Source organism: Miscanthus floridulus, chromosome 17 (genome assembly GCF_019320115.1).
Source record: "Miscanthus floridulus cultivar M001 chromosome 17, ASM1932011v1, whole genome shotgun sequence".
Classification (NCBI taxonomy): domain Eukaryota; kingdom Viridiplantae; phylum Streptophyta; class Magnoliopsida; order Poales; family Poaceae; genus Miscanthus; species Miscanthus floridulus.
In genome coordinates, this window is record NC_089596.1 from 23,736,694 (window position 1) to 23,879,010 (window position 142,317).

The 142,317-nt window shown below is 48.2% G+C and overlaps 7 protein-coding genes across 9 annotated transcripts in view; 3 read left to right on the forward strand and 4 right to left on the reverse strand.

Annotated features, from left to right (window-relative positions):
- The window catches only part of LOC136516388 (E3 ubiquitin-protein ligase UPL6-like), a 14,336-nt gene extending 7,259 nt beyond the window's left edge, over positions 1-7,077 (forward strand). Inside the window, exons 12-27 of the mRNA XM_066509774.1 lie at positions 1-34; positions 352-489; positions 984-1,070; positions 1,153-1,239; positions 1,954-2,091; positions 2,196-2,321; positions 2,576-2,674; positions 4,484-4,551; positions 4,651-4,717; positions 5,315-5,485; positions 5,560-5,649; positions 5,861-5,941; positions 6,185-6,258; positions 6,383-6,454; positions 6,542-6,631; positions 6,746-7,077. The exon at positions 1-34 is cut by the window's left edge and continues 63 nt beyond it. Coding sequence (XP_066365871.1) covers positions 1-34; positions 352-489; positions 984-1,070; positions 1,153-1,239; positions 1,954-2,091; positions 2,196-2,321; positions 2,576-2,674; positions 4,484-4,551; positions 4,651-4,717; positions 5,315-5,485; positions 5,560-5,649; positions 5,861-5,941; positions 6,185-6,258; positions 6,383-6,454; positions 6,542-6,631; positions 6,746-6,812 — 1,489 coding nt within the window. The 3' untranslated portion in view covers positions 6,813-7,077. The remainder of the gene's footprint in view (positions 35-351; positions 490-983; positions 1,071-1,152; positions 1,240-1,953; positions 2,092-2,195; positions 2,322-2,575; positions 2,675-4,483; positions 4,552-4,650; positions 4,718-5,314; positions 5,486-5,559; positions 5,650-5,860; positions 5,942-6,184; positions 6,259-6,382; positions 6,455-6,541; positions 6,632-6,745) is intronic.
- Positions 7,078-55,683: 48,606 nt separating this feature from the next.
- On the forward strand, positions 55,684-59,361 carry LOC136516318 (Golgi apparatus membrane protein-like protein ECHIDNA). Its single transcript, XM_066509678.1, has 6 exons — positions 55,684-55,919; positions 56,570-56,626; positions 56,731-56,934; positions 57,022-57,081; positions 57,924-58,050; positions 58,984-59,361. The coding sequence occupies exons 1-6, from the start codon at positions 55,905-55,907 to the stop codon at positions 59,070-59,072; spliced, it is 552 nt and encodes a 183-aa protein (XP_066365775.1). The 5' UTR covers positions 55,684-55,904; the 3' UTR covers positions 59,073-59,361.
- Positions 59,362-59,681: 320 nt separating this feature from the next.
- Positions 59,682-64,322, reverse strand: LOC136516317 (GDSL esterase/lipase At1g09390-like). The gene is made up of 5 exons (XM_066509677.1): positions 63,766-64,322; positions 61,026-61,211; positions 60,792-60,946; positions 60,418-60,682; positions 59,682-60,283 (listed from the first exon to the last, which is right to left on the reverse strand). The coding sequence occupies exons 1-5, from the start codon at positions 64,199-64,201 to the stop codon at positions 60,036-60,038; spliced, it is 1,290 nt and encodes a 429-aa protein (XP_066365774.1). The 5' UTR covers positions 64,202-64,322; the 3' UTR covers positions 59,682-60,035.
- A 1,777-nt stretch (positions 64,323-66,099) lies between these two features.
- Positions 66,100-71,028, forward strand: LOC136518142 (pentatricopeptide repeat-containing protein At5g16860-like). 2 transcript variants are annotated; one of them, XR_010774431.1, is made up of 3 exons: positions 66,100-66,320; positions 66,825-70,376; positions 70,456-71,028. XR_010774431.1 is itself a non-coding variant. In XM_066511810.1 (2 exons), exon 2 carries the CDS (start codon positions 66,883-66,885, stop codon positions 69,541-69,543), a length of 2,661 nt encoding a protein of 886 aa, XP_066367907.1. In that variant the 5' UTR covers positions 66,100-66,320; positions 66,825-66,882; the 3' UTR covers positions 69,544-71,028. The 2 variants fall into 2 exon arrangements, 1 of the variants encoding a protein (XP_066367907.1); XM_066511810.1 differs by having other exon boundaries at positions 66,825-71,028.
- Positions 71,029-72,743: 1,715 nt separating this feature from the next.
- On the reverse strand, positions 72,744-91,023 carry LOC136517666 (GDSL esterase/lipase At1g09390-like). Its single transcript, XM_066511299.1, has 6 exons — positions 90,221-91,023; positions 87,495-87,680; positions 87,170-87,324; positions 86,752-87,022; positions 86,315-86,573; positions 72,744-73,128 (listed from the first exon to the last, which is right to left on the reverse strand). Exons 1-5 carry the CDS (start codon positions 90,675-90,677, stop codon positions 86,326-86,328), a joined length of 1,317 nt encoding a protein of 438 aa, XP_066367396.1. The 5' UTR covers positions 90,678-91,023; the 3' UTR covers positions 72,744-73,128; positions 86,315-86,325.
- Positions 74,740-86,323, reverse strand: LOC136517664 (uncharacterized). Its single transcript, XM_066511298.1, has 3 exons — positions 79,318-86,323; positions 78,821-79,229; positions 74,740-78,733 (listed from the first exon to the last, which is right to left on the reverse strand). Exons 1-3 carry the CDS (start codon positions 81,661-81,663, stop codon positions 78,309-78,311), a joined length of 3,180 nt encoding a protein of 1,059 aa, XP_066367395.1. The 5' UTR covers positions 81,664-86,323; the 3' UTR covers positions 74,740-78,308.
- A 4,943-nt stretch (positions 91,024-95,966) lies between the features above and the next one.
- LOC136517791 (uncharacterized) lies at positions 95,967-100,990 on the reverse strand. Of its 2 annotated transcripts, XM_066511439.1 has the most exons (8): positions 100,852-100,990; positions 99,882-100,018; positions 99,705-99,778; positions 99,054-99,605; positions 98,053-98,219; positions 97,701-97,902; positions 97,394-97,606; positions 95,967-97,033 (listed from the first exon to the last, which is right to left on the reverse strand). In XM_066511439.1, the coding sequence occupies exons 2-8, from the start codon at positions 99,973-99,975 to the stop codon at positions 96,275-96,277; spliced, it is 2,061 nt and encodes a 686-aa protein (XP_066367536.1). In that variant the 5' UTR covers positions 99,976-100,018; positions 100,852-100,990; the 3' UTR covers positions 95,967-96,274. The 2 variants fall into 2 exon arrangements, with proteins under 2 accessions (XP_066367536.1, XP_066367535.1); XM_066511438.1 differs by having other exon boundaries at positions 97,701-98,219.
- Positions 100,991-142,317: the final 41,327 nt, after the last annotated feature.

Here is a 142,317-nt window from a genome sequence, read left to right on the forward strand (position 1 = left end):
AGATTTGAAGTCCTTGGTTCTCATTTTAAAGCAGGTATAATACGCAGTGCTATTATTATTGTGTTATCATAAGCCATTCTCGTGCTGTGTTGAACATACAGTTTTTTTAATCATAGCTGTGTTTTCAAGCATGCTAATCCCTGTAGTAATTCTGACTGGGATACAAATTTCCATTCCTGGCTTGTACTTGTTAACTAATATGCTTATAAAAATTTGAAGAAAAATAGTGTCATGTTCCGAAACTGTCAAAAAGAATGCATACATCATAACTATTGTTTCAACTGCGATTTGCTGTCCTATAATATTGAGTGTTTGTTGTTGGTTTCAATTGAGTACTATATCAATCTGCAGGCATTATGGCAACTTCTGTGGGTTATTCCATCCTCTTCTATTCAGAAAGTGTCACCCGACACTTCAGGCCTTAAAAAGTTGTCAGTGGAGAATGTCAAGACCAGAGCTAGGGCTGGGTTGTCTGAACTACTCACACAGGTTAATAATCTTGTATTGATACCATGTTATTATTTCTTCTATTGATTTCTTTGAATTCTGGTTTTGGGCAGGTTGTGTTTCTTTTTTGTTGTAAGGACTTTGTATCATTCTTATTTATTGAGTGTTGAGAAAATTCCAATGATACTGTATGCATACTGGATTACTGGTGTTTCTTTGGGTAGTGCACACGTGGTTGGTTGTCGCCTTACCGGAAAAACATCATGAACCCGATGCTGTGCCCTGAATTTCTGTTTGTAGCTTTATCCAGGGCCAAATGATGGTTCTTCAGTTACAAGACTAATATTTGAGCATTAGTCTTATTTGTTTTGCAGTCATTTCTTGTTTATTCATATGAATTCTGTCTTTTCTGTGAGTGGTTTCCGTTGACTATTGCTGTTTTGTGTCTCTTCTGATTACAACATGCAGCTACTCCATATATTACTTAATTATCAGATATAGTTTATTAGGTTAATTTAAGTGCTATCTCATTGCAGTTACAAGATTGGAACAGCCGACTCCCATTCACTTCTGCAAGTGATTTCTATTCTCAAGAAGCAACAAGCGAAAATTTTGTGTCTCAGGTATGATTGCCTATGCTGTTTTGGATTAATTGAAATGTCTTTCATGTGTTCATTCTTCTATGATTATGCATGTGTTTTTCAGGCGATACTTGGTAATACTCGAGCATCAGAGATCATAAAGCTTGCTCCTTTTTTGGCTCCGTTTACCAGTCGAGTCAAAATATTCACTGTAAGCTATTGCTAATTTATCGTTTAAATAGTGCTGAATAATACAGGTGCGTACTGGTTCAAATAGTATAATTGTTACAAATTGCTTGAAAACCATAGCTAGCAACTTAAATAAAGTGGAGAAAAGAATGCACAGATAATAAAATTCAGGAGTAAACTTCATACTGTTTGTGAGGAAAAAACAGCTGGAATAGCACTTTTAAAAAAACACTGTTTACACCTATTGCTTCTGGAAATTTTCTTTTTTGTTCAATGATGGGATTGATTTGCTCCATGGGCGTGTGGCATAAACTCACTTATAGGCTAATGCATCGTTTTTCAATTTTTTTGAGAAGCATGTAGCTATGGTGTTGACCAATTTGCAATCATTAAACTATTTTGAGCTGAGATGTTCCCAAATAAGATTGATACTACCTCCGTCCGTGAAAGAATGTAACTATGGGTTGCGTGCCACGAAAAATGATTCATGTTTGACTAAGTTTCTAGTGAATGGTATTCACATTTATGGCTCTAAATGAATTTATTATAAAAATACATTTCGTAATTAATCTAATGGTATTAATTTGGTACTATAAATATTTATAATTTTTTATCTATAATTGGTCAAACTTGATATACTAAAACGCGACACTGTTCTAGAATTGCATTCTTTTGGGGACGGAGGTAGTACATCTTTTAGACAATGTCTTAATTTTTTTTCACTTTCTGTGAGCAGTCCCAATTAACGAGTTCTAGACAATCAACATCGCATTCTGCATTGACAAGACAACGGTTCAAAATAAGAAGAAATCGACTTCTGGAAGATGCTTTTGATCAGCTAAGTTTGCTTTCTGAAGAAGATCTCAAAGGACCGGTATGATGATACTCTCTTATCTTTCCTCATGGGTTTAACACTTGACACATATTCTGCTAAAGTGCTAATATCATATGATACTTAAAACTTCTTGATGTATGTAGATTCGAGTTTCATTTATTAATGAGCATGGTGAGGAAGAGGCTGGAATCGATGGCGGTGGGATTTTCAAGGATTTCATGGAAAATATTACTCGAGCGGCTTTTGATGTGCAGTACGGTCTCTTTAAGGTATCTGCTTTTTTGGTTGATCTCATTCATCCAGTGCAATGGTATCATTGCAGCAGTAATGGCCATTATTTTTGTGTGTCCTACCTAACACACGTTACTAAGTTAGTAGAATGCTGGTTCACAAATATATTTATTTTGATGTCACAAACACAATTGCTCTGGTGGAATAGCTATTATATCCTTGTAAGTATTGCTTTACATTTTGGATGAGAACTCACGTGCTTCTTTTGGAATACTTGATTTTCCTTTTGTAGGAGACGGCTGATCATCTTTTGTACCCAAATCCAGGATCAGGATTGGTTCATGAACTACACCTGCAATATTTCCATTTTCTTGGAAGTCTACTTGGGAAGGTACTTTGACCATGTCCCTTTTTCCCGTTGCTAAGCAGATACTTGATCTAGCTCCTAGATTCTTGCATAATCTGGGGTTTGTGGCCTAAAATGAAGTGGTTTGAGCCTTTACTCTTAGTTTAAAATGGAATCAAAATCAAGATTTTTTAAGGATGCCCAGCACCAAGGAGTTGGATCTGGAGCTTGCCGATACAGGCCCTTAGTTTAAATTAACTTGTGGCGTTCCCTAAGACTTAGGTTGGCATCCAAAATATGGTTTGATTATTTCAAATTTTCATTGCTTGTGTTCCAGAATTTTCCGATGTCATATCCTAAATTGGAGTATATGTTGTGCAGTATAAGCTGTTTATGATTCTCTCCATGTTGACTTTGTTGGGTTTCATCTGCCTATCCCAAATTGCATGTATATATTCTCTCCATGTTAGTGTTCTATGGTTAGAGAGCTGCTGTTTAAAACATGGGTAAACATTTGCCAGTGACGTTGGATTTAGCTAGTGATCATGATGGTTCAAGGTCTGGGAGAAATATTTTGCCAGCGATGTTGGATTTAGCTACTTATGTTGGATTCGTGTATCTGGGAGATATATTTGATTAAAACAAAAAAAACAAGGTTCTAAACAAACTTTGTAATCATGAGGTTTTCCCATTGTAGGTTTCACATGTTTTGTAGAATATTTTAGGTTGAGCATCTGGTCAGAATCCTCATAACATCTCCCTGTATATTGGCATGCAGTAATAACAAACGGAACACAGCCTTTTAATCCCAAAGCAAGTTGGGATAGGCAAATGAAACCTAACAAAAGACACTCGGGTTTCTTATTCTCAATAGCACATTCTTAATTATCTGCTATTGGTGTTTCTTTGGAACTGTTTACTTCGCAGAATCAGTTTTCAAGTTCATTTTCCTAAATTAAAACTGCCCTTGCTTATTTGTACCTGCATGCTTTTAGGCACATAGTTATTTGGATATGCTGCGTATATTTGAGAAAGATTTCATAAATGTGCTATTGAGAATCTGGTACTCCCTTTCGTTTTGTAAGACATATTAGCCATTAGGGTTGGGTATGGTGATTAAAGGAACCCAGGAAACAATGAAAAGTACTTGAAGAATGAATGTAGTGACCTGGTGTTAAGTGTCTTGAGAATAAGAGAGATAATGGTTGTGTACATGTTTATTTATAAATTTTGAATGGAAAGGGATAGGTAATCTGGGCAAGTGAGATAATGTCCTAATAATACATGCCTTGCATTTTTGACTAAAAAGGCACAAAAAACCATGAAGTCTTGTATGTTTAAACAGTAGGAGTATCTATTTGAGCAGCTCTAGTGTGTTTGAAAATCAAACTGTAGGCTTCAAGGGTGGAAACATACTAGAGCAGTCACGTCAGAACTCAAAATCGACCCTCAACACGAGTCGAACCAAGCTGAATAGTATTCATTCCTGTCCGGCAAGCAGATACACAGGCCAGCAGCTTTCTTCGTGAAGCATCATGTGGTTATGGGCTTTGCCTGGAACGGACACGTAGAAAGAGACCTGATCTTTTAGTTGTCTGGCTCACGCTCAAACTAGATAATCGAACCATGTGAAAGCAAGCCAATGTTTACCGGCTCGTTTCAACACCACACTGGAGCTGCCCTTAGTTTCTTAGGGTTCAATGTAGTGCCATTCAAAAATTTTGTTGACCAAATGTCAATGCAAAAGTTGATATTACAATTTTCTGTATTGGGTGCTGCATGATGCTAGCTATAATATGGTTTCTTTAAGTAGTCATGATCTGGGTATGATGTTACTGGTTCATGTTTTTTCAGGCAATGTATGAAGGCATACTTGTTGACTTGCCATTTGCAACGTTCTTCTTGAGCAAGTTGAAACAAAAGTACTCATCTCCCTCCCTCACTCGTTCTTTGGGTGTCTTTGTGTTGTACATTTTTTGTTGTTGATGTTAGCTTGTACTGATCTTCTACTCATCTATCAGGTACAATTTTTTAAATGATCTTCCTTCATTGGATCCAGAATTGTATCGGCATCTTCTATTTTTAAAGGTTTGATCCTATTTCCATTAATGTGTAAAGTAGATAATTGTTCCTGGAGTTAGAAAGATTCATCTTTTCTAGATGTGTAATTAGGTGCTGCTATGTTGCACAAACCATTGAACTATCTAACTTATTAGTTACTTTGTGCCAAAATGTAAATCATTTTAGTTTGCGCTAAGTCAAACTTCTCTATAACATCAAATTAGTTTAATTAAACCACCATCAAATTTATCTTGATAGTGCATTTATTTGATATTGTAGATGTTAATATATTTTTCTATAAATTGGTCAAAGTTGAGAAGTTTGGCTTAGGAGTTAGGACAAAACCAAAATGGCTACATTTTGGAATAGAGGAAGTAGTATTTGCAATATTCTTATTAAAGCATACAATTTTCCAGTCACCAAATAATAATAAAAATTTGTGAAAATGAAAGAATCCAGCTTGATACATGATACTGTAATCCAGATATTGAGATGCGGAAGGTTGTTGGGGGTACTGTGTCTTCATAGCTGTGGATACTAGGATGTGAAATAAATTTGAGAAGTTCATTCCAATCCAATGTCCAGTTTGCCCCCATACTGATCTCACTTCTTTTCCATTCTCAGCACTACAATGGTGATATCTCAGAGTTGGAACTGTATTTTGTTATTGTAAATAATGAATATGGTGAACAATGTGAAGAAGAACTTATCCCTGGTGGGAGGGACATGCGTGTTACAAATGATAATGTTATTACTTTTATCCATCTTGTCGCCAATCATCGGTTAAACTACCAGGTAAAAAGATTGTTGTCATATCATTTGGATGCATTGGAAGCCTTTGCTAAATGTTTTCCTGGTTTCTATCATAGATCCGTGCACAAAGTACACACTTTTTGAGAGGTTTTCAACAGCTTATACCAAAAGACTGGATTGATATGTTCAATGAACATGAAATTCAGGTACTTCAACAGTTCAACACTTCAACTTACCTTACCACTACATGGCTTTCTATCTCTGGTGATATTGAATGGAGTGTGTAATTTTGGGGGGAAAATAGTGCTACTATAGTTGCTGAACTGCTTTGGCTTGATTTTTTTTCCAGAGAAAGCGGTATTTTAACATGGCATGTTCCTACCTTGTTTTCTTATTTGTCTGTGTTGTCTCCTGCAGGTTCTTATATCTGGCTCTTTAGAAAGCTTGGATATCGATGACTTGCGATCGAACACCAACTATTCTGCAGGATATCATCCGGTATGTGTTGCTTTCTTATGTAACAAGGCCCATCTTTTCATCACTCAATGTAGCTTAGCAATCCTATTGAAATGTGATTGAGAGTCTGCATGGTTTATGTAATGCTGTATCAATAGGCACACTTGTGTGGACTACTCTTATTCGCTTTAAAAGGACTGAAATATTGTGGATAGTGCGCACGCACACACTTTAGTTGTATTTTTGTTGATTCTTACCTAGATAAGTGGTGGCTTCTTTTTCCAGGATCATGAGCTTATTGAGATGTTTTGGGAAGTCTTGAAGAGCTTAAGTTTAGACAACCAGAAAAAATTTCTCAAGTTAGTCTCTTCTACTTGCTTGAATCCCCCTACCCTCACTCGCTAGTAAATGTTTTAGTTGTATTTTTTAAAACTAATATATATACGTCCTCCTTTTTTACATATATGATGTTTAAATGGACAGGTTTGTGACTGGATGTTCTCGTGGTCCCCTCCTTGGATTTCAGTATCTTGAACCAAAATTTTGCATTCAGAGGTTGGCTACATCTAACTGCTTGTTTATGTTCCATATGGAATGGTGAAATGTTCTCCTAACTTAATTTTTTTGCCCCCTTGAATGTAGAGCTGGTGTTCCAGGACTTGAGGAGCATGCAGACCGCTTACCTACATCAGCTACCTGCATGAACCTTCTGAAGCTTCCCCCCTATAAAAGGTTCGTAGCTTAGTTTAATCACATTAGTGTTTCTTGGTGACCCATGAGTTACTGTGCATTCCGTTTGATGAACTAATTAGAACGTGACTAACACCTGCTTTGGTTCTTGAACAGCAAGGAGCAGATGCAAACCAAACTGTTGTACGCGATAAATTCAGAAGCTGGTTTTGATCTAAGTTGATCATGATCGGGATTCAGTATTTGTGCAGTGTAGATAGTTGCTAGAGAACAGCTTAAAGGCATCCAGGGCCGAACCACCAACCATCGGCCCCATTTGAAGCCCCATGAAGGAAAAAATAAAAGGCAGTTGTTTCTCAGAGTAGTATGTCTGGAGGGAGGCTGCTAACTAGGGCTCCCCAAGAGAAATAGGCAGACGCTGTCTAATCAATCATGACATGTACATATGTATTTTTATGAGATGCTAAACAACACTTGGTTGTTTCTCTCCCTCTCGATTCCTCTTCCTCTCATTCTTCTCCAAATCTGGCGACTCTCCCCCTCTTCGTCTCCAAATCGGGCGGCCTTAGAAGGGTGGCCGGCCAGGCGGTGGGGATGGCGGAAGGGCGGTGTTCGGGTCCTGGTGGCGGCGGAGGTGGCTGGGTTAAGTTGGGGCGGGGGCACCCATGGCCACAGCTCGCCGCAGAATGAGGAGGGGGGAAGGGAAGGAGGCTTGGGTAGGGTGGTGGGCAGCAGTGGAGGCGAGGAGGAAGAATAAAATCGAGTGCTCATCATTTTTATACAGAAATTCCTATCTCTAATCGATGCTGCTGTGCATGACCACACCCTGGGGTTTCAATCTGACCACACCCTGGGGTTTCAATCTGGCAGAGAAACTGATGGCCCCTTGGCTGCATAGAACACTGTCCATCGTTGCCATGATCTTTTCAGCGTGGCCAAAAATCGAGAATTGAGTTTATGCAAGTTACTAAGAAAACCAATTGCAATCGAGAGTTCACATAGGGGTTTCAGTTGCTAAACTTTGCAATGAAGTATAAGAATATTTTATTGAGAGAATTCCTTATTTGACACCGGTAAAAATGAGTCGTTCCTTTCTTGGTCCTGAAATTTTTTTCGTTCCCTATTTGACATCCACTTCAACTTTCATCCCTAATTTGACACTACCGTCAAATCCGTTAGCTAACGGTGTTAACTGGCTGTTAAAAAGACGTTTTTGCCCCTAGACGCATGCAGAGGCGCTGTTGCATGCATGCATCGCTGACTGGCTGGTCTTTTTTTTTCAGCTGGGCGCATGCATCAGAGGCGGGCGCATGTTTTTTTTCCTCTCAAATTTGCTTCGCCGGTTTTTTCCAGGGGTAAAAACGTCTTTTTAACAGCCAGTTAACATCATTAGCTAACGGATTTGACGGTAGTGTCAAATTAGGAATGAAAGTTGAAGTGAGTGTCAAATAGGGAACGAAGAAAATTTCAGAGCCAAGAAAGGAACGACTCATTTTCCCAGTGTCAAATAATGAATTCTCTCATATTTTAACTAGCATGATGAAGGGCATCGAGAGTTTATTTAGTGTTCACTATTTACCACCCTGAAGAAGTTTAGCAACTTCAAAGAAAATATTACCATCTAACTTATGAACTACTGTAGGAACTATAAAGGCACTCGAAGCATATGAACAAAGGAAGCACAAGTGTGATATATAAAGATAAATAGGACTACGAAATTCACCCTTTAGGTCTCAGTTTCTAGTGTCAACGAATCTTTGATAATATATGTAGGCATCTTTGGCACTTGATGTGTTGTGCATATGCAAAATGATGAGATCTAGCCTATAAAAAGCTATCTGGATTTTCATTAATCACTAATAAAAACAAAGAGATCTGAATTTGAGTTGAAGAACGCTAGAAAACCAATGGTAGGGATGCACAACCATACTCCCGCTCCAACCAATTAATTAGGTGTTGTTTGGTTATAGCATCGTAACGTAAAGGGAATGGAATTAGAGCTGTGGATGTTACCGTAAGGGAATGGAAATGAACATTTGTGTTACTGTTGCAGGAACCAAACAACACCTAAGTTGCACTACATGAATCTAAATTTTTTCTAGGACAGTAAGAGACGACAGCGCAAAGGAATGTCTCAAAACCACTAAGGAAATAGTTCTTGGCAACCAAGTATCAAGCAAAGTGTGTCAGAGCGTAGGTCGGTTGACCATCGTGTGATGTGCCCCGTTCGCTGGTCTGAAACTTGGCTGAAAAACACTGTAGCGGCTGAAACTGGCTGAATCTCCAGAGGAGAACCAGCCGGCTGGTTCGCTGGAACCAGACCAGCGAACAAGACCAAGGTTATCAACCAACAAGACTAACATGTCATCATTTTGAGCCACCAAGTTAATTTAATGTCGTCTCGATGGTGACAAAAGCCAAGAAATTGTCGTTGACGCAGAGGTGTAGAGAGGAGGTGCCAAGCACCTCTAAGGTTGTTGTTTCCAGACATATAATCTCTTCTATCTAATTATTCCCCTAATCATGTCACTTTAAGTAAATTTATCTATATCCTCTTGTTTTCTTGGGCATACAATAATCTTAATTGAACCAATGCCATGGCTATTGGTAAAGTGGAATCTATGTTTGTATGTGAAAAAAATCTTCATCAATTACCATGATGTACATGGGTAATAGGAAAGCTCACCCAATCAAGTTATGATGATAAAAAGTTGAAAGTTTTAGCAGAGCAAGTACATTAAGAGTGCTAGAGAATGTGCTTAGCGAAAAAACGGTTAGATCTCACCACTGATGTTCATGTTGTAAAAGTAATGTATGTTTAAAAGCCAAAATATTTTATAATTTAGAATAGAGGGAGTACATGTTAACAGGGTGGTTGAACTTATTTAGGAACTGCCTGTATTATATTTAAACAGATTAACTTTCAACACATCAGTGTTTAACCATGTGACAACATTATATCTCATTCATACCCCTTATTGTACACAATTATTATATTTTTATTTTATTTTCAAGTCATATCATTAGGTATCTAGTCTAGATACCTAATACAATAGATTTGTGAAAATCGAGAATCCTAATGGTTAGAACCTATTTGATCCATGCATGTAATAAAGTAACTCAATGTAAGGACCTTGATAGAGGGGGGTGAATGGGCCTATTAAAAACAAACTCGAGCAAAAGTTAAATTCCAAGTGCAGCACTACCGCGCCGAAACGCAGCACTACCGCGCTGCAGCACTGCCTCACTAAAATTGCAGCACTGCCGCGTCTGCACAGAGAGCGCTAAGCCTAGAACCCAAACTTGGAGATATGCATGGAGATATCCAGTGGCAACTCTACTAAGTACCTGCACTCACAAACACGCACAACCAAGTAGATCGAGTGGAACATAAATATTGCAAATCAAAACATAAGGAACAAGATATAAGATTTATCCCGTGGTTCAGCTCGCACCAAGACGTGCCTAAGTCCACGTTGTTGAGGAAGCCACAAAGGCTTTGGGCTTTGCAACCTTTGTCCTCGTTCTCAAGTCAAGAGAGCGAACTCTTGAGATGAGGGATTTCTAGTAGATCAATGGGTAATACAAACTTTCTCGTGGCTCACCACAAGCACGGGAGCTCGCTAGGCGACGCCTAGCCGTCTAGGAGGCTTCACCTCCAAGAGTAACAAATGCGCAACGAAGATCGACAAGCCCAACAAGTGCTCAAGGTTTTGCTTGCTCTAATCAGCTCTCTAACTCTTAATCACACACTAATCACTCACTCTCACAAAGAGCGGGGTTAGAGAGAGCTCATAAATGGCTTGGGAAGGGTTGGAAGTGATCTGAAGGTCAGCAACCTCACCAGGAGGCGTGGGATGGGTATTTATACCCACCCCACAAAAACTAGCCGTTGCAGTTCAAAAACTAGACGTTATGACTTGTACAGGTGCGGCACTATGGTAGAACCGCCTAATCTAATACCTCCCAGGAGTACTTATCTTCCATTAGACACTAAGTACCCAAGGGAGAACACTAAATTATGTAGTTCCGTCAGACACACCCCATGGGAGAACTCAAAAATCCACATTTTTTCCATCAGCATCACAAATGAGAATAAAGTTTACATCATTATTAGTCATTTCTTACATCACTTTCCATGTAACATCAGAGTATAATATTTATTATTTATAATAGCATAATATGAACATATTATCAGAGTTATGAACAATTTAAGTTAACAGCGGAATATAAACTTGTGATTAGAATTATATCAGAAATAAATATCTATTCATGACATGAAGAAGCATTGATATATAAACTATGACAACAGATTATAAAACTTCCATTTATAAAAAACATTTTGTAAGAGTTATAAATAAAAACTATGATCACAGCGTAAAGAAATCCTCTCTGGGCCTACTAGGAGGAATCCACACACAAGAGTCACCTCTAGTATCCACCTGTCACCTGCAATAGGGGGAAATAAAACCCTGAGTACTCAATTGTACTCAGCAAGACTTACCCGACAGGAGGAAAAAAAGACTCCAAGGATATGCAAGGCTATCTGGCTTGTGGGTTTATTGCATCTGTAGGAAGCATTACTAAGCATGCATCCTTATATTCAATTTTATTAGCAGTCATCATTAGTTCATTAACTAACCATTCTATGTAAGCATCTGTGCTACTTTTAAGCAGGTGGTAAGCAATCAAATTTCTTTTTACCATCTTTCATCTTTCAGTTCTTACTACGATACTAGAGTGTAGACAAGTCGTACCGACACGGCAATGATTCATGAATCAATGAGCCTAGCTGGGTACCCTAAAATACACGCCCCGCTTGTACCCCAGGCACAAGCAGGACCAACCCACTACCCTCCTGTCACGGGGGCCAGGTCCCTGTCCAAACTTAGACTCCAAGCCCCCAGTTCTGAGTCCTGGACTTAGAGCGGTGCAAGAACCTCCACCCAAAAACCACCATGAAAGCCGGTCCGGAAAGTGCCGAAACCCATGACAAGAGAGTAACAAGTCTTTTCTACGCCCATACCCAAGTATGTGCTTGGGATAATAAGTCTGTGACTTGCCTAGAGTCCAATGCAACGGTCGGTCCTTAATCGACACAGATAGGGAAAATAGTGTAACCAAGCTTGTCCCGTTGGCCGTAGGACACAACCTCTTACACCCACCAATACCCAAACCATATCCCTGTAACACCCCTGGTGTTACGAGCTCGTTTAGCACCGTGATTTAGGCCTAAGTAAAAATTTTTTAAACGAGTTTCTCAGAATTTTTTATTTAAAATTTACTTGATGCGATAAGCGAATTTCGTGTGACTTAGTTTTGTGGACTCAAATAAACGCCAAGTTAAATTACTCAGTGCGTAAATATATTTAGGAATGTCGAACAACGATGCTAGCGAACGGATTATTCTGTTAGATTAAGTATGAAAAGCAACTTTTATAAATAAAATAAAATCCATTAATAAATAGAACGATATATATATATATATATATATAAATATATATACTCACGGGTTTATTTTGATAAGCACGAACTGACGAGAGAGAGAGCGCAACAGCTTCATTTATTTTCCCTAGCGTACAACGTACTCGTTGCATGGCAATTATTCACCGTCTTGTTCTCGTCGTGGCTCAACATTTCTCTGCATTGCAAAGCCTCCCATCCAATCGCATCTGAACTGGTCCACTACGCTGGGCATCTTAAATTGGTGCACGTGATTCTGCCCCTGCCCGCACCGTGTCCTCTCTCTGTCGTGCACCGTCGAGTAACCACCGCTTTGGTTGTTGTCGGTGTTTCGTACAAGCACCGGCAAGTAAATTTATAGTAATGCGCGTTAGGCTCGGATGGTGCGCTAAAGGACACAAGATTTATACTGGTTCGGGCGGAACGTCCCTACGTCCAGTTTGCTGCTGCTTGTGTTATTAGCACCGTGAACGGTCTGTAGTAAGGGGTACAAACTATCGAGAGAGGGACTGGTCCCAAGTCTCTCTGATGGAAGGGTTGAAAGGTGGTCAAGAGCTTCGTAGCCGCTTGACTGTGCGTATGAGTGCGTTCTCTTGTTCGGTCCTATTTTTCGGGTCCTGTTTGATGGAGGAAGCGCATCCCCTTTTATAGATGAAGGGGCTGGCTTTACAAGGGTGAGGGCTCTAGGACGCGTACTCTACTTAGTCTTGTGGCTCACGTCTACCCCGTCAGGTCCTTCAGTGCGAAGGAAGATAAGTGCTTATAATGTTGTCGATGTCTCTGTAGGATGTCAGGTTAGTTTACAGAATGCTGCCCTACGCAGGGTATGGGCTGTAGTACAGTGGTTTTGACTTATGAGCCTCCCCTAGCCTTGCTCCACACGCCTTTTGGTTCCCATGAGTCCTCGTTGGAGGAACGCGGGGTCGGGGGTCGATGTAGCGCCGGGGCTAAGGCCTTCTGACTAGGTGGGCCTGAGGGGTCGGGAAGCGGGCGTCGCTCCCTCGGGTCCACAGCGTGGTGATGGAATATCCGTCGTTCGTGGAGATAGCAAATCCTTTCCTGGAGCGTAGCGGTTGTCGTATATCTTCGTCGGGTTCCGTGTCCCTAGAGCTGAAGGCGGCGCCTACAACTCTACAGGGCGGGATGCACGCACCTGCAATGCCTTTTGGGTTCTGCGGCGCCCGGAAGGGTCTAAAGCATCAGTCCCGTCGTTCCCTGGCAGTCCTTTTCCTGCCAGGGCGCAGGGTATGGCCCTTGGAGCCATGGTTGACCCGAACGTCTTGTCTCAGTCCTGTACCCATTATTATGAGGTACAGATATCGACTAGGGCGAGGCTCGTTTTTGGCCGTCGGGCGAGGCGGAATCCATCCCTCAGCCCTCGGGCGAGACCGAGCCCGTCCTATAGGCGTCGGGCGAGACGAAGATTAGCCTTGAGCCTTTGGGCGAGGCAGGGTTATCCCACAAAGGCGTCGGGTGAGGCTGACCCCGCCCCTCCAGGGTCAGGCGAGACGGAATCCATCCCTCAGCCCTCGGGCGAGACCGAGCCCGCCCTAAAGGCGTCGGGCGGGACGGAGTTTATCCCTCGACCCTCGGGTGAGACCGAGCCCGTCCCAAAGGTGTCGAGCGAGGCGGAACCGAACTCCCATCACTTGAACAAGGGATGACATGGCGCCCTTATGCTTCCAGAGGTTTTTCACGTTCGGTGGTTATCGGCTCCACCTTCTGGGGTACCCTGGTATTAGGTTCCCGACAGTAGCCCCCGAGCCTCTAGGTGATTTGAGTAGAACCGCCTGGAGGGTGTTTTTGATTTCGTCGAAGTTAATTTCACCGGAGGGTGCGCGCGAGCGCACCCGATGGGTGTAGCCCCCGAGCCCCCGGGTGATTCGAGTAGAGTCGCCCGGGGGGTTATATCGGCCCCTTCGCGGGTAAGGCTGTAGGACTTAGTTTTTTATCAACTGGATGTTTTTCCGAGTGGGTCGTGGCGTCCCGTTCGCTGGGAACTGATTCGGGGCTGTCCTAACTGGTGCTTCTGCCCTTGATTACGGATCGTTCGTGGATCCCTTCTTAGTTGGGCCGGCCGGCGAGTTTCTGGGCCCTAGGTGGGCCAAAGAGAAAAGAACAGGCCTTTGTGGCTTGCGTTTCCCCGGTGGGTAGAGAGTCCGGATTCGCTTGGGGAAGGCGAACCGTCCGCCGAGATTTTTGGGGTGAGAGGATAGGGACTGCGGGCGCGTGTCCCGCGACGTGACTGCGGTGGCGCGCGTGGCAGGCCCGGAGATCGAGGCGGACGGTTGCCCTTCTCGCGTCCGTCGCCCCTTATAAAACCGCGGGGTTCGCCCCCAGGGTTCCGTATTTCGCTCCCCTTCCTTTGCGTTCTGAAATATCCGCCGCCAATCTTCCCAGCCTCTAGCGCCCGCATCGCCACCATCGACCGGCCTGCGTTCGTGTTCCAGCCGCCGTCAAGCTCGCGCCTGCCCTTCCCCCCTACTGCTTTAATGGAGTTGTGGGGCAGATCAAGCATCACCTCCCGGCATCTAGGAGGGCCTCGTCCGCCGTGGCCTTCTCCGTCCACTGTCCGCCGTCCAGGAGTGGTTGCTTCCTGGCGACGAGGGTGAGCCGGTGCCGCCTGAAGGGTATGTCATCTCTTTTGCCATCTTCCATGAGCGGGGATTCAGGGGTACCCACGCATAGATTCCTTCGGGGGCTGTTAGATTACTATGAGGTAGAGCTGCAGCATCTAACTCCCAATGGGATTCAGCATATGGCAGCGTTTGTTGCCCTGTGCGAGGGCTTCCTGGGGATCGATCCCCATTTTGATCTGTGGCGGTATTTCTTTAACATTAGTCTGTCAAAGAGGAAGATTGGGGGAAAGGATGTGAATGCGCCGATGGGATGTGCCAGTATTCATCTGCGCCATACCCGGTCGAAGGGTTATCCATACATGCGTCTGGCGACATCCAACAAGGGATGGCACTCGCAGTGGTTTTATGTCAGGGATGATGCGAGTGCCACCCTACCGAAGTATACTGGGCGTCTTATTGTGGACGTTCCGGAGTCGTGGGGCTAGGGCGTCCAGTCCAAAGACAAGAAACACATCACCGACCTTCTTTCCGCCCTCCAAGCCCTGAAGGGCCGGGGTGTAAAGGGGACAGGGATCATCGGTGCCTACCATGCTAGGAGGGTGGCACCCCTGATGGCGCGTGTGCTTCCCCTGCATCGGATGATGCCCGGGATATCGTACGAGGGGACGGTGCTTGTTGATGAGGCGCTCCCTTACTCGGAAGTGGCGCAGCGCATCAAGGAGGCGACGGAGCCGACGAAGGATTCTGCGGGCAGAGTCCTTGACATTGTGTATCCGGTGCCTGGACACCCCCCAATGCGGCCGGAGCCTGGGTTCTTTGAATTCAGTAAGCCCTCCTCTCCCATGCTCTTTATCTTTTTTCTTTTTTTCTTTTTTCTTTTTTCTCTTAACACTTGCTTTGTGACGTTGGGACCAGCCGAGGGTGCTGGTCTTTAAGGACAGCCCGGTTCCACTGCCGAAGGACAAGGTCGTGGCGGCGGCGAATCGACTCGCGGCCGAGCGGGACAAGAAAGCAAGGGAAGAGATGAAAAAGGCGAAACGACTGAAGCAGGAGGCACGGGATCGGGGAGAGGACGTGAGCAGTGAGGATGACGATGATGACGATGATGATGATGACGACGACGAGGTAGCCGTCGGCGTGGATTGGGGCAGTCCTGGAGGACGAGGACACGCTGACGAGTGGCCACCCATCCGTGCAGGGGCCCTTCCCTTTCCACGCGGAGGGAAGTAGATCGATGAGGTCAGTGGAGGCCGGCGAGTCCGCCGCTTCGCACGGCGTGCCGGCCGAGGATCGGTGGATAGGGGAGGGCGGGCCTGCCGCCGCCGTCCCCGAGGCGACGATGGAGGGGAGCAGCTCTGGTGCTGCGCCCCATGAGACGATGGAGGGGGACGGCTCCGGTGCCATGCCCAACGAGACGATGGAGGGGAGCGACTCCGGCGCCGCGCCCGACGAGATGAACCCCCCTGCCTCGGAGCAGGGGGCAGGCATGAAACTGGTCCCACCCAGACGAGTCAGGGCAGGGATCTGGGGATCCGTCCCCAAAACGCTTCCGCCGGCCGAGGACGTCAACGTAAGCTGTTGATTCCTCTGTTTTCATCCTTTTTCCATTTTTATTTTGACTTAACGGTTATTGCCTTTGTGTAGGTTCTTGCGGACGGGTCACCCCCTAGGGCTGGCGCCCAAGAAGAGTCTCGCCCTTCAAGCGGGACAGACGGCGTCGCCTGGAGTCACCCCTGTTTCGGGCAGGAGTGGTGCCGATGTCGGGGCCGCGTTGGCCGAACCGACGGCGTCCATGGTGGCTCCCACACCCGCGGAGGTTACTGAGCGAGCGGTCTCTTCCGTGGCGGGCGTGGAACAGCCGGTCCGAGGACCGCATACCGCCGGTGAAGGTGATCATGACTGCGCCAAGCCAGGATCAGCCGGGCGCGGTCGTGGTGGCACCCGAGGGCGTGGTGCAATCCGCGCCGCCAGGCGCCCATGTGGATCCACCCGTGGCGCCCGAAGCGGTCCAGACGGAGGAGGGTCCAGCTGGAGGGTCCTCGAGTGCGGCGGTGGTGCCGCACAGGGTCAGGAGGGAGCCGCCACCGGCCCCTTTGTCGGGAGGAAGCCGCTCCCCTGCGCGGGGGGAGCCGCCGCTCCAGTGGATGGCCGCTCAGGACCCGACGTCGACTCTTTTCTCGCTCGATGATCATTCCGAGAGCATGGAGCGGGAGGGTCTTGACATCGGGATCTCGACCATGCTGAACGCCCTGGACCAGGCCAGAGGAGCCCTCCGTGAGATCGTTATCCCTACCACTCAGGTATTTTCTGGGCTTTCTTCTTTCTTCGTATGTTTTTGTGTTTTTCGCATTTCTGATATCAGTCTTCTTCCTCCTCAGGTTCTTGTTGCTCGTAGCCGGAATAAATCCCAATTCCTCCGTGAGCAGAAGGCGGAGTGGGATCGCCTCTCCGAGGAAGGCCCGGCTGCGGGCAGACATGGCCGCCCAGCTTGCTACCGTCCAGGAGCGGGAGGCCCAGGCGCGTCAGGATGCGGAAGAGGCGCACGGGATGTTCGAGGACCTATCGGCGAGGTCTAAGCTGGATGGAGAGGAGATTGCCAGACTCCAAAAAGAGCGAGACGAGCTGCTGCAGAGGAATGCCGCGGCCAATGAGAAGGCCGGCGAAGTCCTGAAGGAGCTGGAGATGGAGCGGGACCTCCGGCGGAAGGCCGAGAGTAGGGCCGCGGCCCTCCAGCAGAAGGTGGAAGAGGACGTCGAGGTGGTCCGCTCTCTCCGGGCGGAGCTTGGTGACGCGGTGAAAGGAAGGTTGAGTGCTGAGAACGTCTCTGCCAAGCTGGAGAAAGAGGCTGCCTATACGCGAAGGGCCCTTCAGGTTGAGAGCGATGAGCATGATCTTCTACAAGCTGCGGTCGGGGTGGTCCTTAACGCCCTGAATGTGACGGAGCCGGTGGAGACCAGCCCGCTCGCGGCTCGTGTCGGAGGTATCACGGCTCGGGTGGGCCAACTTGAGGAGAGTGCCTTTCACGCCGGGATTACCCAGGCCTTCACCGTCGCCCACGCCCATTACGAGAAGGAAATAAACCTGAAGGTGATGAGCGAAGGCTTTCCGTCCACCTACGAGGATGAAGAGCTGGAGGAAATGGAGAAGATGGTCGCTCCCCTTGCGAAGAACCTGGCAGACAGTCTGAAAGAGATGGTTCTCCCTCCGCGGGAGTAATTAATCGAACAATTTTGAGAACAACTTATATGTAATATGTGGACAAGTGTCGATACTTTTCGAGTCTGGACGCCTTTCGATGCTTTTGCGTCTTAATTTCGTTTTGTTTGATTTTTTGCGATTTGATTTTTTACGATCTTACCAATATGTTCCCCTGAATTATGCCGCTGATTATAATGCGAGGAGATTGTTCCGAAGGAAGGAAAGGAGGTAGCCGTACCTTAACAGCCCCCGAGTAAGGTCCGACCCCCTGCACTTGCTGGGGTCGGGTGTTACTGGAGATCGGAATCGTGGTTTTGGTGACAATGGATGTCATCGCAATATTCCCCGCCCTGTTTTCCAATAGAAATCCCAACTGGGGACTCTATGGGCTCGGCAAGGTGGGGCCTTTGAACCTGTGTCCCTGTATTGTTTGGCCCGAGCCCCCGAGCCTTGTTAGGGTCTGAATAGGGGTCGGCCGTTATTTGCGTGTTACCCCGTCCTCGGTTTTCGCAATCGGAGGGGCTGAGTGAACGACACTTGCCTCGACGGCTTGAGTACCGCGCTCAACGAGCTCGCTAACGGGTACGTTCGTGCGGAATCCGGGTCCATCATTTGCTGATGGGGTCGGCAGAGCCCTCTGGTGGCACTCCACAACTTCTTAACCCGCCTCCCAGCAGATGCCTGAGTCGTTCGATAAGCTCAGGGGGCCCGATGGCCTCTCCTCGATGGAGATTCTGTGGGTTTGGCTCGAGGTTAGAATCGAACGAGAGAAGGTCGAGACGTCCCGGTTCGCTTCTGAGCGGGGTCAGGCAGGGCCGCTGGGGCTCGTCTCGGTTATCTCTCCCTGGCTCTGTTCGGCGTGAGGCAGGCCTCGAGCCCTTCGTGGGCCGACCTTCGAACCTCAGCCTGTGGTTGCCTATATCGAATGAGGCGACAGCCGTTTCAGTGGTGCAACACGAAACGTTGGGATGCAATGTTTTGCATATGTAATGTTTTGAATGCCAGATTTATTTGAAAATAAAGGCGGGGTCGGTAACGTTACCTTGGTGATGTGAGTGGCGAAAAAGCTCCTACCAGATGGGTTCGGGCCCTGACGTTTGTGACGAGGTTGAAGTAGCCTGCATAAGAATAGCTATTCTTTGTTTTCGTGTCTCGGTGACGATCCGAGCCGTTCGATTAACTTGGGCACCCTGACAGCTTCTCCTTTGGGGGAGATTCTGTAGGCGGACCCCTCTGATCCCTTCTTTGAGAAGGCAGACGTCGAATCTAGAGACGCGGGGGGCGTTGAGTATGATTTTTCTGGTGAACAGAAACACCGTAGCTATCGGGGCATAGGGTTTGCTAGTTCGTCCAGTTTTACTCAAAGCTTCGTGCCTGTATGTCGCGCCTTTAGTTTCAAACGTACGGAGGGGTCGGGTGAGGGGGATGTCTAGACTGGTTGTCATCCTCGGCATCCCCGGAAGCTCGTGAATTATTTAATGCATAAAGTAAGAAAGCTGAGATGCTTATCTTCTTTTGGACGTTCGTTCGTCGTGTCTTCTGGGCCGAACGGCCGGCCCAGGAGATGCGAAAGGTCCCGTCATCGGGTCGTCCGTGGTCCTGCATGGGGAGGCGAAAAAGTTGTCTGCCTATGTGGGTGCCTTAATCGCCGCGTCCGGAGCGGGTCAGTGGCGGGCCATACCCAGGCAGTGTTCAGTTTGACCAAAGAGGGACGCCTCGTCGACCGGGGTTCGTCCCGTCAGTTCCGGCGCGTCCCCTCAGATATCAATCAGCATTGATTGCGTATTAAAAAGGGGAAGGGAGAGGGTTTTTTCGTCCAACCTTTCGCCTTTCCTTAGTTACAGTGCTTCCTCTTTAAATAGGGAGGGGGAGAGGAGTTCTCATCCCACCTCCTCTTCTGCCTCCGAGCCGCTATCTCTCCTTCTTCTTCCTTTCCGCCGAACGCGTCCGTGCGTCGCGGCAGTTCCTGAGTGAGGAAGAGTAATGCCAGAGAGAGGATAGAGAACTTACAAACTTGCTCGTGAGTCTGGTGCGTGATGTTGAAGCCGGAGGTTATCCAACGTAGATGAGATGGTGCGCGCGGCCCTTGCTGAGGAGTCGCTGCTGCTGAAGGAAAAAAGGCGTCGGTGGGCGTCGTACGTCGTTGACTGCGCCGTCGTTCGCTGTGCTCCTCCCTTGGCAGGAGGCGTTTCCTGCCCATACGCCAGTTGTCAGGGTTATGGCTGGGGGTGATGGCGTAGTCCCCAGACGCCATGGCGGTGGCGTCGCTGCCGGGGTTGCGGCTGACGACGATGGCGTAGTCCCCGGACGCTTCGGCGGAGGCGTCGTAGATGGTGGCGCCTTCGAGGATCCAGCGAAGATGTCGCCGATGGAGAGCATGGCACGGCGACCGCAGTAGACGAGCTGGCCCGTGTACATGCCCCGAGCGTCACCGATGGAGAGCGTGGCGCGGCGACCGCAGTAGCACTTGTGGTAGAGCTGAGCAGAGACTGTAATGAAATAACCTTGTGGGGAAGCCCCCGGGTAAACAGTCCTCTGAATTTATAAGTATATTGTTCCTTTTTGTAATGAAATCGCTTTGTAAGTGATGAATTTGTGGAAAAAATGAACAAAATTACATCCCTTGCTTATGGCAAGCAATTTTTTATCTTTCTCCCTCTGGTAGGAATAATTTTAGTGCTTTCCGACCCTTCTCATGGTCTAAGTCATAGGAAGCTAGGAACGTGGGCGAGCTAATTCTGATTGAACTGGTGAGCAAAGAGGTTGCAGCCGCTGGGGCGTGGGTGTCTCGCAGTCCTACCAGTTGTATTCAGAATTGGTTCCCAAGATCTTAGCCCTCGAGACTCGTTTATGAGGCGAACTGGAAAACTTAGAGAATGTTTGTAAGTATAACACAGGAATTTTTTGCGAGCGTAATACTTGTATTACACATGACATATGTTACGATCACATGCCAGCCCCCGAGTGAGGTCTGACCCCTCGCGATTTGCAGGGGTCGGAAGTCACTAAGGATCGGGGTTCTGTTAAGACAAAAACTGATAAGGAAAAGTGTAAGCTTATTTTAAGGATAGAAACGACGTAGCTGCTCAATGTTCCAGGCGTTGGTGAAGACCTCGCCTTTGATGGTTTTCAACCGGTAGGCGCCTGGGCGAAGTATTTCCGCGACGATGTAGGGCCCTTCCCAGGGCGGGGAGAGTTTGTGGCGATCCTTGTTGCTCTGCACAAGACGGAGGACGAGGTCTCCGACGTTGAAGGCTCGACCCCGCACCCGTCGGCTGTGGTACCGCCGTAACGCTTGCTGGTACTTAGCTGAACGGAGGAGGGCGATGTCGCGGGCCTCATCCAGCTAGGTCCATGGCGTCTTGGTGAGATGCCTCGGCTCCCTGTTCGTCATATGCTCTGATTCTTGGTGCTCCATAGTCGAGGTCCGTCGGGAGAACGGCCTCGGAACCGTAGATCATGAAGAAGGGTGTGTAGCCGGTGGCCCGGCTAGGAGTCGTCCTTAAGCTCCAGAGCACAGCCGGGAGCTCAGTGAGCCAACGTGCGCCGAACTTGTTCAACCGGTTGAAAATTCTGGGTTTGAGGCCTTGAAGAAGCATGCCGTTTGCGCGCTCGACCTGCCCGTTCGTCCGGGGGTGCGCGACGGCTGCCCAATCGATTCGGATGTGTCGTTCATCACAGAAGCGAACGAATTTCCTACCGGTGAACTGCGTGCCGTTGTCGGTGATGATGGAGTTCGGTACTCCAAAGCGATGGATGATGTCGAGAAAGAACAGCACAGCTTGCTCGGATTTGATTGTGGATATTGGCCGAGCTTCAATCCATTTTGTAAACTTGTCTACGGTGACAAGCAGGTGGGTAAAGCCCCCGGGCGCCTTTTTAAGTGGCCCAACCAGGTCAAGCCCCCAGACCGCGAAGGGCCACGTGATGGGGATCATCTGGAGAGCCTGGGCCGGGAGGTGTGTTTGCCGAGCGTAGTATTGGCACCCTTCGCAGGTGCGTACAATTTGCTCGGCATCGGCTACTGCTGTGGGCCAATAGAAACCCTGTCGGAATGCATTCCCAACCAAGGTTCTTGGTGCGGCATGGTGACCGCATGCTCCACCGTGGATGTCGCTCAGTAGAAGTTTTCCCTGTTCGCCAGGGATACAAAGTTGCAGAATTCCGATGTGACTTCGTTTGTAGAGTTCGCCCTCTACAAGAACGAAGGATTTGGCGCGTCGTGCGAGCCGTCGGGCTTCTGTCTTGTCGGTCGGTAGTACGTCGTGGAGGAGATAGTCGAGGTAAAGCGTTCTCCAGTCATTGGGAGGATCGGACTCCATTGCTGGGTCCTCTTCAAGCTCCATGACCTCGGGGTCGGGAGGAACAGTTGGCGGATCGGCCTCGGGGGTCGGACTAGAAGGGCCATTGTCGGCTTGTTCCGATCCCCGCATAACGTACCAAGGGTTTGTGCTGATCGCTGGCAAAGACGCCTGTTGGGACTAGGCTCTCGGCTGGATGCTGCTTTTGCGAGTGTGTCGGCCGCTTCGTTGAGGCGCCTGGGGATATGATTGAGTTCGAGGCCGTCGAATTTGTCCTCCAGACGTCGGACCTCTTGACAGTACGCCTCCATCTTGGTATCGTGGATAGCATGACTCTTCATGACCTGGTTGACGACCAGCTGAGAGTCGCCCCTGACGTCGAGGCGTCGGATGCCCAGCTCGATGGCGATTCGTAAGCCGTTGATGAGCGCTTCGTATTCTGCAGTATTGTTTGATGAGGGGAAATGAAATCGAACCATGTACCTCATGTGGACCCCGAGGGGGGATACAAAGACTAGTCCTGCTCCGGCGCCTTCTTCATCAGCGATCCGTCGAAGTACATTATCCAGTATTCTTGATCAACGGCTGCTGGTGGCATCTGGACCTCGGTCCATTCCGCGATGAAGTCAGCTAGTGCCTGAGATTTGATCGCCGTTCGGGGGACATAAGAAATGCCCTGATCCATCAGTTCGAGTGCCCACTTTGCGGTTCTTCCCGTAGCGTCATGGCTACGAACGACCTCGCCGAGGGGGAATGATGTCACCACTGTCACGGGGTGTGACTCGAAGTAGTGACGTAGCTTCCTTTTAGTGATGAGGACGGTGTAGAGGAGTTTCTGGATCTGGGAGTAGCGGGTTTTGGAGTCGGATAGCACCTCGCTGATGAAATATACAGGGCGCTGCACCTTGAAGGCGTGCCCCTCTTCCTCTCGCTCTACTATTAAGGCGGAGCTAACCACTTGGGTGGTGGCCGATATATATAGTAGGAGAGATTCTCCGTCGCATGGAGGAACTAGGACAGGCGGCTTAGTTAAAAATCGTTTAACCATGTCAAGCGCCTCCTGAGCCTCGGCTGTCCACTCGAAGCGGTCAGTTTTCTTCAGGAGTCGATAAAGGGGGAGTCCTCGTTCGCCGAGGCGTGAAATGAATCGGCTGAGGGCGGCAAGGCACCCTGTGATCCGCTGAACCCCCTTTATGTTTTGGATCGGGCCCATCCTCGTGATGGCTGATATCTTCTCTGGGTTGGCTTCGATGCCACGCTCGGAGACGATGAAGCCGAGCAGCATGCCCCTCGGGACCCCGAAAACACATTTTTCGGGATTGAGTTTGATGCCGTTCGCCCGGAGTTTCGCAAAGGTGCGTTCAAGGTCGGCGACAAGGTGGTCAGCCCGCTTGGATTTGACTACGATGTCGTCGACATAGGCCTCAACGGTTCGCCCGATGAGGTCTCCGAAGCAACTAAGCATACAGCGCTGGTACGTTGCCCCAGCGTTCTTCAGACCGAACGGCATTGAAATGTAGCAAAATGATCCGAAGGGCGTGATAAAAGATGTCGCGAGCTGGTCGGACTCTTTCATCGCGATTTGATGGTAGCCTGAAGTATGCGTCAAGGAAGCAGAGGGTTTCGCACCCCGAGGTGGAATCGACTATTTGGTCTATTCGTGGCAAAGGAAACGGATCCTTTGGACACGCTTTGTTGAGGCCAGTATAATCAACACACATTCCTCCATTTCCCGCTCTTTTTTCAGACAAGAACAGGATTTGCTAACCACTCTGGGTGGTATACTTCCTTAATGAATCCTGCGGCCAGTAGTTTGGCTATCTCCTCGCCGATGGCCCTGTGTTTCTCCTCGTCGAAGCGGCGTAGGCGTTGTTTCACTGGCTTGGAGCCCGGGAGGATCTGGAGGGTATGCTCGGCGACCTCCCTCGGGATGCCCGGCATATCCGAGGGTTTCCACGCAAAGATGTCCTTGTTGGCGCGGAGGAAGTCGATGAGCGCGCTTTCCTATGCGGAGGAGAGCGCAGGTCCCAATACGGACTTTTTTGCCCTCGGAGCTACTGGGATCCAAGAGGACGTCCCTAGAGCCTTCTGCTGATTCGAACGATCCAGACGGCTTCTTTGCAGTCGGGTGTCCCTTCAATGACCTCCTCCCTGAGGGTGGCGAGTTCTTCGGACGCGATGACTGCGGATGCGTGTCCGCAGCATTCGACCTCGCACTCGTAAGCGCGCTGGAAGGAGGTGCCGATGGTGATGACCCCATGGGGGCCCAGCATCTTCAGCTTCAGGTACATGTAATTGGGTATGGCCATGAACTTCGCGTAACATGGTCGCCCCAGAATAGCGTGGAAAGTCCCCGGGAACCCCACTACATCGAAGGTGAGGGTCTCAGTCCGGTAATTGGATCGATCCCCAAAAGTGACTGGGCAGGTCAATCTGCCCCAGTGGCACTGGCTTGCCTTCCAGGCACGACAGCCATGGAAAGGTGCTCGGAATGGGACGGAGGTGCGTTCGGTCGACGCCCATTTCGTCGAGCGTCTTGGCATACATGATGTTGAGGCCGCTGCCCCCATCCATCAATACCTTGGTGAGCCGCTTTGGACCTATGATCGGGTCGACGACAAGCGGATACCTTCCTGGGTGTGGGATGGCATCCGGATGGTCGGTCCGGTCGAAGGTTATGGCGGATTCCGACCACCGGAGGAAAAGCTGGCGTGGCCGGTCCAGCGGTATAGACCTCTCGACGTGCGACCTTTTGGCGACGCCTGGAGTCATAGGCCGCTGATCCTCCTGAAGATCATGAGGGCACCGGTCGGCGTTGGGAAGGCGTCGTCCTTCTCCTCCGTGTCGTCAGTGGTAGGAACAGGCTCCTTCCCCTGCTCCCCCTTGTTCAGGCCCCCGGCCAAGTATTTGCGCATAAGGCCGCATTCCTTGTATAGGTGCTTGGCCGGGAAGGCGTGGTTTGGGCATGGCCCCTCGAGCATTTTCTCGAAGTGGTTCGGAGTGCCCTCCACGGGCTTCCGGCCACCTTTGCGGTCGGCAGCGGCCACGAGTGAGTTGTCGCGCCGTTGCTTCTTATTTTTCTCTTTGGTGGGACGGTTGGAGATGCCTTCGCTGGCAGTCCTCGTCCCGCCTTGTCTTTCCGTCGGAGCGATCAAAGATGGCTCCGACCGCCTCCTCTCCAGAGGCGTGACTGGTGGCGATGTCCTAGAAGTTCCTTGGTAGTTCGCGGGCCCCTGCGTCCTAGCTTGTGGACCAGGGATTCGCAGGTCGTCCCAGACAGAAAGGCTCCTATCACGTCGGCGTCGGCGACGTTCGGGAGCTCGTTGCACTGTCGGGAGAAGCGCCGGATGTACCCGCGGAGGGTTTCATCGGCCTTCTGACGGCAGTTCTTGAGGTCCCACGGGTTTCCAGGGCGTTTGTACGTGCCCTAGAAATTACCCACGAAGATCTCAGTCAGATCCGCCCAACTCTGAATAGCATTGGACGGTAGGTGCTCCTAGCCATGCTCAGTGCCGAGTCGGCCAAGAACAACAGGGAGATTGCGAATAATGAAGTTATCATCACTCGCACCACCGGCCTGACATGCAAGCCGATAGTCTTCGAGCCAAAGCCCGGGATTTGTTTCGCCAGAATATTTAGGAATGTTCATAGGCGGTCGATACCTTAGGGGGAACGCAGCATTGAGGATGTGCCGGCCAAAGGCCTGAGGGCCCGGTAGGACGGGGCTCGGGCTTCGGTCCTCGTTGCTGTCGTAGCCCCCGCCACGTCGGGGATGATAGCCTGCGACACGCTGCTTCTCCATCATCGCCGTGGGCACGTCTCCGGGCGTCGATGATGCTGCGTACGTCGCGGCCACGGCCGAGGCGTTGATGTACTGGGACGGCGGAGGGATGCCCGCCGGCTGGCGGTGTTTGGTGTATGGAGGCGTCCTTGGTGGGACGCACTGAGGGCGCGCGCTGGCTGGTGTCGGGTTCGCATCGTCGAGACAACGAACTTTCCGCCTGCTGCGCCGCTGCACGCTCGAGCAACGTGCGAATCTCCCGATAAGCGCGTCGATCCTCGGACGTCGCGGCCTCCGGAAGGCCATGCAGCAAGGCAGGTTGCTGCGGTGATGTTCTGGCTGGCTCGGGCAAAGTGAGGAAAGGCCCCATCGTCGGTGAGGATCCTTTGATGTACGGTGCGAGCTGTGGCGCGCGTGTGTCCCCCGTCTTTGCGGCGTTCAATCTCGCGATTGATGTCCGCATATTCCCGGACGAGTCCTTGCCCAGGCCTCATCGATCTCTTGCTGCCGGGCCCTCAACTGCTCTATCCTTAGGCGGGATGGGGCTGTCATCTCTTCTCCTGGATCCGCTGTCAGGGTTGTTGTAGGGGTGACCCCTTCCCTGGAGGCGCTTTCGACGTGACCTTCGGGGGTCTATGTCATTGAAGCACTCCCGAGAAGGGTGGTGGCTCCCCCTACTGGAATCCGAGCTGGAGAGCGATACTGGCTCCTCGTTGAGGAGTTCGTAGAGGGTCTTCCGTATCCTGCTCAATCGCCCCCACGAACTCGATGTCCGTGGGTGATTGAACCAAACGTAGTGCTAGAAGGCGGCCAGCGCCGTAGCGTTGCGGTCGCCGCAGTGTTGCGGAGACCGAACGGAAACACTGTCGGAGCGCTCCGTACGGACCCTTTCGGACATAGGGTGTCGTTGTGAGAGGCTTCCTTGGGTGACGGGACTCCCCGGGAGTTGCCCAGCGGGGCCTCAAGCCTGAGATGGCTGAGGTTCATGGAAGGGGGAGATGGGGCGGCTGAGTGAGTCAGCGCCAGCTCTCCTCCTAGCGTGACGATGAAATCTAGGTTGCCGAAATGCACATGTGCGCCCGGGACCCAGGTGATTACGTGGGTGGCCATCCGAGGCCTGATTTGGAACGCGCAAAGCCCCTACCTGGCACGCCAACTGTCGGTGTTTCGTACAAGCACTGGCAAGTAAATTTATAGTAATGCGCGTTAGGCTCGGATGGTGCGCTAAAGGACACAAGATTTATACTGGTTCGGGCGGAACGTCCCTACGTCCAGTTTGCTGCTGCTTGTGTTATTAGCACCGTGAACGGTCTGTAGTAAGGGGTACAAACTATCAAGAGAGGGACTGGTCCCAAGTCTCTCTGATGGAAGGGTTGAAAGGTGGTCAAGAGCTTCATAGCCGCTTGACTGTGCGTATGAGTGCGTTCTCTTGTTTGGTCCTATTTTTCGGGGTCTTGTTTGATGGAGGAAGCGCATCCCCTTTTATAGATGAAGGGACTGGCTTTACAAGGGTGAGGGCTCTAGGACACGTACTCTACTTAGTCTTGTGGCTCACGTCTACCCCATCAGGTCCTTCAGTGCAAAGGAAGATAAGTGCTTATAATGTTGTCGATGTCTCTGTAGGATGTCAGGTTAGTTTACAGAATGCTGCCCTACGTAGGGTATGGGCTGTAGTACAGTGGTTTTGACTTATGAGCCTCCCCTAGCCTTGCTCCACATGCCTTTTGGTTCCCATGAGTCCTCGTTGGAGGAACGCGGGGTCGGGGGTCGATGTAGCGCCGGGGCTAAGGCCTTCTGACTAGGTGGGCCTGAGGGGTTGGGAAGCGGGCGTCGCTCCCTCGAGTCCACAGCGTGGTGACGGAATATCCGTCGTTCGTGGAGATAGCAAATCCTTTCCTGGAGCGTAGCGGTTGTCGTATATCTTCGTCGGGTTCCGTGTCCCAGAGCTGAAGGCGGCGCCTACAACTCTACAGGGCGGGATGCACGCACCTGTAATGCCTTTTGGGTTCTGCGGCGCCCGGAAGGGTCTAAAGCATCAGTCCCGTCGTTCCCTGGCAGTCCTTTTCCTGCCAGGGCGCAGGGTATGGCCCTTGGAGCCATGGTTGACCCGAACGTCTTGTCTCGTCCTGTACCCATTATTATGAGGTACAGATATTGACTAGGGCGAGGCTCGTTTTTGGCCGTCGGGCGAGGCGGAATCCATCCCTCAGCCCTCGGGCGAGACCGAGCCCGTCCTATAGGCATCGGGCGAGACGAAGATTAGCCTTGAGCCTTTGGGCGAGGCAGGGTTATCCCACAAAGGTGTCGGGTGAGGCTGACCCCGCCCCTCCGGGGTCGGGCAAGACGGAATCCATCCCTCAGCCCTCGGGCGAGACCGAGCCCGCCCTAAAGGCGTCGGGTGGGACGGAGTTTATCCCTCGACCCTCGGGCGAGACCGAGCCCGTCCCAAAGGTGTCGGGCGAGGCGGAACCGAACTCCCATCACTTGAACAAGGGATGACATGGCGCCCTTATGCTTCCAGAGGTTTTTCACGTTCGGTGGTTATCGGCTCCACCTTCTGGGGTACCTTGGTATTAGGTTCCCGACAGTTGTCCTGCCAAACTGATAACCTTGGCGTGCTCTCTACTCTCTGTCGTGCTTGTCTCTACTGCCACGGTCTCATCCTTGGCTGCCTCTACTGTCCTTTCGCACTGACACCATGCTGTCGTTCCTATAGCACTACCTCTCCTTTTTTCTTACCGCAGCACCACGCCGCAGCCCCGCCACCGCACGTGCTGGTGCGCCTAAGCCACGTGTGGCTCGTCGCCCATCTTATCACGCTCCCTGCTGCCTCGCGCTGTTCCCCGCTCCCCCACAGCTACGCTGCTCCTCCCGAGGCATCGCGCCCGTGGCCCGCTGCTCCGGGCGGCCTCTGGCAGCACCTGCGACCGCTCCTATCACCATGGCCATCGCCGGGCCATGGAAGCCACCATTGCACCCTACTGCTCCCACCACCTGCGTGCGCGAGCTCCATGAACCGCGCTCTCGTCGCCGACCACCGCTTACGCAAGCGCGCGAACCTCCATGGCTTCGCCTCGCCTCGAGCCTCCTTTGCGCTAGGACGCTGTTGTCGCGCCTCTCACCGCCGTCGCATGTGTGCGTAAGCGCGCGTGCCCACGGCTGTGTTGGACCTCTGACTCCATGGTGTTGCCCCTTCCATGCACCGACTCCGCTGTCCACGCGCCGCGGCCGTGCCAGTGCTCCGTCATCTGTGGCCGCGTCGCCCCATCCCTGTTGCCTGCCGCCGCGAGGCTTGTGCAGGGCCTTGCTGGTGGTGCACCATGTCTGCCCTGTGCCATGGGGCCCGCCCTCACCTGGCGCGCCTGCTGCCTAGCGCCGGCGAGGCAGCCGCCGCCGTCGTCCCACGACCGTCTATGTACGCACGTGGTAGGTGCGCCATGGGTCCCGCCTGGCCACGCTGTTGCCATCCTCGGGTGCGGCCAGAGACGCTGATGCCCCCATGCGCTGCCCTACGATGGCACCGTTGCCGGTGAGCCCTCCTGTGGCCGGCGGATTGCTGCCCCGGTCGTGCTCTGCTTCTGAGGAGGGGAGAAGGTGAGAAAGCGAATTAGGGAATGCTTCAGGGTTCTCGATGCGAAGTCAGTGACTCATAGGAATAGTATCATACCAAATATGTAGAAGCATAGGGGCATTTTTGCAAAAATAGTCAGGCCGATTTGGGCAGGCCATCGCGTCAGGGCCGCTTGTGCCGCATGCTGGGCCAGCCTGCTACCGCGCGTGGGCTGGCCGCTCATCCACCTGGGCCGCTGGCCGCGCATCCGCCTAGTGTCACGCTGTGCGCTGGGCCACATGCCCTGGTGGGCCGCGCCGCGCTGTTGGGCCACCACCACGCCGTGTTGGGCCATACACACATTTGCGGGCCGCCGGGCCGTTCTGATGGCTGCTGGCCCTTTAGTTTCTTAAGCCATTGCTAAATTAGTTTGGAAATAAACTTGTAATGTAGTTGTCTAAAAATTATGAAACTAGTTTTGTTGAGTTTCTAAAATCATGATCTATCTAGTAGTGCAATTGGTTCATCTAGTTTTAAAATATTTCCAAGGTTGCTCTAATTATTTTAACATGCTTGATATTATTAAAATGTAAACTTGTAGGAATTTCAGTGATAAATCGGTGATAGTGTTGACTCTAAAAACTTTACAGTAAATTACTAATATTATTAGCTGCTCAAGGTAATTTCTGTAGGACCAGAATAATTAGTTTACTAGATAGATAATGGTGTTCTATGTCGAATAATGATTAAATCGATATAATGGAATAAAGAAACACCTTGAAACTTTGTATAACTAAACCACTTGTTGGGAAATAACACATTTCTTGACGATGTTGATGCGTAGATTAGTACGTTAGTCATTAGAGCTAGCTTGTTAGTTCGTAGCACGTACTCTGTTTTAAGAGTTGTTGTGCCTAGTTAATTAACTGTTGCATCACCTCTGCATCGCATTGCATATCATAATAGGGATGTCGATGGATCGTAGAGTCATCGGGAGTTGCTGGAGAAATGGTGCTTTTGGAGATTGAGTCGCCATGATGAAAAGCTAACTTCTGATTATATTTTTACCCAAACAAGCCCCGGTGCATAACCCCTACTTTTCTGCAGTTTAAATTACATTTATGCATTAAGTTCTAAGGAGTTGAATGAAACCCACTTGCATATATATATCTTTAGCCTATGAGTCTTACTAGTATGATAGGATCGTGTAGAATGCTATGCTACAGGACTCTGGTAGAGGTCGAGTGATTGCCTGTCACTCGCGAGAGATAAGAAATATATTACTGCATTATTATCACTTGGAAAATATAAATAGTGGAAAGGAAAAAAGGTGACCGGGTAGGGATATGGTTTGGGTATTGGTGGGTGTAAGAGGTTGTGTCTCCATGGACGCGTGGCATGGCTTGGTTACACTGCTTTTCCTGTCGGTGTCGGTTAAGGACCGGTCGTTGCATAAGGCATCACGGGCAAGTCACAGATTTATTATCCCGAGCACATACTTGTGTGTGGACGCTTGGAAGACTTGTTGCTCTCCTGTCATAGATCTGGCTCTTTCTAGATCGATTGTTAGGGTGGTTTTTGGGTTAGGAGGTCCTTGCACCATACTGAGTCCGGGACTCAGGGTCGGGGGTTAGAGTCCTAGTTTCGATGGAGACCTGGACACCTCAGATAGGAGGGTGATGGGTTGGTCCTGCTTGTGCTTGGGGTACAGGCAAGGCATGTGTTTTTGGGGTACCCAGCTGGGGGCATTGATTCATGAATCACCGGGCAATCCGGTATGGCTTGTTTCGTGTCTAGCGCCATAGTAAGAACTGAAACCTGAAAGATGGAAAGAAAAGGAAACCTAATTGCTTACCACCTACTTGAAAGTAGCACAGGTGCTTACATAGAATGATTAGTTAATTGTCGGGGACCTAATACCGGGGTACCTCAGAAGGTGGAACCAATAACCACCGAGCGTTAAAAACTTCTGGACGGATAAGGGCGCAATAGCGTCCCTTGCTCGAATGACAGGAGTTTGGTTCCGCCTCGCCCGACGCCTTTGGGGCAAGCTCGGTCTCGCCCGAGGGCTGAGGGATAGACTCCGCCTCGCCCGACGCCTTTGGGGCGAGCTCGATTTCGTCCGAGGGCTGAGGGATAGACTCCGCCTCGCCCGACGCCTTTAGGGCAAGCTCGGTTTCGCCCGAGGGCTGAGGGATAGACTCCGCCTTGCCCAACCCCGAAGGGGCGGGCTCGGTCTCGACCAAGAGATAAGGACTGGCCTCCGCTTCACCCGACGACCAGGAACAAGCCTTGCCCTACTCGGTATCTAAAGACTGATTTCATCTTACCTGACAACTTCTCCCCGTTCCCTCATGGCGATGGGTACAGGGAGAAGACAAGACGTTCAGGTCAACTATGGCTCCAAGAACCATACCCTGCGCCCTAGGTAAAATACGCATCCTAAAGCCCTCACCCTTGTAAAGCCAGCCCCTTCATCTATAAAAGGGGATGCGCTTCCTCCACCAAGGGGACTGATTTTTAATGGCATAGCACACAACACTCACACAGTCAAGCTGCGATCAAGCTCTTGGCCTCTTTTCAACCCTTCCATCAAAGACTTGGGACCAGTCCCTCTCTCAATCGTTTGTACCCCCTACTACGAACCATTTTCGGTGCTAATAACACGAGCAGCAACAAACTAGACGTAGGGACATTCGGCCCGAACCAGTATAAATCTTATGTCCTTTAGCGCACCATCCGAGCCTAACGCGCATTACTATAAATTTACTTGCCGGTGCCTGTACGAAACACCGACAGTTGGTGCGCCAGGTAGGGTACCTTGTGCATTCCAGATCAGGCCTCAGATGGCCACCCACGCAATCAGCTGGGTCCTAGGCGCACACGTGCGTTTTGGCGACCTAGATTTTATCGTCACAATAGGAGGAGAACTGGCGCGGACCCACGCGGCCGCACAGTCTCTCCCTTCCATCAACCTCAGCCGTCTAAGGCTTGAGGGCCTGCGGGGCGACTCCCTTGGGCCCCAGTTATCCAGGGAACCCCCACACAGCATCCCCCTTTTTCCAAAAGGTCCCGTACGAAGCGCCCCGACAGCATTTCCGTTCGGTCTCTGCAACGCCGCGGCGACCGCTGGCCACCTTCTGGCTCTACGCATGGTTCAGCCGCCTATGGACAGCAAGTTCATGGGGGTAATCGAACACTATCTGGAGACACTCTACGGGCTCCTCACGGAGAAACCAGAGTCGTCCTCCAGCTCTGACTCCAGCAAGGGGAGTCATCACCCTTCCCGGGAATGCTTCATGACACAAACCCCCGAGGGGCACGTCCAAAGCGTCTCCAGAGAGGAGACAACCCCAACTGGCAACCCCGACGCCAGGATCAAGGTGGAGACGGCGGCTCCATCTCACGTAAGGATGGAGCAACTAAGAGCACGAAAGCTGGAGATCGATGACGCCGGACAACAGCTTGTCCGGGAGTACCAAAACATCGAGGAGGAGATCAAGCGTCGCGGAGACGGTGGGCACGCACGCGCCTCGGCCCATGATGTGCATCAGAGGATCCTCACCGATGATGGGACTCTCCCTCACTTCGCTCGGGCAAGCCAGAACATCGCCGCTGCGATGACCTTGCTTCACGGCCTCCCAAAGGCCGCGACGTCCGAGGATCGCCGGGCCCATAGGGAGATTCGCACGTTGCTTGAGCGTGCGGTGGTGCAGCAGGCGGAAAGTTCGTTGTCTCGACGACGTGAACCCAACACCAGCCAGCGCACGCCCTCAGTGCGTCCCACCAGGGACGTGTCCATTCACCAAACACCACCAGGCGGTAGGCAGCCCTCCGCCGTCCCAGTACATCAATGCCTCAGCCATGGCCGCGACGTATGCAGCATCATCGATGCTCGGAAATGCGCCCATGGCGACGATGGAGAAGCAGCACGTCGCGGCTACCATCCTCGACGTGGCGGACGCTACGATAGCAACGAGGACTGAAGCCCAAGCCCCGGCCTGCCAGGTCCTCAGGCCTTTGGTCGGCACATCCTCAATGCTACGTTCCCCCTAAGGTATCGACCACCTACCAACATCCCTAAATATTCTAGCGAAACAAATCTCGGGCTTTGGCTCGAAGACTATCGGCTTGCATGTCAGGCCGGTGGAGCGAGTGATGATGATTTCATTATTCGCAATCTCCCGCTGTTCTTGGCTGATTCGGCGTGAGCATGGCTGGAGCACTTACCGTCCAACGCCATTCAAAGTTGGGCAGATCTGACGGAGATCTTCGTGGGCAACTTCCAGGGTACGTACAAACACCCTGGAAACCCATGGGACCTTAAGAACTGCCGCCAGAAGGCCGATGAAACCCTCCGCGGGTACATCCGGCGCTTCTCTCGGTAGTGCAACGAGCTCCCTAACGTCGTCGACGCCAACGTGATAGGAGCCTTCTTATCCGGGAGAACCTACGAATCCCTGGTCCACAACGTGATAGGAGCCTTCGGTCCTGGACATCGCCACCAGTCACGCCTCTAGAGAGGAAGCGGTCGGAGCCATCTTCGATCTCTCCGACGGAAGGATGAGGCGGGACGAGGACACCGGCAAAGGCGCCTCCAACCGTCCTGCCAAAAAGAAAAATAAGAAGCAACGACGCGACAACTCGCTCGTGGCCACTGCTGACCGCAAAGGTGGCCGGAAGCCCATGGAGGGCACTCTGAACCACTTTGAGAAAATGCTCGAGGGGCCATAACCAAACCACGCCTTCCCGGCCAAGCATCTATACAAGGATTACGGCCTCATGCGCAAATACTTGTCCGGAGGCCTTAACAAAGGGGAGCAGGGGAAGGAGCCTATTCCTGCCACAGACGACGCAGAGGAGAAGGACGACGCCTTCCCAACGCCGACTGACGCCCTCATGATCTTCGGAGGATCAACGGCCTACAACTCCAAGCGCCGCCAGAAGGTCGCGCGCCGTGAGGTCTATACAGCCGGACCGGCCACGCCAGCCTTCCTCCGGTGGTCGGAATCCACCATAACCTTCGACCGGACCGACCATCCGGATGCCGTCCCACATCCGGGAAGGTACCCGCTTGTCATCGATTTGATCGTCGGTCCAAAGCGGCTCACGAAAGTACTGATGGACGGAGGCAGCGGCCTCAACATCATGTACGCCAAGACGCTCGACGAGATGGGCGTCGACCGAACGAACCTCTGTCCCATCCGAGCGCCTTTCCATGGTGTCGTGCCTGGTAGGCAAGCCGTGCCACTAGGGCAGATCGATCTGCCCGTCACTTTCAGGGATCGGTCCAATTACCGGACTGAGACTCTCACCTTCGACGTAGTAGGGTTCCCGAGGACTTTCCACGCCATCCTGGGACAACTATGCTACGCGAAGTTCATGGCCGTCCCCAATTACACGTACCTTAAGCTAAAGATGCCAGGCCCCCGCGGGGTCATCACCATCGGCACCTCCTTCCAGCGCGCTTACGAGTGCGAAGTTGAATGCTGCGGACACGCATCCACAGTCATCGCCTCTAAAGAGCTTGTCACCCTCAGGGAGGAGGTCGTTGAAGGGGCACCCAATGCGAAGAGGTCGTCCGGGTCGTTCAAATCGGCAGAAGGACCCAAGGAGGTCCCCTTGGACCCCAGCAACTCTGAGGGCAAAAAAGTCCGTATCAGGACCACGCTCTCCTCTGAATAGGAAAGCGCGCTCGTCGACTTCCTCCACGATAACAAAGACATCTTTGCGTGGAAACCCTCGGATATGTCGGGCATCTCGAGGGTGGTCACCGAGCATACCTTTAAAATTCACCTGGGCTCCAAGCCGGTGAAGCAACGCCTACGCCGCTTCGACGAGGAGAAACGCAGGGCCGTTGGCAAGGAGATAGCCAAACTGCTGGCCACAAGATTCATTAAGGAGGTATACCACCCAGAGTGGTTAGCAAATCCCGTTCTTGTGTGAAAAAAGAGCGGGAAATGGAGAATGTGTGTCGATTACACCGGCCTCAACAAAGCATGTCCAAAAGATCCGTTTCCTTTGCCGCGAATAGACCAAATAGTCGATTCCACCTCAGGGTGCGAAACCCTCTGCTTCCTTGACGCATACTCCGGCTACCACCAAATCGCGATGAAAGAATCCGACCAGCTCGCGACATCTTTTATCACCCCCTTTGGATCATTTTGCTACATTTCAATGCCGTTCGGTCTGAAGAATGCTGGGGCGACTTACTAGCGCTGTATGCTCAATTGCTTTGGAGACCTCATCGGGCGAACCGTTGAGGCCTATGTCGATGACATCGTAGTCAAGTCCAAGCAAGCTGACCACCTTGTCACCGACCTTGAACAAACCTTTGTGAAACTCCGGACAAACGGCATCAAACTCAATCCTGAAAAATGCGTTTTCGGGGTCTCGAGGGGCATGCTGCTCGGCTTCATCGTCTCCGAGCGTGGCATCGAAGCCAACCTAGAGAAGATATCAGCCATCACAAGGATGGGCCCGATCCAAAGCATAAAGGGGGTTCAGCGGATCATAGGGTGCCTGGCCGCCCTCAGCCGATTCATTTCATGCCTCGGCGAACGAGGACTCCCCCTTTATCGACTCCTGAAGAAATCTGACATCTTCGAGTGGACAGCCGAGGCTCAGGAGGCGCTTGACATGGTTAAGCAATTTTTAACTAAACCTCCCGTCCTAGTTCCTCCATGCAACAGAGAATCCCTCCTACTGTATATATCGGCCACCACCCAAGTGGTCAGCTCCGCCTTGGTGGTAGAGCGAGAGGAAGAGGGGCACGCCTTCAAGGTACAGCGCCCTATGTATTTCATTAGCGAGGTGTTATCCGACTCCAAAGCCCACTACTCCCAAATCCAGAAACTCCTCTACACCGTCCTCATCACCAAGAGGAAGCTACGCCACTACTTTGAATCACACCTTGTAACAGTAGTGACATCGTCCCCCCTCGGCGAGGTCGTCCGTAGCCATGACGCTATGGGAAAAACCGCAAAGTGGGCACTCGAGCTGATGGATTAGGGCATTTCTTATGCCCCCCGAACGACGATCAAATCTCAGGTACTGGCTGACTTCATCGCGGAGTGGACCGAGGTCCAGATGCCACCAGCAGTCGTCAATCAAGAGTACTGGACAATGTACTTCGATGGATCGCTAATGAAGAAGGGCGCCGAAGCAGGACTAGTTTTTGTATCCCCCCTCGGGGTCCACGTGAGGTACATGGTTCGGCTCCATTTCTCCTCATCAAACAATATTGCAGAATACGAAGCACTCATCAACGGCCTATGAATCACCATCGAGCTGGGCATTCAACGCCTCGACATCAGGGGCGACTCTCAGCTGGTAGTCAACCAGGTCATGAAGGAGTCAAGCTGCCATGACGCCAAGATGGAGGCATAGTGTCAAGAAGTTCGATGACTGGAGGACAGATTCGACGGCCTCGAACTCAATCACATCCCAAGGCGCCTCAATGAAGCAGCCAACACGCTCGCGAAAGCAGCGTCCGGCCAAGAGCCAGTCCTAGCAGGCGTCTTTGCCAGCGATCAACACAAACCCTCAGTACGCTACACGGGGTCGAAACAAGCCGACAATGGCCCATCTAGTCCGACCCTAGGGGCCGATCCACCCACTGTTCCGCCCGACCCCGAGGTTATGGAGCTTGAAGAGGACCCAGCAGCGGAGTCCGACCCCCCCCCCGATGACTGGAGAACGCTTTACCTCGACTACCTCCTCCACGACATACTACCGGCAGACAAGATAGAAGCCCGACGGCTCGCGCGACGCGCCAAGTCCTTCGTTCTTGTAGAGGGAGAACTCTACAAACGGAGTCACGTCGGTATTCTGCAACTTTGTATCCCTGGCAAACAGGGGAAGCTCCTACTGGGCGACATCCACAGTGGAATCTGCGGTCATCATGCCGCGCCAAGAACCTTGGTTGGAAATGCGTTCCGACAAGGCTTTTACTGGCCCACCGTGGTAGCCGATGCCGAGCAAATTGTACGCACCTGCGAAGGGTGTCAGTACTATGCTCGGCAAAGACACCTCCCTCCCCAGGCACTCCAGATGATCCCCATCGCGTGGCCCTTCGCGGTCTGGGGGCTCGACCTGGTTGGGCCACTCAAAAAGGCGCCCTAGGGCTTCACCCACCTGCTTCTCGCCATAGACAAGTTTACAAAATGGATTGAAGCTCGCCCAATTTCCACGATCAAATCTGAGCAGGCTGTGCTATTCTTCCTCGACATCATCCATCGCTTTGGAGTATCGAACTCCATTATCATAGATAATGACACGTAGTTCACCGGTAGGAAATTCGTTCGATTCTATGATGAACAACACATCCGGATCGATTGGGCAGCCGTCGCACACCCCCGGATGAACGGGCAGGTCGAGCGCGCAAACGGTATGCTCCTCCAAGGCCTCAAACCCAGAATTTTCAACCGGTTGAACAAGTTCGACGCGCGCTGGCTCGCTGAGCTCCCGGCCATGCTCTGGAGCCTAAGGACAACTCCTAGCCGGGCCACCGGCTACACACCTTTCTTCATGGTCTACGGTTTCGAGGCCGTTCTCCCAACAGACCTCGACTATGGAGCACCAAGAATCAGAGCGTACGACGAACAGGGGGCCGAAGCATCTCACCAAGACGCCATGGACCAGCTAGATGAAGCCCACGACATCGCCCTCCTCCATTCAGCTAGGTACCAGTAGGCGTTGCGATGGTACCACAGCCGACGGGTACGGGGTCGAGCCTTCAATGTCAGGGACCTCGTCCTCCACCTTGTGCAGAGCAACAAGGATCGCCACAAACTCTCTCCGCCCTAGGAAGGGCCCTACGTCATCGCGGAAGTACTTCGCCCGGGCGCCTACAGGTTGAAAACCATCAACGGCGAGGTCTTCACCAACGCTTGGAACATTGAGCAGCTACGTCGCTTTTACCCTTAAAATAAGCATATACACTTCCGTATCAGTTTTGTCATTACAAAACCTCGATCCTTAGTGACTTCCGACCCCTACAAATCGCGAGGGGTCAGACATCACTCGGGGGCTGAAATGAGTAATACAAATATTATGCTTGCAAAAACCTCCTGTGTTATATATTTGCAAACATTCGCTAAGTTTTTCATTCTTCTCATAAACTAGTCATAAGGGCTAAGAGTTTGGGGAACAAATTCTGAATACAACTGGTAGGACTGCGGGAGACCCACGCCCCGGCGGCTGCAACCTCTTTGCTCACCAGCTCAATCAGAATTAGTTCGCCCACGTTCCTAGTTTCTTACGACTTAGACCATGAGAAGGGTCGGAGGGCACTAAAACTGTTTCGACAAAAAAGGGAAAGATAAAAAGATTGCTTGCCATAGGCAAAAGATGATTTTTTTTTCATTTTTTGCACAAATTCGCCACTTACAAAGTAATTTCATTACAAAAAGGATGAATATTCTTATAAATTCAGACGACTGTTTACTCGGGGGCTTCTCCACAAAATTATTCAATTACAGTCTTTGCTTAGCTTTACTAAAGTGTTGCTGCGGTCGCCGTACCACGCTCTCCATCGGCGATGCCCGGGGCGTGTACACAGGCCAGCTCGTCTACTGCGGCCGCCGCGCCAGCCTCTCTATCGGCGACGCCCGGGGCGTGTACACAGGCTAGCTCGTCTACTGCGGCGACCGCGCCACACTCTCCATCGGCGACATCCCACCGCTTTGCGGAATCCTCGAAGACGCCGTCATCTACAATGCCTCCGTTGGGGCGTCCGGGGACTACGCCATCGTCGTTAGCCACAACCCCGACAGCGACGCCTCTGCCAGGGCGTTCGGGGACTATGCCATCGTCGTCAGCCGCAACCCCGACAGCGATGCCTCCGCCAGGGCATCCGGGGACTACACCATCGTCGTCAGCCGCAACCCCGACAGCGACGCCTCTGCTAGGGCGTCCAGGGACTACGCCATCGTCGTCAGCCGCAACCCCGATAGCGACGCCTCCGCCAGGGCGTCCGGGGACTACGTCATCGTCATCAGCCGCAACCCCGACAGCGACGCCTCCGCCAGGGCATCCAGGGACTACGCCATCGCCTCTAGCCACAACCCTGGCAACAGCGTCAGAGCAAGAAACGCCTCCTGCCAAGGAAGGAACACAGCGAACGACGATGAAGTCGACAACATACGACGCCCGCTAGCGCTCCTTCTCCTTCGGCAGCAGCGACTCCTCAGCAAGGGTGGCATGCACCATCTCATCTACGTTGGTTGACCTCCGGCTTGACATCAGGCTCCAGATTCATAAGCGGATTTGTGAGCTTTCTCTCTGGCATTACTCTTCCTCACTCAGGGACCGCCGCGACGCAAGGGCGCATTCAGCGGAAAGGGAGAAGGAGAGGTAGCAGCTCAGAGGCAGAAGAAGAGGTGGGATGAGAACTCCCCTCCCCCTCCCTATTTAAAGAGGAGACACTGCAGCTAAGGAAAGGCGAAAGGTTGGACGAAAAACCCTCTCCCTTCCCCTCCTTAAATACGGAATCAATGCTGATAGACACCTGAGGGGACGCACCGAAACTGACGGGACATGCCCCGATCGACGAGGTGTCCCCCCCAGTCAAACTGGAGACTGCCTGGGTAGGGCCCGCCACTGACCCGCTCCGGACGTGGCAATTAAGGCGCCCACATGGGCAGACAACCCTTCGCCTCCCCATGCAGGACCACGGAACAATCCGACGACAGGACCTCTGTAAAGGGGAGCCCAACGGCTCTCCTGGGTCGACCATGTGGCCTAGGATAGACGATGAATGAACGTCCAAAGAAAGATAAGCATCTCTGCCTTCTTACTTTACACGTTAAAGATTTATTACCGAACTTCCGACCCCGTCAAATGGCGGGGACACGAACATCACTTGGGGGCTACCGAGGATGTCTACCAGTCTAGACATCCTCTTCACCTGACCCCTCTGTACGCTTGAAACCAGTGGTGCGGAATACGAGCATAGAACTTTGAGTAAAACTGGGTGAACTAGCAGACCCTACGCCTCGGTAGCTATGGTGTTTCTGTTCACCAGAAAAATCACACTCAACGCCCCTCGTGTCTCTAGCTTCGACATCTGCCTTCTCAAGAAGGGTTCGGAGGGGTCTGCCTACAGAATCTCCCCCAAAGGAGAAGCTATCAGGTTGCCCAAGTTAATTAAACGCCTCGGACCGCCACCGAGGTACGAAAAATAAAGGATAGCGATTCTTATGCAGGTCACTCCAACCTCATCACAAACATCAGGGCCCGAACCCCACACGGACACATCTAGTAGGAGCTTTTCTATCACTCATGCCACCAAGGTAACGTTACCAACCCTGCCTTTATTTCGATTAAATTAAACATTCAAGCATTACATATGCAAAACATTATATCCCAATGCTTCGTGTCGCATCATGAAACGGCCGTCACCTCATTCGATATAGGTGGCAGCAGGCCGAGGTTCGAAGGATAGCCTATGAAGGGCTCGAGGCCACCTCATGCCGAACAGAGCCAGGGAGAAATAACTGAGACAAGCCCTAGCGGCCCTGCCCGACCCCGCTCAGAAGCGGACAGGGACGTCTCAACCTTTTCTCGTTCGATTCTAACCCTGAGCCAAACCCACAGAATCTCCATCGAGGAGAGGCCATCGGGTCGCCTGAGCCTATCGAAACGGCTTGGGCATCTGTCGGGAGGCGGGTTAAGAAGTTGTGGAGTGCCACAAGAGGGCTCTACCGACCCCATCTGCAAATGATGGATCCGGATTCCACACGACCGTACCCGTTAGCGAGCTCATTGAGCGCGATACTCGAGCCATCGAGGCAAGTGTCGTTTACTCAGCCCCTCCAATTGCGAAAATCGAGGACGGGGGTAACACGCAAATTACGGCCGACCCCTATCAGACCCTGACAAGGCCTGGGGGCTTGAGCCGATTAATACAGGGACACAGGTTCGAAGGCCCTACCTTGCCAAGCCCATAGAGTCTTCGTTTGGGGAATTCTGTTGGAAGACAGGGCGGGGAATATTGCAATGCCATCCAAGGACTTCGCCGACCCTGTCACCAAAGCCACAGAATGGGATTCCGTCTGAACGTTCCGGTCTCCAGTAATCCCTGACCCCAGCAAATGCAGGGGGTCGGACCTTACTCGGGGGCTAGTTAAGGTACGGCTACCTCCCTTCCTTCTTTCGAAACAATCTCCTCGCATGAAGACCAGCGGCAAGATTCAGGGGAACAGATTGGTAAGATCGCAAAAAATCAAACAAAACGAAATTACGAAGCAAAATCATGAAACTGCGTCCAGACTCAAAAATACCGACACTTGTTCACATATTACAAATAAGTTGTTCTCAAAATTATTCGACTAACTACTCCCGCGAAGGGAGAACCATCTCTTTCAGATTATCCGCCAGGTTTTTCGCAAGGGGAGCAACCATCTTCTCCATTGCCTCTAGCTCATCATCCTCATAGGTGGACGGGAAACCTTCGCTCATCACCTTCAGGTTGATTTCCTTCTCGTAATGAGCATGGGCGATGGTGAAGGCCTGGGTGATCCCGGCATGAAAAGCACTCTCCTCAAGCTGGCCCACCCGAGCCGTGATACCTGCGGCACGAGCCACGAGCGGGCTGGTCTCCACCGGCTCCACCACCTTCAGGGCATCAAGGACCACCCCAACCGCAGCTTGCAGAAGATCGTGCTCGTCGCTCTTAGTCTAAAGGGTCCTTCGTATATGGGCAAGCTCCTTTTCCAGCTTGACAGAGACGTTTTCGGCGCTCAACCTTCGGCTCACCGTGTCACCGAGATCCGCCCGGAGAGAACAGACCACCTCGATGTCCTCGTCCACCTTCTGCTGAAGGGTTGTGGCCCTACTCTTGGCCTTCCGCCGGAGGTCCCGCTCCATCTCCAGCTCCTTTAGGACCTCACCGGCCTTCTCATTAGCCACGGCATTCCTCTGCAGCAGCTCGTCTCGCTCCTTTCGAAGCCTAGCGATCTCCTCCCAATCCAGCTTTGACCTTGCCGACAAATCCTCAAACATCCCATGGGCCTCCTCCATGTCCTGACGTGCATGTGCCTCCCACTCCTGGGTGGCAGCAAGCTATGCGGCCATGTCTGCTCGCAGCTAGGCCTCCTCAGAAAGGCGATCCCACTCCGCCTTCTGCTCACGGAGGAATCAGGATTTATTCCGGCTACGAGCAACAAGAATCTGAAGAGGAAGAAGACTGGTATCAGAAATGCGAAAACACAAAAACATGCAAAGAAAGAAGAAAACCAAGCGAATACCTGGGTAGTAGGAACAACGATTTCATGCAGGGCTCCTCTGGCCTGGTCTAGGGCATCCAGCATGGTCAAGATTCCGATGTCAAGACCCTCCCGCTCCATGCTCTCGGCATGATCATCGAGCGAGAAAAGAGCCGACGTCGGATCCTGGGCGGCCTTCCACTGGAGCGGCGGCTCCCCCTGCGCGGGGGAGCGGCTTCCTCCCGATAAAGGGGCCGGGGGTGGCTCCCTCCTGACCCTATGCGGCACCACCGCCGTGCTCGAGGACCCTCCGACTAGACCCTCCTCCATCTAGGCCGCTTCGAGCGCCACGGGCAGATCCACCTGGGCCCCCGGTGGCGCGGATTGCACTACGCCCTCAAGCGCCACCACGGCTGCGCCTGGCTGATCCTGGCTTGGCGCGGTCACGACCACCTCCACCGGCAGCATGTGGCCCTCGGCCAGCTATACCATGTCCACCATGGAGGAAGCCGCCTGCTCGGTAACCTCCGCGGGCGTGGGCGCCACCACAGACGCCGTCGAGTCGGCCAACGCGGCTCCAACGTCGGCACCACTCCTGCCCGAAACAGGGGTGACGCCAGGCGACGCCATCCGTCCCACTTGAATGGCGAGGCTCTTCTTGGGCGCCAGCCCTAGGGGGTGACCCATCCGCAAGAACCTACACAAAGGTAATAGCCATTAGGTCAAAATAGAAATGGAAAAAGGAAGGAAACAGGGGAATCAGCAGCTTACGCTGACGCCCTCAGCCGGCGGAAGCGTTTTGGGGATGGATCCCTAGATCCCTGCCCCGGCTCGTCTGGGTGGGACCATTTCGAGCCTGCCCCCTGCTCCGAGGCAGTGGGGCTCATCTCCCTCACCTCGTCATGGGGTACGGCACCAGAGCCGCTCCCCTCCATCGTTTCATGGGGCACGGCACCAGAGCCGCTCCCCTCCATCGTCTCATGGGGCACGGCACCAGAGCCACTCCCCTCCACCATCGCCTTGGGGTCGATGGCGGCAAGCCTGCCTTCCCCCATCCACCAATCCTCGGCCGGCACGCCGTGCGAAGCGGCGGACTCTCCGGCATCCACCGACTCACTTCCCTCCACATGGAACGGGAAGGGTCTCTACACGGACGGGTGGGCACTTGTCAGCGTGTCCTCGTCCTCCAGGACGCCCCAATCCACGTCGATGACTACCTCGTTGTCATCATCATCGTCGTCGTCGTCGTCGTCGTCACTGCTCACGTCCTCTCCCCGATCCCGTGCCTCCTGCTTCAGTCGTTTCACCTTCTTCATCTGCTCCCTTGCTTTCTTGTCCCGCTCGGCCGCGAGTCGATTCGCCGCCGCCATGGCCTTGTCCTTCGGCAGTGGAACCGGACTATCTTTGAAGACTAGCCCCCTCGGCTGGTCCCAACGTCGCAAAAGCAAGTATAAAAAATGGAGATTCAAGAAAAAGAAAGAGCACGGGAGAAGAGGGCTTACGAATTCGAAGAACCCAGGTTCCGGCTGCATTAGGGGATGACCGGGCACTGGATACACAATGTCGAGGACGCTGCCTTTTGAATCCTTCACCGGCTCCGTCGCCTCCTTAATGCGCTGCGCCACTTCCGAAAAAGGGAGCGCCTCGTCAACAAGCACCGTCCCCTAGAACGACATTCCAGGCATCATCCGATGTAGGGGAAGCACGTGCGCCATCAGCGGCGCCACCCTCCTCGCATGATAGGCGCCGATAATCCCTGTCCCCTTTACGCCCCGATCCTTCAGGGCTTGGTGGGCGGAAAGAAGGTCGGAGAGGTGTTTCTTGTCTTTGGACTGGACGCCCCAGCCCCACGACTCTGGAGCCTCTTCAATAAGGCATCCAGTGTACCTCAGTAGGGTGGCACTCACATCATCCCTAACATAAAACCACTGCGAGTGCCATCCCTTGTTGGATGTCACCAGACACATGTATGGGTAACCCCTCGACCGGGTATGGCGCAGATGAATGCTGGCACATCCCATTGGCGCGTTCACATCTTTCCCCCCAATCTTCCTCTTCGACAAACTAATGGTAAAGAAATACCACCACAGGTCAAAATGGGGATCGATCCCCAGGAAACCCTCGCACAGGGCAACAAACGCCGCCATATGTTGAACCCCGTTGGGAGTTAGATGCTGCAGCTCCACCTCATAATAATCCAGCAGCCCCCAAAGGAATCTATGCACGGGTACCGCAAATCCCCGCTCATGGAAGATGGTGAAAGAAACGACATACCCTTTGGGCGGCATCGGCTCACCCTCGTCGCCAGGGTAGCAGCCACTCCTGGATGGCGGACAACGGGCGAAGAAGGCCACAGTGGATGAGGCCCTCCAAACGCCGTGAGGTGATGCTAGATCTGCCCCACAACTCCATTAAAGCAATTGGGGAGAAAGGCAGGCGCAAGCTTAACAGTGGCTACAACACGGATGCAAGCCAGTCGATGGCGGCGGTGCGGGCGTAGAGGCTGGCATGATTGGCGGCGGATGTTTCAGACGCAAAGGCAAGGGGGCGAAATACGGAACCTTGGGGGCGAACCCCGTGGTTTTATAGGGGCGACAGACGCGAGAAGGGCAACCATCCGCCTCGATCTCTGGGCCTACCACGTGCACCGCCGCGTCACGTCATGGGACACGCGCCCGTAGTCCCTATCCTTTCCCACCGAAAATCACGGTGGACGGTTCGCCTTCCCCAAGCGAATCTGGACTCTCTTCCCACCTGGGGAAGGCAGGTCACAAAGATTTTTTCTATTTTGACCCACCTAGGGCCCAGAAGCTCGGTGGCCGGCCTAACTGAGGACGGGTCCGCGAACGATCCGAAATCAAGGGCGCAAGAATTACTGGGATCCCGGTCCACGGACAAGCCCAAATTATGTCAGCCCTGAATGAGATCCCCGCGAACGGGATACCATGACCCCCTCGAAAAAATATCTAGTTGACGAAAAACTAAGTCCTTCAGCCTTACCCACGAAGGGTCCGTTATAGCCCCTTGGGTGACCCTGCTCAAATCACCCGGGGGCTCAGGGGCTACACCCATCGGGTGCGCTCGCGCGCACCCTCTGGTAAAATAACTCCGACAAAATCAAAAACACCCTCTAGGCGGTTCTATCTGAATCACCTAGAGGCTCGAGGGCTACTGTCGGGGACCTAATACCGGGGTACCCTAGAAGGTGGAACCAATAACCATCGAGTGTTAAAAACTTCTGGACGGATAAGGGCGCAATAGCGTCCCTTGCTCGAATGACAGGAGTTTGGTTCCACCTCGCCCGACGCCTTTGGGGCAAGCTCGGTCTTGCCCGAGGGTTGAGGGATAGACTCTGCCTCGCCCGACGCCTTTGGGGCGAGCTCGGTTTCACCCGAGGGCTGAGGGATAGACTCCGCCTCACCCGACGCCTTTGGGGCGAGCTTGGTTTCGCCCGAGGGCTAAGGGATAGACTCCGCCTCGCCCGACCCCAGAGGGGCGGGCTCGGTCTCGACCAAGAGATAAGGACTGGCCTCCACTTCACCCGACGGCCAAGAAAAAGCCTCGCCCTACTCGGTATCTAAAGACTGATTTCATCTTACCTGACATCTTCTCCCCATTCCCTCATGGCGATGGGTACAGGGAGAAGACAAGACGTTCGGGTCAACCATGGCTCCAAGAACCATACCCTGCGCCCTGGCAGGAAGAGTACTGTCAGGGAACAATGGGACAGGTGCTTTAGACCCTTCCGGGCGCCGCAGAACCCGAAAGGTATTTTAGGTGCGTGGCCCTCGCCCTGTAGAGTTGTAGGCGCCGCCTTCAGCTCTGGGACATGAAACCCGATGAAGATACACGACAACCACTATGCTCCAGAAAAGGATTTGCTATCTCCACGAACGACGGATATTCCGTCACCACGTTATGGCCCCAAGGGAGCTGTGCCCGCTTCCCGACCCCTCGTCCCACCGACGAAGACTCATAGGAACCAGAAGGCATGCGGAGCAAGGCTGAGGGAGACTCATAAGTCAAAACCACTGTACTGCAACCCATACCCTGCGCAGGGCAACATTCTGTAACCAACCTGACATTCTACAGAGGCATCGATAGTATTGTAGGTGCTTATCTTCCTTCACACTCATCAGAATGAAGGCCGGGTAGACGTGAGCTATAAGACTAGGTAAAATACGCATCCTAAAGCCCTCACCCTTGTAAAGCCGGCCTCTTCATCTATAAAAGGGGATGTGCTTCCTCCACCAAGGGGGACCGATTTTTAACGGCATAGCACACAACACTCACACAGTCAAGCTGCGATCAAGCTCTTGGCCTCTTTTCAACCCTTCCATCAGAGACTTGGGACCAGTCCCTCTCTCAATCGTTTGTACCCCCTACTATGAACCATTTTCGGTGCTAATAACACGAGCAGCAACAAACTGGACGTAGGGACATTCGGCCCGAACCAGTATAAATCTTATGTCCTTTAGCGCACCATCTGAGCCTAACGCGCATTACTATAAATTTACTTGCCGGTGCCTGTACGAAACACCGACATTAAAGAACTAATGCGGCTTACTAATAAAAATCCAATATAAGGACGCACGCTTAGTAATGCTTCCTGCAGATGCAATAAACCCACAAGCCAGATAGCCTTGCATATCCTTAGAGTCTTTTCTTTTCTTCTGTTAGGTAAGTCTTGTTGAGTATAATTGAGTACTCAGGGTTTTATTCCCCCCTGTTGCAGGTGACAAGTGGATGCTAAAGCTGACTCTTGTATGTAGATTCCTCCTGGTGGGCTCAGAGAGGATTCCTTTACGCTGCGATCATAGTTTTTATTTATAACTCTCACTAAATATTTTTATAAACAAAAGTTTTATAATATGTTGTCATAGCTTATATATCAATGCTTCATCATGCCATGAATAAATATTTATTTTCCACTGTAACTCTGTTCATATGTTTATATTCCGCTGTTCAGTTAAATTGTTCATAACTCTAATAATATGAATACATTCCGCTGTTAAATAATAAATGTTATACTCTAATGTTACATGTAAAGAGATGTAAGAATTGGTTAAGAATGATATAAGTTTTATTCTCTCATTTGTGATCCTGATGTAAAAATATGGATTTTTGGGTTCTTCCCTGGGGTGTGCCCAACGAAACTGTGTAAGTTGGTGTTCTCCCCTGAGTGCTTAGCGTCTAATGGAAGACAAGCACTCCTGGGAGGTATTAGATTATGTGTTCTACCACAATACCTGCCTGGTCTCTATTTTTTCTTTCACCATTTATATATTCCAAGTGATAATAATACAGTAATATATTTTCTATCTCTCGCGAGTGACAGACTTCTACCGGAGTCCTATAGCATAGCAATCTACACGATCCTATCATACTAGTAAGACTTATAGGATAAAGATATATATATATATATATATATATATATATATATATATATATATATATATATATATATATATATGCAAGTGGGTTTCATTCAACTCCTTAAAACTTAATGCACAAATATAATTTAAAGTGCAGAAAAGTAGAGGTTATGCACCGGGGCTTGCCTGGGTAAAATATAACCAAAAGTTAGCATTCCATCTCCATGACATGATCCCTGGCACCATCTTTTCAGCTACTCCAGTTGATACCATCGATCCACCGTCGTTCCTATTATGATAGGTATTGATGCAAATGCGTAGATGTAAATAATCAACGACAGTCGAAATGCTTAGAAATCCGATCACGCATCATAATCTAACAAGATAGCTCTAACGAGCTAGTCTACATATCAACATTGTCGAGAAAGGTGTCATTTTCCAACAAGTGTTTTAGTTATACAATTCCAAGGTGTTTCTTTATCTCATTCTATTGATTTAATTTTTATTCAAAATAGGGCATCATTATCTATCTAGCAAACTAATTATTATGGAGCTACAAAAATTACAGTGAGCAACTAATAATATTAGTAATTTACTATAAAATTTTTAGAGTCAACACTGTCACCGAATTATCATGAAAATTTCTACAAGTTCGTATTTAAACAATATTAAGTATTTTAAAATAATTAGAGCAACCCTAGAAATGTTTTTAAACTAGATGAACCAATTACACTAATAGATAGATCATGATTTTAGGAGCCTAACAAAATTGGTTTCATAATTTTTGGACAACTATACAAATTTATATTGATTTTACAAGTTTATTTCCAAAACTAAATTAGCAATTGGTTAGAAAACTAAAGGGGCCAGCGGCCACCTATTCGGCCCAGTGGCCCAAGGCGGGAGTCCGCGCACACGCGCCCTAGGCACGACGTTAGTCCGGTAGCGTGGCTCGGCCCACAGGCGCACTGCGCGTGGCCCAGGCGCAGGCGGCACCAGGCCGGACTAGACGGATACGTGGCCTAGGCACGGGCGGCACCAGGCTGGCCTAGACGAACACACGGCCCAGGCGAGGCAGGCGACGTGGATGGCCCAGGTGGTAGGCAGGCCCCAGCCCAACAAGCCGGCCCACACACTAGGGCAAGGCGGTGGAGGCACATTTATGAATAGGCCCCTGTACTTTTACTTAATCCACCCACCGGACATCAACACTATTCAAGTGAGTCACAGAAATTACGTTGAGAACCCTGAACAAAATTTCTACTTTGATTCCTACCCTTCTCTTCATCCTCAAAAGCAGAGCACAGACAGGGGAGCACCGGCCGGTGGCGGGAACGGCGCATCTAGGCATGGTGGCTGCGCAACAGCGGTGCGCGCGCGGGGAGGAGTGCACAACCGGGCGGTGGCGGCTATGACCTGACGATGGCAAAGGTGGCCAGGCGACGTGTGCCAACGGTGGCTCCGGACGACGGTGGGGATGCTGCGGGGCACGACAGTTGGCGGTCGGAGTGGAGGGCGAAGGAGCAGGTGAGGCAGAGCCGCACACAGGCTTCGGTGAGAGGAAGGACAGCGGCGACGCTGTGGGACCTAGGCGCACTTGTGCGTACGACGGCCAGTGACGGGAGCGGCCGCAGGTGCCAGTAGGAGGTCGCCCGAAGCAGCGGATTAGCGTAGGGCCGAGGGGTGCACGCACGCTTGCGTGCGGTGGCCGGGCGACCACAGAAGGCTCAGCGATGGTGGCCCAGCGATGGCGCTCCTAGGGCTTATGCGAGGGCAGTGAGGTGGTGCGGAGCTCTACATGGCGAGCATGAGCCATGATGCACAGCATTTAGAGAGGGAGAGTAGAGAGAGGAAGAGTGGAGAGCACGCGAGAGGGGGTGAGCAGGACGAGAGCAGCAGCTCGGTGTCCTTAAGAAGTAGAGGGTAGGGGGCAGCAGCAGCAGTAGCTCGGAGGTGGCCCGGCCTGCTCGGCACGGTCATGTCGGCGTAATGACACTGAGCTGGGTAGGAGCAGGGCCACGTGCGGGCAATGTGAAAAGCGGTAGCGGCCCGACCAAAGCTAGACAGACCAAGGCGAGAGTGCTCTGCTAGTAAAGTCGAGGCCGAGTACATGTGAGAAAACAACGAGGCACCACCGTCCCTCAAACTTGTGCATAGACGGAACGACTCAAACCTGGCGGGACACGAAGACAGCCAGCTCGGCAAATCATCCATTAACGCACTCCCAAACAAGGACACGAGGGAGCATGCGCACATGGCGCCTACTGCGCTCGCCCAGTGCAGCAGCGGCACCAAGCCAAGCAGACGAGAGAGAGCGAGAGAGAGATGTATGCGATAAAACCAGCAGAGGGAGGGAGAGCAAGTAGCCGACAAGGCTAGCAAGCTCGGTCCTAGCTCATAACGCGCACGTCGTACCGGCGAGGTAGGTGAGATGAGTGGCCAGCGGCACCTTCGTTTTTTTATTTCGTTCATGTTTATTTTTAACTAACAAACATCACATTAACACTCGAACAAGCATACCAACATATTCACGATGTTCATATCCCGCTGATGATATGATTTTTCCTATTTATATTTTATATTATTTTAGCTTCCAAAATTTCATTTTCTAAACAACTTTATGCACTAACAAGCATAACTAAAACTCTAAGGTTTTAATATTTAGCAATTTTTACTTTCAACAAATTTTGTTTATAAAAATTGTTTTCATGCTCAATCCATCCGAACAAGCCATTCGCCATTTACTTGCTAGAATCATTATCGGACATTTTTAAATACTTTTATGCACTAAGTGAATTAACTCAGATATTTAGTTTAGTCCATCAAAGTGAACCACCTAAGACTCACTCGTCATCCCATGTGTGTTTTAAACTTTTAAACCCGAAAACTTGTTTTGCTAATTTCTCTTAGACATTAACCTAGGTGCTAAGCAAGCGTGTAACACTAGAGGTGTTACAGGCACTGCCGTGGCTACTCGTGGCACTGCCGCGGTGTAGCACTGCTGCGAAATTCGCGGCACTGCCACAGCTCCCAGAAACAACATAGGTCACCTCACGGAAAACACCATAACTTTTTACTCTGAACTCCGTTTTCAGTGATCTTGGACTTCTAGAAAGCTTATTTCGAGGGCTATGCAACCCAGTAGAGAACAAGCCCCAAGATCAACAAGTGAAAGTGTTGTGCTAATGTGTTTCTCTCATGTTAGCACTTGGGTTTGGTTAGTTTGAGCACTTGAGACTTGTCTATGATTCGTATTGCATCCCCCTTGATAGTATGGCATACCTATACTCAAGATCAAGAGAATATAACCGTTTCAACCACTTGAGTCTTCAGTGTCTTCATATGCAAATTTTTCTCAATATCACTTCATAAAGAGGTTGCAATCATCTTTGTCTCATCTCTCCGAGCAAACACACCTTGAGCATGTGATTTGAACCATTTCCACACATATGAGTTCACCTCAATGTCTTCAAGCCACTTTCACTAATGATTTGATCCTCAACATAATATGACTCCTCATAGCTTGATTAGTTTCTCGACTCAATGCAAGTACTCTCTTCTTCACCTTAGCCATGGTACCTCGGTACTTAAGCCATCGCTTGCTCTTCACCTTCGCTTAGTCCCTCGAAGCCCTTTCCTTGCTATCTTCACCTTATCAAGCCATACTCAAGTCACATCATATTAAGTATCCATTGAAAAACCATTTCTTCAACATTGTGATCCTTGCTTGAATATCTTCTATATATGAATGTTGAGATCAATCAAGCTTCAGTTTGATTCACATAAAGACATATGAATCAACATCAATGTGGTCAAGCCAATTCACAATTTCTTATATCTTCTTTATTTTGGCTTGACACTCCTAACACTCACTTTAATATCTATCTTCATACTTATAACTTGATCAAATCAATGCAAAGTGATTTTCCAAATCTTTATCCATACAAGCAAACCAACATAGAGACCGATTTATATCCAATATGAGTTGTGTCATTTGTCATTTAACCTTTGCTTGGTATTTTTTCACTTATGCATTCTTGATCCATTCTTCAACCCTTGATTAAAGCTAATCCACTATCAAACTCTTCTTATTCATGTAAAGCAAGCCATCATTGAGACCAATCCAAAATCATCAACTCATGTCTCATTTGCTATTTGCCAAGTATGCTTGATTTCACATGATGCTATGATATCCCACAATATAGAAGCCATTTCATCAATTCCATTTGCATTGCTGTCTTATGCTTGAACTAGATTGTTTCCATAATCTTCTAGCCCAACAATACACAATTTGGCCTTCATTTTAACATTATGTTGAATATCATCAAGTTTGGCTTCTTGTTGAACCTATATACATTTCTCATTCCACAATTCATAAATGTATGTAATAGACTCAAATTTCTGTTCAATACTTAGCAAACTTGTTAGACCTTTAATGATGTTGTAATTCAATTCACCAAAATCCACTGAAGAGCTAGATGCACTTACACTCAAGTACTCCCTCTGTCGTTGAATAAATAGATTCCTAGAGTTGTCTTAAGTTAAACTTTTTAAACTTAGAATTTCTATAAAAATCCGTCAAGATTTATGATATCAAATTAGTATCATTATATATCATAGAAAATATATTCATAATGTGCTAATTTTATATTATAAATATTGTTACTTTTTTCTACAAAGTTAGTCAAACTTAAGATAGTTTAACTTGCACGGATTCTAGAAATTGATTTAGTTGGGGACAGAGGGGGTGTTGGTTTCCATAATTTCTAAAGTGATTTAGCTTTGAAAAATGGAAGTAAAACTATAACAAAAAGGCACTTAAGCAACATCGCAATTTTATTCTTATTTTGTGATATATCATATTAGGTTAAGTTATGTTTGTAATCACATTATTATCATAAATGACATGTATGCGAAATTTAAATATATTACTCTCCATTCCAAATTGTAAACCGTTCTAACTTTACAAATATATATCTTCTATTTTTCATCTAGATATAATGTATAATTAGGTGCATAGCGATATCTATGTATCTATAAAAGCCTTTATAATTTGGAACCGATGGAGTATACTCCTTCAGTCCCACAAAGAGTGACATTATTCTCATTTCTCGAGACGTCAAATATTTTTAATTTTAACCAAATATATACAGGAGAATATTAATATTTACAGTGTATAATAAGTATCATTAAATTAATTATTAATTATTAAATATATGTTTATAGTAAGCTTATTTAGAAATAGATATTGCTAATTTACAAACCTAATCAAAATTTAAAAAGTTAACTTACACAAAACCCTATATGACTCATCTTGTGACTTATTTTACACGAGCTATTCCATAGTTTACTTTCTTCTTTTTTTAGTTTTATCTAAATTAAGAATCTATTTGAATCTATTAGCACTAAAAATTAGCAACTAAAATGTTAGTACTAGCGGGACCCATCCCAAACCCGCCCCAACCCGCCCCGTTCCCGCGGGTTCACCCACTCAGCCCTGATCTAGAGGCTTTTACCTGTATACCCTTAAAAAAGATGCCACACTTCTGCGTACCCCTCAAAAGTTGGTCGTCACCTACGTGCCATCGCTCGAACTTTTCTTTTCCCTCATGCCATTCCGTCGGCATTTGCTCCTAACGGTGGGTAACGGCTCTGGAGAATGACTCAGTTACCCTTGGGCTTGTATGGGTGTCTGAACTTTTTCGTTTCCCCTGTGCCATTGCCAGGCCAATTTTCATTTCCTCTGTGCCATTACTGTTCATCGGAGCCCGGCCAAACTATACTGATACTGTCCAACCGTGACCTACTCCTACGGTCCTGCACGATTTCTTTTAACTATCGGAGAAAAATGGTGCTGTATTTGCACTGCTATCATTTCAACTCTCTCATCAACGAGCCTTGCCTTGATCCACATGATCCAAGAAGATAGCTAGTTAGCCCTGCATCCCTGGAGCAAAAGAATAAGCCCTGTCAGCGAACCACTGTCCAAGGGCCAGTTTAGTTTCACCCCATTTTGCAAAATTTTTCAAGATTCCCCATCACATCGAATCTTTAGACGCATGCATGAAGTATTAAATATAAATAAAAATAAAACTAATTACACAGTTTAGACGAAATCCACGAGACGAATCTTTTAAGCGTAATTAGACTATGATTGGACACTATTTGTCAAATAACAACGAAAATGCTACAGTAGCACTTTGCCAAAAAATTTGGCATCCAAACAAGCCCCAAGCCAGCTGCCAGCCAGACAGCCCGCTCAAATTCTCACCCCACGCAAGACCCCAAACCACACTACTGTTGACACGTTTGGTGTGGCTGGCCTCCACCTCGATCGATCGATCGTATTCGTCCGCACGTACCTACGCACGCACGCGCACGGGGTCGGCGGGAGACGCCGCATCGGGATCTATAGTTTGATTAATTATTTTTCTAGATATATGTACGGCATGGAGTACATACGTACTAATAATGTAGATTATACGGCCGGAAGTAATATTCTTACGACGTATAGTTTGAGACAGAGGAAGTATGTATCCTGTTGAGTTGTCTGCCTCCATCAGCGATGCAAAGACCGTACTTGATCCGGACAGTTGTCTCGTGGCAGATTTTACACACACACACACATACACACATATATATATATATATATATATATATATATATATATATATATATATATATATATATATATATATATATATATATATATATATATATATATATATATATATAAAAGGTCGATGGTGGTAGCATGCGTGGCAAGCAAGGTCACGCCCGGGGCGCTAGCGTAGTAGCTAGCTAGTGTGAACAGCCGCACGTCGATCTAGTTTTGTGCTGCGTGCATATGTATTTGCATGCTAGCGTGATCTTAATTGTTGTTGCCTCGCATGCATGCGCGCGACTTCGTGCAATTTATCATGCATGCATGCTGCCATAGTGATAATTTTTTTTGAGAGAGAACACAGTGATACATTTATTTGTGTCAGTGCACGTAGAGCTACTAGGCACCAGAGCTACCACATACCTGACGCAACTGATCATCTGGCATCCGCGTTTCACATTTTGCTTTGCTGGACTCGGATCCGAGGGCACGTACGTGTGCATCCATACGCCAGTAAAACAGCTAGCATGCATGTCGTGCACTGTTGCACTTTGCACTGTCGAAATTAATTGAACATGTAAACAGACGAATCGACCTCGAAAAAAAAGCATACACCGTACCAGTGCACCAACAGTATACAGGTTAATAAACAACAGTAGTACGTTCAATCAAAGTACTGTGCTCAGTAGTACGTGTACGTGCATGCATGGCCCCTGCAGTTCATTTCTTGAAAATATGTGTACGTGCGTCGGGCCCTCCAGCGCACGTTCAAAAAAAGGACCGACAGGCTTGAAAATATGGCCCCTCCAGCGCTCATTGCAATGATCCAGGGGTAAGGATGGTATTTTTCTAATCTGGTCCCACATGTCAGAGCCGCCAAACGGTCAATACCTAACAGAATGCCGACGGAATGGCGTGAGGGAAAAGAAAAGTTCGAGCGAGGGCATATAGATGACGACCAACTTTTGAGGGATACGCAGAAGTGTGGCATCTTTTTTAAGGGTACACAGGTAAAAGCCTCCCTGATCTACGCGCTCTCCACGGCGGACTTCACCTACGTGAGCCTGGGCTGGGACTGGGAGCCGCCGCACAAGAAGCCGCGAACTGATCCACCGGCACTGCCGCCGGATCTATCACGAACGAACCGGAGGTGGAGCGAGCGGCGAAGGCGGCGGGGTTGGAGGCGGTGGTGGCGGAGCTACGCGGCGACGACGCAGCGGAGGCGGAGCAGGCGCAGGTGGTGGAAGGAAGCATCCATGGATCAGCGCCAGGTGCGTAGCTCCATTCCGTTCACCATCTTTTCTCTTATCTCCATCCTCTCGCGGAACTTTGGATCCGAGCTTTCTCCTGCGTTCCCGATCTTGCTCGGATTTGATCTCGCCTAGGAATTGCCCCGTATTCGTTGTTGGTTCTCGGATTATGGTCCGCGAGTTCTGATTCCGATTCGGGTGGATACATTTAGGCTTGGAGTGGCCCGTGGATCTCAGTTAGGCGGTGAAAGGGGCTTGGTGTGGCACGGGATCTGAATTAGTGAACCGATATTTGGTTTCTGGGATAGGGGATGCATTTCTGGGATAGGGGGATGCAGTTGTTTTGGTTTCTTGCGATGGATCGGGCTGTCGGTGCTCTTTTAGCCCGCGAGTTCTGATTCGGATTCGGGTGGATACATTTAGGCTTGGAGTGGCCCGTGGATCTCAGTTAGGCGGTGAAAGGGGCTTGGTGTGGCATGGGATCTGAATTAGTGAACCGATATTTGGTTTCTGGGATAGGGGATGCATTTCTGGGATAGGGGGATGCAGTTGTTTTGGTTTCTTGCGATGGATCGGGCTGTCGGTGCTCTTTTAGCTTATGATGAAGCTCCTGCTCAGTTAAGATCTGATTATTATCTGTCCAAACAAATAATGGCGTGAACATTTTTCAGGTGGTTAGCGAGAATTATGCCAACCCCATTACATGCTTCTTCCATGTGCTATTCAAGGTAAACCGCTTGCCATCTCATGCCATCTTACATTGTGTTTTGCTGGAATTATGATATACGAGCACGTTCTAACACTTGCTAATTCTTATTATGTTCGCTCAAAGGCGGGGGCGCTGGCCTTCTACATCCTTTTCTCGCTCTTTGTGAAGAGCTTCGTCATCATCTTCGTGATCACGGTGCTCCTCGCAGCGCTCGACTTCTGGGTGGTGAAGAACGTCAGTGGCAGGATATTAGTGGGGCTGCGGTGGTGGAATGAGATTGACGATGAAGGAAACAGCGTGTGGAAGTTTGAGTGCCTTGATGGGGAGGTCCGTGCCTGCTTTGCCTGTGCTGTTAATCCTACTGTTTTTTGTGTGAAAAATTGTTGCAAGTTGTAACTTGAGTGTTCCCTGCAGTCTCTCGCTCGGATGAACAAGAAGGATTCGTGGCTGTTCTGGTGGACTCTTTACTTGACTGTGAGTGATGTTATCTGTTATATAACGAATGCCATGGTGTAGACAATAGCTATTCGTTAGATGAGTGTCATGATGTCTGAGATTACTCAACTAGAAACTGCTGTTTGTGATCATCTTTTTATGAACCAATAAGTTACGAATTGCTCAATTAGGAGAGGGGAAGGCTATAATCCTTACGTGTTTCTGCTACATGTACAAATGTACCTGGCTGTTTCATATTTCCTTGTTCCTTAGCTGTGCATGTCCATTATCTACTTAGTTATGTTTAAGATGGTCCTATTTCCCAATGGTTTCCATTAACTTACATGATTTAATTGGACAAAGGTTAACAAAATATACCTAAATCCAACTATGGTTTAATAACTATTGGGTATAAGTCTGGTTAACAACTTAATATAGGTGCAACATTTTATCAACTTAAACACTTGAAATTTGGTTAGTATGAATAAAAATTACTTGTAGTGGATTCTAGCTTATCACTTAAAGCACAGTCTCTGCATCTCAAATCACAGCTTTTCCTGAGAGGGAAAAATGGCCTCTTTTGACTGTTCCTTCTCCCTCATGGTTCCGATATACCACAAGTCCACAATATGCACTTAGTTAGGGGTTCTGTGATAGTATCTTTACCTCAACAAAAGCTGGCTGATCTGTCTGTTCTCTTGAGAAGATGGAAGTCTTATCGAAAGTCTTAACATTGTAAATGATACCAGAGAAGGGTCTCACATCCATACTTGAGGGTGATCCATTAAAGGCCTTTTATTGTCTATTCTATGTTTACCAACCACGATAACTAATATGTATTAGAATATATATAAACAAAAACAAATCTCTCCATGTTTTAGGCTGCTGCATGGATCGTTCTTGGTATATTTTCACTCATCAGGCTTGAGGCTGATTACCTTCTTGTTGTTGGAGTTTGCTTGAGTCTAAGCATTGCAAACATTGTTGGATTCACCAAGTGCAACAAAGGTACGTCCTACGGCGTAATTGAGAAGTTTGTAGTGAAGATTTATTGCCCTAGTTATTTTGCTCTGAACTGATTGCCGTTTCATAAACTGGTGATTGAATTAGATAGACTATTCCCTATCAAACCTAAGCATAATAGTTCTAAAGCTAATAATTTTCAATTTTGCATAGTTTCATTATGTTCAATAATGTGCAAGCCATTCAGTTTCTTGGTTTGCTGTCCAGCATTAGAGTTTGGCATGTTACAGGAACAAAATTTCATCAGCTATGTGCTTGTTCTAGAATTTTTTTTTACCTTCACTATACCTGTATTGTTTTGTACACAGCATTCTGCTGTTAGTTCTGATAAAATAAAGTACCTATTCATGTCATATGGGTCTCTGTTGGAGTGGAGATAGAGCTTTTACCTTGAAAGTTTTCCACAACTCGGTACAGAAATAAAGTAGTAAATTACCCTGCAATAGCAATTGCTGGCCAAAGCAGGATTGGAAGTAACTCCAATTGTCCTTTATCCACGTCCAGAAGATCAGAACTTACAAGAACCAAATATGAATGAATGTACTACTAAGACTTGAGTAATCACTAATTGGTAGTTCAGTACATACGTGATACTATGATGATGGTATCATTTACTTCACTTTCTAGGCTTCTAGTTTTCAGTCAAGAACAGGAGTAAAGGAGTACTAAGGTTCTATTACAGGTTACAGCACAACAGGTCTCACATTCTCAAATACATCAGTCTCAGATTTAGGAAATTAACAAAAGGCATTAAGGCTTGCATCAAGTTTCTTCTTCCTCATTTGTTTTAGAGTTCTGCTTTTTCATGTCATATTGTCATATCAGTCTCTGTTGGAGTGGAGATAGAACTTTTACCTTGAAAGCTTTCCACAACTGGGTACACAACATGAGTTTTACCAAGTAAATATTGTGTTACAGATGCCAAGAAGAACATCCAGACTTTCGCTCAAAATGCACTCGCTTCCCGTGTCACATCGTCGCTGCAATCAGCATTCGGAATCATCTGAAGTCCCACATGGAGGCCCTGATATCAGTATATTACTCACAACGGTGTACAATTTGTCAAAAGGAAGAGTTTGCATTCTATGTTACTGCCTTTCCTCGGATTGCAAGGATGTACCTCTACCAGCATAGATAGCAATATTGTACTGTCCCATTATCATACCTTTTTTACCTCATACAACAAATAGGTCGATTTTGATGTGATTACCAGAATACTTTGGTTTATTTCTCTTGGGTGATTTGTCCATGAATCATACACTTGTCTCCTGCACTGAGTGAGGAGCATTCTCTGCATCATCTTTACCCTTTTTTTTTTTGCCATGGAAATGAAAATTATGACTGCAGTAAATATTGCACTTTATGAACCTGATAACCATGCAGAAATGATTTGTTGCTTAAGCTTGTTTGGTATAATAACTGTTGTCATGATTTTTCCCTCATTGTAATACCAATACAAAGGGGGAAAAGCGTACAAGCCACGAGTAGTGGTAGACCGTAGACGCCAACGAAGATAGTGATGAGAGGCCTAACTACTTGTCTGTACTGAAGATAGTGATGAGTGCCAAACATGATGCTTCATTGCTTCCTACTATTTGCTATTTCTTTTCAAAATAGAAAGAAATGACAAAACACATCATATTTCCTTTGGGAGCTTGTAATAACTATCATAAATAGTCTATACACGTACATAAAGGTACAAAATCTTTGTACTCTGTACCACAAAATCCAAAAAAAGACACCAAAATTAACTTAAGCTTGCAATTGCAACTGATCTTTCCCATTGCTACTTTGCCTTCTGGTAGTTCTGTGTAGTGTGTACAAGGAGTCAATCCACGTCAAGAAACAGCCTGATGCAACATCTCCTCCCTCTAACCACGACAGCCTTCATCGTCTTCAGTTCATCACCGTTAACCCATCTTCCATTGACGTGGATCCAAAGGTCACGACTCGATCAATGATGATCCGTATCAAGAGTCTGAGGCTTTCTTGGATCCGCCATGGATCAAGCTCGCCAGCTTCACCCTGGGCTTGGAGTACTCCCCGCTCATGGCAAGCTTGGCAGCAAGGCCGCTGCCGAAATCCGTGAAGTGCACGCCGTCCCAGCTGACCACCTTCGCCTCCGGTGGGCACAGGTCGCCGCAGCCAGGCTTTCCCTGCTCCATGTTGTACGGCGGCCCGCCGTTGCCACAGCACACCATGAACGGCCACTCGATCCCTGGAGAAGAACTAGAGCGTAAGCAAGCTCTGACATGCTATCGGCAAGTGAAATGTCTAATTTTTTCTTCTGAATGCCTGAATCTTCAGAACTTTCTGGTTCTGAAGGAAGAGGATCTGCCATCCATTTCGTACCGTATTTGGTGTGGTTGGCGACGAAGTCGTACTTGATGGCGAACATGTCTGTGTAGACGACGGTGGCGCCCTTGAGGTGGAACCGGAGGTCGTCACAGAGCTGGCTGAGCTTCTTGTTGTACGCCTTGGCAGCCCTGTTGACGCCGGCGAGGCAGCCGTGCTTGTCCTTCTCGCCCTTATTCCCCTGCACCACCAGCGCCGGCAGGCACCCCAGGGCGCCCGTGCCGTGGACCCAGAACTTCCTCGCTCCATTGTCATACAGAATCTGAATTTTGCCAAGAGAACAGAGATATGCTTCTTTGTCAGTCAGTGTATGTATCAGTATGCTGAACGGAATTTTTCAGAGGAGTGGTATGTTGGCGCGTGGAGCTTACCGAGATGGCTTGTCTGACCTCGCCGACGATCTCTGTGATCTTCTTGTCCCACTGATCAGACGGTGTGTGCGCCACACCAACCATGTCATTGTGGCCGATGTCCATCATGTACAGAGCGTTCTCAAACCCTTCCTTGCTCACCGGCCCTTTCAGTCCTGATGCAAAGCACATTTTTCAGGTCCAGAATTGAGTGTAAATTTGATGGCACAGATGTCCTGTGACAAGGCAACAAACCTCGTTCAAACATCTCAAGGGATCTGTGCCTGAAGTAGACGAACTGGTCGACCTGGACGTTCAGGGAGTAGTCAGAGAAGCCGTGGGTCACCGTGGAGCCCGCCATGGCGAAGTTGACGCCGTTGCTGTAGTCTGAACCAATTCCCTTGAGGTATGGGTTCAGCTCATGCGTGCCCAGACTCTCACCTGAAAAGATGACCCTACTAAGCCATGAGTGGAAAAAAAAACAAGAAACTGTTAACAAATTTAAGCTTTGGATACATGGTAAGTGCAGATTCGCTATGTGTTACTAATCCTCTGTCACAGTGACATTTCAGATTGGTGTGTCACGGCTACATTTCAGATCATGAACAGAACAGATAATGCACAGGTACCCCCACCACGTGCATCTCAGATCTCAACCATATATGCAGTGCAGATGCGATGTTTGTACTTGAGAAGATCAGTTGAGGATTAAAGCTTTCATGACCACAAACTGAAAGTACAGATGCAGCCTGTCCGGATGAAGCATCCGTGGACCATGACAAAACGCCTTTTTGTTCTCCCAATTTACACTTATTAGTAAACATACATTATACAAAAAAACTATAATAAAGAACTAGTACTTTGCCGTTAGGTAAACAAGTAGTATCATTGTGTGTGTGTGTGGGTGGTGTGCGGGGGGGGGGGGGGGGGGGGGGGGGGGTCCCTGTGGTGGAACCTGCCGACCTGGGTTCAGGTCCTCTACTTGGCACGGGTGATCGCATTTTCCTGATTTTATTTAGGATTTAACGGCGCTATGCTTTCAGTGGTATGCGACGTCTCCGGCGACAGTGAGGCGCCTGTGTCGACTTCGTGAATCTCGAGATCTATCAGCTCAGTCCTTCAGAGGTGCTCATAGCGGTACTGGTTTGCGTACGTATGGTTATATGGGTGAGTGTGCGTGCGTGCGTGTTATGGGTGTCTGCGTTGTACCAGTGTAATTCTAAAAAAAAAAGGTATCATTGAGAGGAGGGGGGGGGGGGGGGGTGTTGCTCAACATGTACACTCGGATAAGATAAACCTGATGCAATGTGACAAGCATGAACTTCCACATGGGTAATATACCATATATGTGGCAGGATCATGACATGCATATTGCGTATTCTGTAATTAAAGATGCAAGTTTTTAAAAAAATAGTCAACGACTTTGTGTACTGTCAGCGAGTGGAAGACTTCTTTAAATTATTTTTTAATAATCAAACTCCTCTAAATTTTAGAAGAAGATTAAAAAAGCACAGCAATTTGAAGAATTGACTTTTTCTTATGACAACAAGGTACCAATACAAACATGTAAATAAGCTGGCAAAAATTACCCATTCCAGTTCCAGTCTAGATAAGCACAGTTTGACGATGTAGCTGAATGATGCTGTGCACCCTGAACTCCTAATATTTTGTACAAGCACTAACTAACGTTGACAGACCAGACAAAGAAAACCATGTGACTGGTAGGTTTACAGCTCCATCTGCCATCGCCAATGCCACGGCACTAGTTGCACTAGTGTTCCCGGTGATGTTAGCTGTTGACTCAACAACTTGCTAATCGGACAAAATAGGAGTAAGAAACAACTGGCAAGCCAGTAACAAGAGTACCCCCCTTCTGTACTCACATTATCATTTTGTGTTGGTTAGATCTAGTCTAATCTCTTTACATCAAATCGAGCTATAACCTAAGGACATTTTTATTGATGATAACACAAAGGATGTTTGGTACTCCGATCCATGCCAATGCAAGAAGGGAAAAAAAAGGCATGTCGAATTTACCAAGACACTTTATGTGAAGAAGGAAGAAGCATCAAACACAAGATGGTCGTCCAACAACCTTTGTCTGGTCTGCACACAGAAAGAGGCAGGCAGGAAAGCACAAGAACCAGGCCTTGTTTAGATGCCATCCAAATTCCAAATTTTTTCACTCTCTCTCCATCACATTAATTTTTAGCCATTTGCATGGAGTATTAAATGTAGGTAAAAAAATAACTAATTACATAGTTTAGTTGGAAATCACGAGATGAATCTTTTGAGCCTAGTTAGTCCACGATTGGACAATATTTGTCAAATAAGACGAAAGTGGTACTATTCATCAGGTTCACTTTTTTTTTTCAAAGTGAACGAGGCCCAGTCTCGCAACGGAGAATGGGACCAAGTTTGCTGAGACAATCAAGCGCAGATTTTCACCCTCGACCCTGCAGATAACCTTATTCGACATTCCAGCCAGCCAAAGGTTTTCCATGATTCCATCTCTCTCAATTGACTGGACAAAGAACCAAAGACTGAAATGGCATGGTGATTGGGCCTCGTCTACTTCAACCACCGAATAGCACCAATTTTTAATCCCTCTTCCACATCGGCGGCAACATGGGCTTGTTTGACCTTTCCCAACTTGTTAGCCACCACGATCCACCGACCATCTTCTAGCTGTAAATCTCCTTAGCCTGATTGATTGACCCGGTAAAATCGAGAGCGTATAGAACAGAGGAATTTCACATGAATCTATGATTCATATTGGATTGAGAAACTCACTGCGCAATTAGGGATGCCTAGTTGCCGGCGTTTCCACCTAACAGTTTATCTGCTTTCGTATGCAATTAAGTCCTCGGATTATCGGCTAATTCCATTCCAGAGAGCTAACAGAGCGGCGAAATGATTTGATTTTACCAAACGGCAGAAGAAGCGGTGAATTAATGGTGAGTTTAATCAATGGAAGTATGGGTATGGAACTCACAGATGAAGTCAATGATGACGCGGCCGTCGGAGAGCCGGCCCGTGGGGTGGTGGAAGTAGGTGCGTCCCTCGGGTGGCACGATCCGTATCCCGCCGGCCGCCGCCACGCCGCCGGTGTCGGAGTTGGAGTCGCCGAAGTTGAACAGCACCACCGGCGGCCGCCGCCGCGCCTGCTCCTTCTCCTCCCGTGCCACCGGCGGCGGTGATGCCACGGCCAGGCCGGCAGCGGCGCCGCTGCTGCTATTGCTGCTGCCGGGGGTGGCGGCCGCCACGGAGGAGCCGAGGTTGTAGCGGACGGCCACCATGGCCGCCGGCGACATGAAGGACAGCGACAGCACCATCACGGCCACCACCGCCGCCGCCAGCACGCAGAAGTACTGCAGCGGCATGCTGATCACCTTCCCCCCGCCGCCGTTGCCGTTGGTGGCGCCTGCCATGGCGCGGTCGTCGTCGATCTCCACGCTCAGAGTCAGAGCCCTCGCCTTAAGCCTCCTTGATGGATGGATGGATATTTGTCTCTCTATAGCTGTGGCTAGTCTCAAGATTCAACAACTGTGGAAGAGCATACATACGTGTTCACATTTATATACTTTGCAAGATTCCAAATTTCGTCTTGCACTTTTTTTTATTACAACTAAGTATTTTTGAACTGGCTAGAGACGTGGTCGTATTTAAGGGTACAACAGTAGTTACTCATCGGACTTTATTAATGCTAGTTACTACTTAGTTAGATATGGCCATGGCAGGCAGAAATGGAGGTGCCTGCTACGACCTTTGCACTAAAAATTAGCAGCTAAAATTATTATTAGTGGATCCAAACAGACCTCCAATTATTAGCTACAGGGCTACTAACTATTAATTCCATTAACAGATTTAAAATTATTAATAAGTGCTAATAGTTTATATACACCTTCATATCACTATTAAAAAAATTAGCAGCTATTAGTTATCTAATTTTTAGTGCTGTATAATGGATCCAAAAAGACCCTGTCAAGTTTAAATTAATCTAGAGCTGGGCTATCATAATGCGGAATTTATAATAATTTCACGAGAAACAATTTCGCTCTCACAAGTTTCTGTAAAAGTTTCTCATGTAGCAAAGATTTTATAAAGTCCTGAACAAGGGAGAAGTCATACATATGATCCTACGGAGTACTCGAGAAAATCCTATGACAAATGCACCTGTTTTGTTTTTGTTTTTTTTAATTGATTGACTGTGGCCCATTGCTACAATGACACCAACGCAAGACTAATTTATTGTATACTGTGGAAATAAGATAATTGTGGTAGAGATCTTGTGTGAGCTGTAAACAAAATTATTGGACGAGGCCGAAGGGGGATGGTGTTGACCAAGCCGGAGTGACGGCGGCATGGGATTGGATGTAGACTTGTTCAAGGAAGTGTGACAGGGTGGCCATGTCATCCGCTATCAGTTTTCTTAATTAATTCATATATGGGCTTATTTAATCAATGTACTGGAATATATATAAGATTTGCATTCTAGTTTTCTCTATGGTCCAAATCTCTAGTGATATTTTTTTGGGCCATTTGTTTGTTGTTTCCAGGTAGAGCGTGATTGTCCCCTTCCCATCTGGAACAGAAAATGCAGAAATATATTTTTAATAAATGCAGAAGTTTGAAATGAGAGAGACGACAAGTTTCCACTGTCGTGGGTCTATTGTGTGAAGTTGCAGTATACCAACCAAATTGCAGAAGCCTACTGCATCACATCATCGTCTGTGATAGGCACACGCATGACAGCGACTTGTGTATTATGGTTTTCAGGTTTTTGTGAGACCAGCTGTTAAGGCTAAACAGGTTGAGGTTTATTACAATCTTCATGCCATCTTATCTGACTGACCATGCCCTCTTGATCTGTGAATATCATATTGTTCTATACTTTCCAGCCAAGTAGTAACAAGTCCAATTTACCCTTCACGCAGGAGTACCGCAATGTTTTGACACCGTCAGCCATGAGAAAAAAAAGATTGATTTTTTTTAGCAGAAAAAAAAAGATTGATGTTTTTCTGTGTTTTGGACTTTGGCAAGGTTGCAGTTTGTTTGTTCAGGACCTAGAGCCCACTTGGCTTTAATTCTGATCATGGAAACGTGGCCAGACATGTCCAGGCCTGGCCCCAGTTTCATAAAGAATCAGTATGTTCGTTTCGTCGTAAACGATCGCTGTTGATTGATTTGACGTGAGAAAAATACTGTTCCAGCTTACCACGAACACACCTCAGGCAACCAACCGTCATGGGCATCACTGGGCCGCTCGTTTTTTCCTTAATGGGCAAGATCTTCACACTTGGGCCCGAAGCGACCAGAGGAGGCACTGTGCACTTGTGTGGCTGGGCTGTCGGTCCGCCGAGGCGCCGACCGCCGTCTCTCTCCTCCTCCATCCTTTCTTCAGCGCCTCCTCCCGCGCCGCCGCACCCACTCCAAGCACGCCAGCCGCGCGACGCACTTCGTCGTCCGTGTCTTTACCTCCCGCCTCTTCTCCTCTCTGATAGTACTGTATTGGATTGACGCGCAGTGCCAGTGCACAGCATCCATCCGGTAACGAGGAAGCCTACCTTCTTGTTTTGCTGGATATTTTCAGTCCTTTTTATTTTCTTAATTGATGAAGTACGATCTCTGCGGGCTCTAGCACAAGTTACAACTGCCGTAGTGTCAGAACTCAGAAAAGTCCTTATTCTACGAACTTCAGCGCGTGCTTTGTCGGTCTAAGCTAAGCTAGCTAGGTTCCATCGCCTGACGCCTTCGATGAAATGCCCAGCCAGTGCCTTGTCTTGATTGGGCACTAATGTATCTTCCTTCCATGATCGTTACAACAATGGATTAGTGACACAGATGGAAAATATAGCACATGATTGTAGTAGCATACTTTCTTTCAAAATGATTGTAGTAGCATAAGACAATCTTATCACAATTCTGCAGCCTTGACGGTGTTCTTATGCATTCATATTTATTGGTACTTTCATTTTAACCCAGCTGCTCTAGTTGGGGCAATGTCTATGGCACTTCTTTTTCTAAGCGATTTCTTTTCGTTTGATGAAACAGTGATGCCCTGACTTCTCTTTCGAGGATTTAGAGTGCACAATGATATTCCGCTAGTGTTATGCTCTTCAACTCGCCAAAAGCAGCAAAGCGAATTGGAGTTCAGTTCCTGTCAGTTGCAAGTGCAGAATGCTTTGGTCGAGATGTCTCTCCGACGCACTTTGCATCCCTGTTAAAGGAATGCATGTCTGTGAATACAGTCCGTCAAATTCACCAGAAGATAATTGCTTATGGCCTTGTTTCTTATCCAGCATCGTTGCTGTCAGTGTCACTCCCACCACTTCCATCGCATTCGTATGTATCGCAAAAATCTTTGGGTACCGGTGTTGTAGCCTCCTATCTTGCTTGTGGTGCTACGAGCGATGCTCTCTCGGTGTTGGAGCGCGTCACGCCATCACCAGCCGTGTGGTGGAATCTACTCGTAAGAGAACACATCAAGGAAGGCCGCCTTGACAGAGCAATTGGTGTATCTTGCCGCATGCTGCGTGCTGGAACTAAGCTAGACCATTTTACTCTGCCATATGCGCTGAAAGCATGCGGGGAGCTACCTTCATACCGTTGTGGTAGCGCATTCCATGGACTCATATGTTGCAATGGGTTTGAGTCAAATGTCTTCGTATGCAATGCATTGGTGGCGATGTATTCCCGCTGTGGTTCTTTGGAGGATGCCAGTCTGGTGTTTGATGAGATAACGCGGAAGGGAATTGATGATGTTATCTCATGGAACTCAATTGTTGCTGCCCATGTTAAGGGTAGTAATCCGCGGACTGCATTAGACCTGTTTTCAGAGATGACAACGATTGTTCACGGAAAAGCTACAAATGAAAGGTCAGATATCATTAGCATCGTCAACATTCTTCCCTCATGTGCTTCTCTAAAGGCATTGCCTCAAACTAAAGAAATCCACGGCTATGCCATTCGGAATGGCACATTTCCAGATGCTTTTGTGTGCAATGCCCTGATTGATACCTATGCCAAGTGTGGGTCAATGAAGGATGCACTAAAGGTTTTCAATGCAATGGAATTCAAGGATGTCGTTTCTTGGAATGCAATGGTTACTGGATACACCCAAAGTGGGAACTTTGGGGCAGCCTTCGAGCTTTTCAAGAATATGCGCAAGGAAAATATCCCGCTAGACGTCATAACATGGAGTGCTGTAATTGCAGGGTATGCTCAGAGGGGATGTGGCCAAGAGGCCCTTGATGCATTCCAGCAAATGATTCTTTATGGCTCAGAGCCAAATTCTGTCACTATCATCTCTCTATTGTCTGCTTGCGCTTCCTTGGGAGCATTGTCTCAGGGTATGGAAACTCATGCATACTCTCTGAAGAAGTGCCTTCTATCCTTGGATAATGATTTTGGTGGTGACGGTGATGGTGAGGATCTAATGGTGCACAATGCATTAATAGATATGTACTCAAAGTGCAGAAGCTTCAAAGCTGCACGCTCCATATTTGATTCCATACCTCGAAGGGAACGTAATGTGGTGACTTGGACCGTCATGATTGGTGGGTATGCGCAATATGGAGACTCGAATGATGCCCTCAAGCTATTCTCAGAGATGATTTCAAAACCATATGCAGTTGCCCCAAATGCTTATACAATTTCCTGCATTTTGATGGCCTGTGCACATTTGTCAGTTCTTCGTCCTGGTAAGCAGATTCATGCTTATGTCACCCGCCACCATGAGTATGAAGCATCTGTGTACTTTGTGGCAAACTGCCTTATCGATATGTACTCAAAGTGTGGTGATGTCGATACTGCTAGAAATGTATTTGATAGCATGCCTAAAAGGAATGAAGTATCTTGGACTTCAATGATGTCAGGGTATGGAATGCATGGTCGTGGTAAGGAGGCTTTGGACATATTTGACAAGATGCAAAAGGCAGGCTTTGTTCCTGATGATATTTCCTTCCTGGTTCTTCTTTACGCTTGTAGCCATTCTGGCATGGTGGATCAAGGTCTGGATTACTTTGATATCATGCGTAGTGATTATGGTGTAGTTGCCAGTGCAGAGCATTATGCTTGTGTTATTGACTTGCTGGCTCGCTCTGGGCGATTAGATAAGGCATGGAAAACGATTCAGGAAATGCCAATGGAGCCTAGTGCAGTTATCTGGGTTGCATTACTTAGTGCCTGCAGAGTTCATTCGAATGTGGAACTTGCTGAATATGCTCTGAACAAACTGGTCCGTATGAAAGCAGAGAATGATGGATCCTACACGCTTATCTCCAACATATATGCTACTGCAAGGCGGTGGAAAGATGTAGCAAGAATCAGACAACTGATGAAGAAATCAGGGATTAAGAAGAGGCCAGGATGCAGCTGGGTCCAAGGTAAGAAGGGCACTGCATCTTTCTTTGTTGGAGATCGATCACACCCTCTCTCTCCAGAGATATATTCTCTTTTAGAGAGACTAATTGGTCGCATCAAGGTTATGGGTTATGTCCCCGAGACAAACTTTGCACTGCACGATGTTGATGACGAGGAGAAAAATAATCTTCTCACTGAACACAGTGAGAAGCTTGCTCTCGCATATGGGCTCCTCACAACTTCCCCTGGTTGCCCCATACGGATCACAAAGAACCTTCGTGTTTGCGGTGATTGTCACAGTGCATTCACCTACATCTCCAAGATTGTCGACCATGAGATCATTGTACGAGATTCCAGTCGCTTCCATCATTTCAAGAATGGCTCTTGTTCCTGCGGTGGCTATTGGTGATATCTTGTCCTGTGAAAGCAGCAGGTGCAGAAGAAATACTAATGTTTTCCGAGAGAAAGAATACTAATGTGATCATTATTTTTCTCAGTAGGACTAATATGTTCATGACTTTATTACAATGATTCACACAGAATTCTGGTTACCATTATTTTTCTCACTTTGGTTTTAGTTCTTCTGTCACATGCACCTGCACTGGTGTTTATGTTGTTTGCCTCTCTTTATTCATGTCTTATGTCTTATGTTGTTTGCACCTACACAGTACGCTGCTGTTTGTTCTCCTGAATAAGCCCTGCTGTTTGAGTTGCCATTAGGGGTTGATTCTTCTCTGATTAAGTAGTGATACTTAATAACCTTGTATCAGATATTCGCAGTGCCTGTGTTATGATTTTCTAATGGCTTACGTTTCTACAAAAATTGAGCTGATTTTCCCTTTGGAAATTTGAAGACTGTATCATCTTTGTTCTCTTTCTACATTTTTTTTGAATGCAATGTTCTCTTTCTACATTTAATATAGCTAACACCAGAACAGACCTTTGATCGATGGGCATGGTGGAAATTTGTATTTTTATTTCATCAAAATTGTTTGTTTCGACTATTCCTTCTCAAAGAAAAGGGTATTTTTAGCGGTTCAATGTAATCACCTCACTATTGTCCTGTGTGAGACTTGGAGTTGATTTAGTCCATTGGTAGGTTCACTCAAATCCTGAAATGCAATTTAATTAAGGTTTGCTTCTATCAGTCGAAGCTGTGAAAGTTGATAATTTTTACTAAAGCAGCAATTTGTATAATTGCTAAACTTCTCTGCAAGGGTTGAAGCAGCTGGCCTTCCTAAGGTGATGCCTTTTGTTCCTTATTCTTCTCTGCGTTAATTTGTTGTGTACTAGTATGTCTAAAGGTGTGTTTTTTTTTCAGATTTGCTTGACATCAGCTGATTGAGGATTTGTTGAACTGACAGTCAAATTTCTTAACCATTCAATTTATAATCAAAAGCTTGGAATGATGGGCCACCCTTGTGTCTTGTAACATCTTTGGGCCCGTCTACTGGGTTTATCTTTTGTATCAGGTGTTTTGTGTATGCTATCAGGCTTGTTATTTTGTGAACCCATTTTATTTAGGCTTGAGATTTCTCTCATCTCTCATACCTTTTCTTTTGTTATTCCACAGAAACAGAGGATAGGGACTCAGAGAGAGTAAGGGTGGGATGTGAAAACTGAGACAGGTAGTGCAGCTACTAGTGCACCATTGGGCGAGCATCTCTCCAGTGACTGCACCGTTTCCATGCAAATCACCGGTGAGTGATAAGAGAACTCCGCTTCTATTGGCTGCCTGTTGTTTCCCTCGATTTGTTTTCTCATCAAGCTCTCCCCGCCTGCCCTGCCAAAACAGCACCAGATTGCTGTGGGTTAGCTTGTTCTTTGTTTGAAATTTGTATGTTTAAGGAACTATTAAGCCTACCCCAACTTGCTTGGGAATGAAAGGCTATGTTGTTGTAAGGAACTAGTAAATCTTAGCCCGGGACAAAAAGGGAACTAGTAAATCATTTTTAGATTTTCCCAACAATATAAGCTTACCAATGGCTTTAAAATTGATATGAGAAGACATGGTGTAACTCCAATGAAATGTGTGTGCTCCAATTGGTGTCTCAGCATTAATTTACATAGGAACCCAATAATTTTATCTCACTTGTCACTTTGAAGTATTAATTACTGTTTATACATATATTTGAATTCGTCTGGATTTGAGTTGCCGAGCAACCAGCAGAAGCTGCTCGCTCAATTTAGTGAACACACAACTGCACAGCTACTAACTTCTGATATGATCCATGACTGCACGCCATCCAAAAGGCAAACTAAATGATAAACTAAAATTCCCTGTTGATCAGTTCTGCATGTCAGCAAAGTCACTTGTCTGCCAAGAAACCATGTCACCGGACTCACAGTTAGATGGCTCAGGTCGCATATAGTTCAGCCTTGAAGTTTCCTCAGTAAAATCAGCTCAGAACCAACAAGACACATGAGTCTGCAGAACAGTAAGTGAGCCATCGCCTGATCAACAGTAAAACAGCAGTCCAGCATGTTTCAGCTAGCACTGTCCATCCATCATATGCATCTGAGCACACAGGCTCGTTCGCAACTCAGATGCATCTGAAGTTGCAGCTCACAAACTAAAACCTGACACAGTGATGTTACAGATCACAATAGCCTTCAAAAGCGCAGAGGATTCTTCACAGAATGCTGAATCCAGCCAAAATTCTTCAAATGTGACACCACGTGCCTCACAATAGTCACTAACGGTGTGTTTGGTTTTGGGATATTAGCGACGGGGTGGATCCATCCCTATTTTCTGGATTGGGATCGTCGCACCTCCGTGTTTGGTTGAAGGGCCAGGTCTATCCTAATTTTTTGTTTGGTCGGAGGGATGGAAAGGAATAGGAATAGCTCCATTTTAACACCATCAGCCACATCTGTTAGCAGGTCCCACATGTCATGCTCTTAGCCTTCTTCCTCCCCTATTCTGAACAAAAACCGCCGCCTTCCCACATGGCCTGTAGGGCCTCGCTGTCGGCCACAGCGCCAGACCGCAACGCCCCACCCTCGATCTCCACACCTGTGTGGCCTAGCCTCGCCTTCCACATCCACGCAGCCCAGGCAGAACACAATTCTATGCCTCATAGTAACATTATATTACTGATTTCACTTCTCTGAAAGTGTTTGGCGAAGAACAACCCTAGATGCACTTATATTTCTGATTGGAGGAAGTATTTGTTTGTACCCTGGAAAGGTTGCAATTTGTTTGGTACCTTGCGTATCAAAGGGAGCATGTGGAGCAGGGTCCAGAGAGTTCTCTTTACTGAAACGTGGGCACATCCGCACATATGCCCAAACCTGGTCCAGACTCACAAGTACAAACATGATGCATCACAGCTAATAATTGGTCGTCTCCATCATTGTTCACTAACCTAACCCCCTTAAACTTTTCTGTGCTTTGGTTGGACGATTCCAGTACACTTTGTTTCTGTTTTTTTTTTCACCATTTGGATGAAGTGATGAGAATTCCAAGGAAAAAACATGAAAATATCTATATTTAGATCATTAGATGTTCAAACATGTTAGACATTATGTTAGTGTGGAACATTGATAAAAGCATGTATCAATATGTTAGATATCCATCTCTGTTTGTCCCACAAATCGATAAAGACATGTCAGATACTCATCTCTATTTATTGACCCAAAATCCAGAAGAAAATAATTATACATGGTACAGACACCTGCATCGCCATGTATTAACCCCTAGGATATACATATGCCTCGATTGTACAAAAAGAGAAGAAAACAAAAGGAAAGTCTTCTTCTACATTGGTCTCGTTCGCTTCGCTGAAAAAAACAAGCTGAAACACTGTTCCGGCTGATTTGTTGTGAGAGAAAAATACTGTTCCGACTGAAAAGACAAGCCGAAAAGTACGGATTATAAGACAAGCGATCAGGGCCAATGGCTGTAATGTATGAAACTCAATAATTAAACTTTGGTCGGGTCAGCTTTGTTAGTAGTTTGCTTTATAGGCCAAACTAAAGACCAATTAAGATGCTGCATGTCGGATACCGTGAGAAGGGGTACCCTAAGCAAGACCCAAAAAACGACTGCTTAGAGTTCGTAAAGATCGAAACCAGCTAAACGCAGCTGGCCTCGGCCGATCCTCCGACTCGCCCGAGGCCCCATCGCCGCGAGCCTCGGCCGATTCTCCGCCTCGCCCGAGGCCCCATCGCCGCGAGCCTCGGCCGATCCTCCGACTCGCCCGAGGCCCCATCGCCGCGAGCCTCGGCCGATTCTCCGCCTCGCCCGAGGCCCCTCACCACGGGCCTCGGCCGATTCCCCGCCAAAGGCCTCGGCCGGGCCACCGACCCTCTGTCTCGCGCAAGGCGGGCTCAGCAGCACTCCGCTACCTCTCCCTTCTCCCGTCCCTCTGGCAAAACGGCGTGTCACATCAACTCAGCCGGCTGCTGTCCCTGACAACAGCCGCACGCCCGGCACAGTACAGCAGAATGGCCGACGGGACAGGAGGCAGGACTGGGCAGGGGTTACCCCCCACTGTACTAACCACCAGTGACGCCCATACCTCACTATGCTACCAACTCCTGCACCGAGGACAATGCAGCGTGGGGAGCCACATCTGGGCTACTGTGGCCTCAGAATCAGTACCCAGGGCCAATAACTCCCCCCAAGGCTTCGACAGTTCGCTTCACGGGCTCGGCAGCCTGAGGGTCCATGACCACCGAGCCCCCCACGATGGCTCGGCCTCGGCATCGGCAGAGCCGCTGCTCCCTACGACGTCATTACACGACAACCAGCACGTCGCCCGCCATGTCCTGCATCAAGCCGTACTGGAGCCCCACGACGCACAAGACCGAGTATGACCAGCGTGTCACTTCCGCACGTCCCATCAGGGCGCTCAACCACTCCGACAAACCACACGACGGCACAGTACAGCGAAGTGGCAGACCAGACGTCTGTCACGTCAGCACCCTGCCATCCACGACGGGACTGTGCAGGGGTTACCGGCAACTGTGCTGCCTAAACTCCTGCACCGAGGACGAACACGACGTGGGGAGTCAGAACCGGGTTCCTGTGACCTCGGGACCAGCGAACCGACCGCTCCGCCCCGCTCGAGACCCCCGATGGGCCTCGGACGAACTGGCCATGATCCGCCTCGCCCGAGGCTGGGCTCGTCCCGCAACCTCGTCGCCTCCGTCTCAAAAGTCACTCTGGCAGGCTATCGCATCCAATTAATGCGCCCAGCTGCCCCCACTACGCAAGCCACGATCGGCAGTACGCCGCGACGGGAGCGACAGGACGACGGTCAAATCGCCTTTTTACCATCCCTTACTGACAATGCATGGTACCGTATCCTGTAGACGCACGTTCCGCACTGTTCCGCCTAAATCAACTATCGACGATGGCCGCCCAGGCCTCACATTGCCACCTGCTAAAGGCCTCGGCATAGCAGGCCTCAGCACAGTAGGTCTCGGCCTCAGCACGGCAGGTCTCGACACAGCCTACTACAGCAGCCACCAGACCTCGGCACTTCACCGAGTCAACAAAAGTACAAGAGCGCAGCATGTCGTCAGCCTTGAAGACCATACCGACTAGACATCGACGGGAACTCCCACGACGCCATACTGCTCCAGGAAGCGGAATACGTCAGCAAATAGTAGCCTTCTCATGTACCTCTCGCTTCCTCCTTGTAACTATAAAAGGAGGTAGTCAGGGCCATTTCTGGGGGGACGGGCAGCAAGACAAACACACCGATAGAACTACACACCTCTACGCTGCTTGGGAACAACGTCTCAAGCAGCCCGCACCACCCTCGCCGAGACCTGGGGCTATCCCCCTCTCTCACCTAGCTTGTAACCCCCTACTACAAGCACTCCGGTGCAAGGAATACAAGATCGATCTCTCAGACTGGACGTAGGGCCTCGATTGCCCGAACCAGTATAAACCTTGTGTCTCTTTGCATCACCATCCGGGATTAGGGGCACGCAGCACAAATTCACTCGTTGGTTGAGGGACCCCCGGTTCCGAAACACCAACAGTTGGCGCGCCAGGTAGGGGATCTGCGTGTCAGCTTCGTCATCCTAGCAAGTTCCGGATGGCAGACCACATTCGACCATTGCGTCTCGGCACCATAGTTTGGTTCGGCAGCCTAGAGTTCATGTCTCTAGGGCATGAGTACGACATGGTGCTCCTCACTCCTCGAACCCCACCGTCCGACGACGAAGACGCGCCCCGGCAGCCCAGGCGCAGGCGGCGCCCGGGCGGCCGCTCTCGCCACGCTCGCCAGGCACGGCGCGAGCAAGGCCACCCCGACGCTACGCGAGCCCGGGGCGGCACGCCACTCCCCGCCGATATCCTACGACCAGCTGTTGGTACGGGGTCCCTGGCTGGGGACCCGTCTGACCTGAGCCTGGACAAAGGAAAATCGCCGGGGGCTTACGGCGATGCCCAGTCATCTAACCCCGCTCCGCCACTCCCTGAAGAGCCGACCCCGGCGGGGCAGAATCTGGAAACGGCCCCGTTCCCATACCCCTTTGGGTTGAGAAATGCCGCCACCTCTTACGCTTACGCTTACGCTGCCGCTCACGAGCACCCCTCGGAACGCCGCCAGCGCTTCGCTCTCGACCTGAGCACCCACTCCGACCCCTCGGACGAGGACGAGGCATGGCCCGGGGTGGATTTCTCCGAACTCCACAACCCTGGGGCTTTGCGCCAATTCTTGGCCACAAGCGACTACTGCCTCAGCTATTCCGACTCCGACGACGAAGGGACTTACGATCCGTCCCGTGAGTGCTTCCACGTCGGGCTCGGGATGCCAACGGCGGGCGAAGAGGAAGAGAGGACAGGCAACCATTCACCGCCCCGGGCAGGGGCGCGTGATGCCACACCTCCGCGTCTCGTAGCCCCGGCAGCACGGAACGAGAATCCCGTTCGCGGGGGGCATCGTCACCCAGACCTGGAGCAGCTCCGCGAGCTTCAGGCCAAGGTCGAACAGGACCAACTCCTTCTGCAACAGCTCCGGGACACCCTCGAGCAGGAGCAGCAAGGGCGCGGTGAGGGCGGAGGAGCCCGAGGGAGGGCCCGCGACGTCCATAACCGCATCAACGACAACGAGGGGGGAGAGCCACCCCCAATCTTTAACCGCGCTAGCCAGAATGTCGCAGCTGCTGCGATGCTGGTCCGAGCGATGCCCGAGCCCTCCACCACCGAAGGGCGACGGGTCCGCGGAGAGCTCCGCGACCTCCTCGAGACCGCAGCAGTGCAGCAGGCCGAGAGTTCCGCCTCCCGCCGGCGCGGAGGCACTTCGGAGCAACACACAGCGCAACCTCGAGGGGGTCAGGATGCCTCGGTCCGTCCCGAGGCCGCTCGCGCACCAACGGTCGACAGGGCCCCCTCGGTGCGCGACCGACTTAGGGACCAACGCGAGGCACAGGGCAACCACGAAGTAGTTGGCAGGCGACGGCGCCACGACGACGGAGCCGCCAGAGGCTACCACCCACACCGAGGCGGCCGCTACGACAGTGGAGAGGACCGCAGTCCTTCCCCTGAGCCGCCAGGACCTCGGGTCTTCAGCAGGGCCATCCGCGTTGCTCCTTTCCCTGCCCGGTTCAGACAGCCGGCCAACCTCGCGAAGTACAGTGGCGAGACCAACCCGGAACTTTAGCTCGCCGATTATCGCCTGGCCTGCCAACTGGGTGGCGCGGACGATGATCTGCTCATCATCCGCAATCTCCCTTTGCTCTTGACGGACTCGGCGCGAGCCTGGCTTGAGCATCTCCCCCCCTCGCAAATCCACGACTGGCGCGACTTGGTTAGGATCTTCGTCGGGAACTTCCAGGGCACTTACGTGCGCCCTGGGAATTCCTGGGATCTTAAGAGCTGCCGCCAGAAGCCGGACGAGTCTCTCCGAGACTTCATCCGGCGCTTCTCCAAACAGTGCACCGAGCTACCCAGCGTCGGTGACTCGGAGATCGTTCAGGCTTTCCTCTCCGGCACCACTTGTCGGGACTTGGTCTGAGAGCTAGGACGCAACATCCCGCGCTCTGCGGCCGCGCTCCTCGACATCGCCACCAACTTCGCCTCGGGCGAAGAGGCGGTGGGGGCCATCTTCCCCAACAACGACGCCAAGGGGAAGCAGAAGGACGAGGCCCCCGAGGCCTCGCCCTCCCGCGTCCCTAAGAGAAAGAAGAAGGGTCGCCCGGGGAAGCAGGAGGTCCTCGAGGCCGTTCACGTCGCCACAACAGATCGCAGGAATCACGTCGCTACCAAGCCCGGCGCGTCCAAAGCCGGGACCTGAAGGTGGGCGACCTGGTGCTGAGACTGAGGCAGAGCAACAAGGGCCGCCACAAGCTGACCCCACCCTGGGAAGGGCCGTATATCGTCGCTCAAGTGCTGAAGCCCGGGACCTACAAGTTAGCCAACGAGAAGGGCGAAATCTTCACCAACGCTTGGAACATAGAACAGCTACGTCGTTTCTACCCTTAAATTTCCAAACGTTGTTTACATTGTTCCTCGAAATACAATAAAGAAGCGTTCTTTAGTTGTTATAATCTTTCGAGGAACCCCCTTATAGACAAATCGATTGTATAGAACCTAAGGACCGAAAGATCGTCTCAAAGGCGAAAAGGCCGGCCGAGCCGAGAGAACGGCCTATGCCTCTGGGCTACGGCAGCTCCCTCACCACCGTTTCGCCCAAAGGACAGCTTAGGCTCCGAGGAAGTTCTTTGCAGAGAGGTTGTCTATCGATAGGGGCTCGACGTCACTATAACGCAATAAGGGAGACTCGGCTCTGCCTCTGCAAAGTCGAGCCTCCCTCGGGGGCTAAAAAGGGGGAACCCCCCTAAGTCCCGGACACCCTTTCTTAACCGTTTTCCGAAAATTTCCACGCCAAACTCTCTCGCACTCCGACGGGATCTTCGCAAGAAACCCAGAAACCAAAAGCTTGTCTGGAGGCCAAAGGGCCGGCAGAGTCGTGAGAACGGCCTACGCCTCTGGGCTACGGCAGCTCCCTCACCACCCTTCGCCGAAGGACGGCTTAGGTTCCGAGGGATTTCTTCGCGATCGAGACAGAGGGCACGGACTTAGAAATAGAATGGAAAACGGTTAAGAAACACACATACGCAAATATTTTAAGGGCCTCGACGGCCACAAAAACGTCACGATTCGGCAACTAACCCAATCCGGTTACATGGCCCCTTTTTGGCCCAGGTCAAAGCTCAAGGATCGGCGGCTGGCGCGGGAGGGACCACCTCTTCTTCAAATAGCTTGGCCAACGCAGTGCCAGGCGCCTCGGCCGCCTCCAACAGCCTCACGACCTCTGCATCAGCCTCCTCGTCATCTTCTGGCAACACATAGCCGTCGCTGACAGCCTCGAGGTTGATGGCGTAGTGCGAGGAGATGACGGCCAGGGCACGCTTGACACCCGTGTGCAACGCCCCTCGGAGTCTCTCGCGGACGTGGCCGCTCAACGCGATCAGGCGGCTCCCAAGGGAGCTAGCTGATTGGACCTCCTCGGCGTCCAGAGCCTCGCAGGCGGACCGGACAGCGCTGCGCAGCGCCTCGTGCTCCCGGACCTCGACATCCAGCGCTGCTTGCGCCGCGACGGAGGCCTCAGCCGCCTGGGAGGCTTCTTTCTCCAGACCTACGTCGCAACAAGGGGACAGGAGTCAAGCGCGAACCAGGACAAGAAGAGCAAACAGAGCGAGGAACATGGTTCAGCGGAACTTACCCTCGGCCTTGCTCTTCCAGGCTGAGGCCTCGACCCGAGAGGCCTCGGCCGCCTGGGTAGCCTCTGCCAAGGCGACTTTCGTCGCCTGATGCTCGCTCTGCTCCGCACCCAGCTGCCCGGCTGTTTCCTTAGCAGAGGCCGTCGCCTCTTGGGCCCGAAGCCTGAAGGAGTCTCGCTCCTCCTCCAGTTCCTTGATCTTGGCCACCAGAGGGGCGGACTGCTCCTTAGCCGTGGCCAACTCCGCCTGAATATCAGCACAACGAAGGCGGAGGTCCTCCACTTCCGCACTCCGTGCCGACAATAGCCCCTGGGCATCGGCAAGCAGGCCCTTTTGGCGCCGGAGCTGGTCCCAGATATCCCTCTCATTTCGCAGGAACACCGACTTCCCAAGGGATCGGGCCTCGAGCTCCTAAGGAGGCAAAACAAAAAACACACGTCAAACACTGCGTGGGGGCTCGGAGAAAAAACAACGCGGCACGAGAGGGGAAAGTACTTACCCGCGTGACACCGGGCAAGTCCTGACCGATAATAGTCATCGCTGTCTGCAGCGATCGCACTGCCAGTTGGCGGTACTGCTCGAGGGTACCCCAATGCCCCCCCTCTGTGGTATCTTCAAGGGCGAACACGGGCTCCCCCTCGGGGTCAGCCCGGTTCCGCCAGAAAACACGCGGGAAGTTCCACCCGCGAGGCTCGGGCCGTAGCCGGACAAGAGCCGAACTCCCCTCGGCGGGATCTGGGACTGGTTGCTCCGCGGTACTGACCGCCTCGACGTCCGCCGCCTCCTTCCCTCGGGAGGAATCATCAGACGAGATTGTCTGAACCAGGGGCGGCGCCAAAACTTGCTCCGTCTCCATCACCTCGGCCTCGACGGACTCGGGGGCTCTGGCCTCCGCCATCTCTACCTCGATGGCCCCGGCATCCACCGCCCTGACGTTGGAGGCCTCGGGGGCTCCGGCCTCGCCCTCAATGGCCTCGGCAATAGCAGACGCCTCAGCCTCCTTCTCCTGGGCAGCCGCCTCCCCCGAAACGGCCTCGCCCGACGCCGCGCCGCGTCGCACGCCAGCCTGCGCCTCCGCTGCCTGATGGGCGGAGGAGCTAACGTTCACCTTGAGCGCCTTACGGGGCGCCAAGGGAGGGTCTCCCACCAGAAGCGTCTGGCTGGAAGAAAAGACACTCCCAAGGTCAGCATGCAACCAAGGGGCAAACAAGAAGCGGACTCCACCAGGGAAGACGCTTACCGCGAACGGGGATGCAACCGCTTCGACACCGCCTGCCTCCTCTGCAACAGCGGCGGTGGTGGCAGCAGCGCAGCCTCGGTATCCACCAGCGCCAGCTGGCCTCCGTCGGACCCCGGCACCTCCTCGACCCTTTGCGGAGATGATGGGGTCGCCCCCACGGTCACCCGCTCCACCTCCATCGTCGAACCCACCGGGCTGACGGCACGCTCCTCCAACACCCGCACCACGGGTGTGTCGGCCTCGGCCCCGGGACGGGCCGCCACTGGCCCCGGGACGCCTCCTCCTCCTCCTAGGGGCGTCAGGCTCCTTGCCGGCGCCCCGGGAACCATCTCCCTGATGTCGGGGAGGTGTTCCAGGCAGGCCGACCCCACCTCGCGCCCGCCGCCGTCGCTCGAAGAATCCGACACCGACGACGAGGGAGACGGCTCCAACGGGAGACCATCGAGACTCTGACGCCGGCGACGGGCGTCCAGCTTTTCGCGCGCAAGGAGCTTCTTCGTGCGCTTCGCCTCCTTGGCATCTTTTTTCTTCTTCTCCTCCTCGGCACGCGCCCTGTTCACAGATCGCCGCCGGGCGTCCTCGGGAACGGGCGGCGGGGAGCCTCGCACGTCTCTTATCCCCTGCGGGAACGACAAAGTAAGACAACGGACAAGAAGGCCGCGGAAGCCTCGGCAACATCCGACTTACCAGTGAAATGTACCCCCGCGACGGGCGCATCGGGAACGGCGTCAAGTCACCAAGCCTCGGCTTCCCGTCCACCGCTTCTCTCACCCGACGCAGGGTCTCGTCGTCGGTAAGGGCGAAGGCGGACATCTTGACACCGACGATCGAATCGCCCGGGGTCATCTCGAATAGCCGCCGCCGCCGGGCCATCAGCGGCAACACCCTCCGGCGGTGAAAAGCCGCCACAACCACGGCCGCCGAAAGGCCGTGGTCACGCAGCTTCCCCAAGGCCCTCAAGAGGGGCTCCAGCCTAGGCTGATCGGCCTTGACGACGCCGTATCCCCATTTTTCCGGTTGACTCTCTACGACCCGCCCGGTATAAGGGGGAAGTCCTCCGCCGTCGTTGCGGAGATAGAACCAGCCGTCATACCAACGACGGTTGGACGTTGACAGCTGGGCCGGGATGTAGAGGGACTGCCGGTCTTGGCGCACGTGAAGGGTGCAACCGCCGGCCCTCTGCGCCTTCCGAGCCCCCCTCGTCCCCCCCGGCTTGGAGGTGAACGTCGCTCGGAACAAATGGAGCCACAACTCCCAGTGGGGAGCGATCCCCAGGTACCCCTCACAGACGGCGACGAAGATGGCCGCCTGCGCGATGGAGTTGGGGCTGAAATTGTGCAGCTCCACGCCATAGTAGTGCGGGAGTGCCCGCATGAAGCTATCCGCCGGCGACCCGAAGCCTCGCTCATGGAAGACGACGAAGCTCACCACGTAACCGTCGCGTGGCCTCGGCTCCGACTCGTCCCCCGGAGCAATCCACTCCGGCTCGTCGGGGTCGGTGATCGGGCGAAGAAGACCGGCCTCCACGAGCGACTGCAGCTTCTCCTCGGTGACGTCGGACCGCTCCCAGGGATCCGCCGGGAGGATGACGGGACCACCGGCCATTGCGCGGCGGAGGACGCTGCTACGGCGGTAATCTCTTTCCCTCTCTCTTTCGATCTCTCGCCCTCGCCCTTCTCTTCCCCGGCGCTCTGTGCTCTCAGCAACGGCACGGAGGCAGCAAAAGCAAACGCGGAAAAGGTAAGGAGGGAGAGGGCGAGGCTGTTTGCGTATTTATGCAGGGACGAGTCGAAACCGCCGGGCGACGAAAACGGGGAAGTTTCCCCCAGAAAATCCGGCGCGGTTATCCAGATCCGGTCTTACCGCCCACTCCCTCCTCATTAATTGCGCGTGCAGTTACGTCCCGTCGACTGACGCCACGTCGCGCCCGACCGCAGCAGCAGCAGGCGCCGTTTCACCTCCCCGAAAAAGCTGCCTCAAAAGGCGCGCCTGCCGTTGCTAACCGCGGGGAGAGAGGTAACCTCCACCCGATTCCTTTCAGGCAAAGGAACTGGGCACCAAGCCCGTTACGGTCCAGGGGTTCGAAGGCTGGGCCCCCAGGGGTTTCGACAGCCGCCCCAGGGCAAAAGAGTCAGGGACGACTACGGGCGAGCCTATACGAGGCCGAGGCCCAAGCAAGCGAAACGCTTGGGACGCCCTGTGTCGTGTCCGAGACCGGCAGGGAGGTCTCTGAATGGGATCCCACCGTAGGGAGGCACCGAGCCACCGAGGCCCAGCGAACGGCCTCGGCACCCACTAGAGAAACCCTCCGGTACTCTTGGAGCGCGTCTCCGGACCGCTAGCCGACCCCCAGCGAACGGGGTACGGGCCTCCACTCGGACTCACCCGATAACAGCTCACCGGAAATGCCATCGCTCGCGCCCACCGAGGGTAGCGTGGCACATTCCACCCCTCCTTCCGAGCGAAAAGGAAGCGCGAGGGTCGAACGAAAAGTCAGGAGAATCCCTGACGGCCCTCTTGCTCCGCGCATAGGCTAAGGGACTCTTCCTGCAAAAACTTTGCCGAGGCCCAGCGACTTGGGCTCGCACACGAGGGGGCTCGGCAATACAAACCCTCCTTCCGAGCGAAAAGGAAGCGCGAGGGTCGTTCAACAAGCCGGAAGAACTCCTGACGGTCCTCTCGCTCCGTGCAGAGGATAGGGAGTTCCTTCCGCAAAGGACGCCGAGACCCCGCGACCTAGGATCGCACCCGAGGGGGCCTCGGCCGACAGACCCTCACGCGCGAGGGGCGAACCAAAAGCCAGGGGGACCTCTGACCGCTCTCTCGCTCCGTGCGAGAGACTCGGGGGCTCCTCCTGCAACTTTGCCGAGACCCAGCGGCTCAGGCTCGCACGCGAGTGGGCTCGGCAAACAGCCCCCCCGTCCGAGCGAAAAGGACGTGCGGGAGACGGACAAAAAAGCCGGGAAGACCCCTGACCGCCCTCTCGCTCCGTGCGGAGGCTCGGGGGCTCTTCCTGCACCCGAGATAAAGACAAGCGAACCAAGCCCGTTACGGTCCAGGGGTTCGAAGGCTGGGCCCCCAGGGGTTTCGACAGCCGCCCCAGGGCAAAAGAGTCAGGGACGACTACGGGCGAGCCTATACGAGGCCGAGGCCCAAGCAAGCGAGACGCTTGGGACGCCCTGTGTCGTGTCCGAGACCGGCAGGGAGGTCTCTGAATGGGATCCCACCGTAGGGAGGCACCGAGCCACCGAGGCCCAGCGAACGGCCTCGGCACCCACTAGAGAAACCCTCCGGTACTCTTGGAGCGCGTCTCCGGACCGCTAGCCGACCCCCAGCGAACGGGGTACGGGCCTCCACTCGGACTTACCCGATAACAGCTCACCGGAAATGCCGTCGCTCGCGCCCACCGAGGGTAGCGTGGCATCTTCCACCCCTCCTTCCGAGCGAAAAGGAAGCACGAGGGTCGAATAAAAAGTCAGGAGAATCCCTGACGGCCCTCTTGCTCCGTGCAGAGGCTAAGGGACTCTTCCTGCAAGACGTTGCCAAGGCCCAGCGACTTGAGCTCGCACACGAGGGGTCTCGGCAAAACAAACCCTCCTTCCGAACGGAAAGAAAGCGCGAGGGTCGTTCAAAAAGCCAGAAGAACTCCTGACGGCCCTCTTGCTCCGTGCAGAGGCTAGGGAGCTCCTTCTGCAAAAGACGCCGAGACCCCGCGACCTAGGCTCGCACCCGAAGGGGGCTCGGCAGTCAGACCCTCATGCGCGAGGGGCGAACCAAAAGCCAGGGGACCTCTGACCGCTCTCTCGCCCCATGCAAGAGACTCGGGGGCTCCTCCTGCAACTTTGCCGAGACCCAGCGGCTCAGGCTCGCACGCGAGTGGGCTCGGCAAACAGCCCCCCGTCCGAGCGAAAAGGACGTGCGGGAGACGGACAAAAAAGTCGGAGGACCCCTGACGGCCCTCTCGCTCCAGGCGGAGGCTAAGGGGCTCTTTCCGCAACATCGTCGAGACCCCGCGATCCGAACTCGCGCCCACGGGCCCGACAAACACGATGAAAACGCCTCACTCGAAAGAGAAAAAAGCCCCTGAAGAAGTGAAATCACTCCTCCAGGGCCTCGGGGGCTACACCCGGCGGGTGCGCTCGCGCGCACCCACCGAAACCTCAAAAACAAAACACCCTCCCGACAGGAACTATCAAGAGCCAATTCTCGTCAGAACCTCAGGGGGAGTGCCTCCACTCCCCCCAAGGCTCGGGGGCTACTGTCGGATACCGTGAGAAGGGGTACCCTAAGCAAGACCCAAAAAACGACTGCTTAGAGTTCGTAAAGATCGAAACCAGCTAAACGCAGCTGGCCTCGGCCGATCCTCCGACTCGCCCGAGGCCCCATCGCCGCGAGCCTCGGCCGATTCTCCGCCTCGCCCGAGGCCCCATCGCCGCGAGCCTCGGCCGATCCTCCGACTCGCCCGAGGCCCCATCGCCGCGAGCCTCGGCCGATTCTCCGCCTCGCCCGAGGCCCCTCACCACGGGCCTCGGCCGATTCCCCGCCAAAGGCCTCGGCCGGGCCACCGACCCTCTGTCTCGCGCAAGGCGGGCTCAGCAGCACTCCGCTACCTCTCCCTTCTCCCGTCCCTCTGGCAAAACGGCGTGTCACATCAACTCAGCCGGCTGCTGTCCCTGACAACAGCCGCACGCCCGGCACAGTACAGCAGAATGGCCGACGGGACAGGAGGCAGGACTGGGCAGGGGTTACCCCCCACTGTACTAACCACCAGTGACGCCCATACCTCACTATGCTACCAACTCCTGCACCGAGGACAATGCAGCGTGGGGAGCCACATCTGGGCTACTGTGGCCTCAGAATCAGTACCCAGGGCCAATAACTCCCCCCAAGGCTTCGACAGTTCGCTTCACGGGCTCGGCAGCCTGAGGGTCCATGACCACCGAGCCCCCCACGATGGCTCGGCCTCGGCATCGGCAGAGCCGCTGCTCCCTACGACGTCATTACACGACAACCAGCACGTCGCCCGCCATGTCCTGCATCAAGCCGTACTGGAGCCCCACGACGCACAAGACCGAGTATGACCAGCGTGTCACTTCCGCACGTCCCATCAGGGCGCTCAACCACTCCGACAAACCACACGACGGCACAGTACAGCGAAGTGGCAGACCAGACGTCCGTCACGTCAGCACCCTGCCATCCACGACGGGACTGTGCAGGGGTTACCGGCAACTGTGCTGCCTAAACTCCTGCACCGAGGACGAACACGACGTGGGGAGTCAGAACCGGGTTCCTGTGACCTCGGGACCAGCGAACCGACCGCTCCGCCCCGCTCGAGACCCCCGATGGGCCTCGGACGAACTGGCCATGATCCGCCTCGCCCGAGGCTGGGCTCGTCCCGCAACCTCGTCGCCTCCGTCTCAAAAGTCACTCTGGCAGGCTATCGCATCCAATTAATGCGCCCAGCTGCCCCCACTACGCAAGCCACGATCGGCAGTACGCCGCGACGGGAGCGACAGGACGACGGTCAAATCGCCTTTTTACCATCCCTTACTGACAATGCATGGTACCGTATCCTGTAGACGCACGTTCCGCACTGTTCCGCCTAAATCAACTATCGACGATGGCCGCCCAGGCCTCACATTGCCACCTGCTAAAGGCCTCGGCACAGCAGGCCTCAGCACAGTAGGTCTCGGCCTCAGCACGGCAGGTCTCGACACAGCCTACTACAGCAGCCACCAGACCTCGGCACTTCACCGAGTCAACAAAAGTACAAGAGCGCAGCATGTCGTCAGCCTTGAAGACCATACCGACTAGACATCGACGGGAACTCCCACGACGCCATACTGCTCCAGGAAGCGGAATACGTCAGCAAATAGTAGCCTTCTCATGTACCTCTCGCTTCCTCCTTGTAACTATAAAAGGAGGTAGTCAGGGCCATTTCTGGGGGGACGGGCAGCAAGACAAACACACCGATAGAACTACACACCTCTACGCTGCTTGGGAACAACGTCTCAAGCAGCCCGCACCACCCTCGCCGAGACCTGGGGCTATCCCCCTCTCTCACCTAGCTTGTAACCCCCTACTACAAGCACTCCGGTGTAAGAAATACAAGATCGATCTCTCAGACTAGACGTAGGGCCTCGATTGCCCGAACCAGTATAAACCTTGTGTCTCTTTGCATCACCATCCGGGATTAGGGGCACGCAGCACAAATTCACTCGTTGGTTGAGGGACCCCCGGTTCCGAAACACCGACACTGCATCACCATTAATCATCGGATTTTGCTTTAGGGATGAGGCTGGCCAGCTTGACCCTAGGAATGTTGTACTCGCCACTGAGTACTTTGGAAGCCACAATGCCGTTTGCAGCATCGGTGAAGTGAACCCCGTCCCAGCTTATGAACTTTTCGCCAAGCTTACAGAGGTATTTGTCCGAAGTCATGCAGCTCTCCTTGGGGTCATAGTTGTAAGGGGGCCCTCCATGACCGCAGCATGTCATCAATGGCTTCTCAATCCCTGGAAAAACAATGAGGAGAACCAAGTTAGAACGCATGGAATAGAACGGTATACAAGTTTGATCTGAGACCTAAAATTGTGTTATCGCAGTATATATTACTCCTGATTTCAAAACTATTTGCTTTCATCATGAAAAAGGAACTGGCAAAGGAACGGAGACTATAACAGATGAACTTACCGTATTTCGTGTGGTTGGCAACAAGATCATACTTTATCGCAAACATATCCACGAAGATGATCGTCGAACTTTTCAGCGTCAAACGTAGCTCGTCCAGGGCTTCACTCAGCAAAGAATTGAACTTCTTGCAGACATTGTTGATGGTCGCGATGCACCCATGCTCATCGAGGTTGCGGTCGTCATCCCTTGGCATAGAGAGCTTCTGAGGCATGCATCCCAACGCTCCCGTCCCATGTATCCAGAACTTCCTGGCCCCGTTCTTGTGCAACCTCTGCAGTTTTATTTGCAAGGATACGACGATTAGTTATTACGGAATGAATAAATAGTGTGTAAGAAGATTCTCGAAAGGAAATACAAGTCGGAGTTCAGAGACCATCAGATGTAGAAGAAGCGTCGGATCTGTGAGTAACATTGTTACCTCGATGGCTTTCTTGATTTCAGCAATTACAGGGGGAAGCTTTTCGAGCATCGTGTGATAGGGCAGGTGGAGAACACCATTTATATCGTTGTGCCCGATGTCCATGGTGTATATAGCATCTGGGAACGCCTTCTCGTCAATTGGGGCAGCCTCACCTGGGAGAAGATGGGCAAGTCCCGTCAGATAAGAAAACCAGACAAGATTAGGTTCTTCATTCATTCGTCAGTTTGAGTAAAAAGGTGGATGGTTCAGGGAAGAGAGAAAAAAGAGACACTTGTTTGATTAAAAAAAAAAAACAGAAACAGAAGCGATGAAGAAAGCAAACCTCTCTCGATGAGGTCGAGGCACCTCTCCTTGAAGAAGACGAACTGGTCCACCTGCACGTCCAGCGAGAAGGTGGTAGCCCCCGGCGTGGCCGTGGAGCCCGCGATGGCGAAGTTAACGCCGTGGGAGTAGTTGGAGCCCAGCGGCTTCATGAACGGGCTCAGGTGCGGCATGCCCAGGCTCTCACCTGAATCGGAGTGTCAGCAAAAGCTTCGGTCAGTTTTTTTTTGGTAACAAAAAAGGAATTCGAGCCAATTGGCAGACTGCCAGATTTCATTGCATGTAGAGGAATGTTGAGGAGATTATTTTCAGTCATTCGGAAAGGCAGGAAAGCTCTCCGTGGAATGCTGGAAAGAGCGTCGGAGACAGCACACGCATGGTGGCCTCTTTTTAGCTTATACAAGATAATAAAGGAATAATAACCACATATCGCTTGAACATGCATTTCATGTGTGCCCGACCGAGCTGCATCATCAGATTCCAAAGGTGGCGGTGCTTGGTTAAATTACTACTACGTGCGAATTGAAGCTGCTGCTTTCTCACAGCAGAGAAAGAAAAGACCAAGTGGCCATGTGCAGGCGCACTTGTTGCCTAATGCCAGCATTTCTGTTTGAGTCTTTGTGACTGAAGAGTAGTGTAGAGTACACTACAAGTACGTGCACTGTAGTAGTAGTACAGATTACTACTAATGGAGTAGCACTGACTGACTGGTTAGCTGGGCATGTTCGCTTGTCTTATAATTTGTATTTTTAAGTTTGTTTTTTCAACCAAAACCGTATTTTTCTCTTACAACAAATCAACCAACAGTACTTTCCGCTATGGCTTATCAGCCATGGCGAACGGAGCCCTAATGGTTGCAACTGGACAGGAGGATCCTTTGGGGCTAAATAATGGAGTACGTAAGGAACTATAGGCTCGGAAGCGAGAAGGATCGCAGGCAGGTTGCGTGCATTGAATGGGAGCTGCCAAGAAATGATTGCACTTGTGCACAAAGGAAACGAAAGGGGTAGCTAACGCTGAGGTCGCCCCGGCGTGGTCCTCGCCCAACATCCAATCCAACACTGTTGACTGGGCACCCGACTGCGTCCCGGCCTATTACGCCTGAGCGTTTGGTCGTAGGGCTGTGTGGTAAGGTCGGGTCAGGTCAGGTCAGGTGAGCAGGGACCCGGCGTGACGGGTGGGTGTGCGTGCGTGTGCCCAACGTTTTCTGGCTCCACCGCCCGTGGAGCCAGGCAGGCGCTGGGGCAAGGACGCCGACGCCAGGGTCGCGCAACTTGCGCCGGGCCTCCGTCAAGTGACACGGCAAGCAAAGCAACGCCACGGGCCGGGCCCCCCCCCCCCCCCTCCGTCAAGTGGCAAGTGACAAGCAGAATCCAAAACGTGGCACTGCCAACTCCCATGGCGCCGCGTGCCAACCCATGCTGCCAGCCCAGACCATGCCAAGCACACGGACAGAGGCAGAGGTTGAGCCTGGCGGGCGCGCTGTCCGCGTCGTGTGCTCCGTTCCGCTCCGCCGATGCAAATCCAGCATGTTCCATCCCGTCGGCGTCCAGCCCCGGCCAGGCGCTAACCACCTCGACCTTCGCTTCGCGCCGAAGCAGCAGACCCTTGCTGATTGATCCGTTTGCCGCTGCCCGCTGCCGTGGTGGTGTTTGTCCCGGGAGCGACGCTGACTCATACTATGATATGAGACCACCGTGAATGAATTGAATGAAATATTCTATCTGCTCGATCCATTTTAAATTGCAAGACGTTTTAGTTTTTTTTTATATTCATGACTTTTACTCCGCACTTAGTGACTATACACGAGCAATGTACTTCCTCCATACTAAAAAAATATATAGTCGTTTTGAACCGCGACAAGGTCTTTGAAGCGTAGCGTAACTTTGACTACTTATTTTTATAAAAATATTTATAAAAAAATGATATACGTAAATTTTGTGAAAGTATTTTTCAAGACAAATCTATACATATGGTTTTCATATTTCCAAACTCAACGATTTAAAAGTTATTCATGATTTATATTCCCAATGTTTACCCAAGCCTTGTCCAAAACGACCACATTTTTAAGTATAGAGAGAGTATGTATTTAGAAAAGTAAAAACATCAAATAGTTAGTAATGGAGGGAGGGCGAGAGGGAGGCACGCCATCCTGTTTGTTTGACTTATAAGTAATACTTTTTCAATCAACAAATATTATCTTTCTCTCACAACAAATCATCCAACAATAATACTTTCAGACATACACAGGTTATCAGCCAAACCAACGCAATCGTTCCTTCTCTAATGCTGGGCTCGGGGCGTTTTTCCACCGAAACCGAGCCATTCTCCATGATAAATCTATCTACACTACAGGCACCAACATTCAATCACTAGCATTCATTGTGCTCAAATTTTCGTCCTTAAAAAAATGTGACTGTTTGAACAGGCATGGGATGGGGTGGGTGGACTTGGCAGGCCATTTGGTCCCAAACACGTGGGTTAGGCACGCGCTACAAACAGCCGACATTGCTAATCCTAATTACGAGCGCTAATGTCTTGGCTAATCGCAACGACAAGGATGTCTCGGACGGCTCTGCGCCTGCGCGCGTCGCCGGGGAGGAAGCCGGCCGAACAGCGGCCGGGGTGAATTCGAGACGCAAGCAAGGATGGAATGGAATGGAATCGAACCCAAGTCGTGGGATAGGTGATTTGAACTAGCTAGCTAGGGAGTAGGCAGGGACTCACAGATGAAGTCGAGGATGACGCGGCCGTCGGAGAGCCGTCCCGTGGGGTGGTGGAAGTAGGCCCTCCCTTCCGGCGGCGCGATGCGGATCCCCATCACCGCCGCCACGCCGCCCGTGTCGCTGTTGGAGTCGCCGAAGTTGAACACCACCACCCCGTCCCCCTTCCTCCTCTTCTTCTTCCTCCCCTCCTCCTGCGCCTGCTCCTCCCCCTCCTCCTCCACGGCCGCGGCAGCGGCTGCTGGAGCCGAGCGCACCACAGCGCCGCTGCTGGTGGTGGTAGCGCTGGCGGCGGTGGTCGCCGGGATGGCCGGTCCCGGCATGTAGCGCAGCGTGGCCAGCACCACGGCCGCCGCCACCGCGCCCATCACGATGTAGTACTGCACACGTAGCGGGCCCATGGACCGCTTCAGCGCCCCGCCTCCGCCTCCGCCGCCGGCGCCGTTCCCCGCGCTCGCCATGGCTCTCTTCTCCGCGTGCTGTGGTGCCGCGCCGCTCGCTAGTCCCCCGCCACCGCCAGCCACTCCTCAGGTTGTTGCTAGTAAATGAAATGAAGTGAACTGATGTGCTGTGCCTTACTTTCTGAAAGCAGAGACCGACGGCCAACTATAAAACGTGGCCAACGCCGCTTATATATAGAACAAGAATACAGCCTGGCTGCACACTAGATTTCTGCCACTACAAGAGGCTTCCTATGGATTTCTGCTCTGCTTGTTTATTTGGACCAAATTTCCGATGGATTCCTCGCGAGAAACATCAGGCAGGCGGGCCTCTCACGTTTGTGGGTAAGCAATCTGGCAGTCATTCATTTCAGAAAAAAAAACATTTCTAAATTGTACAAATAAATACTGCTATGATGTTGTATAATATATAGGGGAATGGTCGGCCGCGTAGGGCGTGCAAGGTGCTAATAAGTCTCAGTACCAGCCGGATTTATCACAGAGTTATTCCACTCTGACTGGCTTGTCAATCCCATTTTTGTTAAGCTCTTGTTTAGTTCCACCCTAACTTCCAAAAAGTTGCTACAGTATCTGTCACATCGAATGTTTGCAGCCCGTGCATGGAGCATTAAATATAGACGAAAAGAAAAACTAATTACACAGTTTGGTGGGAAATTGCGAGACGAACGTTTTGAGCCTAATTAGTCCATGTTTGAACACTATCTGCCAAATAAAAACGAACGTGCTACAGTAGTCCCAAAATCCAAATTCCTACAACTAAACAAGGCCTAAAAAGAAGATCGAGAAATGGAGAATGTGCGTTGATTACACTGGCATCAACAAAGTATGTCCAAAGGATTACTTTCCTTTACCATGCATAGACCAGATAATTGACTCCACCTATATATATATATATACACACACACTGTAAAACTATCACTACTACACAAACGATTAACCGCGACACCCCCCCGATGGCCTCCGAGGCGGGCGTCCATTTTAGCCCGCCACGGTTAATCCCGCGATTTACCGAGGCGGGCATTTTTTATTTACCGTGACAGGCTCTTTTGTCCGTCACAGTAAATTAATTTACCGTGGCGGGCGTCTTAAGATGCCCGCCACGAAAAATACCCTATTAACCGTGGCGGGCGTCTTAAGAAGCCCGCCACGGTAAATCGATTTACCGTGGCGGGCATTTTATAAAGCTCGCTTTAAAAAATAAGGCCCAAACTCTCAGCCCAGAAGAAGCCCATCTCAGCTTTTCTACTGGGCTCGTATATAAGTGACACTTCACTTGTGAACCCTAGCCTCACTCCACATCCCCAGCCGCCTCCCTCTCTCATCCCCGACTCATGCGACCGCACGCCTCCTCCTCTCTTCCCCCGGGTGCTCGCGCGGCGGTGGCCCTCCGAGCTCGCACGCGGTGGCGTCCCTCGGAGCTCAGACGCTCCCTCCTTCTCTTCCTCTCTCCCTCCCTCGTCAGCGGGGGAGGCCCCCACGGCGCGGATCCACGACGGGGGAAACGCAAGGAGGCGGTCATGGCGTGGTTTCACGGCTGCGCAAGAAGGTGGTGCCAGCCCGGATCCACGGTGGTTTCCGGCGCAAGGTGGCGGCGGCTTCTCTCCTTCGAGGTTCGTAGACAGAGGTCTAGATCCGGAGGTCGAGGAGGTCCAGATCCCCGGCCGTCTCCCTCTTCCTCTCTTCAATCTCCCTCACTCGTCCCTCTCTCCTCTTTGCAGATCGGCCCACGGCGGGTCCAGATCCGGCGGCGTCGCTCCTCCTGGTGGCGGATCCAGGGGTGGATCGACCGGATCCGGTGGTGGATCGTCCGGCGGGGGCGACGACGGCGCTGCAGCCCTGGATGGGCTCGACGAGCCTGTGGATGGGCTCGGCGGGCCCGTCCAGGGTTTTTTCTCTTTTTTTTTGTTTTTTCGGAACGATTAACCGCGGCGGGCAAAGGTGCCCACCGCGGCAAGGCCACGATTTACCGTGACCTTCTCGCCGCGGCGGACGCCTTTGCCCGCCGCGGAAAAGCAAAAACGACCGCCGCGCAAAAGCATTCTGTAGTAGTGTATTCTGCAGCTGGCCACAGAATAACTTATTCTATAGCCACTTTGATTTACGATAATGTTTGTACTAATTTATGATAATGACAATACACATTTACGATACATGGGTTACTATAATTCAAGATGATATTTACCATAATGTTATATTAAATCACTTATGAGTGAGTTACCATAATCTCGTAAATTAGTATAGTAATTATCATACCTCAAAGTGGCCACAGAATAACTTATTCTGTGACCGGCTACAGAACAATATATATATATAGTTGGCTACAAAATAACTTATTTAAACATGAAAACATCGCATTGCACCAGCATGTGGGGGAGGGAGAGTGAGTGAGAGTTGGTGAATGGTGGGGCACTTTTTTTATTTGGCAACAAATATAATCCATTGCTTAGCTTTTCCTCAAAAGAAAAAGGTGACACGATTTAAAGGCGACGTATATAGTTATTATTATAAGCAGCCCCGCCTTAGGTAATCATAATGGCCCTATTCGTTTAAATTTATCAACCGTATCGTTTTAGTAAAATAACAGTGTTTTTTTCTCGCAACAAATCAGCATCTGTATCCGCTGTTTTTTCAACCAGCCGAACATGACCAATGTTTCCCTAGTGCGATGCAGCCACCGTTCAGATACTGCTACTGCAAGCCACTCCCGCGCATCTCAAATTCAAGTCCGTTTATAGGACATTGATGTGCTGGTTTCTAATTCTATTATATAGTTTCGACAAAAATTAGTATACAAAACACACTGTATTTTTTTGTTTTCTGGAATGTAACATCTATTTTGACCTTTTTCTTACTATTAATAACGAAGAGTATATACAATCAGTAATTCAGTAGGGGGTAACGCTCTCGTCTCAAGAACAAAAAAAAAAAAAAAAAAAAACTTCTTCATGTGTCAAATTAAAGAGTGTTCCATGATAAATAAGAGATACGGCAGCAGCGACGTCCTCCTGTTGTCAATTTACATGGCTTTTCAGATATGGATCGTCAATCAAAGAGTAAAAAGGTTGCTAGAATGCTAGTGTCTACCCCCTAATTCGGTAGTATCAATTCAGGACCATATATCACAGGGAGTAGTATCAATTGATTTTGTGCTTGGAAACGAAGCACGATTAGCTAGACGTGTGATGAAAGGCGCTTTTTGGAGTGGTTGCCCCGGACGAACGACGAATTCTGGCCTAGCTAGCTAGTGTGTGTGTGTGTTTGGTGGCACGTTGGTCTCGGTAGCTTCCTTTGGGATGCTGCAACAGCGCAGATGGAACGACCGGCCCCGACGAGAGGGAGGACGCGACCTGCCGCAACGGCGACGGCGCAGCTGCCGGCAGGTCCATCGTCAGCAGGACTCGATCTGGAGGCACGTCCACGCGTGTGTGTGCGCGCGCTTCCAGTCCGACGCGCGGCACCGGTAAGTTTGGAGGGAGGACATGCGCCAACGGCGACGAATGCAGGCAGCAGGCTGCTGCTGCATGCTCTCGCCACCGGATCGGAACGGAAGAGCGCACTAGCTGCTAGTGTCGCCGACGAGCGAGCAAAATATCCATCCAGCAGAGCAGGAATAGATTCTACCTAACCTCCTTCTCAGTGGTCTGAAAATTAAATTCTTGTATGCTACGCAACACCATGCGCGCGGCGGCCAAAATTGTTTGACATGCATGGGCGCATGGCAAGCATAAAAAACTCTAGTCTCGCCCTCGCTTGCTAGGGGGCTTCGGTTCTTCAGGCGAATCTGAAACGCAAACTGAACCGTTTGCTATGAAACGTAGTAGTGCTTGCATTGGGGAAATCAATCAAGTGCATGCCAAAGAAGCTGTATGCTCCGATCCATGCATGCATGCCATTGCATTTCCGGCAAGAAATTGTCCACCGATCGATATGCATATGAATATGATGGTAATGGTAAAGGTGTCGGTGATGGGTGCTAGCTGTGCCCACGGCCGGCCGGTCACGAATGACACACCATTACACCAACCCTTCGCGAAAAGCTAGCTGCTGCCTACGGATCGAACAAGCACCAAACCATGCAAAGTTGCTCCTGCATACACGTACCCGACAGCTTCTGAAATCTCAATCAGGCCGAGATTATTTATGTGACAAATATATAGTAAACAAGTCATGGCCATGTCATGTGCACTAGCACTACGTACAGCACTAGGCCAATAGCACTGGTGCAAAATGTGTTATGTTTTATTATTGTTAGGACAGGACCCGCGCATCATGCTCATGCATGGCTGAATAATGAACCATCAGCAGTTGGCGAGTTGGTGTCAGTACTCAGTAGTGAGCGAAGCTGGGTAGAAATTAAAGAAAAGGCATCGTCTTTGACTGCACTGCCACTGCGCCTGATCTGAATCTGAATGCACGCAACAACTGCTGCATTTCGAGACCTGCAATTAAACAACGCAATGCCGCCACGGCTCAAGTCCACCGTCTCATGGGAACGAGGCAAAGCGTCGATCAGAGCTGTGTTTGTCAGATCCAAACCATACGTCTGAACGGATCACCGCTTGTTTCCTTTTCCTTCCCGCTGCAATGGAGCAAGGGCACACTCCTACATGGTGCAGGAAGGGCCCTGGAATTGACATCCACCGAGATGAGATCCAAATCGTTGGCATTTTGTACGTGCAGATGCAAACGGAGTTGGTGGAGTGGGTGGTTACTACCTCACCTCACCTAAGACTAAAGAGTGGTTAGCATCAGCAGACAATTTACTAATAACTAGTACTCACCAACAAGCTAGTAGCGACCTTCATCCAAAAAAAAGGAGGGGGGGGGGGGGGGGGGGGGGGGGGGGGGGGGGGGGGGGGGGTACCTACTCCCGTAGCGAAGAGTGAAGGTACCTGCACCTGCTCTGCAACACGATAGGATAGTACGGTTGGACCTGGGCGAGTACCAGGTGAAGCACTGAAGCGGTATCCATACCAGATTGCTGGCTGATGAACTGTTCAAATCAAGTGTCGCCAACAGGTATGTATTGCTGGAATCCATTCCAGAGGCTGGGCGTTTTCAGTCTTCGTCTTTAGTTATCTCACTCAAACGGGGCACCAAACCACCCCCGATTAGTAAATCATAAATCAGTCTCAGCTGACGACTCCTGCCTGTCTATCTAGCTTAATCAATGCACGATGGGGACATGTCTTAGGTTTAACAAGAGTATGCGAACAAAGAGATACCTGATAGGACAGCATACGTTTCCAACAAAGAAAACATTTCAACAGAACATGCTACTTACTCCGCTATCCACTTCAACACAAGTTTAAGCACATCACCAAATCCTGTATTTTTATTTTTCCATTCCATAGACATGGCAACTGATGAAGATTCAAAAGGAAGAACGATGCTGAACTGAAAAGGTCAAAAGAAAACCTGAACCTTCCACATCTTAAAGAGATAAGTGGTTCCTAGTTTGCCAGATTAAACTGAAGACCGCTCACTCCATGGTTGCCACGAGCCCATAACGTCAGAAGCTCAAAACAGAACCGTGCTACTTACAAGAGACGCCTTTCATTCGTGTGGGTTAACAAGAGATGCCTTTGGACCTACTACTAATTGGACGTCGTAATCGGGACCAGCATTGAGCCAATAGCAAGCACACCAGGCAGGGGTTCTGAGCAGGCTTTACTTGTCGAAACGGCCACAGGTGGACAGGCTTTCCCAAAAATCTTCTGTTCTTCACAAGTCATCTCAGGAGCTCCTGATGCACTGTGCGCCAAGGTACTTTTACCTCCTTGTTGATGCTCCTCAGGTGGTGCTTTTGACGAGGCGCTGGCAACAGTTTCTGGTTGTGGGTTTTCAGTTGGAGCGATCTCAACCTTCTTCCAGCGTCGTTGTTCTCCATCCAAAGCAGATTTCTGGTTTGGAGTCATGGGATGGTATGCTCGAGTTGGAGATGGTATAGCCTTCACAGTATCCTTGTTTGTCTTTCCATGAGCCTGGGTTCCGTAGCAATACCATTCTTTCTGTCTGTTTGTGTTTGAAGCTACGCTAGTCAGGTTCCCAAATTCTTGCCATGAAGCCTGGTTCTTCTCCAGGTTGAGATTCTGTAGCTTGTCAGTAAGATTATTTGTCTCACACTCACTGGTAATTATGTCCATCACTACACTGTCAGATTTTGGCAGCACATGTCTGGAGGGACGAGGGCCATGCCATGCAGGTATAAAATGTGGAGCACCCCTGCGCAGCTTAAACTTCTGGAGTCTCCTTGCTTCTTTCTCCTCATGCACCATGAAGCTATCAAGCACACATCCGTCTGCTCTGGTATATTTGAAGAGTTCGAGCATAGTTGTTCCAGGAGTGTAGTGTATCTGCAAATGCAAGTATGGAACACAGTGTCAGGGTGCAGGATGAGATCACAAGATAAACAGCAGATCAAGCTACAACGTTGTCAAAGGCGCAGCAGCAAAATACTAGCAAATGGATAAAATCTATTAGCTATTGCTATGCCAACTTCATCCAAAGAAACAAAACTTGCTAGTACGGTAGTACCTAAGATTTATGTGACCCATTTTATGTGGAATCAATATTTAGGGTCTATACCAAAATACTATAGAACCAGAGAACTGAGCAGAGGCATGTTTTCCTTTAATTAAAGAAACCAACCATAAACAGTGAAACAACATCCTCCCAACTGAAGGAAATTTAGTGAGATATCAAAGAGAGCTTGCCTCTTGTGTATCTCTGCTAGAGGTCACAGGCTTATCTTCATTGTTCTGCAGTAAGATACTTCGGAAAGTGGAGTTATGTACGTTTTTTATGATATGCCACTTAACAGGAAAGCTGCCAATCCATCTATCCATGCACCAAAAGTCCATGTCATTTTGGTAGTCGACAGGGCCAACCATCTCAGCAACACCACAGAAATAGTAACTTGCATTGACCTGCTAGACCAAAATTTTGGACTCAGTAATTGAAGTTCAAGGACATGGAATTGAATGAAAGAGGTCAAATACCTTTAAATTAAGATCAACTCACCGAAAAGAACAGGAAAACTGGGCACAAGGTAGAACTACTTGCAGCTATCGCTTGAGCCTCTCTGAACGCAATATCCAACTTCTGGCTTCCAGTAGAGGAAGTTGACCACACACCATACTTGATAGATTTGTGAATGTCTGCCTCATCATAGGACTTTATCACAAAGAATTTTGCATTTGGATACACCACCTGGAAATCATGTCTGTTATATTGATCAGACCTAATGACTATTTTACCCTCTGGGTTGCCGATAAGGAGCCTTGATGTATATGATTTTACAACTATTTCTGGGGGCGTTGAACCTATTGGCATTTTTGCTTTACTTGTGTTCTGCTGACTCATGGAACTGTACCTTCGATTAGCATAGCTACTGGTTCTTGCATATGGTTGGGATCTCTCAGTTGACTGCATCTCACAAAGGTCAGATCCAACATTTGAAACTTCATTGTTGTATGACAGATTTGTCTGCAGTGAAGACCGGACAGAAGGAGCAGCCGCTTGTGGAGACTGATGTGGTGCCTAATCATAGTCAGGAGACATGTCAACAAGGTGCATAAAAGATAAACAAGTTATAATAAGGATAGCAGGAGCTCTGCTGACTCTACATAAGAAGGGAGGAGGGGGGGGGGGGGGGGGGGGGGGGGGGGGGGGGGCGGGGGGCGAGAAAATACCAGGCCTGAAACCTGTTTCCCAGGAGACCACGCTATGGGGGCACTACCACTATTACAATACAACATTAGAGAAACAATCTAGCCCAACAGGTTGGCATTGGCTCAAGTCACCACAAGAAAACGTCATAACAATGTATTATACATGAAAAATGCAGCAGCATGGAAGTACACTACCATGACATGAGACATCTAAAAGATGAATAAGAATATATATAAAAAGGGCAGACCCAGTGCCGGAGGCTCCCACATGAGTGGGGTCTGAGGAAGGGATAAACCGAGACAAGCCTTTCCCCCACAAAATCTGCGGAGAGGCTGCTTCGAACCCACGACCTGGTGACTCAGTGAGACAACTCTCACCACTGCACCAGGCCTGCCCTTCTCAATAAGAATATATATGCAACCAGAAATCATTGGACTTTAGTATACTTCTACATATGCTGTCATAAATATGGAAAAAGCTACTAATTTCATATTTTCAGTTCAGCAACAATGCACATTCTTTTATCATCCATTCTAAGTAGTTATACGGTTCAATTACCAATAAAGGAAAAAAGAAGAAATTTATGTACAGTAGAAAGAACTACAGGCATCAAAGTTGTTAATAGGATCATGCTGTTTCAATGCAATTGACATTATAGAGCACATAAAACTCAACAGATTCATAGTCAGGACAGCAACATACCCGTCGAGCACGAGGGAGTCTAGCTGGCGCTCTGGCCCCACCTGATAATTGCCGCTTCCATGGAGCTGGCCTATGTGGTTGTTCCTTTGGTAGCGAAGTATGGCTTTGAAATTCCATTGAAGAAATCGTAGCTTGTTGTAGAGATTGATTCCATGTGACACCCCTTTCTGGTAGAGAAGTATGGCTTTGAAATTCCATTGAAGCAATAGTAGCTTGTTGTAGAGATTGATTCCATGCGACACCCCTTTCTGAGGTAACAGATACAGTTTGCTGAAGTCCACCGGGAACAAACAAGCCATTGGTGTAACCAAGATATTGAGCAGTGTTAGCTGGGGTTCTGTCTGCTGCAGATGGACGGGCGGAACAGTGGGGTGTAGGAACTGGTAGATGGTATGTGTGCTCCACAGTTTCAGCGTGGTACTCTTGGGTTCTGACAAACCTACCATCGCCTATGGCACAAGGGTGCAAAGGGTGAGGTCCATGGGGAGAATGTCCGATCCCATAGTTAGGGACAACATAATACATGGATGATGTGCCTTGCACCTCGTGTCCCTGTCCAAGGATCAGGAAAATGTATTTAAATTTAAATTTGTACAATAGGAAACACCAAGAAAAGAAAGCAAAAAGAAAATAGCATTCTTTAAAACAAACCATGTAATTTTGAGCTTGATTGTCACATCTTGAACTTGTCTGTTGTTGATACAGCTGGGCAGGCACATTAATACCTGCACTCATAAGATTCATTACAAGTAAGTGACACGTTAAGTAACTGAACTTCAGCATCAACATACATCACTTAATGAAGACAGAATCAAGACCGTGATATACCAGTTGGGGCATAAAGAGGTGGATAATAAGTCGTGGTGGTAGGAAAGCAGAACTCCTCTCCAAATATGAGATCATGATGTTCCTGAAGATCCATAGAATGCAGTCACCCCGAGAAAAGGCACTGATGCAATCTGTAACTGCAAGCAGAATATGAACAGTTTATCACTGCAGTCACATACTCATGTATGAAAAGCAATAAACTGAACCAACAATTTGGACACACACAATGAACTATCAGCATCATGTGCCTGTTTTAGAATATTCAATAATCCCCTAATGTTCTCCGATTACATTTGTCAAAAATCTTGGAACCAAGCAGCAGGAGCATTTGCACCAACAAACGAACCATTAAATTGGCAATTTTGTATCATGGACTAAGGCGTACAGTAATTCTAATCCATCCGTCAGATAATGTGACAGAAAACATAGTGAGTTATCTAGTAAAACTACCAGCATGATGCATGCCTCTATTCCAATTTCCAACCCAAAGAGACAAAGCAGTGAAACCACACCATCTGACTAAGCGCTGGACCATACCAATTAAGCAGCACGACAAAGACCATAACTACTGATGCTTCTCTGGGAACACCTAATTAAGGAGCATTGGTCGGACAAGCAAAGCCGGCAAATCAACAAGGAAATCGGTTCCCACAAATCCGGACCCGTCGACCCGAGTAGCTTTTCTAACCCTATATGCAGTCCATCAAAACCCCAATACACGGTACAACCACTTCGATCATCAGCAATGCTCCCCCATTTCAGCAGCAAGGACCACCCAAAACCTAACACCCAAACCACCGCACCCAGCGGTGGGCACATAAAGGACATGCATGGGTGCACACAAGTACACCGGCGGATAATTTTTGCAAAAAGTTCGAAAGTCAGGAGTAGGCGTACGTCAAATAGCCCAATCGCCTAGGGTTTGGGTGCTCGGTTTCGCACAGGAAGGGGAGAGAAGCGGTGGGAATACCTTGTATGAGCTCGTCGCCGGCGAAGGGACCGATGAAGACCTCGACACCTGGCGTAGGGCGGCGGCGGCGGTAGCCCAGTCGTCGCAGAAAGAAAGAACGCGCGAGAGAGAGAGGCGAGAGTGCACTGCACTGCACCCGGCCACCCGGGGACGGGGGTGATTGGTGAGACTGTAAACTCATGGTCACCTAAGCCAAAATAGGTATAAGAGGCCTAAATTCAGTCTTAAAAAATTTATTTTGAGTAATTAGTCTCTAACAAAGTATTTATATGGAAGATATATTTTAAGTTGTCTGAGAGGCTCTCTTCTAGAAACTATTTTCAGAAAAAATTCTCTTTTAGATTTTATTATTGAAGAAGATGTTGAATAGATATTGAATCTTTTATTTGTAGCGCTAAAAAAACGAATAGATCTTATATTTTGGCAAGATAGCCGTGAACACGACTGTACGGTGGCAGCCCAGTCTGGTGTCGTTCGGCCCTGCCGGAGCGCACCCGCACCGGGCTACTCCTGGGCCCGTGGGCCGTTCCTTTTCGCGTACTATTTCTTTTGCCGTTTCTTTCTGTCCTTATCCATTTATTTCCTTTTTTTTTACTTTTTTTATGCTGTTTCCTTTCGTGTTTGTCCTCCACAGACCACAGGACACTGTGTCAACGCTAATGGAACATTAGTTTCAAAGAAGTGGAATAATAATGTCATTTGTTAGGACATTGCACATAAGCAAATGGAACATTTCTTATATTTTATTAACATAGCTCATTTTTTTATTGAAGCTCGAGACCTTTTTCACATGAACCTGGAACCCGAACTATAAACAATTTTCTCTTCTTTAACACGTGACAATTTTCAAGTGAATCTAAGACATTTTTGTCCTAAATACGGAACATTTGTTCTCATCAACCAAGTATTGTTTCATTCAATAAATACAGTGATTTGGGCTCATTAAAAACGTTTTGGATGCTCCAACAAGGATTAGTGGAGAGTATTGAGTCTTCCTAGCCCTCTCTTTGAATTCCACAATTTACTTTCTTAAATTGTCATTCTAGAGTAGGGTTTAGAGTTATCAGCCCGGCTTATCAGTTATGGTACAGTGTTTTCCTCTCACAACAAAACAACATCAGCCGGTTTATCAGCTGCAAAAACCATCAGCCGAACATTGTGGTTCGCAAAACACTTTTGCTCGGTATAATAGTCGGATTTTGTCAACTTTAGGCACGTAGGTGAATTTGACTAAACGATATGTTCATGTTATGCAAAAGATTGCAAAAGCCCAATTTATGCAAGCCCTTTTTGGACTTTTTGATCCTTTTAAAGAGAGGGGACAACAAAGAATATTGAAGGAGAAAACAGATGTATATAATGGTATTAAGCCTTGATGAGGAGGATTGAAAGGAAATTGATGTCGGCTAGCGGGGGCTGAATACATAGCCCTAATTTGATGTTTTTTTCTTCTAATCCGGAGGTTTTGATATAACCAGAAGCAAAGTTACTTTTATTATAGTAGTATCCACAATCTCTATCTGCACGTGTCTCCCTTTGTCTATTTCGAGTCATCAACATGTCCTCCTTTCCAAATACTATGATTCCTTCTAAATTCTCAACATCCGCCTGTAGACCAATTTGTGTGTGATTATGAGAGCTCCCTGTACTTCCATTAGATTTTTATTTATGTCAATTGAATGCTTCTTAGCATGCTGGCCTCCTCCCTACATCATGCTCTCTTTTTGTTGTGCGAATATGCTCTCAGATTTTTGTGAACCAAACTAATTAATCGACCAAGCTTAAATAAATAGCAAGAATTACACAACAACAGGATTCATAAATAAATCATGTGTTTCCACATCTACGTAAGCCCAATCATTCATGATGTGCCAACTTTGGTTGTCAACATTAAGCAACTAGATTAGCTCTATTTTTTTTTGATGAAACAGGAGGGGTTGTGCCCCTAATGGAATTTTATTAAAGCATATACAAAAAGTTACAAAATCTTACAAGCACAAAATCAGGAAACATAAAAGGTGTGGAAAAAATAGCTAAGATTACATAAAGTTGTCTAGCCATTGATCTATAAGAGGGTGATAGCATGCCTTTGCTCTTAGAATAACTAGAGCAAACTCATTTTTGAAGACATTCCTGCATCTCTGAACTGAGTGTGCTATGTTTCTGAAAATTATGTCATTTCTCATCATCCACCTAAAGCTTGATTGATCTCAACATTCATATCTAGAAGATATTCAAGCAAGGATCATAATATTGAAGAAATGGTTTTTCAATGGATGTTTAATATGATGTGACTTGAGTATGGCTCGATAAGGTGAAGATAGCAAGGAAAGGGCTTCGAGGGACTAAGCGAAGGTGAAGGGCAAGCGATGGCTTGAGGACCGAGGTACCATGGCTAAGGTGAAGAAGAGAGTACTTGCATTGAGTCGAGGAACTAATCGAGCTATGAGGAATCATATTGTGTTGAGGATCAAATCATTAGTAGAAGTGACTTGAAGCCATGAGGTGAACTCATATATATGGAAATTGTTCAAGTTACATGCTCAAGGTATGTTTGCACGAAGAGATGAGACAAAGATGATTGCAACCCCTTATGAAGTGATATTGAGAAGAAATGGCATATGAAGATATTGAAGACTCAAGTGGTTGAAATGGTTATATTTTCTTGATCTTGAGTATAGGTATGTCGTACTATCAAGGGGGATGCAATACGAATCATAGACAAGTCTCAAGTGCTTAAACTAACCGAACCCAAGTGCTAACATGAGAGAAACACATTAGCACAACACTTGCACTTGATGATCTTTGGGCTTGCTCTTGGCTGGGCTGGATAGCCCTCGAAACAAGCTTTCCGGAAAGTCCAAAATCACTGAAAACGGAGTTCGGAGTAAAAAGTTATGGCATTTTCTGTAAGGTGACATGTGCTGCTTTTCAGAGCTACGACAGTACCACGAATTTTCGCAGCAATGCTGCACTGCGGCAGTGCCACGGGTCGGAGCGACAGTGCCGCACCTATCCTGGTCATATCGGCTAGTTTTTAAACTACAACGGCTAGTTTTGGGATTGGGTCTATATATACCCATCCCATGCCTCCTGGTGAGGCTGCTGATGCTCCCAACATTTCAAACCCTTCCCAAGCCTTGTGAGAGCTCTCTCTAACCCCTCTCTTTGTGAGAGCAAGTGATTAGTGTGTGATTAAGTGTTAGAGAGCTGATTAGAGCAAGCAAAACCTTAATCACTTGTCGGGCTTCGTTAATCTTTGTTGTGCATTTGTTACTCTTGGAAGTGAAGCCTCCTAGACGGCTATGCGTCACCCGGTGAGCTCCCATGCTTGTGGTGAGCCGCGGGAAAGTTTGTATTACCCATTGATCTAGTGGAAACCCCTCATCTCAAGAGTTCACTATCTTGACTTGAGAACGAGGAGGGCTACAAAGCCCAAGCCTTAGGGGCAGTCTCAACAACGTGGACATAGGCAAGCCTTGGTGGCGAGCTGAACCATGGGATAAATTGTGCGTCTTCTCTCTTGTGCTTTGAATTGCATTATTTGTGTTCCACTCGATCTACTTGGTTGTGCGTGTTTGTGAGTGCAGGTACTTAGTGGACTTGTCACTGGACATCTCCACGCACATCTCCAAGTTTGGGATCTAGGCGTAGCTATTGCTGAACTCTCTGCACAGGCGCGGCAGTGCTGCGTATTTAGTGCGGTAGTGCTGCATTTTCAGTGAGGCAGTGCCACACTTAGAATCAAACTTTCGCCACGAGTTTGTTTTAAACATGCCTATTCACCCCTCTCTAGGCGACATCAAGGTCCTTTCAATTGGTGTTGGAGTCAAGCTCTCAATTTTGGGCTTAACCGCCTTGAGAGACGATGTCGACAAGTGAGGAGGTATCTCTAGAGCTTCTACTTTTAGATGGTTCAATTTATGCATCTTGGTCCGCTAGTTGCTTACTGTTTTTAGGGACATGGGTCCTCATATCGAGCGGATTGTAGATGTGAGCATTTCACCTCCTAGTGATGATTTGGCCATCTTATCTAAAGAGGAAGTGAAATGCTTACAACACAATGCTCAAGCTACTAATGTCCTATTTGGTGCTTTGAGTGAAGATGTTTTTGATGACATCATATTTGGAGATGATGAACCACTTGATGATGCTCATATCATTTGGACCACACTCAAAGAAAAATATGATAAGTCCAAATGTGATGAGAAGACACTCTCATTGGAGGAACCACTTGAGGAGTGCTCAACTTCACCGAAAAATGAAGAGCCTCAAGTGATTCTCCCAAAAGGCCTAAGTGATCATGCCACATCCACTTCCTCGCCAACATATGACTTAACGGAAGGCAATAAAATAGTTGGTGAGAACAATGTCTTTACATGTGGTACTTCTACTTCCTCTTGTTCTTGTGAGACTAATATTTTGAAGGAAGAAGAAGATTGTGATCGGTGGAGGCCAAATGATGAATCCACCTCACCAAGAAACTCAACTCTCTATGCCACTCCTCATTTGGGTCTCATGGCAAAGAAAGAGAAGAATGTGGCAAGTGAGAGTGAGAGTGAAGGTGAAAGCAACGATGATGAGTTCAATCAACACTTGGCATGCCTAAGCAAAAAAAAACAAGTTGATGGTGCTCAAGCTCATAGAGAAAATCCAAGAGCAAGAAGAAACACTTCATGACCAAGAAGAGTTTCTCATCAACAAGATCAAATGCTTGGAGAAGTTGGCCAAAAAGCATGAAAAGCTTAAGTGCTCTCATGCTAGTTTGGTCGAAAGGTATGAAAACTTGTCAATTGAGCAAACTCGTACTATTAAGTCTCTATCTTGTACGTGTTGCTCAATTAGAAGATGAGAATTCTGTGCTCAAGGATAAGGTGGAAAGGCTCACTAGCAAGAATGAGATCTTACAAGAAGATCATGATGAGCTCTTGTGCTCTCATGAGAAGCTTATGGATTCTCATCTCATACTAGAAATAGCTCATGAGGTTGTGGTAACAGCGATAAAATCATACCAACCTCACACTCACAAGTGCACATGTACACAAGTTCTATATATTTTATCATGTGCTAACAATTGTTGCTCTCAAGCAAGCCAACCTTCCGTTGAGCATGTACATGTAGAAACTTGTGATGATTCCATTACAAAAGAAAATGAAGAGCTCCAGGAAGAGGTTGAGAGGCTAAAAAGGGACTTGATTCAATTGATAGGAAAGTGCAATGCTCAACCTTCTCAAGATAACTGTGAATACATGGTGAACAAGCTTGAGAAGGGATCAATCGAAGCATGCATGAAACCCCATCGACAAGGTCACAAGTCCAACAGTGGCAAAGTCAAGGGACAATTTGGAGAAGTGCAATCTATCCAGAATACAGTAGTTTCACTCAAGGCTGTGGAGGTTTTAGGATGCGGCAATGCCTCATCCCAGTGCGGTAGTGCCGCACCTAGGTAGAACAGCAAAGCCCCCAAGGCCACCAAGGTGCAACTTCAACTAAAGAAGACTCTCATCACTTGCTTCAGGTACAAGAAGAAGGGTCACCATGTAAGAGATTGCTCCTTGAAGAAAGAAAACAAAGGCATGAGCAAGATTCAAGAGAAGAAGAAGATGGCTCATGTCAAGTGCCTCAAGTGTTCCAACATGGGACACAATGCCTCTATGTGTTCCAACAAGGTTGATGACCAAGCCACACTTCCAAAGAAGAAGACAAGAAGAAACAAGAGGAAGTGTTATGGATGCAATGAGAAGGGACATGAAATTGGCTCATGTCCAAACAAGAAAAGTGAAGGCCTTATGTCATCAAGAAAGTGGCCCATTGGCAAAGTAGCAAACAAGAAGCAAGATAAGAAGATGTCTTACAAGATTAAGCGCCGCATTTGCTACACTTGCCGAGGAAAGGGACATTTAAGTATGGATTGTCCCATAGGTAACACTCCTATGCTCAACTCATCAATTAATTCAAATTTGCTTAGGAGGCCAAAAAATGACACTTGTGATAGAAAGGTGATTTGTTCACCACGTGCTAGCAAAAAGGTCATTTGGTGCCTAAGTCTCTTGTGACTAACTTTGATGGACCCAATATAGTTTGGGTACCAAGTTGTGCTTGATGAGTGTTGTAGGTACTTGAAGGTGGTATGAAGCTTTGGGGTGCTTGAGCAACTTAATTGAAAATATTATCTCAAGCTATCAATCGCTTATTCATATTGCCTATTCTCTCAAGATTGACCCAATGATATATTGATGGATATTTTTGTAACTTCATACTCACCTCGGTAACTAGTACCTAACCCTTGCTAGCTAGCCACTTAACTTGTGTAGTCTCTAGTAGTTCACAAATATGTGTATGTTTATGAATTGTTAAGAGTGGCTAGAGTATTTCAAGGTTAATGAATCTTTTGCCATATGATGCTTTTAATGACTCTCTAGTAGAGCAAGATATTATTCATGTTATAGGTAATGAGGAACCACCTTGTGAGGCAATCAATCAAATAGCCATTGATGACACAAGACCACAAGAAGTACATGCTATAGAGGTGGAGGGTCCTCAAGTTGCAGCTGATCTAGAACCTGCTGTTGAAGTACAAGCACCAATGCTGCTCACACAAGTAGCAATGCCGGATAGTAGTAGTGCCACATAGAGGAGCAACACTGCTGCACCCCTTCAGACAGCAGCAGTTGACATTAGTCCAATTCATGGACAAAACCTATAACCCATCTTTGAGCAAGATGAAGATGAAGAGACCACCTCATCCATTACAATCAGAAAGGGATGGTAACAACTAAATCCCAAGTGCAATTTATTTCAAACTAAACTCTTTTGTGCCCTGTGTAGCCACTTAGGATAAAAGAAGCACTTGAGGATATGCATTGGTTGTTGGTTATGGAAGAGATGTATGGTTGGAATTGAATTGATCATCGACACCAAGCCACATAGATGACTTAAGTTTCCTTTGTGGACTTCAAACCAATAATTTCAAGATGAAGAAAGTTTATGTTCATCCATGCATACTATAAGTTGGTTTGAGGGATTCAGAAACTTGGTTCACATTGGAGGATACAAGTAAATTTCAAGAAAGTCAAGAATAAAGAATCAAGTTCAAGTAAAGTAAAGGCACTTATCACTCACAATTCAAGAAGCCTCTACTTGATGGAATCTTCACAAATGGTAGATTGTCAAATTCTCATTCTCATGTTATGGCCATCTACATGCTCTAACGGTTGTAAGTATTTCTTGGCATAGTTCAATTTGATTACTCTATTGTTGCCATGACCTAGACATAGAGTGAAATCCCAAGTTCTTAAATGAATAAAGTGCTATGTGAGGAATTCAAGTACTTAGAGCACTTACCAAAGGGGAATTTACTCTATAACTAGTGTTGTGAGACTAATCTTTCTCTCTAAGTGATTTGTGCAGTCTCACTAAATGAGAATGTGTTTCTCAAATGGAGTGTGCTATCATATGAAGGCTATCTATCAAAAACATTGTGATGTATTCTCTCTAGTTAATTTGTATTTGATTCATCTATTTTAGCCACTCACCATAATATGGCTTAAATCTACCCTTTGGACTTAATTGACCAATCATGCACATTCACATTCCCATTCCACTCAAAAGAGTGTGCATGAGGCATCAAGGGAGATTTAGTCCATGTTATGAGGTTTCTCTATTTTAGTAGCCCATTTGCCTTCCACACATAAACGGTTACTAAATGAGAAACTAGTGCTTGTGTTGCTAATGTCATCTTGTGTTGAGCTTATTTATAAAAAATCAAGAAGAAGAGGTTGTGCTTGTTGAACTAAATAAATCACAAGCCTAATGGTTATTCTTCACCTAAAGTAAGATGAGGTTGCTGGAGGCCAAAGAGACAAAATTCTTAGTTTGAATAAAATCAAGTTTGAGGTTGAGTTGGGTAAGCTATATTGGAAGAATTCACAAGAATATAGGTATTGATAAGGTGACTGAATGGAAATGACATCTTGTGAGTCTTCTCAACCAAATTCACCTCAAGATTGGATAAGAAGAAGAAAAGAATTGGGAATTATCAAATCTGTCCAGAAAATTAAGAATCTGAGATGGCTGCCTTCAAGCATGGATTTGGAAGTTCAAATACTGATGAATTGGCCTAAAACATTGTGAGCATGTTATACACATCTTGTACTTATTGCTATACAATTGGCATGAAGATTGGCTTAGAAGAATATTAGTTTTGAGTTGAATTCTGTCAGCTTCAGCACTGCAGTTTCAGACCTTAGCAGTTTTTGGTAGAAAATTGATTGGACTAACCAAATGGAGTCCAAATATTTTGAAACTTTCACAGCAGTGAGAGGATTCATGGGTTCACATCTCTACCAAATTTCATGCATATTGGACTAGTGGTCTGAGAGATATGAGTTTTTCTCCAAGGAAGACAGAATCTAAAAACTCACTGTATGGAATTGGATTGTATTGAAACAACAAGATTAAGTTGGTTCTCAGACTGGTAATGAAGAATTGGTAAAAATGAGAAGCATTAGTTTGGTCTAAAGGAGATGCAATCAAATGACAAGCAACAGCAAGTAGTTGCAACTAGTTGGAACTTAAAGAAATCAGTTACAGGCTTTCAGAAACAACAACTGAAATCAATTGAAACTAGATGAAACAGTTGACTTCAAAAGCTACAAGTAGCAACAATGAGTTACAATAGTTGGAACTAGAAGAAATTAGTTGCAGGCTTTCAGAAATAGTAGCTGAGATAAATTGAAACTAGTTGACTTCAGCAGTTACAAGTAGCAGAAATGAGTTACAATCAGTTGGAATTATTTAAATTCAATCAGAAGCAACTTGAATCAGCTGAAACTAATTGGACTACAAGCAACTTAAAGGAGTTTGAATCAGTTGGAGTACAATGTAAACTTATCTCTTGACCTCATGCTATTGATATGCATAAGTGTACTATGTATACTCTTGTATGCACGAATTGAGGGGGTGTTTAGTCTATATCTTGTGGGACTAAGGGTTTCTCTTAGATATATGTTGTGCAATCCTATACATGGGAAAAAGGAGGATGGACAGTTCCTTTGAATTTTCTGGGTGCTTCACAATTATTGTAGGAGGTCTTGGTCTTTATAAATCAAGTGCTCCCAGTTTAGTATCGGATGCCCTAATCCTTTAGTGGAACTAGATTTGAATGAGTTGGAGAAAAGAATTGAAGAGTGGGCTTTCATTGCTATTTCTCCTCTCTAGAGCTCATCAAGTGCACATGATCCATCCCATTGATCATCCAGGATCTTGTGTGGTAACTTCTAGTTCACAATTTGTAAATTTCATGAATTTTACCTTTTGTTCTCTGTGTGAGTTACTTTAGGTAAAGAAAAGAACTAGGAACCTAATATGGATCTTGGATAATCATAAGAGCTCTAAGTCACCATGAGTCTTTAAGTGAAGAACTATGGCCATCCAAATCATTGAAGTCTCATTTATGATGGTCATGACAATTAAAATTTGTGTGGTGATCTATATACCTTGGTGGTGGTATGTCCTTTGGCATAATTTCAATTATTGCAAATTTGTTATGCCTTGACCAAGATATAGGATGAACTCCTCTAGACTCTTAAACCGATTCAAGTGCATTCACAAGTAATTTGAGTACTTGATGCACATATTAAGGGGAGCCCATTCTATGTCTTGTGTCTTTGAGACTAACTTTTTCTTCTAGTGAATTCGTAGTCTCTCGGTGAGAATGAGTTTCTCATGGGTATGCTACATTGACTCAATCCAAATTGGTTAAGTTATCTCTCATATTCATTTGGATTGCATTTTTATCTCTTAAGTAGCTACTCTCCATAATATAGCTTAAATTCCCTTGTTTGGACTTAATTGATCAAAAGTGCATATGTTCTTGCCTTCCACATATATATGTATGCACTATCAAAAAGGGGTAGTCTATGTTATGAGGTTTTGCAATTAGTGATCCACTTGCCCTCCACATCCAAAATGATCACTAGTTGTGAAACTCTAGCTTGTGCAATTTAATGCTATCTCTTGTCTTTATGAGCATTTCCTAGGTGACATTATGAGATACAGGAATCCATTCCAATTGGCATCAACTTGTGAAGACTCTTTCAATTGGTGTCAAAATTGTGAAGATCAAATTTCAATTGGTATTGGTGAATAATCTCTCAATTTGGTATGTCAAGAAATATGTCTTCAATTGGTATCTCAAAATGGCAACAAGAGCTAGCAATGGACTTTCAATTGAAATCAAGCACAAGTTTGTGATATCTCCTATGATCAAGAGAGATGGGCACAAATGAAGTCCTTTTACATTGTGTCAAGCCTATCAAAGAACTAAATTCAAAATTCTATGATCACGGTGGAGATTATGAGGCTTAGAACAAAGGTATATCACTCCATGAACTCTTGTACTACCTTTGTGCATCTAGGCCCTTACATGCTAGTGTGTGCATGTGTATGCAATATTTTGAGTCACACCATGAGCTTGTTCTTGTGGTGACGATTAGAGAATTATTTAGATATTTGGTTGATATCTCTTGTGGTGATGGCATGAGTTAGTCTCATGTTAAAAGTGTTATCTAAGTGAGGTATGAGCTAAATATGCTAACTTCTCAAGAATCTTGACTTAAAGTGTTGCATACTTTGTTTGGTAGAAAACTTAGGAGAGAAATCCTATATGCTAAACTTTTACCTACCTCTTGCCCTCACTTGTCTACCATTATTTCTTTCTTTTGGTGGATAGATCCTTTTTGGAGATTAATGCCAAAGGGGAGAAATATTAGGAAAAAGTGTAAGGGAGGAGAGATTGATATGTGGATTTAAAGGGGTAAAAGAGAGGCATATAAGATTTTTTTCAATTTTTATGGTGTGGTGTGTGTAAGAATAGTTTAAATTGATGCTCTTGATAAGGACCATATATGCTAGTGTGTGATGTTCATGTCTTGAATGATGTATTATTTATTTTCTCTAACTGCCATTTGTGCGGTAGCGCCGCACTCACTCTCGAAAGTGTCGCACTGTAACACCCCCGGTGTTACACCCTAAATCATTTACTAAAACATGTCATGAGCATCATGTTTATGTGTTAGTGCATGTGATAAAGTGTGTTGATCAATTGCTTGTAACCTAAAATGACTAATAAAAATGTTAAACGAAAGTTGATTCAATAGCTCATGTATATCAAGTAGGGTTTAAAACTAATTTTTATTGAACAAAAATGCTATAGAACATATATGTGGCGCTTAAATAAAGATTGAAATATGAACTTTGTAGATGTCAATGAAATACTTGCTGTAGAAAAATAACATTGCTAGCCAACATTTTTAATAGCCTAGAAATGGAAATTGGAATCAAGTTCAGCTCAAACGACAAAATATTTTCAAGTATGTTGACAGTTAGACAATGCCATGTTTGGCAATTTATTTTGTGAAATCGGGTTAAGAAAAGGTGTCATGTGTTAGCTCGGGTTGGTAGCCTCATATGCAATCTTGAGCATGGTGAAGATGGTTAAGGTCTAGAATCAACTGTTTAGTTTTTATAGGTGCTTTAAAATTCGTGCATGACATAGTCTCGGGCTGGTTGGTCGTGTGGGCGCTGTCACCACGCTCGGGCATTCGGTGTCGCCATGCTGGCTGCCCCGCATGCACGCGTGCTGCCGTGCGTGGCCGACCATGGTTGCTTTGGCAACAGAGGTGGCTTGACTTAATCAAAGATTATAACTTAGAAGTTCATTATCACCCTAGAAAAGCTAATGTGGTAGCTGATGCCTTAAGTCAGAAATTACATCAAGTTGAAGAGAATCTTTGTCTCTCAACTATTCTGAGGTGTTAGCTCATATTGCTCTAGTCTCGGATCTACTTGAGCAAATTATTATAGAGCAAAGGCAAGATGCTTAAAAAATTCCGCATATAAGAAGTTAATTGCCGAAGGGCGTGGTCCTCATTTCAGTGTTGATGATCAAGGTGTAGTGAAGTTCAAGGACCGATTGGTGGTTCCCTCAAGTGATGAGCTTAGGAGAAAAAATTTGGATAAAGCTCACAACTCCAAATTATCCATTCATCTGGGAAGTAACAAGATGTATCATGATTTGCGTCACTTGTATTAGTGGCCAAACATGAAACAGGATATTACCAAATACACCTCAGAATGTGACATTTACGGAAGGGTTAAGGTGGTCACCATGCTTGGGTGTTCGGCATCGCCATGCTGGCTGTCCCACGCACACATGCGCTGCCGCACTGCCGACCCGCCCCACGCCGCGACGCAGCCGCTGCCGGTGCAGTCGTCTCACCATCATGCCCGTGCATCACTCTACATCTCTGCACCACTGTCGGCCTAGTGCGATGCCGCCTCTGCCACGTGCACGTGGCCGGGCTCACCGTCGCCTTGTCATTGATGGCACTGCGGCGTGTGGGCCACACCGGTCGTGAACGCGCGCGCCTGTCTGCTAGCGCCTGGATATGGGGCTCCATGGTCGCGCCAACCACATTCAGCCAAGGCACGCACATGCTGAGCCACCGGTTGTACCCCACCGCTCTATCTCTATTTCTAATCTCTCTACCGCCGTCAAGCCGCGCCATCAATTGGCCACCGACTGATCACCTCCATTCAATTCAGCGCATCCACGTCTTCACCATCAGGTGCCCTCGCTGCCCGACCCCACCCAGCCATGAAGAAGGCACTGCCAAGCTCATATTTTGGAGTTTCACCGCCACCATGCCGATGAGGCTACGTCCGGCCGTGGATGTGGGCGGCCCTCCTATCGTTCCTCCCAAGCCAAATCGCATGCACCACTAGCTTCACCTTGTCTCCCTCTCCTCCTTGTGCACACCAGTGGAACCACTACCGCCTCCTCGTCATCACTAACATGACAATGCCACCGCGGTGTGCCGCCGCACGGCTCGGCCGCACGTGGCCAGCCCTCTTCCGTCCTCCTCTGCCCCAACCGTCACCTCGGCCTGATCCATGGTAGCCTATTGATGCTCACGCGCTAACCAATTAGGCCTGTAGCTACCCTAGCTCACCAGAATAGTGGCGCCATCGTCGCGGATGGCCACACGCCGCTGTAGCCTTCCCCAGCAAGTCGTGTCACCCTGCGTCGCCGCTGAGCATAGCTACTTAGGTTGGAGATGGTGATCGGCCCGTTAGGTAGTCTGTCGTAGGTCCCTGGTGGCCGACGCAGCCGCGCTGTGTCACCGGCCGCCGCGCCGCCGTGCGCTGGGTCGCTGAGGGTGTGCGCGAGAGAATTCAAGGAAAGCCATGGGGTTAAGTGAGAAGGTTTGAGAGGGGAAATAGTGTTAGCACCTAATTGTAATTCGAGAGAAGTTCGAGGTCCCTTTTGCTAAATCGCCAGCGCGTGCGGGCTTTCCCCAACGCTGGCCATCTGCGCGTGGGCCGCGCCTGCGGGCCGCTGCGCGCGCGCTGCGTCGCTTGGGCCATGCATGTTGGCTACGCGGGAGAATTCATTTTTCTTTTTCATAAGGAATTAAAAATAGTTATCTAATTTAATTTCTGAGCTAATCTTTGGCAATTAATATAAAATCATGTAGGTCTCCAAAAATTATGAAAGAAATTTTGTTAGGTTCATAAAATTGTGCTCTATCTATGGGTGTATTTAGTTTATATATATACATGTTGATACCAGGAGCTATTAAATTGTTTGAGAATGCTTCATATTATTAAATTAATCATTGTAGGAATTTTTGTGGTAAATTGGTGCTAGCTTTGGTCCTAAAACTTTTATAGTAGCTTCATGGTATTATTACATGCTCACTATAATTTTTGTAGCTTTAGAATAGACTAAGGAGTAGGGTAGTTAAATGCTCTTTGTTTCAATATACATTAAATCATTAGTAGAAATAAAGATATATCCTTGGTTTGCTAAGCTAAATGTTGTTAGTTGAATCCAACACCCTGCTTGATGAAGATGATAGTTAGCTTAGTATCTTAGTCATTAGAGCTAGCCTAGTAGCTTAGTATGCATATTCTTAGTTTAAGAGTTGTTGTTGCCTAAATGTTAAGTGTTTCATCATCATCGCATGCATGTAGAGAACGAGTTGGCGAAGATCGTGACCACCGGCTATCACGAGTTCGAGGAGTACGAGGAGGAGATTCTCATGTAGGAAGAGGTCCTAGTGCCACCACTGACTGACTCAGCTGACACCGCGCCTGCCCAAGGCAAGCCCCGATGCAAAACCCCTTATTTTGATAATCACTGTTTATATATGTTATGTGCATTTATATTACAGGAATTTTATGGAAACCACATGTATAGATATACCTGTCCTAAGAGTCTTACTAGTGCAAGTTTGAGTAGCTGCTATGCTTAGGTTTTCGGTAGCGTGAGTAACCTACCGTAGCTCACAATAGGGGATTATTATTACTCTCAAATAAATGATGAAAGGAAAAATGGAGACAGGGCAGGGATATGGTATGGTTATTGGTGGGTGTAACAGGTTGTGTTCCATAGCCAACGGGGCTTAGCCTGGTTACACAGTTTTCCCTATCCATGTCGATTAAGGACCGTCCGTTGCTGTGGATGGTAGTCAGGTCACAGACTTATTATCCTAAGCACATACTTGCTTATGGAAGCGGGATGGCTCGTTACACTGTTGTCGTGGGTTCTAGCCCTTTTTGGACCGACTGATTGGAGACGGGGAAAGGTGGAGGTCTAAGCACCATATTGAGACCGGGTCTCAAGTGTGGGGGCTTGGAGTCCAAGTTCGGATGGGGACCTGGACCTCGTGATAGGAGTGGAATGGGTTGGTCTTGTTTGTGCCTGGGGTACAAACCGGGCGTGTGTTTCGAGGTACCCAGCTGGGATACTTTGGTTCGTGAATCACTATTTCCATGAGTCGGTACAACTTGGCTATGGTCTAGCACCGTAGTAAGAACTGGAAGATAAAAGATGGTGAAATGGTTCTGATTATTTAATCCTTGCTTGAAAGTAGAACATGTGCTTACTTAGAGTGGTTAGCTAATAAAGTAATCATGACTACTAATAAAACTTGATCTTAAGGATGTACTCCTAGTAATGCTTTTCGCAAACAAAAAGAAAACAACAAACCCATATTGCATATCATACTCCTTGGAGTCGGGAAACTATTCCCACTAGTCGGGTAAGTCTTGCAAGTACATTGTGTACTCAGGGTTTATTTTACCCCTGTTGCAGGTGTAGCTTGAGGAGTAGCTCTTGTATGGAGGATTCTTCTGGTGGGCACAGACGGATCCTTGTATCGTTTCTGCTATATGTTTATTTTCATTTCGCTGTTTAATTATCGCACTCTGAGCTCTGGTATTGTAATAAATAATTTCCAAGAACTCTTGTTGTATGAAATAGACTAAGTATTGTAAGCTCATACTCATTATTGGATTCTAGATGTAAAACATGGATTGTTTCGAGTTCTCCCTTGGGTTGTGCTCGACGGAACTGACCGATGTAGCTCACTTTCGAGGTGCTTAGTGTCTAGTGAAAGACAAGCGCCTCCGAAAGCGTGTTATTTCAGGTGGTTCTGCCACAGGTGGTATCAGAGCCAATAATGAGTCTACGAGTTTAAAAACTCTTTTCAAAACCTAAAATTTGACCAACAAAAGCTTTGTGAAAAGTAGGATGTGATAAATTACGTAAATAAGTATAAGCCCTAGTAATATGGTCTATCTAGGACAGTGGCACTGGTTTTATCTAATCAATCTTTTGTAGGTATACTAACTTACACTGCGTAAGAATCGTTTAGCATACGGGAAGTGAGTGTGCGCTGTGCCAAAAATTATATACGAATGCCGCTATATTCTGGCCTGAGCGAACGAATAGGTCGATCCATGCATCGTGAAAAGTGAATCTTGCTTAAACTAAACTCCCCCACACATATATTTTTTGGATAGTAAATTGATAGGATAATAAATAAAGAGAAATGCTTTAACTCTTAATGAAAAGTCTTACTAGTAACCATTTGTTGGGCCTTATCATCTCTCTAGCCGTTTGTTTCTAAGTATGGAGGCTTTGTCCCTAACAGTGGGTTCCTATCTATTTACAGATGAACCCGAGGTCTGGTCACAGGAGCACCAGTGTTGGGCCAGGCCATGGTCTTGGTGAAGACCAAGGCAAAAATGGTCGTGGCGATGATCATGGCAATGCCAATGGGGAGAACCATGAGGCCCCACTCCTTGGTCCTCCTCTACCACCACCACCAGCTTCGATGACCCATGCCGAGATGATGGCTAAGATGTTGGCTGCTCATCGCTTGTTGGCCCATGCCTTAGAGATGCTGGCACATGCTATTGGTGGCTTCGCCCATGGAGGCCTCAGTGGCAATGTCGGGAATATGGGTGGTGCTCATGGTCCCAAGAGGCCCTGTTCCTACCAGGACTTCTTAAGGACACACCCACCCATGTTCATGCTGACTACTGAGCCTCTAGACGTAGAGCATTGGCTTCGTATTCTAGAGCAGAAGTTTTAGCTGCTCAATGTGACTGACTAGTAGAAGGTGCGTTTTGCCGCACAATAGCTTCTGGGATCTGCCAGTGCTTGGTGGGACACTTTCAATGCCATGCAACCTATGGACCACCATGTGACTTGGTGGGAGTTTACCACTGCTTTCCATCAGTATTATATTCCTGCTGGTTTGCTAAACAGGAAGCTATCCGAGTTTCTGCAGCTGAAGCAAGGAAACATGACTGTGATGAAGTATGTGAACAAGTTCAACCATCTTACATAGTATGCTAGGACTCATGTGGATACTGATGAGAAGAAGATGGACCGTTTCAATCATGGTCTCTCTTGCATCTTGCAAGAGAAGCTGTATACAGGGGGCTATCATACCTTTGGTGCTTTGATGAATGCTGCCATTGCTATGGAGGGACTTTAGCGTGACTCTCAGGCTGAGTGGAAGCAAAAGAGTGTGATCACTGGGTCTTTTAGTCACCCATAGTCTTAGAAGGTACAGGTTATGAGGAGGGTGTCCTATCACTCTCCGGGTGGACAGTCCTCTTGCTAGACTCAGCAGACTCACCAGGCACCTCCCACCCAATACCGTGCACCTACTCAGTAGGTGCAGCAGCCTTAGGGACAACAGGTTCGGTCTTATCAGAGATAGGGGAAGAAGTCGGGTGCTTGTTTCAAGTGTGGCAAGGAAGGCCACTATGCTCGTGAGTGCCCCTAGAACCAGCTTACTCAGTCTTCTCAACCTTTAGCCAACTCTCATTTGGTCAAGAGGACTATCATTAGGAAGAAGGTTCCTGTGAGCCGCTTGGGATAGGTTAACTTCACCGAGGCTGAGGAGATTCCATAGGGAGAGCCTGTGATGGCTGGTATGTTCACCATTGATTCCCACCCGGCATATGTATTATTTGATTCTGGTGCATCACATTCATTCATGAGTATGGGGTTTGCACAAAGGCACAATATATCTACTATGACTATTCGTATTGCCTATAGAATTAGAACCCTAGATGCATAGTTGTGTGTTAACACTTGGACAGACACAGTGAGACTAGTGCTAGCAACTCACTCTTATCGTCTCCAGTTCATGGTGCTGCCTGGTCAAGGCATAGATGCAATTCTAGGAATGAACTGGTTGAGAACTTATGGGGTAGTACTAAACCTTGGGCAAAGAATTGTTGAGTTAAAGCTTTATTCTTCTGAGGATAGAATGTCTCTCCTTATGCCTTCAGTCCCCATCTTGCCAGTTGTTGCTCATGCTGAAGCTTCTCTTGACCTTGCCTCTATTCCTGTGGTTTGTGAGTTTCTGGATATCTTTCATGAAGATCTACTTGGGTTACCACCGGACCGGGATGTGGAGTTTGCCATTGAGTAAGAACCTGGTACTGCTCCTATTTCATAGTGTCCCTACCGCATGGCTCCAAAGGAACTGGCTGAGATGAAGAAACAGTTAGAAGAATTGTTGGAGAAGGGATTCATCCATCCTAGTTCTTCACCATGGGGTTATCCGTCTCTTTTTGTGAAGAAGAAGGACGGCACTCTTCAAATGTGTGTGGATTGTCGCCCTCTCAATGCGGTAACCATTAAGAACAAGTATCCTTTACCTCATATTGATACTTTGTTCGAGCAGTTGGCTAGTGCCAAGGTGTTTTCAAAGATTGATCTTCGTTCTGGGTATCACCAAATTAAGATCCAGCCACAAGATATACCAAAGATAGCTTTTTCTACTAGGTATAGGCTTTATGAGTACCTAGTCATGTCTTTTGGTCTCACCAATGCTTCTGCATTCTTCATGTACCTCATGAACTCAGTCTCACCAATGCTCCTGCATTGATGATATTTTGATATACTCCAAGAACAATGAAGAGCATGCACAACATCTTTGGATAGTATTGACTCGATTATGGGAACACAAGCTGTATGCCAAATTCAGCAAGTGTGAGTTTTGGTTGGATCGAGTGTAGTTTTTGGAACATGTCCTGACACCTGAAGGCATCTCTGTGGATCCTAGCAAGGTGCAGGATGTGTTAAATTGGAAATCTCCAAAGTCAGTGCATCAGATTCATCAGTTCCTTGGTCTTGCTGGTAATTATCGGCGCTTCATCCCTGAGTTCTCCAAAATAGCTCAACCGATGACCAAGTTGCTTTAGAAGGATGTCAAGTTTGTATGGAGTCCGGCTTGTGAAGAAGCTTTCCAAGCCCTAAAGAAGTTTCTTACCTCTGCTCCTATTCTTGTCCAACCAGATATTGATAGGTTGTTTGATGTGTATTGTGATGCCTCTAGGACTAGACTGGGATGTGTGCTTATGCAAGACGGATGTGTGATCGCTTATGCTTCACGTCAGTTGAAAAAGCATGAGTTGAATTATCCCATCCATGATTTAGAGCTGGCTACAGTGGTGTACGCTCTAAAAATTTGGAGACATTACCTGTTGGGAAATAAAGTACACATTTTTATGGATCACAAGAGCCTCAAATATATTTTCACTCAATCCGAGTTGAATATGAGGCAACGGAGGTGGCTTGAGTTCATCAAACATTATAACTTAGAAGTTCATTATCACCCTAGAAAAGCTAATGTGGTAGCTGATGCCTTAAGTCAGAAATCGCATCAAGTTGAAGAAGAATCTTTGTCTCTCAACCATTCTGATGTGTTAGCCCATATTGCTCTAGTCTCGGATCTACTTGAGCAAATTATTATAGAGCAAAGGCAAGATGCTTCGGAAATTCCGCATATCAAGAAGTTAATTGCCGAAGGGCGTGGTCCTCATTTTAGTGTTGATGATCAAGGTGTAGTGAAGTTCAAGAACCGATTAGTGGTTCCCTCAAGTTATGAGCTTAGGAGAAATTTTTTGGATGAAGCTCACAACTCCAAATTATTCATTCATCCAGGAAGTAACAAGATGTATCATGATTTGCGTCACTTGTATTAGTGGCCAAACATGAAATAGGATATTACCAAATACATCTCAGAATATGACATTTGGGGAAGGGTTAAGGCGGACCATATGCGTACGCCTGGATTTTTACAGTCGTTGCCTATCCCTATTTGGAAATGGGAGGATATTTCTATGGACTTTGTTGTGGGTTTGCCCCGCACAGCAAAGGGATATGACTCTATTTGGGTCATTGTGGATTGCCTTACCAAGTCCGCTCATTTCCTTCTAGTGAATACAAGGAATTTAGCTAAGAAGTATGCCAAGTTGTATTTTGATCGGGTTGTGACCCTACATGGAGTTTCTCTTACCATTGTTTCCGATAGAGGGTCAGTCTTTGTCTCACGTTTCTGGGAGCAACTCCAAAAATGTCTTGGTACTCATCTCCTCAGAAGTTCAGCTTATCATCCACAAACTGACGGTCAGACAGAAAGGGTCAATCAAGTACTTGAAGACATGTTGAGAGCTTATGCCATTTCTTATCTAGAAAAATGGGATGAATGCTTGACTTTAGCTGAGTTTTCTTGTAATAATAGCTATCAAGAGAGCATTCGAATGGCACCATTCGAGGCCCTATATGGTAAGAAATGTAGAACACCTCTTAACTAGGTTGAAGTGGGTGACCGTGGGTACTTTGGACCTGATTTTATTAAAAAAGCAAGAGAACAGGTCAGTGTTATTCAGAGTCACTTGAAAGCGGCTCAGAATTGTCAGAAAGCTTATGCGGACAAGCAAAGAAGACCCTTGTAGTTTGAAGTTGGTGACCATGTGTACCTAAAGGTATCCCCGATGAGTCCGTGGAAAGTTAGCTCCTCGTTATGTTGGACCTTATAAGATTTTGGAGCGGTGTGGTTCGGTTGCTTATTGTCTCCAACTTCCAGATATTTTGTCAGCAGTACATAATGTCTTTCATGTTTCCCAATTTAAGAAGTGTTTACAAGTTCCTGAGGAAGTGGTGGAAATTGAAGGACTCCCTCTCCAACCTGATCTTTCTTATATTGAGCATCCTATCAAAATCTTGGATGAAAAAGAGAGAGTTACTAGAAATGAAGTGGTAAAATTTTATAAAGTCCAGTGGCAAAACCATTTGGAGGACGAAGCAACTTGGGAGTAGGAGAGTTATATTCTAGACCATTATCCCCATCTTCTCCCTGGTGTGTCGAGGTAATAGTTTATGTTAAAAGCTCACCCTTACCCTTTTTCCTACACTAGGCACTCACATGAAATCTCAGGACTAGATTTAGTTTAAGGGGGGAGAGTTGTAACACCCTCGGTGTTACACCCAAAATCATTTACTAAAACATGTCATAAGCATCATGTTTATGTGTTAGTGCATGTGATAAAGTGTGTAGATCAATTGCTTGTAACCTAAAATGACTAATTAAAATGTTAAACAAAAGTTGATTCAATAGCTCATGTATATCAAGTAGGGTTTAAAACTAAGTTTTATTGAACAAAAATGCTATAGAACATATATGTGGCGCTTAAATAAAGATTGGAATATAAACTTTGTAGATGACAATGAAATACTTGTTGTAGAAAAATAACATTGCTAGCCAACATTTTTAATATCCCAGAAATGCAAATTGGAATCAAGTTCAGCTCAAAAGACTTAGAATATTTTTAAGTATGTTGATAGTTAGACAATGCCCTATTTGGCAATTTATTTTGTGAAATCGGGTTAAGAAAGGTGTCATGTGTTAGCTCGGGTTGGTAGCCTCATATGCCATCTTGAGCATGGTGATGATGGTTAAGGTCCAGAAGCAACCGTTTAGTTTTTATAAGCGCTTTGAAATTCATGCACGACACGGTCTCGGGCTGGTTGGCCGCGTGGGCGCGGTCACCATGCTCGGGCGTTCAGCGTCGCCATGCTAGCTGTCCTGCGCGCACACGTGCTATCGCGCGTGGCTGGCCACTACTGCTCTGGCCTGGCTACGCCCTGGCTGCCGTTGGCTCCTGGTGCGCGGAACTGCTGCTGCTTCTTGCGTAGCCTGACGGTGATGCCACCAGCCCCGTTGTGCTGCCGCACTGCCGACCCGCCCCACGCTGCGATGCAGCCGCTGCCGGTGGTATTGCCTCGCCGTCATGTCCGTGCCTCACTCTGCATCTCTGCACCGCTGCTGGCCCAGTGCGATGCCGCCTCTGCCGCGTGCACATGGCTAGGCTCGCCGTCGCCTTGTCATTGATGGCACTGCGGCGCGTGGGCCACGTCGGTCATGAACACGCATGCCTATCTGCTAGCACCTGGATGTGGGTCTCCATGGTCATGCCAACCATGTCCAGCCAAGGCGCGCACACGTCGAGCCACCGGCCGTACCCCACCGTGCTCTCTCTCTCTCTTAGTTTCTCATCTCTCTGCTACCGTCAAGCCACGCCATCAATTGGCCACCGAGTGATCACCTCCTTTCAATTCAGCGCATCCATATCGTCACCATCAGGTGCCCTCGCTACTCGACCCCACCTAGCCATGAAGAAGGCACTCCCAAGCTCCAATTTTAGAGTTTCCCCGCTGCCGTGCCGATAAGGCCGTGTCCGGCCATGGATGTGGGTAGCCCTCCTATTGTCCCTCCTGAGCCAATTTGCCTGCACGACTAGCTTCGCCTTGTCTCCCTCTCCACCTTGCACATGCCAGTGGAACCGCTACCGCCTCCCTATCATTGCTGACATGACTGTGCCATCGCGGTGCACCGCCGCATGGCTCAGTAGCACATGGCCAGCCCTCTTCTGTCCTCCTCTGCCCCAACCATCACCTCGGCCTGATCCATGGTAGCCTCCTAATGCTCACGCACTAACCAATTAGTCTTGTAGCTACCCCAGCACCGCTGCAGCCTTCCCTAGCAAGTCATGTCACCCTGCACCACCGCTTAGCGTAGCCGCTCGGGTCAAAGATGGTGACCGGCCCGTTAGGTGGTCAGTCGTAGGTCCCTAGTGGTCGGCGCAGCCGCGCTGTGTCACCGGCCACCGCGCCGCCGTGTGCTGGGTCGCCGGGGGTGCACGCGGGGGAATTCCAAGAAAGCCATGGGGTTAAGTGAGAAGGTTTGAGAGAGGGGGAAATAGTGTTAGCACTTAGTTGTAATTTAGGAGAAGTTCGAGGTCTCTTTTGCTAAATCGCCAGCGCGCGCGTGCTTTCCTCGGCGCAGGCCGTCTCCGCTTGGGCCGTGCTCGCGGGCCGCTGCGCACGTGAGCGTTGCGTCAAGTGGGCCGCGCGTGTGGGCCGTGTGGGAGAATTCATTTTTTCATAAGGAATTAGAAATAGTTTTCTAATTTAATTTCTGAGCTGATCTTTGGCAATTAATATAAAATCATGTAGGTGTCCAAAAATTGTGAAACAAATTTTATTAGGTTCATAAAATTGTGCTCTATCTGTTGGTGTATTTAGTTCATATATATACATGTTGAATACACTTTAGTTGCTCGAGAAGGGTTTTTGGAAAACAAAAACTTTTGTTTTAAATACACTTGTGACAATTAACATTGAATCTTGCTCTGATGCCAGCTGTCGCAGAACCGACCAATTTATAAGAGTACAAGTACAATGGCAGCCCACAAGCGGTCGCACGGTCATACTTGAACCCATATAAACCCGGTAGTCCATCGAGTACCACGATGGGTCTCGATAAACGATTTACAACAACCAAGATCATATAGGATTCAACAGACATGCCACATATTACATAAAGTTCATAGACACATTTCATCATCAGAGTACGAATAAAAGTTATTATAGACCGAGTTTGATAAATAAAGCGGAAGCAATTAAGTTAAAAAATAAAGTTTCCAACATAGTTTGATACAGTGCCAAGTCGGATCACGGTCCACAAAAGCAAGGATATGAATTATTAAAGAAGCTTGCCCAAGGCTTACTCCTCATCCACGGCAGGATAGAAGCAACTCTTGCAATAACCATGATACACAGTGCCATCTGCAACAGTGGGAAAATAAACCCTGAGTACGAGAAGGTACTCAGCTAGACTTACCCGTCATGAACCAGAAATAAAATGACTCTCAAGGATTATGCAAGGCTGTATAAGTGGACGTAACTCGACAACATTTTGCATAAAAGCAATTGACTTATTGTACAGTTACAATTTCTTTATCAAGTTAATTATAACTATCCATTTCTAGATTAGCAACTATCCGGTGCCAAACATGTGGTATATCAATTGAGAAGCATACAATAGTAACCAAAGTAGGTATTGTAATTCCATATTCATTCGAACCATCATGTTTCATAACACAGTTACTACGATGTTGGAGCTAGTCAAGTTTCTCACTATCTGGGAGAGACGGCGATTCGAATCGATTTCAACCAGCTGAGAATTTATTCCTAACACAAACCCAGGTCTACCAGCTACGATAGCCTTAGGTCACCTTTGGTACAACTTAGGTACACATTTCACGGGTCTATACCGCGCCGCACAATCTGGAACACTAGATGCCAGGATGCTCAGGCCTAGCCTGCCCTTGGGCTCAGTCTGATCGTTCCCCGGAAGGAGCGCACAACAGAACGGGTCCCAGCCTGAATTGAATTACTTGGCTTCGCGGTCGGAACGAGTTATCCGGCTAGCTAAGTGAGAGGCATGCGTTCAATCTCATCAGAAGTTCCAACAACGGTACGGTCCTTGATTGACACAAACGGGGATAGATCCACACCCAAGACCTCCATGTCTTATTGCTTCTCTATCGACCTCCCGTCCGGTCTTGATTTACTTTTACCTCATGGTTCTGTTCCACGATAGCAGATATAGCCAACCGTGCTCCGGTATCCACCTATATCTCGCAGGTGACAGGACATCATCCGACTTCTACCGATCTAAGCATGGCTAAGCATATATTCGATCCTAGACCTATACCGGTTAAAGGTGTAATATCTGGACAAGGAATGTACATGCATCGAGTGGTTCCATTCAACTCTTATAACCTAATGCATCAATCATAAGTACTTAAGTAAACATTTGTAAATTACTGGGAGACTTAGAATGCTCTGGGCTTGCCTCGCAGAAAGGAAGTAGGGCGATGGTCAGGACACTCCGAAAGCTCTTTAGGGTTCTGCTCCACGCCTTCGGGAGCTGCGGCCTGCGGATTCTCCTGCTGGTCCCCTTCCTCTGCTTCTTCGAATTCCAGCAACGTTATCTCTTCCTCCGATCCTAGATGCATGAATATGGCATAAGTATTACAAATGCATATATGTTAACAAGTGCATCATGTTTATTGAGTAGGTGCATATCTCTTCTCGATTATTTAATTATCTACTTCCACAATGCATCGACTATACCACAAAATAGTAGCTACTTGTTTCACTCATAACTGGAGTTCTACTAATCCAAATATAGTGATCCTAGACTTTCTGGAAAGCTTATCAAATTCTCTACAACTTTGTTATTAACCATTTTTACAGTACACATCATTTTCAACATGCAACTCATCAAACTCCAGAATCTGTCCGGAAACTATTCAATATGCAATACAAAGTAACAATACTTCTACTTCATGTAATCATTCAAAATTTGACAACATAAAATCTACCAACAGTTTAAGCATACCAAATACCTTTAAGATAATATAATGGTGAAGCCCAAACTATTTATTTAAATTTCTTTATTATTTTATTTAGATATCTAGGTTAAATAATAAACATATATCAGATGTGTTTCAAAAATTCTTAAAAATTTACAGTGCCTTATTAATGCTATCAAAGGACTACTATAAAAATTTCATGGCATTTTACCTAGTAGAACATCCTATACAAAAATGATAAGGCAGCAAGGCTTGAAATAGCATAAATGGAAAACCCTATTAAAAAGTGTCAAGCAACAGATTTCCTATTTTTCTTAGCATCCATATGGTACTAGGATTACCTCCAACAAATTTCATGAATTTTGGATTCCTAAATAATTTATAAAAATTTACACAAGGATCTCCTAATTATAAAAGAAAAATCTATAACTACAAATCTGCACATGCACTCATCTTCAAATTTTTACCAGAGCTCACATATGCACTGGGTGAGCTACTCGGTGGAACCTCCCGTCGGGGCTATGTACAACGGCGGTGCTTATGGCGGAGCGGCGGCGCTGGACGACGGCGCTATGCCGGTGGGGGCTACGGCGGCTCGATCGAACGCTACGCCGAGCATCACCGAGCTGCGGCGGAGCTAGCTAACGCCCTATTGCGGCCTAGGGTGGACGGTGGCGACGTGGCCACGGAGACGGGGCTAGCGACGGAGCTCCGGTGAGCTTGCACGCGTTGCGGTGGCTTACCAAGCGCGGTCAGCGAGCGCAGGTGGAGGCAGTGGGTTGCTGGGGTGCTAGTGGTGCTGCTACGGTGACGATTGGGCGGCTCGTCACGAGCCTGCGCAGGCTATGGCGATGGCGGTGCTGCTCGGTGCTGCGGGAGCTCGGCGGCTCTGCTGTGGGTGAAGAAGGAGGCCGGGAAAACAAAATGAGGGCATGGACAGGAGCGGGCGGACGCTGGCGTGATAATGCCACGCTCAGGCGCGTCGTGGCCTGCGCGATCAGGGCAACGGCGATGCGCGGCCACCGTGACCTCCACGCGGCGCGCGGTTCCTGCCGGTGTCGGCCACTGAAGATTTTGATTTAGTTCGTTCAGTCACGAAATGCCGAGCCTGACGACGTGTTTTGCAATCGAGTTAACTCCCTATGCAAAGCGATTTAGTGATTTCTTTCAGAACCAAAGTCATAGTCCTAAGTACCATCTCCAAATGTTGTTCAATGATCTCGTGCTAACTCGCAACATAAACCGAGTAAAATCATGATCAAGGTCGGCTTGTCAGGCTGTCAGTGATCCAGGACTTAGCAAAATTTCATAAGTCATGAGATGTTGATTTTACTGATTTTTGTGATCCAATTTCACACATGTTAGGAGCTGAATCAGTTAGTGACCCATAAATAAAAGTTGTTCCTTATGCCAAACACTACAACTTTGCTTTAGTGATCTCCTCCATGCAAGGTCTCTAACCTCTAGTTCAAACTTGGTCAAACATGTCACATTTACATGATGATACACATCAAAGCATGGCTTAATGACCTTTTTACCCCTAACCATGAATATCAAAGTTGTTCATAAAGATACTCTAAACATGTTTAAGCAATTTGCAAGGTCATTCAATCATTTCATGTAGTAGTCACTCATAGGGCCATTTAAAGTAATCACATGAAACATGACTTAAGGACTTGATCATGGAAAATGACATTCATGAACCATGTTCCATTTGTGAACCTAAGCATTGCCAAAATATTTTGGTGACTCATATTAACCAAGTACATGTGTCCACTCATGATCATATGCATATACACATGGAGACATGAAATAACGAGAAAAGTTGCATATGTTAATGAAACATGCGATAACAAGCAAATGTTGCAGATGTTTCAATCAAATGTTTCAATTGTAAATGCTTGTTTATGAATGCGTGATGATCATGCTCATGTTATGCAAGTCAAATTATGCAAGGCTAACACCCGAGGTGTTACAACCCCTCCCCTTATAAAAATCTCGTCCCGAGATTTGCAAGACCTACCATTCTTGGAAAAAGGCGGGATAAACTTCTCGTAAATAATCTTCTCTTTCCCACATAGCATCTTGTTCACTATGATTGTTCCACACCACCTTATAGAACTTAATAATCTTACTCCTTGTCACTCTCTCCATCTCCTCTAATACTCGAATTGGCTTTTCTTCATAGGTCAAATCCGATTGAAGCTGCACGTTGGTGGGTGCAATAGCTTCTTCAGGTACTCGAAGACATTTCTTCAACTGAGACACATGGAACACATTAAATATTGCACTCATCTCTGGTGGAAGTTGTAACTTATACGCAACATTTCCTTTTCGTTCCAAAATTTTGTATGGCCCTACATATCTTGGTGAAAGCTTCTTTTTCATCCCAAATCTCTTCACACCTTTCATGGGTGATACTCTTAAGTATACATAGTCACCCACCTCAAAAGTCAGTGGTCTTCTTCTTTTGTCGGCATAACTCTTCTGCCTCGATTGAGCTGCCTTCATATGTTGTTGGATGATACGTACTTGCTCTTCGGCTTCATTGACAAAGTCAATACCAAAGTATCTCCTTTCACCGGGCTCAATCCAGTTCAATGGAGTTCTACATTTTCTGCCATACAAGGCTTCAAATGGAGCCATTTTGATACTCGCTTGATAACTGTTGTTATAGGAGAATTCAGCTAAAGGTAACCATTTCTCCCATGAACCTTTTGAAGATATAACACAAGCTCTAAGTAAATCTTCTAGGATTTGGTTCACCTCGCTCTGTCTGTCCCTGAAGTTTGCGGAAGGATAAGCTGAACTTCTGATTAGCTTGGTTCCCAAAGCCTGGTGCAAGTCGCCTCCCAGGAAACGAGCTATGAACTTGTGTCCTCGATCTGAAGATTATAGTCCTGGGTACTCCCATGCAGTCTCACGATCCTGGGAAACATATAACTCCGAGTATTTCCCCAGTGGATATGTTGTGTGAACTGGTACAAAAATGTGCCTGACTGGGTGAGATGGTCAATAATTACCCATATTGATCGTGACCTTGTGGCGTCATTGGAAGGCCTGTGATAAAGTCCATGCTGATTTCCTCCCATTTCCATCCTTGGAATAGGCAATGGCTGAAGTAATCCAGCAGTTTTCATATGGACAGCTTTTACTCTACTGCAGTTATCACACCTAGCAACATAGGCTGCGATCTCTTTCTTCATCTTAGTCCACCAAAAATGGGTTTTCAAATCTTGATACATTTACTACTACCCGGATGGATAGACAATTTGGACGAGTGAGCTTCATCTAAAATTTGATTCCTTAGCTCACGGTCTTTTGGTACCACTAGCCGGTCCTCAAACCATAATACACCTCTTTCGTCCAATCTAAAATGTTTGGTTTCCTGCTCTTGCATTTTTCTCTTGATGTGACTTATTCCTACATCTGTCTGCTGTAGCTCTATGATTTTGCCCTCAAGTGAACAACTGATTGTGATATTGTGTAGTACAGTAGGATGTAACAAGTTGAATCCATCTTCCAACAATGCTTCCACAGTGTTGCAATGGGACTTCGACTGAGTGCATCGGCTACTACATTAGCTTTACCCGGATGGTAATGCACTTCTAAATTGTAGTCCTTAATCAATTCTAACCATCTTCGTTGTCTCATGTTTAGCTCTGGCTGGGTAAAGATATACTTGAGACTTTTGTGGTCAGTATAGATATGACATACATTGCCCAACAAGTAATGTCTCCATATCTTTAATGCATGGACAACGGCTGCAAGTTCCAAATCATGTGTAGGGTAGTTGACTTCATGTTTTCTCAATTGCCGAGAAGCATATGCAATTACTCTTCCTTCTTGCATAAGCACACATCCTAAACCTATTCCCGATGCATCACAAAATACATCAAAAGGCTTTTCAATGTCTGGTTGTGCTAGCACAGGTGCTGTAGTCAACAAAGTTCTGAGGGTGTGAAAAGCTGATTTCACATTCTGGTGTCCATTTGTACTTCTCATCTTTCTGAAGTAGTCTGGTCATAGGCTTAGCTATCTTTGAGAAATCTGGAATAAACCGACGATAGTATCCTGCTAACCCTAGAAAACTCCGAACTTCATGAACCGAAGTTGGGGCTTTCCAATCCATGACCTCTTGTACTTTTGATGGGTCTACTAGAGATTCCATCTTTTGATAAAATGTGACCTAAGAAAGGTACTTTGCTCAACCAAAATTCACATTTGCTAAACTTGGCATATAGCTGATGCTCCCTCAGTCTGGATAGGACAATCCTCAGATGCTCTTCATGATCTGACTCATTTTCTGAATAAATCAATATATCATCGATAAACACGACCACTGAACTTGTCAAGTTCGGGCATGAATACCGAGTTCATCAGGTACATGAAGTAGGCTGGAGCATTTGTTAGTCCGAAAGACATAACCAAATACTCGTATAAGCCGTACCTAGTAGAGAAAGCAGTTTTAGGTATATCCTCCGGTCTGATCTTTATCTGATGGTAACCTGATCTCAAGTCAATTTTGGAGAATACCTTTGCCTTCGCTAGCTGATCGAACAAGATGTCGATGTGGGGCAACGGATATTTGTTCTTGATGGTCACAGCATTGAGTGGTCTGTAATCTACACACATTCTCAGTGACTTGTCCTTCTTTTCACAAACAAGGCTGGACATCCCCACGGAGATGAGCTAGGTTGGATAAGACCCTTGTCCAATAGATCTTGCAATTGAACCTTAAGTTCCGCTAACTCATTGGGTGGCATTCTATAGGGCCTTCTGGATATGGGTGCCGTACCTGGCACTAATTCGATCTTAAATTCCACGTCCCTATCCGGTGGTAGACCGGGTAATTCTTCTGGAAATACATCCAGAAACTCACAAACCACGGGGATATCACATATTGTGGTGGTTTGGATAGCACAGGCTAAATGTTGGGGTTTGAAATCACGGGAGAGTGGTACTAGAAAAGCATTCCCTCCCGTGGGTTCTCTCAACATAATAGTACGGGTGCTAGTGTCAATAAGAACACCATGATCCTTCATCCAATTCATGCCTAAGATTACACTTATCGATAACCCCGGCAATATTATCAAATCTGTGTGTACTCCCTCCCTTGTATAGAGATGAGTACATTTTTACTATCTTTTTGGTAGTAACAGTTCCCCCTGCTGAACTTATGTTAAAACCCCCTTTGCTTACTTCAATTATTTCTTGATCATGTCTAGATGCAAATGCTTGACTCATAAATGAATGAGAAGCTCCCGAATCAAATAAAACAACAGCGGGATGCTTGTTGACGAGAAACATACCTAGCCGTGACAACTTCTCCGGCTGGGCACTTCCTCCACAGCGGTATAATGCACTTGTCCCTGACGTGCCCTGGCATTCGCCTGTCTCTGATTGTTCTGATTCTGGTTGCTATTCTTCTTGGGGTGGGGGCATTCCTTGGACCAATGACCCAGTTGGTTGCAGTTGAAACATGGTTGATTACTTCTGAATCCGGTGGAGCTGTCCTGATTGCCATTTCCTTTTGGTAAGGCAATAGTAAACGCCTTACGGAATGGTTTCTGTGGCCTATTATTCTGAGCTTTAGGTGGTGGAGGCCTAAACTTGGGTGCAGGTGGACGGAATTGTGGCCTAGCTGTGATAGGCGCTTTTGACTGGAAAGATCCAGATGCACCGGCCTCATATGCCCTCTTGCGACCCTTGGCAACTGCATGCATGTTGTTGTGGATTTTCTTGGGTCAAGGCATCACTAATAAACTCATTGTACGTGGCACACCTAGAATTGGCCATGGTCTTCATCAGTTTAGTACCCAAACCTCGCTTGAAACTCTCTATCTTTTTCTCTTCAGTATCCATGAAACTTGGAGCATATCTTGACAAGTTGTTGAATGCGTGCATATATTCTGTGAGTGACTTTGTTCCTTGAGTGAGCCTCATAAATTCGGCTGCTTTCATGCGCATCAGGCCCGGGGGAATATGGTGTCCCCTAAAAGCCAGCTTGAACTGTTCCCAGGTCACTCGCGCGTTAGCAGGCAAAGACGATAGGAAATGTGTCCACCAGATCCCTGCTGGTCCTTGCAATTGATGAGAAGCATACTCTAGCTTTCAGATGCTCCGTGACCCTCAGCAGACGAATTTCTGCTCAATGGTATTAGCCACTCATCAGCCTGCAGTGGTTCCTCAGCCACCTTGAAGATTGGAGGCTTCGTATCCAGAAACTCCTTGAATGTACTGTGCTGATTTGGCTCGGCCCCTGGTTGATGTGGGTGGCCACGAGCAGTGTTTTGCGCGATAAGGCGCAAAGCTTCCTCCATTGTCCTTTGGCTCCCTAGGAACTGGGTAAAGAACTCCTGAGCAGACGGCGGCTGGTGGGGGTGGCAAGTCATCATGGTTGCCATCCTGGCTGCCACCAGCTCCAGCACTGGGTGCGCGTCATCTGCGAAGTTGCAACAATAAGCGATTATTGGTTGATGTCAAGAGATTGCAGATGAATTAGGTACTCATGCCAAACTGAAATTACTGGAGAAAATTCTCAAAATCACAATAAAAACAGAGGCATAACAATTCATTCTCGCAACATGACATCCCCAATTGACCACTTATCGCGCTCATAACGCATGCAAATTTAAATCGTGATTACCGACAAAGGACTGGAATTGCATTGATGTTCAACCAAACGTGCGATTATCAACATTACATGATAGTCGGGTTACTAATGCCAAACTCGAACTACAGGTCCATTACATGAATAAAGGTGATACATTAGACCTTCCACTAAGTACTAAGCGATCTAATCCTCATCATGATCACTATCGAGGTCAGACGTAGGATCATCTCCTTCCTCAGGCTCCACTTCTTCTTCAGGCTCTACTTCTTCTTCTTCCTCGTCCTCTTCTAGATCCATCTCTGTGGCTCCAGGTGGGACATAAGGGTGGAGCTGGTTGTTCAGTAGATGAACCTCTTCATGTAGGTGATCGTTGTATTCTTCCGCATTGGCCAGCTTGCTGCCCCAGCTCGAACTGTCGAGCTCTCAGAACATCTTCCCTAGTCTAGGCCGCATTCCTTTGGTGAGTTAACCGAGTCATCTCTTCAGTGAGCCTCTCAATCTCGGTGTCGTGCTCCCTCTGAAGCTGATAGTCGGTCCTCGCGGGCATGACCAAGAGCACCAGACACACGTCTGAGGCTACCTTCTACTCCATCTAACACTCTCATCACTGCGAACATGGCGCTCATGGAAGGGTTATCACTGTTCTGCCCTTCTGCTGCACCAATCTCCAAAGATCTTCCTCTTGCCTGCTGCCATGAGTCAGTGGAGGGGTTACCCCTCGGAAAGACTCCAACCAAAGCGGCTGCCAGCTCCTGAGGAAAACGATCCATGATATCCCTCAGGATCCCAAAGGCTGCCTCTGCCAGCTGCTTCTTCAGCAGTCCTACCAGTTGACTCATAACACCAACCTATCCACTCAGAATCGTCACCTCGGGGACGAACAATGGCCTCCATCAGTAACTAAGAGACCTTCTCCCAACTGCTCATTCGCCCAGAAGTAGCGGGGTTCCATTCCATCAGGATAGCCTACATAGCTGAGCACTCTCCACAAGAGTGTAGGCATCCCAAACTCTCCAAGGAACGTGTGACGTTGACGGGTACGTGGAGCAAGCTGACGGCTGGGAGCTCTGCCTCCGGTGGACTTGCGAGCAGTCTGCTTGGTGCGTGCCATCTGCACCATTAACATGTACCACTTGGTGAGACAATGCCATAATGGATAAGAGTTACATAACCGAGTAAGAATTTTATAAGGGGAGGAACAATGTAATTATGTGAATGGTAATTATCATGATGCATGCTCGTTCCGTACGTCCTCACAAACTTAGGAAAAATTTGTTTCTAACGGTAGACACGGTGGCATACATACGTTCTCTCATAAATAGCGTAACTAGTCGAGCTACACGTTTCGTTGTTAGTGTACCTGCATAAAATTTCATTTCAGCCCTAAACCCATAATGAAATATGCAGAATGTAATTGTAAATACTTCCATATATGTATACCCATACATATACTTCCGTATCAATCTACCCGACAATAATTTAAACCCACAATTAAATACGTACCATATACACATGCAAGCATGCATACATAGCCGTACCAAAGCTAACTCTTCCCGACCGCACGCTCACATCTTGCGGTCATACACTCATCATCTTACCTTGGCGTAGAGGCATTTGATCCATACATTACCACTCAAGTGAATGGCATCCATACAATAGCACGCCGTATGGACGACGAAGTAAAAACCCCCATGTTAGTACTTAAATAGCCACCTAATAGTCCTTAATTTGGGCATAAGGAAAGTGATCATTGGCACACTTTAGATTTCAAATACCTATTATATAACTATTAGTTGCTAGAGAAGGGTTTTTGGAAAACAAAAACTTTTGTTTTAAATACACTTGTGACAATTAACATTGAATCTTGCTCTGATGCCAGCTGTCGCAGAACCGACCAATTTATAAGAGTACAAGTACAATGGCAGCCCGCAAGCGGTCGCACTGTCATACTTGAACCCATATAAACCCGGTAGTCCAGTCGAGTACCACGACGGGTCTCGATAAACGATTTACAACAACCAAGATCATACAGGATTCAACATACATGCCACATATTACATAAAGTTCACAGATACATTTCATCATCAGAGTACGAATAAAAGTTATTACAAACCGAGTTTGATAAATAAAGCGGAAGCAATTAAGTTCAAAAATAAAGTTTCCAACATAGTTTGATACAGTGCCAAGTCGGATCACGGTCCACAAAAGCAAGGATAGGAATTAATAAAGAAGCTTGCCCAAGGCTTACTCCTCATCCACGCGGGATAGAAGCAACTCTTGCAATAACCATGATACACAGTGCCATCTGCAACAATGGGAAAATAAACCCTGAGTACGAGAAGGTACTCAGCTAGACTTACCCGTCATGAACCAGAAATAAAATGACTCTCAAGGATTATGCAAGGCTGTATAAGTGGACGTAACTCGACAACATTTTGCATAAAAGCAATTGACTTCATTGTACAATTACAATTTCTTTATCAAGTTAATTATAACTATCCATTTCTAGATTAGCAACTATCCTGTGCCAAACATGTGGTATATCATTTAGAAGCATACAATAGTAACCATAGCAGGTATTGTAATTCCATATTCATTCGAACCATCATGTTTCATAACACAGTTACTACGATGTTGGGAGCTAGCCAAGTTTCTCACTATCCGGGAGAGACGGCGATTCGAATCGATTTCAACCAGCTGGGAATTTATTCCTAACACAAACCCAGGTCTACCAGCCACGATAGCCTTAGGTCACCTTTGGTACAACTCAGGTACACATTTCGCGGGTCCGTACCGTGCCGCACAATCTGGAACACCAGATGCCAGGATGCTCAGGCCAAGCCTGCCCTTGGGCTCAGTCTGATCGTTCCCCGGAAGGAGCGCACAACAGAACGGTTCCCGGCCTGAGTTGAATTACTCGGCTTCGCGGTCGGAACGAGTTATCCGGCCAGCTAAGTGAGAGGCATGCGTTCAATCTTGTCAGAAGCTCCAACAACTGGTACGGTCCTTAATCGACACAGACGGGGATAGATCCACACCCAAGACCTCCATGTCTTGTTGCTTCTCTATCGACCTCCCGTCCGGTCTCGATTTACTTTTACCTCCATGGTTCTGTTCCACGATAGCAGATATAGCCAACCGTGCTCCGGTATCCACCTATATCTCGCAGGTGACAGGACATCACCCGACTTCTACCGGTCTAAGCATGGCTAAGCATATATTCGATCCTGGACCTATACCGGTTAAAGGTGTAATATCTGGACAAGGAATGTACATGCATCAAGTGGTTCCATTCAACTCTTATAACCTAATGCATCAATCATAAGTACTTAAGTAAACATTTGTAAATTACTGGGAGACTTAGAATGCTCCGGGGCTTGCCTCGCAGAAAGGAAGTAGGGCGGTGGTCAGGACACTCCGGAAGCTCTTTAGGGTTCTGCTCCACGCCTTCGGGAGCTGCGGCTTGCGGATTCTCCTGCTGGTCCCCTTCCTCTGCTTCTTCGAATTCCAGCAACGTGATCTCTTCCTCCGATCCTAGATGCATGAATATGGCATAAGTATTACGAATGCATATATGTTAACAAGTGCATCATGTTTATTGAGTAGGTGCATATCTCTTCTCGATTATTTAATTATCTACTTCCACAATGCATCGACTATACCACAAAATAGTAGCTACTTGTTTCACTCATAACTGGAGTTCTACTAATCCAAATATCAGTGATCCTAGACTTTCTGGAAAGCTTATCAAATTCTCTACAACTTTGTTATTAACCATTTTTACAGTACACATCATTTTCAACATGCAACTCATCAAACTCCAGAATCTGTCCGGAAACTATTCAATATGCAATACAAAGTAACAATACTTCTACTTCATGTAATCATTCAAAATTTGACAACATAAAATCTACCAACAGTTTAAGCATACCAAATACATTTAAGATAATATAATGGTGAAGCCCAAACTATTTATTTAAATGCCTTTATTATTTTATTTAGATATCTAGGTTAAATAATAAACATATATCAGATGTGCTTCATAAATTCTTAAAAATTTACAGTGCCTTACTAATGCTATCAAAGGACTACTATAAAAATTTCATGTCATTTTACCAGTAGAACATCCTATACAAAAATGATAAGGCAGCAAGGCTTGAAATAGCATAAATGGAAAACCCTATTGAAAAGTGTCAAGCAATAGATTTCCTATTTTTCTTAGCATCCATATGGTACTAGGATTACCTCCAACAAATTTTCATGAATTTTGGATTCATAAATAATTTATAAAAATTTACACAAGGATTAACTATTCATAAAAGAAAAATCTATAACTATAGATCTACACATGCACTGGTCCTCAAATTTTTACCAGAGTTCATATATGCTAATACTAGCTTACCACAAAAATTTCATAAATTTTTGGAGCACAGGAACTCTAGATATAAAATAAACAAATTTGAATGCATTCAAAAGCACATTTCAAATCCCTATTTAAATCTCCAAAAATTTCTACTGTACAAGTCAAGAACATATTTTTCCTAAATACTACACTTCCTAAGGAACACTAACAAATTTATTTCACAATTTTTGGAGCCACCAAACTGAAGATACAAAAATTACAAAACATATGAAATCTGCATTCAAAATGAACTAGCTTTAAAACATGGAGTCGCTGACACGCGGGACCCACTGGTCAGTTGACCCCACCGGTCAGCGAAACCAAAACAGAGCCGGCGGTGCTGAGCAAGCTCGCGGCCATGGCTCGTCGACGGCGAGTCCCCGGCGGTGACGTCTTCACCGAGCGACCTACTGACCTAGCGCACTGGTGAGCTACTCGGTGGAACCTCTCGGGCTATGCAGCGGCGGCGCTCATGGCGGAGCGGCGGCGTGGACGATGGCGCTAGCCGGTGGGGGCTACGGCGGCTCGATCGAACGCTACACCGAGCATCACCGAGCTGCGGCGAGCTAGCTAACGCCCTATTGCGGCCTAGGGGGACGGTGGCGATGTGGCCACGGAGACGGGGCTAGCGGCGGAGCTCCGGCGAGCTTGCACGCGTTGCGGTGGCTTACCAAGCGCGGTCAGCAGCGCGGTGGAGGCAGTGGGTTGCTGGGGGCTAGTGGTGCTGCTGCGGTGACGATGGGCGGCTCGTCGGAGCCTGCGCAGGCTATGGCGATGGCGGTGCTGCTCAGTGCTGCGGGAGCTCGGCGGCTCTGCTGTGGGTGAAGAAGGAGGCCGGGAAAACGAAATGAGGGCGTGGACAGGAGCGGGCGGACGCTGGCGTGATAATGCCGCGCTCAGGCACGTCGTGGCCTAGCGGTCAGGGCAACGGCGACGCGCGGCCACCGTGACCTCCACGCGGCGCGCGGTTCTGCCGGTGTCGGCCACTGAAGATTTTGATTCAGTTCGTTCAGTCACGAAATGCCGAGCCTGACGACGTGTTTTGCAATCGAGTTAACTCCCTATGCAAAGCGATTCAGTGATTTCTTTCAGAACCAAAAGTCGTAGTCCTAAGTACCATTCCAAATGTTGTTCAATGATCTCGTGCTAACTCGCAACATAAACCAAGTACAATCATGATCAAGGTCGGCTTGTCAGGCTGTCAGTGATCCAGGACTTAGCAAAATTTTCATAAGTCATGAGATGTTGATTTTACTGATTTTGTGATCCAATTTCACACATTGTTAGGAGCTGAATCAGTTAGTGACCCATAAATAAAAGTTGTTCCTTATGCCAAACACTACAACTTTGCTTTAGTGATCTCCTCCATGCAAGGTCTCTAACCTCTAGTTCAAACTTGGTCAAACATGTCACATTTACATGATGATACACATCAAAGCATGGCTTAATGACCTTTTTACCCCTAACCATGAATATCAAAGTTGTTCATAAAGATACTCTAAACATGTTTAAGCAATTTGCAAGGTCATTCAATCATTTCATGTAGTAGTCACTCATAGGGCCATTTAAAGTAATCACATGAAACATGACTTAAGGACTTGATCATGGAAAATGACATTCATGAACCATGTTCCATTTGTGAACCTAAGCATTGCCAAAATATTTTGGTGACTCATATTAACCAAGTACATGTGTCCACTCATGATCATATGCATATACACATGGAGACATGAAATAACGAGAAAAGTTGCATATGTTAATGAAACATGCGATAACAAGCAAATGTTGCAGATGTTTCAATCAAATGTTTCAATTGTAAATGCTTGTTTATGAATGCGTGATGATCATGCTCATGTTATGCAAGTCAAGTTATGCAAGGCTAACACCCGAGGTGTTACAACCCCTCCCCCTTATAAAAATCTCGTCCCGAGATTTGCAAGACCTACCATTCTTGGAAAAAGGCGGGATAAACTTCTCGTAAATAATCTTCTCTTTCCCACGTAGCATCTTGTTCACTATGATTGTTCCACACCACCTTATAGAACTTAATAATCTTACTCCTTGTCACTCTCTCCATCTCCTCTAATACTCGAATTGGCTTTTCTTCATAGGTCAAATCCGATTGAAGCTGCACGTTGGTGGGTGCAATAGCTTCTTCAGGTACTCGAAGACATTTCTTTAACTGAGACACATGGAACACATTAAATATTGCACTCATCTCTGGTGGAAGTTGTAACTTATACGCAACATTTCCTTTTCGTTCCAAAATTTTGTATGGCCCTACATATCTTGGTGAAAGCTTCTTTTTCATCCCAAATCTCTTCACACCTTTCATGGGTGATACTCTCAAGTATACATAGTCACCCACCTCAAAAGTCAGTGGTCTTCTTCTTTTGTCGGCATAACTCTTCTGCTCTGATTGAGCTGCCTTCATATGTTGTTGGATGATACGTACTTGCTCTTCGGCTTCATTGACAAAGTCAATACCAAAGTATCTCCTTTCACCGGGCTCAATCCAGTTCAATGGAGTTCTACATTTTCTGCCATACAAGGCTTCAAATGGAGCCATTTTGATACTCGCTTGATAACTGTTGTTATAGGAGAACTCAGCTAAAGGTAACCATTTCTCCCATGAACCTTTTGAAGATATAACACAAGCTCTAAGTAAATCTTCTAGGATTTGGTTCACTCGCTCTGTCTGTCCTGAAGTTTGCGGATGATAAGCTGAACTTCTGATTAGCTTGGTTCCCAAAGCCTGGTGTAAGTGCTCCCAGAAACGAGCTATGAACTGTGGTCCTCGATCTGAGATTATAGTCCTGGGTACTCCATGCAGTCTCACGATCTGGGAAACATATAACTCAGAGTATTTCCCCACGTGATATGTTGTGTGAACTGGTACAAAATGTGCTGACTTGGTGAGACGGTCAACAATTACCCATATTGAATCGTGACCTTGTGGCGTCATTGGAAGGCCTGTGATAAAGTCCATGCTGATTTCCTCCCATTTCCATCCTGGAATAGGCAATGGCTGAAGTAATCCAGCAGTTTTCATATGGACAGCTTTTACTCTACTGCAGTTATCACACCTAGCAACATAGGTTGCGATCTCTTTCTTCATCTTAGTCCACCAAAAACGGGTTTTTAAATCTTGATACATTTTACTACTACCCGGATGGATGGACAATTTGGACGAGTGAGCTTCAGCTAAAATTTGATTCCTTAGCTCATGGTCTTTTGGTACCACAAGTCGGTCCTCAAACCATAATACACCTCTTTCGTCCAATCTAAAATGTTTGGTTTCCTGCTCTTGTATTTTTCTCTTGATGTGACTTATTCCTACATCTGTCTGCTGTAGCTCTATGATTTTGCCCTCAAGTGAACAACTGATTGTGATATTGTGTAGTACAGCAGGATGTAACAAGTTGAATCCATCTTCCAACAATGCTTCCACAGTGTTGCAATGAGACTTCTGACTGAGTGCATCGGCTACTACATTAGCTTTACCCGGATGGTAATGCACTTCTAAATTGTAGTCCTTAATCAATTCTAACCATCTTCGTTGTCTCATGTTCAGCTCTGGCTGGGTAAAGATATACTTGAGGACTTTTGTGGTCAGTATAGATATGACATACATTGCCCAACAAGTAATGTCTCCATATCTTTAATGCATGGAACAACAGCTGCAAGTTCCAAATCATGTGTAGGGTAGTTGACTTCATGTTTTCTCAATTGCCGAGAAGCATATGCAATTACTCTTCCTTCTTGCATAAGCACACATCCTAAACCTATTCCCGATGCATCACAAAATACATCAAAAGGCTTTTCAATGTCTGGTTGTGCTAGCACAGGTGCTGTAGTCAACAAAGTTCTGAGGGTGTGAAAAGCTGCTTCACATTCTAGGTGTCCATTTGTACTTCTCATCTTTCTGTAATAGTCTGGTCATAGGCTTAGCTATCTTTGAGAAATCTGGAATGAACCGACGATAATATCCTGCTAACCCTAGAAAACTCCGAACTTCATGAACCGAAGTTGGGGCTTTCCAATCCATTACCTCTTGTACTTTTGATGGGTCTACTGAGATTCCATCTCTTGATAAAATGTGACCTAAGAAAGGTACTTTGCTCAACCAAAATTCACATTTGCTAAATTTCGCATATAGCTTATGCTCCCTCAATCTGGATAGGACAATCCTCAGATGCACTTCATGATCTGACTCATTTTCTGAATAAATCAATATATCATCGATAAACACGACCATGAACTTGTCAAGTTCGGGCATGAATACCGAGTTCATCAGGTACATGAAGTAGGCTGGAGCATTTGTTAGTCCGAAAGACATAACCAAATACTCGTATAAGCCGTACCTAGTAGAGAAAGCAGTTTTAGGTATATCCTCCGGTCTGATCTTTATCTGATGGTAGCCTGACCTCAAGTCAATTTTGGAGAATACTTTGCCTTTGCTAGCTGATCGAACAAGATGTCGATGCGGGGCAACGGATATTTGTTCTTGATGGTCACAGCATTGAGTGGTCTGTAATCTACACACATTCTCAGTGACTTGTCCTTCTTCTTCACAAACAAGGCTGGACATCCCCACGGAGATGAGCTAGGTTGGATAAGACCCTTGTCCAATAGATCTTGCAATTGAACCTTAAGTTCCGCTAACTCATTGGGTGGCATTCTATAGGGCCTTCTTGATATGGGTGCCATACCTGGCACTAACTCGATCTTAAATTCCACGTCCCTATCCAGGTGGTAGACCTGGTAATTCCTCAGGAAATACATCCAGAAAATCACAAACCACTGGGATATCACAAAGTGTGGTGGTTTGGATAGCACAGGCTAAATGTTGGGGTTCGAAATCACGGGAGAGTGGTACTAGAAAAGCATTCCCTCCCGTGGGTTCCCTCAACATAATAGTGCGGGTGCTAGTGTCAATAAGAACACCATGATCCTTCATCCAATTCATGCCTAAGATTACACTTATCGATAACCCGGCAATATTATCAAATCTGTTGTGTACTCCCTCCCTTGTATGGAGATGAGCACATTTTTTACTATCTTTTTGGTAGTAACAGTACCCCCTGCTGAACTTATGTTATAACCCCCTTTACTTACTTCAATTATTTCTTGATCATGTCTAGATGCAAATGCTTGACTCATAAAGGAATGAGAAGCTCCCGAATCAAATAAAACAACAGCGGGATGCTTGTTGACGAGAAACATACCAGCCGTGACAACTTCTCCGGTGGGCACTTCCTCCACAGCGGTATAATGCACTTGTCCCTGACGTGCCCTGGCATTCGCCTGTCTCTGATTGTTCTGATTCTGGTTGCTATTCCTCTTGGGGTGGGGGCATTCCTTGGACCAATGACCCAGTTGGTTGCAGTTGAAACAGGGTTGATTACTTCTGAATCCGGTGGAGCTGTCCTGACTGCCATTTCCTTTTGGTAAGGCAATAGTAAATGCCTTACGAAATGGTTTCTATGGCCTGTTATTCTGAGCTTTAGGTGGTGGAGGCCTAAACTTGGGTGCAGGTGGACGGAATTGTGGCCTAGCTGTGATAGGC

What these genes read in the sequence shown, in the direction of transcription:
- LOC136516318 (XM_066509678.1), top strand. An exon ending in TCTTCCATGTGCTATTCAAG is followed by an intron (nt 56,627 to 56,730) that starts GTAAACCGCTTG and finishes GTTCGCTCAAAG; the next exon opens with GCGGGGGCGCTGGCCTTCTA. An exon ending in ATTCACCAAGTGCAACAAAG is followed by an intron (nt 58,051 to 58,983) that starts GTACGTCCTACG and finishes ATTGTGTTACAG; the next exon opens with ATGCCAAGAAGAACATCCAG.
- LOC136516317 (XM_066509677.1), bottom strand. Translation starts at nt 64,201, where the DNA reads ATGGCAGGCGCCACCAACGGCAACGGCGGCGGGGGGAAGGTGATCAGC. An exon ending in CCTTGAGATGTTTGAACGAG is followed by an intron (nt 60,947 to 61,025) that starts GTTTGTTGCCTT and finishes GCTTTGCATCAG; the next exon opens with GACTGAAAGGGCCGGTGAGC. An exon ending in AGGTCAGACAAGCCATCTCG is followed by an intron (nt 60,683 to 60,791) that starts GTAAGCTCCACG and finishes GGCAAAATTCAG; the next exon opens with ATTCTGTATGACAATGGAGC.
- LOC136518142 (XM_066511810.1), top strand. Translation starts at nt 66,883, where the DNA reads ATGCTCTTCAACTCGCCAAAAGCAGCAAAGCGAATTGGAGTTCAGTTC.
- LOC136517664 (XM_066511298.1), bottom strand. Translation starts at nt 81,663, where the DNA reads ATGGCCGGTGGTCCCGTCATCCTCCCGGCGGATCCCTGGGAGCGGTCC. An exon ending in ACTTGCCCGGTGTCACGCGG is followed by an intron (nt 79,230 to 79,317) that starts GTAAGTACTTTC and finishes TTGCCTCCTTAG; the next exon opens with GAGCTCGAGGCCCGATCCCT. An exon ending in CTGGAAGAGCAAGGCCGAGG is followed by an intron (nt 78,734 to 78,820) that starts GTAAGTTCCGCT and finishes GTTGCGACGTAG; the next exon opens with GTCTGGAGAAAGAAGCCTCC.
- LOC136517666 (XM_066511299.1), bottom strand. Translation starts at nt 90,677, where the DNA reads ATGGCGAGCGCGGGGAACGGCGCCGGCGGCGGAGGCGGAGGCGGGGCG. An exon ending in AAATCAAGAAAGCCATCGAG is followed by an intron (nt 87,023 to 87,169) that starts GTAACAATGTTA and finishes ATAAAACTGCAG; the next exon opens with AGGTTGCACAAGAACGGGGC. An exon ending in TGCCAACCACACGAAATACG is followed by an intron (nt 86,574 to 86,751) that starts GTAAGTTCATCT and finishes TTGTTTTTCCAG; the next exon opens with GGATTGAGAAGCCATTGATG.
- LOC136517791 (XM_066511438.1), bottom strand. Translation starts at nt 99,975, where the DNA reads ATGGATCTTCAGGAACATCATGATCTCATATTTGGAGAGGAGTTCTGC. An exon ending in GACTCCCTCGTGCTCGACGG is followed by an intron (nt 98,220 to 99,053) that starts GTATGTTGCTGT and finishes GACTATGATTAG; the next exon opens with GCACCACATCAGTCTCCACA. An exon ending in CTAGCAGAGATACACAAGAG is followed by an intron (nt 97,034 to 97,393) that starts GCAAGCTCTCTT and finishes TTGCATTTGCAG; the next exon opens with ATACACTACACTCCTGGAAC.